This window comes from Schistocerca serialis, chromosome 9, assembly GCF_023864345.2.
Source record: "Schistocerca serialis cubense isolate TAMUIC-IGC-003099 chromosome 9, iqSchSeri2.2, whole genome shotgun sequence".
Lineage (NCBI taxonomy): Eukaryota > Metazoa > Arthropoda > Insecta > Orthoptera > Acrididae > Schistocerca > Schistocerca serialis.
In genome coordinates, this window is record NC_064646.1 from 126169304 (window position 1) to 126313482 (window position 144179).

A 144179-nucleotide genomic window follows, 5' to 3' on the forward strand; every position below is an offset into this window, starting at 1 on the left:
TATCTTATAATGCGACCATAGACCACTCGTTCGCTCAGCTACGGACAAAATAGTTTTATCTTCACTAGTGTTCAAAAGTTAAGCATAAAAAGGAAAAGGAAAGGGAAAAGATAAACAGTTACCATAAATGACCATCAAAGTGCCCACATAAATCATCGGTGTGTTGTTTGTCTCGAATGGAAAATACGCTCGTCCTCGAATGGGTACATCACTAGAAAATAACAAGGAGCAGTACATTACACCCATAATGTGTTTCTCCACTGTCCATTTTCATAGTAAATAGTATCGTCTCTTGGTGATATTTGCAAAGCTTTTATTGTTCCGTACGCTTGAGGAGTTGATTCATATTTATCAGATATTCACTTAGGTTAAGCATTTGCAATTAACAAAAATAAATTGGTTAGTTGTAGGAATTAATTAAAATACACAAAATTGCATTTATTTTGTAGAAAATGATCTACACTGGACTAAGGGTAAACTGACTGCAAGTGTCTTCTGCGAAGTTTTTAAATAACTTGAGACTTCCTCTTATATTAAAAGTGTGTGCGTGGCTGAAATTCGAGCCAGGCACCTTCGCCTTTCGCCAGCAAATGCTCTATCAACTGAGCTATCCGAGCACTACCAACGAAACGCTCTGACAGATTTGATTTTTCCAGTATCTCTCTCCTACTTTCCAAATTCACTGTTGTTTCCCTGCATACCTGGCATTCCTGAGATAAAAACTTAATCTGAAGCATACTGTAATTTTAAACTCAGTTCCCGCTCTTGAGAAAAATAATTGTGATCTTACAAGAAGTCGGACCTTCTTTAATTTACCGCTCTTAAGCCGGTAACATATTTCCCTTGTATTCTCCAGTAAAATAGAAAACAATGTCACTTCTCTTCCACTTATAAGTATCCCATACTTCCCGGGTGTTAACTACTACACTGTAAAGATGACATTTTAAAGATAACAGATTCATGAAATACCTTGGAGAAATTCGAGGGTTGACCAACACCTCCCTTACACTCCAGAGGCAAACCATAGAGCGCCAGGGTGCAGCTTCTATACATCGCAGTACTTTCGGGAGTTGTCCTTTATGATCTAGTGGCCTAATCAGAAAACATTATCGTCACAGAACGGAGAACCTAAGTAATCCAATAGCCAAAACCGACATTCAGACCGTAGTTAAGGATTTAGCTTTTAATGAATGGTCTAGAAGATGGGGTACTTCTAAACACATGAGAGCTTGGGAGTTCGCCAGAATCTAACGACCCATTCCCACTGGCGTATGTTTTACCAACCGTAGCCGTGGACACCATAATGTATGAATAATTGACATGAGAAATGGATAAGTCTGATACTCGGTGTAATTAAGGTTCTCTGCACGCCGTATTTCAATGCAAGCTCGCTCCAATTGGTAGAGCACATCCTACTCGACCGCTCTCGTCATGTCACTTTATAAACTAGCATTTACAAGGCAGCAATCATAGAAGGTTCACCAGATCTCACGAGCGTTAACAGACACTGCACATCGACCAACAGTGGCAGGCTCTTATATGGCATTTTTTTAAATTTTGATTGTTGTTCTTGGGCTACCCCTCGGTTTGGTACCATTCCATTTGAAAATTATAATCACGAAATTTTAGCTTGGTGGAAAAAATGTTCTGAGCATTTAAAATCACAAAATAAAACAAACTGGGGAAGTTAAAAAGTCATCAACTTCGAAAAATATTACATGTGCATGGCAAATTCACATGTAATCTAAAGCAGGAGTTTCTTTACTACAGTCTCTTTAACTGAATGTGTTCTCCTGTCACAGATCAATCTACTATTGTTCCAATTTGAGGAGAATGTAGCGGTTGTTGCGCGTAAATTTACTACAGAAAAATTATTCTTTGGCGTGTTAATCGCATGTAACAATTGGAAACAAAGCGTCATATGGCCAACAAGCTTTAATACTCTCTTCTTTATTTTTTAAAATTATCGTGAAAGAGCAGAAAGACCACCAAAGGAGCTGACGAACACCACACAGGGTTAGCAGACTATATCAACAATTGAGACAACTATAAAAAAATATGGAAATTTCGTTAGAGGCTTATAAGCAAAATCACATGGGTATTATTAAAAAATTCGAGGACAATTTTTATCGTAACACATAATAATGCTTTGGTTGTCATTAATAGTGAAAATTATTTCTTTTTATCAAATACCGAGTGGCTTTTTAAAGCTGAAAAATCATTTACTGTATCTGTCTCCTGGATCTGTCCCACTGGCTTTTGGGTGCTATTCAAGAATCAAAGATTAAAATAATAAATTTTTGGATCTTGAGGCTGAACCTTCAGATGTAAATATTAAAGTAAATCAGAAATCCATCAAATCTCAGAAATTATCTGTGATGAAAATGAACAGTTTGTATCGAAGAATACCAGACTACTGTTTACATATTTTCCATTAAGTGAGTTCCTTGAATGATTATCCCTTGTAGTAACATGAAAATGAAGATTTCGTCAACGATCTACTCCTAGTTAATAAACTGAAAGTTTTAAATGATCCGGTTGAGACATGCAATAAGCTCCTTGAGGACCTTAACATTAATTTTAAAAGTAGACATAAAACAAGAAACAGACATGTCCTCAGATTGTATATGAGTTTCTTCATAGTTTTCGTGGGGGATAAAGAAGAAATTTTATTAAAGAAAGTCTATTTTTAAAAGAAAATGTGATGTCATCATTTTTGGCTCGAAAACGCTAGACTCTATTATTAAATTTAATATGTCAGTATTAATAAATAAATTGAAAATATTAAGTAGTTGATTACTTAACTCTTTTCGAACAATACATTCTGAGATAAAAATGTAATGAGACTATTTTATGTTAGTGGCCGAATGGCGCCTCTTCCCTGTACCCTAATGATCCCAAATTACGCACAAATAACTTTTCTTGGGGTGGTATAACCTAAATGGAGTTTAGCAAAGAGAAAAAACCTAACCTGAAAAATAAGAACCTCTCTCAAATACATACATCTCACGGTATTTTCAACAATCAGATATCTTTATCCAATCCTCAACATGTGAATACACTTTATGTGCCACAAATTCCGCTAACTAGTCTCCCAGGTAAGGTATGATAGAAGACGTTCAACAAAACGCTGCTGCCGGCAGATACAACACCAAGGCAACATTTTCGCATTAGCTATTGCAAGTAAAGTGGAGACAGGCCCACTATTTAGTACTGCGATCCCCCAACTTCACGACGTCGACAGTACTATATAGAACTATTCATTGCAAGATTATTTCATCCGTAAACAGGAATGCTTGTTACAACCGAAAGCATAAACGAAATAAACATCATTTAATACTTCCTGAAAAACTGTAAACGAAACAAGTATTTCTGTCGTTAGCCAAATGAATGGACAGATCGAGGACAGCATGAGATAAGAATAAAGAAACACCTTTTCATTCTTGGCTCAATCGCTACAGATGCTGTGTCAGATTCTCCTGCTTAATTGCTCGTACGTATTCTCTTTTTCCTTCACGATACTGAGAACGGCATTAGTGAATAGTATGTTCTACGTTTAGTCGTTACCTTTGCAGCCTTATGGTCAGTCTTTGGTTCTATTTGCAGCTGAAAGTTTCTTCATTGCCCCAGTGCTCGCATAAACAAGAGCTCATAAACATTAAACGTTTCTTCATATTAAGGAACAACAATTTTCTTTGCATACAGGAATGTACCAATTTTTTATAAACTATAAACTATATGTAAAAATAATCATGATATTCCGCCATACCATTGTGGACCATAAACAAAAAAATTACCTCAGTGCAACGAAAAACCAGTCCAAAATTGAAAATTTCACTTTTTTGGTCACTCGACGATCAGCTTCGGGCCGGGATCCGTTTTCAAATGATCGTGATACCGTCGAAGAATGGTATTTGCTAAAAAGCGAAAACCATACCAAACATGTGCTAAGGAACAGCTGCAGCTTGTTATTTCCCCACTCTTTCCTTCTTCCATCTATTGTCCACATTAAACAGTGCCCAGTCCAAGTAATTAATAAGATTTGAGAAGAGCGAAGATTACAATAAACTTCTAAGTTTACTTAGCTTGTCATGTTGAGATAGCTTCAGTTCTTCTTGTTTGGAGGTCGGATTCTTGAAGCTGAAGATGTAACATCAGGTCCTCATGGTTCGTTTGAACTAAAGAAATTGGAAGATTGTTGTTGCAGAATTTTTTACGTAAATATATTTTCCACTGACTTTCTCACATTTTAGTATATCATGCAGTATTTTGATTTTTCACATTAACAATGCCTAAATTACATCGTTCGCTTGTATTGAACAAAAATGCAGGCTTACGACCCTCACACTCTGTGGAAATAACAGTATACCAAAGGGTTTACAATTTTTCTTAACAAATGAATTTACAATGAGAATTTTCACTCTGCAGCGGAGTGTGCGCTGATATGAAACTTCCTGGCAGATTAAAACTGTGTGCCGGACCGAGACTCGAACTGGTAGAGCACTTGGCCGCGAAAGGCAAAGGTCCCGAGTTCGAGTCTCGGTGCGGCACACAGTTTTAATCTGCCAGGAAGATTTAAATGAATTCATACTAGTTTTCATTAGATTATTATTTCCGATTATTGTTTCATAAATGAATCCATAAATATAGTAAACAGTACAGGATTGCGTAATTAATAATAGAAATTTTAAGCGTGCAAATAATTTGTAATTTCAGATGTTTAAAAAAAAATTTTAACTATACATTCAGAACTAGTACTTATCGATTATAAGGTCAAAACTAAAATATTTTATAATGTAATTCCTTCTCATAAATTTCAGGTTGAAATATAACATACTGTGTATAAAATTATATGAAAGTTTTCAGAAACGCAACTGAGATAATATTGACCTGTCCAAAATTCAAAAAATTATACTCATTTCGACAACTACTGTTGAGAAAAAATAATGCTGGAGGAAGATGTCCCGTTACTAGCGCATACAGGTGACTCGGCTAGTCCAGCATGCTGGAGATTCGTGTCAATTTGCAGTGTCGAATTGCTGATCTGTTGCTTTCTTATAAAATTTACTATCATTACAATAAACATAGCACTCCACTGAGACACATAGGTAATGGGGAAACATTATACTTTGGTACACTTACTTTGCCGTTGGCAGCACAAACTCCACAGGATTTGGTAGGATATTTCTTTTTCCCATTGTTGGAAATGGACGCAGGTCCGTTCTGCTTCATGTCACTCGACAACTTTCCAGATAGATCTTTACGAGGTGCTCTCCCTGTTCTACTACGGGATGACTTAGGCGTATCTCTCTCTCTAGGTTGGCAGAGCCATTGTTATCATCGATGATAACCAGTCCTTTCCACCATAAGGAGGAACTGCTTATAGTTTTTTTTTTTTTCTTCTCTGGATTCACAGCATTGTAAATTCTTAACGAACTGAAAAGACCACGATCGACTTACGACTTCCTTAGATTATGATAGTAAGAAAGGTACTCATCTGCACTCTCAGCTCCTTTCATGTGGGCACTGTACTGACTTACAGACAAAGGCTTCAATATATCCTCTCCAGTTTTCCTACTTTTATTTCCTGTATTTGATACAGAATAGTCATGAATTGTTGATATCCATGCATGGAGTAGAATATCAGCTTTTCTAAGGAAAACTATGGCACCTTGTTTCATTTTTGTTGCTTTGGTTTTCAGACTTTGCGGTAAGCCTCCGTTATTCCTAATAGTACAACAGACTCTGATTTTGTTTTTCAGTAGTACTTCTGCGGTATACATGATGCCACATACCAGGATAACGGCTAAGAACTGAGAGAATGTGTTTCTCCAGTTTCTTCCCGTCACTAGTGCAAATCTCGATACTGCCGACGTAGCCTGTGTCACTTTCATAAATGATCGTAACAAGTGATCTATGTAAGTCTGCAGGCTTTTGTAGCCGTTTTCACTGAAACTAAAATCTTCTGGATTCTTAGGCAGCGTCATATTTTTCCTACACAGATCGGCCATGGATCCAGAAGGAGATCCCAGCAGACGGTTCGATACGTCGATCTTATTGAATAAATATCATCTGGCGTAACAACCCAGAAGTTTTTACCTTCAAGTAACCCATATTTTGTATTCTTAGCAGGATTGTATGTTCGAAACTTTTGGTGTCCTCTCCATGGAATCATAACCTCGTCCAAAGACAACAGTTGCTTTGGTTTTTAAAGTGTCCTGCATTTACTGAGGAAGTAATCCAGAACAGATTTAACTTTGAAAGGACTTCTAAAACTGTTGTTCACTTTCATGTAATTATTAAAGTGACAGAATTTCCAAATTTTTTATCAGATTATAGAGTCATAAACTGTTAAAATATTGGGGCAGATACTACAGAGCCTGATGTTCAATTGTCTTGCTATTTGTCGTTTCCTGTTTGGAGGAATTAGGCCGACGAATTTTGTCATCTCGTTTTGTGTAAGGAGAAGCCACTTAAATGCTTAAGTCAACGTTTGACTTCAGTGAGATTTAATCATGGCAGCTGCACAACTTGAATTTTTTTAACTTCAATATTTTTAATTATTATACTTCTGGTGAAAGACGTACGGAAACATGTAAATCTCCATCTCTGACAAAATAGGTCTTGTGGTTGAGAAAAAAAGAAAACAGAAATTTATAAATCTATTACTGAAGTCTGATACGTGTCCTGGAAACTTTGCACGAAGTCTTCTTTTGGGACGGTGTTCAAAAGCCGCGTCAAGTTTCGTTGGATGTCAGGGATATCGTCAAATCTCTTTCCTTTCAATGCGAGCTTGAGTCGAGAGAATAGGAAGAAGTCTGGGGGATTCAGACCCTGCGAGTATGGCAGATGTTCAAGTTGCACCACCCCCTTTTTTGGCAGGAACTGTTTGACGATATTGGCTGTGTGTGGGCGAGCTTTGTCGTGACCAAAACACCAGGAACATTGTTATGCTTTCTGGGGTCGTACCCTGCGTAGACGTTGCATGAAACGGGTCAAAATTTCGACGTACGAGGGTTGAATGAAAAGTAACGCCTCCACCTTCGTTAATTGGGTTTGGATGGGAATATTTTAATAAATCAAACGCAGAAATAATCGTTAGAATGTGATCTTTAATTACCAATATTCACTTTTAAACATAATCACAAGCTAACTAGATACATTTCTGCCAACGATGAATAAGTTTTCTGAAGCCGTTACGGAAAAGGTCGAGATTTGTTTCCGTAACCACAGTTTCAGAGTTCTCTCTTTTCGTCTCCGGGTCGCAATAGTGTGCCCACGTTTCCTCTTCTGTCACAACTGAATGGAGAAAGGCATCACCTTCATTCTCGTTACGCGAGAGAAGTTCTAGATAATCTTCAAGTCTGTGCGCTTTCATTCCAAGAGTCAGCATTCGGGGTACCCATCGTGTACAGATCTTCTGATCGCCAAACAAAGCAATAACGTGACCCACACGTTCTTGTGAAATGCCGATTGTATGTGCAATTTCTCTCTGAGTGATACGACCATCGTCGTGAATCAATCTGTCAATATTTTGCTTGTGAAACTCGGTGATTGCTGTCACAGGACGTCCAATTGTTTGTTTGTCACGCAGGTAAGATGTTTTCGCCTTAAACATACTCACCCAACGACGCACAGAACTCACATCAACACAATCACCATAAACTGCTTTCATTCTCTGATGAATCTCCTCTGGCGTGACACCTTCTGCTGTCAAGAATTCAATGACAGCATGTTGCTCAAATCGCATTAACCGACGGTCTGCGTAGGGTTCCATACTTTACACTGTAACAACACAACCGTTCAATGCTAAGCCTTGCTCGCCAACTGAGGCTGTACAGAAGGGGCTACGGAACAAGCCAGTACCTGCCGCATACCAATGCTACGAACTGCTGAAGAGTTACGAAGGTGGAGGTATTACTTTTCAGTCAACCCTCGTACCATGCACCGTTCAACGTCGTTCCCTCATGTAGAAATTCCTTGTGGATAATACCTTGACCGTTTAAAGAGATTTCAGGATTGCAGCCGGCCGTCGTAAATTTCATTCCATGATATTTCGGCTGGACAACTGCGAGCCATCTTCAGCCGAACGGGGACTGACAGAGACGTTTTCCGCTCCGTCTTATATAGTGCGCTGATGGTACTGCCGCGCATGTGTTGAAGTTGTGGAGACAGAAGGACCACACCACCCAGCGGCAGCGCCCTCGCTGGTAGAACTGCCGTTGGTATTGTCGCTGGCCGCAGCTATCGAAGTATTCTGGAGAAAATTTCGGAGATGATGGGATTCCACACGTTATTCAGTTGGTAACCACTGTCACAATTCATTAGATTTTCCGCAATGCGTATTTCAACGGTTTCTTTGACAATGGGATCCCAAATGGCTGTTGTTGTAGTCAAAATCGAAGTTTTCTCATACTCCATTGAATGTCCGTTGGACATACAATGTTCCTCAACTGCAGACTTACTGGGTTGAAGCTGGTGAGTGCAATGTTAACGTTTCGTACAATGCTCTTCCACTGTACGCGTTGTCTGTCCTATATAGGCCATACCACATTGACACGGTATTTTATAAATTCACGCCTTCCGCGGTAACAAATCATCCTTCACCGATCCCAGCAGATCCGAAATCTTAGAAGGTGAACGAAAAACCACCTTCACATGAAAATTATTAAGAATCCTCGCTTTTTTTGAAGGAGATACTTCCAACGAAGGGAAGAAACGCTAAGGACTTGGTTGGCGCGTTCTCCTCTTTATCCACTTCCCGGTACCTGGCTGTAGTTAAAACCGTTGTGCACAGGGTGCATACGGTGTCGGGTGCAGAGACTTTGCCTAAGGAACTAGCACATTTAAGGACGGTGTTCAGAGACAATGGATACTCGACCCGGCAAATTAACAAGGCCTTCCCGACTAAAACCAGGAACCGGAAATGCATAAAGAGGAGAACGCGCCAACGAAGTCCCTTGCTTTTATTCACTTCGTTGGAAATATCTCCTTCAAAATAGCGAGGATTCTTAATACTTTTCATGTGAAAGTGGTTTTTCGTCCATCTTCTAAGATCTGCAGTTCATCCGATATCATACGCACAGTAATTCGACGATCGATCGTAATTATTGTCCTCACTTTCTCAATGTTTTGGTTAATGACGACGGTCACCTGTCGTCCGCTACGGGGATTTCCCGGCCTTCACGAAAACGGGCGAACCAGTTGTACACACACTTCATAGACAGTGCTTGATCCTCCTAAACATGTACCAGCATTTTTTCGGTGTCTTGACAAGCTTAAAACAAAACTTTAAACTGATACTCTGCGCGTTCATTGTCCTGTTCTAAGTTCACGAGTAACGCACTAAACAAGCACTTCGTCCAACAGGTCTAACACGGAACACACACGATGTCCAACTGAACTACGGTGGGGGCAGGTTGTCAGCACTGTCCGCTAGCAGGTGCAGCGTTGTGAGCCACTAGACTTACCTGATCGACCATTCTGAATTCATTCACCAAACTATATTGTCAGATGATGTATTAAGACAACACGATTCATTCATACGAACAGAATCACCATCATTATTTATCGTAACCACATGACAACGCTGTCACCTTTATGATTCTTTATAGGCCTACGAATATCACTGTCACCGTGTTCGTCTTCGTAACCATAAATACATTCCTTGACACAGTCGTCCAGATCTTCAAACTCACTAGGAACATTTGAATACTCGTCTGCAAACATTTACTAAAGTATTCTTTTGGCATGAATTTCGTTCTGTTTTATGAACTATACACTCAGGAAAAAAAGAAAGAAGAAAAGAAGAACCACTAAAGAATTATCCAAACTGTATGGAAATTAGGTTATCTGATGTACGTGCATAGACAAGCAAATGACTACAATTTCAGAATAATCCCATGATTTATTCAAGAGAAAGAGCTTCACAAATTACCTGTTAGTCTGTATTCGAGCAGATATTCGGCTTGGCATTGACTGACAGAGTTATTGAGGGATATCGTGGCAAATTCTGGCCAAGTGTGGCGTAAAATCTTCATAATCCCGAGCAGGATGGAGGGGTCTGCCGATAAAGCTCAAATGGAAGAGACCTGGCGACTTTGCTGGCCAGTAGAAATACCCACCTTTGCGGGCGGGCATTATCTTGCTGAAATGTAAGTCCAGGATGGTTTGCCATGAATGGCATCTATTTTCACTGGCCATCGGGGCTAATTTGGAAGAATGACTCTCGCTGATGATGGTTCTGTTACAGTCAACAAGATACATAACCGAAGACGCCACGATCAGCGGTGGGATGTCGACCTATCTGTATCCTGCCATAGGACCTAACAACCACGAACGATGGTCTGGAGCGCCATTTCATTTCATAGCAGGACTCCTTCGGCGCGGCGCCCTTACATCACAGCGGCGCGTCGACGATATCCTACGTCTCACTTCGTTGCCATTCATGGCAAACCATCCTGGGCGTACATTTCAGCAAGATAATGCTCGCCCGCAAGGGTGGGTATTTTCTATTGGCCAGCAAAGTCGCCAGATCTCTTCCCATCGAAGAAAGATTGGAGCTTTCGGGCCATTAACCTTCTAACTTTTCTTTCTAATTATTTCATTTTAAGCATTTATTGGAACATAAGGCGTTAGTGCTTCATTTACACCTACCTATACTGTATGGAAACTGGTACGTTATTTCTATTTTGAACTGCAATTTCCTTAAGTTTTAATACAAAGGGAGTGTTAGGACTTGACCCATACAGTGACCATTTCATTTCAACATATTTATTTGCATCATAGATAAATCATTAAGAGAATTACAATCAGGAATCAGATCATCTCTTTAACAAACGTCATTCAGGCAAGCTCTACAAACTGCTTGTTATATAAAACCACAAATGTATTAATCTGTTTAAAACATTAAAAAAAACCGCCACTCGGGCCATGTAAATCATTTAAAGTAAACTTTACATAAAATAACCAAGAAATGGATCATTTCAACATAGGTTGAAAACCACCCCTCCCGGGCGAGATATAACCAAACAACTTTACAAGGTTATAAACAGTTTGATCAATATTAATCCAGTTATTTCTCCATCAAAACTGACATACGCCAGTAAGTCTGAATTGCACCTAAATTTTAGAAAACAGTTTCAATTAAGGCACAGTCTTCGAGAAATCCCTCACAATTCTTAAGAAGAAATATTTAAAACATTTAACCCGGGCAACCTTGCAGAGCCACCACAAGTTTTGGAAAACTGCAGCTTGTACAATAACTGAGGCCCGAGATTGTGAGGCCGCGACTTGGCCACGAACGGTGGAGGCGACTGAGTACTTATCTTCGAATTGAGGTGTGGACTCCGTTTGTACTTCCACCCCGTTCAGAACACCGAAATCGGAACCAAACAGCAGACGCGAGCTCAGGCGAGGTCCACCGCCCTTACGCCCGCTAGTAATTTAAAAGGGGAAGCTCTACACTTCGGTGGCCCACTGTTTCCGACCTCTGAAACATAAATCAGAAAGGGTAATAGGGAACCAAACATCCATTCCTTCACTTTAATACTTAAACTTATACAGAAAACTATTTGATACAATTGACAACAAGAAAACTGATTTCATTCCTTTACGCAGAACCACGTACACGTACGTGGGGTTTCGGGTTCCGTTGGATAGGTCAGGAGTCCACTACACGCAACAAGCGGCTACACGGATAGCAGGGGTTGTGTGGCGTGGGCTGGGCGGTTTTTTTAGGTTAGATGGGCTTGGGCAAGTACAGAAAGGGCCACAGCCTCAACGGGTGCGGGGCAAAGCCAGGACATGCGGGGACCAAGCAGCAATCGGTATTGTGATTGTAAAATGTCGAAGCTGCGTTGGTAAAGTACCGGAACTTCAAGCGCTGATAGAAAGCACCGAAGCTGGAATCGTTATAGGTACAGAAAGCTGGCTGAAGCCAGAGATAAATTCTGCCAAAATTTTTACAAAGGTACAGACGGTGTTTAGAAAGGATAGATTGCATGCAACCGGTGGTGGAGTGTTCGTCGCTGTTAGTAGTAGTTTATCCTGTAGTGAAGTTGAAGTGGATAGTTGCTGTCAATTATTATGGGTGGAGGTTACACTCAACAACCGAGCTAGGTTAATAATTGGCTCATTTTACCGACCTCCCGACTCAGCAGCATTAGTGGCAGAACAACTGAGAGAAAATTTGGAATACATTTCACATAAATTTTCTCAGCATGTTATAGTCTTAGGTGGAGATTTCAATTTACTAGAAATAGACTGGGACACTCAGATGTTTAGGACGGGTGGTAGGGACAGAGCATCGAGTGACATTATACTGAGTGCACTATCCGAAAATTACCTCGAGCAATTAAACAGAGAACCGACTCGTGGAGACAACATCTTGGACCTACTGATAACAAACAGACCCGAACATTTCGACTCTGTATGTGCAGAAGAGGGAATCAGTGATCATAAGGCCGTTGCAGCATCCCTGAATCTGGAAGTTAATAGGAATATAAAAAAAGGGAGGAAGGTTTATCTGTTTAGCAAGAGTAATAGAAGGCAGATTTCAGACTACCTAACAGATCAAAACGAAAATTTCTGATCCGACACTGACAATGTTGAGTGTTTATGGAAAAAGTTCAAGGCAATCATAAAATGCGTTTTAGACAGGTACGTGCCGAGTAAAACTGTAAGGGACGGGAAAAACCCATCGTGGTACAACAACAAATTTAGGAAACTACTGCGAAAGCAAAGAGAGCTTCACTCCAAGTTTAAACGCAGCCAAAACCTCTCAGACAAACAGAAGCTAAACGATGTCAAAGTTAGCGTAAGGAGGGCTATGCGTGAAGCGTTCAGTGAATTCGAAAGTAAAATTCTATGTACCGACTTGACAGAAAATCCTAGGAAGTTCTGGTCTTACGTTAAATCAGTAAGTGGCTCGAAACAGCATATTCAGACACTCCAGGATGATGATGGCATTGAAACAGAGGATGACACGCGTAAAGCTGAAATACTAAACACCTTTTTCCAAAGCTGTTTCACAATGGAAGACCGCACTGCAGTTCTTTCTCTAAATCCTCGCACAAACGAAAAAATGGCTGACATCGAAATAAGTGTCCAAGGAATAGAAAAGCAACTGGAATCACTCAACAGAGGAAAGTCTACTGGACCTGACGGGATTCCAGTTCGATTCTACACAGAGTACGCGAAAGAACTTGCCCCCCTTCTAACAGCCGTGTACCGCAAGTCTCTAGAGGAACGGTAGGTTCCAAATGATTGGAAAAGAGCACAGGTAGTCCCAGTCTTCAAGAAGCGTCGTCGAGCAGATGCGCAAAACTATAGACCTATATCTCTGACGTCGATCTGTTGTAGAATTTTAGAACGTGTTTTTTGCTCGAGTATCATGTCGTTTATGGAAACTCAGAATCTACTCTGTAGGAATCAACATGGATTCCAGAAACAGCGATCGTGTGAGACCCAACTCGCTTTATTTGTTCATGAGACCCAGAAAATATTAGATACAGGCTCCCAGGTAGATGCTATTTTTCTTGACTTCCGGAAGGCGTTCGATACAGTTCCGCACTGTCGCCTGATAAACAAAGTAAGAGCCTATGGAATATCAGACCAGCTGTGGGGCTGGATTGAAGAGCTTTTAGCAAACGAAACACAGCATGTTGTTATCAATGGAGAGACGTCTACAGACGTTAAAGTAACCTCTGGCGTGCCACAGGGGAGTGTTATGGGACCATTGCTTTTCACAATATATATAAATGACCTAGTAGATAGTGTCGGAAGTTCCGTGCGGCTTTTCGTGGATGATGCTGTAGTATACAGAGAAGTTGAAGCATTATAAATTTGTAGCGAAATGCAGGAAGATCTGCAGCGGATAGGAATTGTAATGTATTGCGAATACATAGAAAGAAGGATCCTTTATTGTATGATTATATGATAGCGGAACAAACACTGGTAGCAGTTACTTCTGTAAAATATCTGGGAGTATGCGTGCGGAACGGTTGGAAGTGGAATGATTATATAAAATTAATTGTTGGTAAGGCGGGTACCAGGTTGAGATTCATTGGGAGAGTCCTTAGAAAATGTAGTCCATCAGCAAAGGAGGTGGCTTACAAAACACTCGTTCGACCTATACTTGAGTATTGCTCATCAGTGTGGGATCCGTACCAGATCGGGTTGACGGAGGAGATAGAGAAGATCCAAAGAAGAGTGGCGCGTTTCGTCACAGAGTTATTTGGTAACCGTGATAGCGTCACGGAGATGTTTAACAAACTCAAGTGGCAGACTCTGCAAGAGAGGCGCTCTGCATCGCGGTGTAGCTTGCTCGCCAGGTTTCGAGAGGGTGCGTTTCTGGATGAGGTATCGAATATATTGCTTCCCCCTACTTATACCTCCCGAGTAGATCACGAATGTAAAATTAGAGAGATTCGAGCGCGCACCGAGGCTTTCAGACAGTCGTTCTTCCCGCGAACCATACGCGACTGGAACAGGAAAGGGAGTTAATGACAGTGGCACGTAAAGTGCCCTCCGCCACACACCGTTGCGTGGCTTGCGGAGTATACATGTAGATGCAGATTTAGAATGATGCAAACGGAACTGGCTCATTAAAACCCAAGCATCACATGGAGCACCTTATGTGGGCCTGTAAGGTGCCACATGGCAATCTTTAGACACGGAATGTAGATCGTTCGGTAAGACTGCGCACACGTATCAATTTAGACACTTGCGAGCTGAAGTAAGAACAATACTATTAAGGAACGAAGCACACACTTAATAAGAGGCATGAGATATCACATCACGCTTTGCTGCCTCAAGAGCAATCATCATTATATTTCACTAATCGTTGGTAGGACTTGAATTACTTAACTTGATGCCAGCTGCTTGATTGATGTGGCGAAGACACGCTGCTTAGTCCGATAGTAAGAGCGTGTTCCTTAACGGAAGCGAGCACATGCATAGCTTCACGAGGATGCCAAGAAGCCACAGCGCCGGCCCGCTGTTACTGACCCCAGTACGATCAGGCGCCAACTGCCCCGCTCGTACTCGGGCACGCCGTGCTCGCTGTCGTGTCTCCAACGTCTCGCTAATACGCGCACTTCCACGTGCCGTGCCCAGCGTTGCTGTCCCTTTCCACTCCGTACTGCCCGCTATATCCTGAACCGACCCAGGCTCCAAAGACAAACTTCTGCCAGAGGGAATCGATAGTGCCTAACCAAAGATAGCCCTGGTACCATTCCCGCCACGGCTCAGAAACTACAGTACAGTGCATTATTTAGTGTACTTCGTACTAATTCTCTCGATTTTGTATCCTAGTCTATTCGCGAACTGAGCGAGGGCAAAATGACTGTTCAAGTGGTGAGACAACTAAGACACTTAATACACTGATTTGCTAAACATAACGACGCAAATATGCTTCGCGTGATGTCTCACTGACAATCAACATAGCTCGATGAAACTTGGACCATACATAGGAAGAACTACTACAGTATATTACAGAACGTACCTGAAACAAAAACGCAATCACACGAAAAGAAATGACACTTTTATTAAAAGACAATAATTACTTTGAAGCACCCACTATTTATGATGGTCCCTTGCACATTACAAAAGGAGGGGCATTGTTCTCAGTAGGGTGGGTGATCCGCACAGACGGCTGTGTATGCTCTGCAAGGGGCTCCCAGGCTGCCCAAAGTGTTGATACGTGGTTCTTTTGGTAGTGCGTTCCATTCCTCCACCAACGCTTCTGACAACTACTGGCTGGTCGTTTGTGCACGTGGACGTGCTGCAATACGACTCCCCAACGCATCTTACACGTGCTCGATGAGATTTAAGTCGCGGTACAGGTGGACCATTCCATTCGCCGAACATCTTCTCGTTCGAAGAGCCCTTACCCTGCGCTATTCCACGCGGTCGCGCGGTGTCATCCATAAAAATAAGTCAGGACCGAGTGCGCCCTTGAAAAGACGCGCACCGGGGAGGACAATAGTTTCTTGATAACAATGACGGGTGGGAGTACCGTGTTCAAATATCTGGAGGTCAATACGCTCAAACAACATTGCACCCCCCCCACATGATAGCACCTAGACGACGAAAACGATCATGTTCGACGATGTTCCAGGGTGTGTAAAGCTTTCTAAGCTCTCGACGTATGATGGAACGTCCGATTCGCTACTCAGACTGATTCCGCTCTCTTCCAGAAAGATGACGCGAGGGTGCTGTCGATGTACGGATGTCAAAGGAACACAATATGCTCATCATTTGGAAAAGACATCATCGCTATGCAGTCATAGTGCCACTGTGAAGAGTGAGAATGTGTGCCTTACAGTCCTGTTAAATGCGGTTCCAGTTGCATCCGTTGTTCGACGTGGATCCCTTCTTGCCCGTCGCAGAATGCGGCGACCAGCTCCTGTCCTTCGGGCAGCAGTGCCTGTGGTTCGGAACGCTCCCCAAGCAAGTGAAACAATGCTGTGAGCAGCATCCAACTCCTGTACTACACTGTCACACCTCGTTCTTCTTCCAGATTCCCTACGATTGTTCTCCATGTGAAGTCTCCGAGCAATGCTGTAATGTAGAACATCACCACAGCGCACCGTAACCGTTCGCTGATTGACACGCACACGTGCGCGCACACACACACACACACACACACACACACACACACACACACACACACACACTTCTTTTCCAGTTCCTAGTTATGTGACGTCCAACTCTCTGTGCGAGACTGGGAGACCTCTGGTAACATGCTCCCGCTCTTTCACTCATTTTCACGGAGTTTCCAATACCTTGTGTTGCTCTACCTGTGTCGTCCTTAAGTTTTGAAGAGCAGTGTATATCCAAAACAACTGAACACATCTAAGTGCAGTTTTACCGGAATTCTAGCAGACGACATATGCAAGTTATTTTTAATTTTTTTAAGAGGTAAGAGCCGAATTGTGAAATAGACTTTTTCTAATAAAGGTACAGTTTACATATTTTTTTGTGTCATTATAAATAATTTCGTAAGCGGGCCTTAACTACATACTATAAGTGGAACTCGAACACGCAGTAACAAGATAACGTGCCAGAAACGGCTATCCATTAACAGAAGAAGAGGTCCCACACATGTCTACCCTACAGTACCAAATGCAAGCACACACATAACTCAAGTACGGTTGGCATATTATAACTGAATGTTCCTATCGATTCAATCCAAACACCCGCGGAAGCAAGCTAGTAATACCTCCGACAGTAAGCTGAAAAATAATGCCTTTGAATTTCTTGTGTAAAAACGCATACCCCTTTATAAATAAAACAAACGTTATTAACATTCTACATCTTTATTCTTCATTTGTACATATTTGCAGTCCTCTGCCGATAGAGTGGCTCCGAATTTTAGCGTGTAACATAGCGGTCTGTAGCTATGTCGGTGCATAAGAAACAGCGTGCTGTAATCGAGTTTCGAATTCGAACAGTTCGTCTACACCAGGAGCAGCCTCTCCTTCAGGATGACAATGTCTGACCACACAGGAACACTGCGAAATCTGCAACAATCCGACACCTTGGGTCCACTGTCACTCGTCATCTTCCATACACTCCCAACTTGGTCACATCCGTTTTTCATCTGTTTTCAAGACTTGAAGGACAGCTTCGAGGACTACATTTTGACAACGATGAAGCGTTGCAAGTGGAGGTGAGGTTGTGGCTCTGACAACAAGGACTGATTTTCTGCAGTGACGGTACCAACACATTGGTCTCTAATATATAATAAACTATCAGCCTCGATAACGGTAATGAAACCAACCTTTACCTAGGTTTAAACCCAAAGAATTGAGCCTTCTTCAGAAGATATGCCTGAATCTATAATTTATTATAGTTTAAAGATTCAGGTATATCTTCTGAAGAAGGCTCAATTATTTGGACTGAAACCTAGGTAAAGGTGGTTTCATTACCGTTATCGCGGCTGATCGTTTCTTATATATTATACTATCACGATTGCTGATTGGGCTGCAATGTTGAAAGTACAAAAACATTGGTCTCTCGTTGGGAGAAATGTGTTCGTCGCCTGGGTGAGTATGTTGAGAAATGAATGTGTAGACATGAAAAATAAATGCGTAGAATGTCAAAAACATTTGTTTTATTTAAAATGGTCTAAGAGATTTTCCAAAAAAGTCGGAGGAATTAATTTTCAGCACGCCCTCCTACCTCCAGTTTGAGCTCGACAAGGGTGGGACAGGCAGTCGGCCGTGGTTTTAAAATAGGAATAATTCCAGCATTAGCCTGAAGTAATTTATGGAAACCACAGAAATAGGGATGTCCGGATGTAGATTGGGGCCTCCACTCTCCAGAATATAAGGTCAGCCTGTTTGAAACAATGTCATCTCATTTGGTGTATCCCTAAGGTAAATTATTGTTTTACAAACAGCTTGTTTAATAACGTGATGGACTAGTTTTACAAGTTTATTCAGTCCTCACTCAGTCACTGCATGTAGATTAGTTCATAATGTAAGATAACACACGCTGTCAGCTGATGTGTAGTGGGATAATTGCCGCATCACATTTGTTAGGAACTGTAGGTAACTGAGACTATTTAGAGTTGCATCGACAAAAGGGACCAATGATGCACTTCGTGAAACCTCCGCATCGCATGTTATCAAACCAAGGTTTGAAACTTCCTGGCTGAATAAAACTGTGTGCCGGACCGAGACTCGAACTCGGGACCTTTGCCTTTCGCGGCAAGTGCTCTACCAACTGAGCTGCTCAAGGCGACTCACGCCCCGTCCTCACAGCTTTACTTCTGCCAGTACCTCGTCTCCTACCTTCCAAACTTTACAGAAGCTCTCCTGTGAACCCTGCAGAACTAGCACTCCTGTTAAGTTTGGAAGGTAGGAGTCGAGGTACTGGCAGAAGTAAAGCTGTGAGGACGGGGCGTGAGTCGTGCTTCGGCAGCTCATTTGGTAAAGTACTCGCCCGCCGAAGTCAAACGTCCTGAGTTCGAGTCTCGGTCCGGCACACAGTTTTAATCTGCCAGGAAGTTTCATATCAGCGCACACTCCGCTGCAGAGTGAAAATCTCATTTTGGAAACATCCCCCAGGCTGTGGCTAAGCCATGTCTCCGCAATATCCTTTCTTTCAGGAGTTGTAGTTCTGCAGGGTTCGCAGGAGAGCTACTGTCAAGTTTTGAAGGTAGGAGACGAGGTACTGGCAGAAGTAAAGCTGTGAGGACGGGGCGTGAGTGGTGCTTTGGTAGCTCAGTTGGTAGAGCACTTGCCAGCTAAAGGCAAAGGTCCCGAGTTCGAGTCTCGGTCCGGCACGCAGTTTTAATCTGCCAGGAAATTTCATATCAGCGCACACTCCGCTGCAGAGTCTAAATCTGATTCTGAAAGCAAGGTTTGTTCACATATGAACAATCACGGAATTTCAACGAACGACTAGTACATATTGTCAAATTTTATTTCTCAATGGTTTGTAAACGTTGCTTTGGGTATAAACAACATCTTACAGAGAAACCGCGTCACTTTACAGTAACCGTTGACACCATTCGGGGAATTGTAACCGGTTTTGAAAGTCGTTGCCACGAAATTATTGATGGAGCTGGATGAAGTATTCGCAGACCACTACTTCATCTGCTACCACTTGCACATTTAAGTTGCCACGAAGCGTCATGTGAATGGTGTTATCGTTGTTAAATCGTTGGCTGCATTTCTCTCATCAGCTGAGCTGTTCTTTTTCCTTGACGTATTTTATTGTTTGCTGCCAATTCATTGAACCTTTTTATAATGTTTGCAAAGACAAGGTGTGAGGGCTAGGATCGTAAGAACACCTTTCAGCGTATAACCTCCCCGCTGCTCCAACAGTCTGGCGATCTTCGTCATAAACGTGAACCATATCCACTTTTTCTGACCCGTGCGAGCGCGCAGGATCGATAAGTCAGTGTATCTTTTCTTACACGGCAAGAACGTATTTACTTGCCGCAGGCACAAGGGGGGAAGCTGGCGCAACGCCAACACAAGCGGGTGGGTCGAGGCCGCCGAGTCAGTCCCAATCTGGAGCAGTCGTGACAATATGGTTTAGACGTGATGCACCGTGTCATTGTTCTATGTTGTAACCGAGTGAGAAACTTCCTCTTGGCGCCTTCCTGCTTCCGGTGCGTTTCCTGTAGTCCAGGCCTCGCTGTCAGCTTGGTGAAGCGCCCTGAGACAAAGTTAGCCGGAGTGAGTTAACGAACTTCCACCATACTGGAGTGACTTGTCTGGGCGACTTCTGTTAATCAATAGAAAGACAAATCAGTCCATGTTGCAAATAATTTAATTTTTAATCAATGACTAGTTTCGGGCCGTGACCCATTTTCAAATCGACCTTCAGGACAGGAAACCAAATTCACACTCAAGCATAATGCAGTTATTACCAAATTTTTAAATATATACCAAAGATACAGAACATATCATTTCAAAATCACATAAAAAGTCGAAAATGGCGTTTCCGAAGACGTCAACAACATGTATAATGTACATTCACAGTGCATACAGATAACTGGCAGGTTACTCTCTCCTCTCTTGTAATGAAACCTTGGGGAAGGGGGCGCCCTGTCAGAATATAGGAAATCTTTTTATGCGTTAAAATGTTCTCCAACCAACAAGAATACAACAATTCATAAAACAACCGTACAAGTCCAAAATAAAATTGATACCTTTTAAAAATGTTTACCAAAAAGAATCAAACACTTAAAATCAGTGACCAGAAATACACAGCAGCGCCATGTACGGTGCATATTACAAAATTGTATGCCATATTGGCACGTTAAAGTCATTGAATGTAAAACCGTGCGAGTCAACAATAAATTACTACCCTTTCTAAATCCTCTACCAAAAACAATCAACTATTTAGAACAACAAAAAAATGGTTCAAATGCCTCTGAGCACTATGGGACTTAACATCTGAGGTCATCAGTCCCCTAGAACATAGAACTACTTAAACCTAACTAACCTAAGGACATGACACACATCCATGCCCGAGGCAGGATTCGAACCTGCGACCGTAGCAGTCGCGCGGTTCCGGACTGAGCACCTAGAACCGCTAGACCACCGCGGCCGGCTTTAGAACAACAGCAACACATACAGCGCGTATTATAACATCGTATGTCATGCAGGTCCATAAAAATCATTAAATGTGAAACTGTGCAGAAAACAATAGCAGAACCTTATGAAAGACTTACGAAAAAGGGTCAAATTCTTAAAATCACTAAACAGTAATACACAGCAGTGCAACATACCGCGCGTATTACGAAGTTGTATGCAGTGTTGGCACGTAAAAATCATAAACGCCTCTCATGTATTCGTTTTTAGTCAAATCTTACTAGTTGTTTAAACTGGTGTTTTAACAATCTAAACGCTCTTTTAAGTTCTGTTTCTCTCTCTCTGTGTTATAGTTCCGCATCATTAGTTTCTCTGATTAGTTGTTACTACTGTTCCAGGCTCCAGTGAGCTTGTTATGTCAACACCGGTAAACCTAATTTTCCAGAAGCATATTTATTTAATTGTACTGAAGAAAAAACTAATTTACCTAGTAAATGTTGATCTCTTATTAAATTTTCAGATCCGTTTGGAACCAATTCTACGAAGAGGTTTCTTTTTTTTCATTTATTGCGGAAGGCACAGCTAGTAAAATTGTGTGTGCAAATATCTTGAGTAAGAACTGCACTTATTCATACTCCGGCATCTTACCATTAAATCCTACTCCATGTCATTTTCGACTGTTGTTCACATTGTAAACGTTGGAATAGCTTCACGAGGAAGTCATCTGATCGCTACAACAGCAGACATGCACTCCAGACGCAGAGATAAGTTACAATCGTTCTCGGGTTATGAGTCTGCTTATACCTGGTACAGAAGGGCATACTTTCTTTTGTGAGAGGAGGGAGGGAACAGTGGGGCGTTGTGGTGTAGTGAAAGTTTGACTAACTTTCACGTATGTTGTGTCGTTGAAGTCCTCTTGAAAGACTCTTTTTCACTGCCATGGAAAAAAATCGGGCGTTATAATTCTGAAACTATAAACAATAAAAATTACTTTCGTCTTTCGTACGTCAGAAGATTCGCCATATTGTCAGCTGTACCTTCGCGAGCACCACACCTCTTTCCGGATATCTTTCGGATTGCTTCATTGGTTCAAGGGTGTCGCGTAGGATGTGTTATGAAAGCTGCAAATTTTTCAACGAAACAGCTGCCTGTCATCTTCAGATACTTACTGACGTGTTTCTGCAGTGACTCGCCAATATATACACTGGCTCGCTAGTAAAGCGCAGGCGGCTAGGCGTGGGATGAAGCCCTTGAATCGTTGAAACATTTATTGCGTCGGGAAAGTCTCGAATAACTCATCTTTGGGACTGTCTGTCCGAATAAGCCTTTGCAAGAGCCCTAATGTATTTTATCTTACTTTTGATTTGTATCTGCATGATTACTCTGCTATTCACAATTAAGTGCGTGCCAGAGGGTTAATCGAGCCACTTTCAGCTACTTCTCTACCATTGCACTCTCGAGCAACTCGCGGGAAAAACGAACACTTAAAATTCCGTGAGAGTTCTGATTTCTCTTATTTTGTTACAATCATCATTTCTCCCTGTGTAGTCGTACCAACAAAATATTTTCGAAATCGAGGATGAAACTTAGTGATTGAAATTCCGAGAAAGGATTCTACCACCACGAAAAACTCCTTTGTTTTATGACTGTTACCCCAACTCACGCATCTTATCTGTGTCACTCCCTCCTCTATTTCGCGATAATACAAAACGAGCTGTTATTCTTTGAACTTTTTCGATGTCCTCCGTCCACGCTATCCGACGTAGATCCCAAATCGCGCAGCAGTACTCCAACAGAGAAGAGGGCGAGCGTAATTTCTCGATACCTAAGGCGAGATATTCGATGTGACTACCGTTAAATCTTCACAATTTCTAGCTGAATCCAAGGCTACTGATAATTTGATTAACTTTAATATTTAGTTCTCTAACCTCGATGTTCATTAAAAAAAAAGAGAGAGAAATTAAGTACCTATAAAAAAACTGTGTCGGTGTGCTGATTTTACCTCGGATTCATACAGTCGAGCAGGGGTAATTTGTGACCAACAGACGGGCTAACGCACAAGGACTTTCTGTACACCTCAGGCAAAGCTCTCGAGCATTGCATGTTCCTCTGTATGGCTCGCAGCTTCTGTGGTTCAGCAAACGCCTGCGCTCTCTCCGACGCGTGACGTCACTGAATCTTGACGCAGTTCTGCATTGTGCGCGACATGACGTCACTAGAGCATTGACGTGACGCAGTCCCTCCCTCCTGCGTTGTGACGTCACGTGTGGGCTAGTACAACGGCTAGAGGATCGTCACTTCCGGTTATTAAACGCATAGCTGTGAGGCGAACTGTGCGTAGTTTTCTTTATTGTCGGAAGGGTTTTTGAGTCTTGCAAGCGTCCCGGATCTCTTTCGTTCCACACTGATTTCTTTTACAAACGTGTTCGCCTGTCATAACCATAAAAATGAAAGTAAAAATTGTCTTGGTGAAGGCCTATCAGTATTACGAGTAATCTGCAGCTTCTGTATCACTGACACTGAATATTTATTAATGCAATATCTCACTTGGTATCCGAATGCTGACTGAAGCCATTTCCGGATCTTTCTCTTGAAACATGGCTACTGTTTCATCGTGCCTCGTTCAGTTACTCCATGGAGAAGGTAGTTTCTCTCGAAGCTTGCTAGGAAGTGAAGTCAAAATTAGATATACTTGTCCAGGATATTTGTCGACTGCTACCTGGTTTCGTGGAGGTTGAGGAGGGAATTTCACTCGCAGCTGGCTCGGTGGTGACGAGATCTTCCATCTAACATTAAAGGCACTGTGGTCATGTTGATACAACGCCAGCACGTAGAGAACGTTTTCTTAATGGACATGCAAGTGTGTTAAATATCATTTAATGAGATATCACCGATAAAAGCCTTCATGAGATCCTAAAATGAACGACAGCTCCCAGAAAATGTACGCGTTCACGCGATTCATTTTGACGCCAGTTTAGAAGGAAAAACATGTAGCAAATACGTAGATAAATCATAATATTTTTTGTTGTTATGTATCGATTAAGTACATTATTTCTGTTGATTAATCCATTACACAAAAATTCATTCTATAAATGCCTTCCAGTTATAGTTACAGAAATTTACATCCCCTCCATACCGGAGCAGTGCAACGCAGTCTTCATACATGTACTGCAGCGAGAGAGACTGTGGAACTGAAAACGCGAGTAAGTGCTTCGGCAGAAAAGGAAAAACCAGGAAATATGTTGCAAAGTATACACTTCAGTCTCATTAAAAAGTAAAGTTGTCGCAAAACACTAGTACCATAGAGGGGCTTGAATAGAAATAATATTAAACTTTTTAAAAAAATTATAATTTTGAAAAGAAAAATCAAAAGTTTATACAGATACCAGTCTTTTGCCTAATTCAAAGGCATTATCAGTTTTGGGCCCTAGCCTATGAATATATAACACCAAAAATTAAACTTTGGTGTTTCTATTCACTTCACTGAGAGGCGTGAATACAAAAAGCGGTATAAATCTTTTTATTGTTTCTGTTTATTGGTCCTTTCGCTGAGTACGGCATATCTGTTTTGGTTCTAGTAGAATAGAAAAGAATTATAGGAATCAAAAAACATTTGTTTACTACAAAACTGAGAATTTTTCCTGTTTTCTAAATAAACAACGTCGTATCTCTAATAATGTTACTGCAACATTAAACTGATGAACTTGGTCTATTTTTTAATGCGTTATGTCACCGATATAATATTTAAAAACGACCATGCCTCTCAATCTACAAATCGTAGGTACCCACAGAAGTAATGGAGAGTTTGCAAGAAACATATTGACTAAAAAATTGGTCTTCATCTGACCTATTAAAATGAATGTGTTTAATAGTCCTTGAGATAGTATATATGTATATATACTTATACTATGTGATCAAAAGTATACGAACACTTGGCTGAAAATGACTTGAAAGTTTGTGGCGCCCTCCATCGGTAATGCTGGAATTCAATATGGTGCTGGCCCACCTTTAGCCTTGGTGGCAGCTTCCACTCTCGCAAGCATACGTTCAATCAAGTGCTGGAAGGTTTCTTGGGGAATGGCAGCCGATTCTTCACGGAGTGCTGCACTGAGGAGAGGTACTGAGCTCGGTCGGTGAGGCCTGGCACGAAGTCGGCGTTCCATAAAATCCCAAAGGTGTTCTATAGGATTCAGGTCAAGACCCTTTGAAGTCCATTACAGGGATGTTATCCATTCCGCCACGGGCCGTGCATTATGAACAGATGCTCCATCGTGTTGAAAGTTGCAATCGCCATCTCTGAATTGCTCTCCAACAGTGGGAGGCAAGAGGGTGCTCAAAACACCAATGTAGGCCCGTGCTGTGATAGTGTCACGCAAAACAAGGGGTGCAAGCCCCCTCGATGAAAAGCACCACCACACCATAACATCACCGCCACCGAATTTTACTCTTGGCACTACACACGCTGGCAGATTACGTACACCGGGCGTTCGCTATACCCACACCCTGTAATCGGATCGCCACATTGTGTACCGTGATTCGTCACTCCACACAACGTTTTTCCAGTGTTCAATGGTCCAATGTTTACACCAAGCGAGCGTCGTTTTGCATTTACTGGAGTGATGTGTGGCTTATGGGCAGCCGCTCGATCATGAAATCCTAGTTTTCTCACCTCCCGCCTAGCTGCCATAGTATTTGCAGTGGATCCTGATACAGGTTGGAATTTGTGTGTGGTGGTCTGCATGGAGATGTCTGCATATTATACATTACGACCCTCTTCAACTGTCGGAGGTCTCTGTCAGTCAACAGACGAGGTCGACATGTACGCTTTTGTGCTGTAAGTGTCCCTTAATGTTTCCACTTCACTATCACATCGAAAACAGTGGACTTAGGGTTGTTTAGGAGTGTGGAAATCTCGCGTACAGACATATGACATAAGTGACACCCAATCACCTGACCACGTTCGAAGTCCGTGAGTTCAACGGAGTGCCCCATTCTGCTCTCTCACGATGTCTAGTGACTACTAAGTTCTCTGATACGGAGTCCCTGGCAAAACGTATGTCCTTGGGGGTGTCCGGATACTTTTGATCACATAGTGTATATTTAAACCACAACGTTTGCCTTATAAATAACACATTTAACGTGCACAGGATCTAAATGACTGCTTTCATTTTCCATGTACTTTAATCACAGCCTAATCTCCTAAGATGGGGACAATGCCGTCGAATTCTTTGTCTTCTTCTGAAGATAATATTACTGTTTCAAAATTCATTCTTATAAATTCTGAAAATATAACCCTTCCTTTTTCAACTATCCGAAACTCAAGTCAGATTTGAGCAAATTAGACTCTTGGCTAATGAAACGGTATTAAAAATTTGCTTCCCAGTTACCTAAAATAAAGTAACACAGTTTACATCAACTTAGAAGAAAGCAGATTCAGCACCTCGTCTAGTATCTGTAATAGAGTTTACAAGGCATCAGTTGACAGATTCATAATTTCCCTATTGGATTGATTCACTACCAACCTAGACAAACAAATTGTTGAATGCTATTTCCATCTGACGTTCGACCCATTATCGCTGAGCTATTTTGCATGTTCGGTTGCCGGCCAGTGTGGCCGACCGGTTCTACGCGCTACAGTCTGGAACTGCGCGACCGCTACTGTCGCAGGTTCGAATCCTGCCTCGGGCATGGATGTGTGTGATGTCCTTAGGTTAGTTAGGTTTAATTAGTTCTAAGTTCTAGGAGACTGATGACCTCGGTAGTTAAGTCCGATAGTGTTCATAGTGCTCAGAGCCATTTGAATCATTTTTTGAACCATTTTCGGTTCTGTTCACCTCACTGATCCTGGTCACTCACTTTTATTGTGTGTGTGTGTGTGTGTGTGTGTGTGTGTGTGTGTGTGTGTGTGTATGTATGTGTATGTATGTATGTATGTGTGCAGCCACGCGCGCTAGTGAATAAATGAAACCGTTTATATCAGCATGTCATTTATACCCTTAAGTATCACGTTATTTCAGCAATTTTTGCAGTTAATGTTAATGTGCCTTGGACAACAATTTTTGTAATTTTTTTGGCCATATCCCGTAGCATGTTCACAAAATCTAACTAACTCATTACTGATGGGGAGCGCTCTTATATGTATACAACATCTAACATTACTAAACATACTTTTATTAAATTAACAAAGAAGTTCCAGAAACATTCACAAATAAGAAAGTGTATAAGTGTCTATTTGAATATCAGGTTATGAACGCAATGCTTTCGACAATCATAACTACACATCCCTATCCAGTACTCCACTGTGAACTCATTCAACTACTGACTTTCACCTTAGGATTTTATCTCATACTTTCATTTTAGGGTCTGCTGACACTCTTACCACAATATGTCACTAACGAATCCTATCAACAGTGAAGCGTTTGTGACAGCATATCTTCATAGGATGTAAGCAAAAACGACGCAGTCCTATATGGTGTCTCCAAAGTTCTTCGTTTAGTCGACTGCTGTCAAGTTAAGTGGTTGCACTGAGTGTTACGGAAGATACGGCATTGTGACGTTCGTCGCAGTAAGTTTAGAGTGACACCAAGTTTCCCTATAGTTGCACACACTAAATTCAGAGGGTAGGGAAATCCCTGATTTACCAGCTGCGGTACAACTGCCTATGAGCCACTAACAAGACGGCGATAGTTTTCTCGTCGTGGTGTCGTAAAATCCTTGTGATTCCGGCAGTTTCGTTGTTGACTCGGATGTACAGTGTAGCTTTGTGAAATGGGGCTAGTTACGAAGATTCCAACGAAGCAGGTCTCAATTTCTAGTGATGTACTTGTGTGTAAAATAGGGTTACGACACTGAAATTAGATTTATTCACACTGGAAGAGAACAACGGTATTCAAAGTCATTATTGTTGGTCTTTCACCCATAGTAAAAAGACTGACGAAACAAAAGAATCACGCCTCTGACATCGTAAACAATTAGTGGATGGCAACGCTTCTGTACAGCTTCGTTCTGAACTTACAACACAGACATAAGCAAAGGGCCTTTACTTTTCGCACACACGTTTTGAATTAGTGGGAAACGTCAAGATCAAAAGCAGTAGGAAGAGAACTCGCGAAGACTGTACACCGTCCTGCTGGGTCGCTTAGATTTCACTGATGTAACTGTTTGTGTGCCGTTCATAATGTTGACAAACCTGCGTGTCAAGCAGCGACATTATTTTGCCCTTCTAAGGCGAACAGTTACCTTTCGGTGATCAGAAGTCGGAATGATAGACCATTTTACTTGGAACTTCCTATAGACGTTGCCTCTCAGCTGTTAATAGTGCTGGTTTCGATAGGGATATTAGTTAAAATACCAGGACATATTTTGTGCATTTGAACTTTTACAGAAATAGCATTGTGTTAAAACTCAAAACTTTTATTTGTACTCACAGTTCTGATTCCACTGGGATCCTCAGAGGGGCCGGTAAAAGGAACCAAATTATTAATTTATTCCAGTTGTCAAGTGTAACCTCTACCCATACTAACCCACATAAACTATCTACTTGAATTTACTACATGGTAAACTCATAAACTACTGGAAGCAGTAAACTCTGCACTATCAAGTGTGTTTAGTCTATCCTTTCTGAACACGGTTAGGTTCTTTGTAAAAATTTCGGCTGAACCTAATTCCTGCTTTAGCCACTTTCTATACCTAAAACGATTTGAAATTCGATGCTTTGTATTAGCGCTTGGAGCTCTGATTCCTTTCCAGCGCAGCTACAACAGTTTACAACTGCAACACGACTTTTCTTGCATGTACCCTCTTCCTGTATTCGTCCTGCACTCTTTGAAGCCCTTTCTGCCCTATCCCTGACTGTATAACCCAAAAAAATCTCCCAGTACCCTCTACACAGCCCCAACTACCCGTATAGCAGTTGCCTTTAGGAATTTCACATATGCCTTTAAAAACAAGCACACAATTTGAAAGATTGATTTTTATTTGTTAAGTGAATGGAGATGTACGACTTCTACAACACAGCCTTAAAATCTAAATCCTATTTGCCTTTTATAAATAGACTTAAAATAACTTGAGCATGTGCTGGTATCTCATAATGCTGATCCACATGAGGGACTAAGCCCAAAATACAGGTTACTGGGTATATGTGTGTATGTCGAGGGGGGGGGGGGTAGGTGCGCGTGTGTCTATGTCTGTGGCTTTGTCAAGTTATTTGTAACGTAAATGCATTGATGATAGGTGTTATAAATAGCTGACCGCGCTTCCATAAAACTTACTTATATCAAACCATTTGAATCCAGGAATGCACACCTAAACGCCAATATTCGTACTATATGTGCTTCAAAGTTTTTATTGCCACACGACTTTTCTTACTAGAAAGTTCCATTTAGGTAATATATAGTGTTGGCGCCTATATTGGGCCAATGAACGAAGTTGGGAAACCGTGTTGCTCTTGGTTTCCTGATTCTGTGCTCACTATTCGTATGGGTGAAAATAAATTATACCTTGGTCGATATTCGTCTGAGTGACAGGAAATTACAGGAAATATTAAACGAGTCAAAAGTTAGACACCTCACACTCTATGGAGGCATTTGGCTTTGCACAGTGTGCCATTTAGTAGACGAATGTAAGTACTCCTTTATTCTGTTCACAAAGATAGTAAAACTGTCGCCGATTAAGAACCGCAGCAGTTCAGACATTTGGACATCTTGTGGCATTAAGAGGATTTACCACTTTGAGTGACAAAAGTTTTACTCAGCATAACAATGAACTTCATCAAGACACATAGGAATTGAGGACATTAGTTGCCAGTGAGCATAGTGAGCATTGTTTTGAATCAATGGCGAAAGTTGAGAATATATTCCACACCAAGATTCGAACTGGGCCTCTTTCTTACTAAGCAGAAGCACTGACCACTGTGCCATGTGGGCACTGTGGTCACCGAAACTGCATGGACTACCCTAGCATGCCTCCAGTCAGATCCAAATTTTCGACTTCGACACACATTAATGTAGTGCCCCTTGCCCATTATCCTTATTGCTCGCAGCATTTCGTAGATTCCCCTAAGAGTCCGAGCGTGTTGTGCATTTACATTGCTATATATATATATCAAGGAGAAAATACACCATACATATACATATACATGATTTAGGGGAGGACAGCCAATGAACCCTTCGGTGCACATTCACACTAAGCAGAAGGAAACTAGCTGTAAAAATCTTTAGAAATAATTCCCGTATTGATTGTGTAATTTGAGTGTGAACTGAACGCACCAGCTTTCATATGAGAAGATATAATAACAATAAATATTCCACAGTCATTGGGAAATATTCATACCATTAGTCATATGTTCACTAAAACCTCGAGCGTACCAATTTGGAAACAGAAAAATGGTATTCATATTTATCAGAGAAACTGTTGTGAATATATTTAATACCTATAATCTCTCTGCTTTATTGCAAACAAAATAATAAATACATTTAAGGCCAGTGGTGTATATATTCAACTGTAGCATTAACGGCAAATCTGATGACAGCAGCTGCAGGGATTGTGGAGTGCCACACGTGTGCTAGGCTGGCTGCTTGCTCTCCTGCCTCTCCTATCCCTCTCTGCTCTGTCTGCCCTCTCACCTACAGCCTCCTCCCCCCCCCCCCACTCTCGACGCTAATTGGCGGCGCCTGTCGGCTCCACTCAGCAGCCCCCAGAGAGGCTGGCAGCTGACAGCCCAAGGCCCCTGCATGTCATCGCCATGAGCCCTCACCCAGGGGAATGGCCTCGTGTGGTATCTGTACAAAAAAAAAAAAAAAAACAGAAAGTCTGATAAATACAGAACGCTGGACGAAACATCTCTAGCTCAGAACCTGAAAGGACTCTCAGTTGCATTGTTGGTTTAGTACTGGCTGTTTATAAGTTAATTATACAAAAGTAATGTTCAGTTGTGGAAAAGGTAAATAACCGGCTGGAATGTTTGATACAGCACCAAATGCAGCATACAGTGGGGCGACAAAAGCCATGGGATAGCGATAGGCACATATACAGATGGCGTTAGTGCAATATGGTAAGGAGCTGGTGTTGACTGGAAGGATGCTGGGCAACAAATTTATTAACATAGTTATTAAAACTGTAGGCTAATTTATTAGAACACTGAAAATGACGCAAGGTAATCTCAACTGCTACAATCAGAACTAATTAAAGTAATTTCCAACAATATATATGCAAATAGATATTATACAACATTCAGAAATGACTGAATGATATTTTAAAAAACTATTTTTTGAGATCGACATTGAGGTAAAGAAACTTCCTGGCAGATTAGAATTGTGTGCTGGACCGAGACTCGAACTTGGCCTTTCACAGGCATATGTTCTATCATCTGAGCTACCAAAGCACAAATCATGATTGTCCTCACACCTCTACTGCTGCCAGTATCTCGTCTCTTACCTACCAATCTTCACAGAAGCTCTCCAGTGAACCATGCTGAACTAGCACTCCTGGAAGAAAGAATATTGTGGAGCAAAAACATATTGAAAATAGCCAACAGGTCATTAACATCAGCCATCCACTATCATGTGACTGTTTACAAGTAATTACAAGGAAGACACTGGCTCCAACAACTGGAATAACCTGACAACAGTAATTTCAAATTACAATGGAAGAGGGAGAGTAGTATGTTTATGCCAATTCCGGACTAAAGAGCGTAATGGATTAAAAATTCCAGGACATAAACCAAGGTTCTAATTTCGCAGTATCCCCCAACCAAAAAATTTATCTATAATCATGAAATGAAATTTTAATTTAAAATTTATAAATTTAATAAATCTTATTCTTTATAAATAAGCGCCAGCAAACTTCATGTGCCTATACCAAAAAAATCTAACTCTCATTTATTTAAAAAATAAAAATCTTATAAAATTTCCTCTTTACAAATAAGACGTCATACCTTACCTATTGATACTATCGACTAAATTTAAAATTTAAATTGAAGAATTCAAGGGTACTTTTAACTGTAAAGATATAAATATTCAAAATTCAAATTTCTTTCTATATAAATACAACCAAAAGAAAATGAACATCAAAGCTGAGCAATTTTCAAAACTTAGAAAATTATAGTAAATGAAAATATGGATTGAGTTACAGATGTTTTGAAATTTATTGTAAGAAAATGGTTGTTCCAATGTAGCTGGACAAGATCTAATAGAACTTATTGATTTCTTCAGTTAGACAGAAATGAGGAAAGAAGTAAATGAGAGAGAATTCACATCGAAAATACAAAAGAGTTTGGATCAGTTTCTAAATCAGAAAATTTGAACAGTTATTTGAAACTTCATAAAGAAAAATTAATCATCTTACTGAAAATGCTACTGCTAATATTAATAGCAATGATAATGATAGTGAATTGAATAAAAAACTTTATAACTTCATAAAATCAATAAAATGAAAAAAATAAAAAATTATTCTAAACTTAGATAAAGAGAATTAATCGCTCTTATCGAAAGACCTGAAGGTAAAATTAACAATAACGATGTGAGAAAAAATCGTTAAAACATCTTTGTAAAATTTGTAAAATTTAAAATTTAAATAATTATTCTATATTTAATAGACAACAATTAATCAATCTTATCATGAGATCTGAGAGAAAAATTAATCAATCAATAATGTGAACTACATTCAAAAGCTTCCAGTAGATAAGTGTCAAGAAGTTAAGCAAAAAATTATAATAAAATTTACCAGGTTTCAATTTTCTAAATAACGACTTTTTTAAATCACCTAAACGAATTTTTAGGACAGCTTCTGCTTGTAAATCGACAACATTCTCTTACAGAATTAATTATAATGATAGTATTGTTGAACAACAACAATTTTTAATCAAATTATAGAGGAAATAGTGACTAAATTAAAGAATATTTTAGTATAAACAAGAATTGCATAAGAAAACGTTTGGTTGGTCTTTATTTTATATAGACAATTTAGAATTAAGTGCTAATAGAAACATTCCAATTCCTTATAACGATTCAACAAAAGTAAAGCTATCATGAATGTAAAAAATACAGATCAAAAATGTTTTCTTTATTCAATTAAATCAGCATTATACCCAACAAATGATCGTCTACAAAGAGTTAATAATTATAAACGTAGTGGATTAGAATTAGATGAAATTTTTCAAAAAGATAAAATTAATTTTCGTGTTTGGTTAACAGATATTCCACAATTATAAAATAAATCAAATATTTCAATATAAGTTTATGCATGTGAAATCAAAAATGAAGTAGGATGAGTTATTGTATATCCTTTTTACCATACACTAAAAAACATGATAATCTTATTTCGGTTATAGGTGAAAGTAATTCATATTGTTATTGAAGAAAAAACTATCTAGATCAATTAGTTCACAAGCAACTCAAAATAGTCATCAAATTTATCTATGTGATCGATGTTTAATATATATTTATTTACAAGAAAGATTGGACAGTCATGAAGACAATTGCAAACAACATAAAGACTTGAAATATGTATCCTGTAAAAGGTCGAAAAATGAATTATAATCATTCATTAAGGGCGCTTTTTGCAATTTATACAGATTTCGAATGTTTATTAAAAGATATTAACATTTACCAACCAAAGGCTGAAAAATCTTATATTAATAAATACCAAAACCATTTACCAATTTCATTCAGTTATTATGTTTTCTAATTGTGATTATTAAAATCCTGTTGCATATACTGGTAAAGATGCAGCAAAAAATCGTTGAAATGTGAAAAGAAGAATCTAGAAGAATTGATAAAATGTGTGGACGAAACATTCCAATGATAATTAAAATCAAAATCTTTAGATAGGTTTAAATTTATAGCTTCTTCAGGTCTAAAAAAGAACAATTTAGAGGAGCAGCAACACATTTTCGATGTAGGCACTTGCATTTTAATAATTAAATAAGGAATTTATCCTCATGGATAAATGGATTCTGAAGAAAAATTGCATGAAACTGAATCACCTAAAAAGAATGTTTCCAATGGATACTTAATAAAGATAATATTTCCTATAAAGATAATAGCTGAGCAAAAACAGTTTGGAAAGAATTCAGTGTTAACAATTTAGTGAATATTCAAGGTTATTTAATAAAACTGATGTTTTGACTTTAGCAGATACTTTTGGAAAATTTTAGAGATACATGCATTTAATCTTACAATTTTACTGCACCAGGGTTATCATGGGATTCTGTGTAAAAAAATAACAAATACTGGATTAGATTTTTTGGAAATGAATATGTTATACTTTTAGTAAAAGGAATTAAAGATGGAATTTCTAAAAAATTATAAGATATGCTGAACCAAATAAGAAATATATGACTAATTTCAAATCAGCAAATCAATCAAATTACATTGCATACGTAGACACACATAATTTATATGGTGGGACAGTGGATGGGGTAGCCATGCAGTCTGAGGCATTTTGTCATGGTCCAAATGGCTCCCCCCATCATAGGTTCGTGATGTCCTTGGGTAATGGTGTGTATATTGTCCTTAGTGTAAGTTAGATCACGTTAGATTAAGTAGTGTGTAAGCTTAGTGACTGAGGACCTCAGCAGTTTGGTCCCACAAGACCTTACCACTAACTATGGTTGGACAATGTGTCAGTATTTGCCAAAATATATTAATGATGAAAAAAATACATAAAATGCCACATGACAATAAATATGGTTACATTTTATATCTCAATTTAAAAGATTACATGACTTTCTTAGAGATTTACCATTAGTGACAGAAGGAGGAAATAAATTATTAACAACTTTAAATAATAAAGAAAAATATGTTTTACACTATAAAAGTCATATACAATGTTTATATCCTGGAATAAAAATAAAGAAAATTAATCAGTATTATCACCGAACTATCAGATTAGCTGAAGAAATACATTGATTTCAATACAGATAGAAATTAGAAATAAGACAACTAACAATTTTAAAAAGATTTCTTCATGTTATTACATAATTCAGTATCTGGGAAAACTATGGAAAATATTAGAATTAGACAAAATATTAAAATAGTAATCGACTCTAGAAAATATAGGAATTATATATCAAAATAGTGTTATGAAGGTACTACTTTTTTCAGAAAATCTAGAAGCTACTTTTTTCAGAAAATCTAGAAGCTGTTCATATGATGAAAATAAAAATTATAATTAATAAGCTAATTTATGTTGGAATCAACACAATGTATCCACCGTTTAAAAGTCCATAACTTGTAAACTAATTGGTGGAGTTGTCTCATGTTTGGTGAAAGTGTTGCTTAAAGTCCAACTTAAAGATATCACTGTAGCTGTTCGAAATGTTCATCATTAACATCCACACACAAACGATGCCGCCGAACTGCAGCACGAACTACTGACTGCAACTTGTTCAGTTGGATATTTGCATATGAATGTACAATGGATTCTCGAAGTTCATCCGATTTGCATGGCTTCTGTCGACGAACAACGTCCTTTAGTGTTCCCCACAGGTAAAAGTCCAGAGGAGTTAAGTCTTTGGAATGTGGTGGATACTCCACAGCACCTCTATGGCCTACCCATCCTCCTGGTAGACTTTCGTCGCTATACTCCCTAACATGATCTTGGTAGTGGGCTGGGACACCATCTTGTTGAAAGTAAACTCTTCCGTCTCCATATAGTCTCGGATGGCAGGTAAAATGTATGTCTGAAACTTCTGAAGGTACACCTCACCGGTAACTGTGCCGTCAAAGAAGAATGGCCCAATCAAGCCCGGTAAGACAACCCACACTACACATTTACTCCTGGCAAATTCACAGCTTTCTGTACATGGACGTTCGGATTTTTTGCGGCCCAGTACATGCAATTGTGGCGATTTACTGTACCATTGAGTTTGAACTGTGCCTCATCAGATCACACAATCATCTCTGCAAACTCTTCATCGTTGCGCACCATGTTAGTAAACCACTCACAGGACTCCATTCTACGATCTGGGACATCCTCATTCATTGTGTGTAGCAATCGTGTGATGTAGCACTTCCACTTTGCTGTCTTCAAAATTCGCCAAACACTTGAGCAACTCACTCCAGTTTCATGGGCACACTGTCTCACAGACTTCTGTGGTGAGTGAGTGAATTGTTGTAACACACGACGGGAGTTAGCTGGGCTTGTTACTGTTACAAACCAAAACAACACAATACAACGCTTGTGTGGCGATTGCTGGAACTACAAACTATTACATTACCAAAGATGAGATAACTCTGTCAATTAGTTTGCCAGTTATGGACTTTTAAACAGTGGATACATTTTTTTTGGACCACCTCTGTGTTTGTAAAACAAAACTGTATGTTTTTCATTATAATTTCTTGAAACCGAAATGTGGTCAAAATATTGATTTATGTTATATGGATACCGTTTGTTTCATTTACAGTATAAGAACTGACGACTTGCATTAGTTATGAAATTAATGATCGATTACATTGATTCAAGTGATTACCCCACAGATAATATTTATCGAATTCTGCAAGTAAATAACAAAGTCTTAGGAAAAATAAGCGATGAAAATTGTGGAAAAATTGTGGTAGAGCACATCAGTTTAAGATCGAAAATGTGTGCTTAAAAGTTGGTTATAAAGAAAAGAACAAATCCAAAGTAGATTAGACATCTATTGTAAAAAATCAAAAGTCCTTGTATGATTATAAGAAGTATTTAACTGACAAAATAAAACAATATGGGAAAAAACTGAATTTGAGTAGATCATTTAAACATGAACTATATACAGTACAATTTAATAAAATCATTTTGAGTGCCAGTGATAGTAAACATATTATCCTACAAGGTGGAATTAATATATTACTGTATGGACATTATAACCCAAATAAAATAAATGACGATTAAAATGATTTCTTATGAGAATCAAACAGTTGTACTGAAGACTAAATAAAATTTAAAAATAAATCAATTTTCAATATTCGTTCATGAGATAATTTTTTATACTTCTGCAAATATATTTTAAGAAGTTTCACAAAACATTCAACTTTTTGATTATCTCTTTCTTTTTGTTTTTGATGAAATAGAGCCATTTTCTCATTCTTTGATTGATCACAGTTATGAATACGAGAGTATCTAGAAGGATTTTCAATTTCCTTTCCACATTTTTCAAAAATAAATGTTTTATTATGCCAGATAACAAATTTTTTGTACATTCATATGTATTTTGCCTCTATTCAATTTGGTTTTTTTATACAATCAGTACAACCCAATTTTGCAGGTATATTCCGTTTTTTTATTTCTTTGTGAATTACTTGTTATTAATTGCACAAAGGACAAAATATTTTGTATCTGCTTTCCATTTATAAGGAAAGAAGATATTGCAAGTAAAAACTAAAAATGTATTAAATTTTCTTATATATAAACGGAGTCGAATGAAAATCTAAAAAACAACGAACTTATATACAATGATAAAAATGTTTCAACAGTTATTGATGGGAATCATAATCAATAGTTTAAAGCAAAAAAAAGTGGGTAACTTTTTACAATATTAAAAAATAGACAAAGACTTCAAACATTTTCATGATGAAGATACTATTACATTACAAATTATGAAGTATTCAATGGCAATAAAAAACAACTAATTTTATGAATGAAGGTCTTTATTATTTAGTTTTTATGCCTAAAAAAGAAGAAGCCAAACAATATTGAAAATTGGGTTACTCAAGTTTTACCATCTATCAGAAAACATGCAGAATATAAAATAAAGATTAAGGTACAACTACTCTATAAAAAAACAAGTCATTTAAAAGAACTGAATAAAATTAAGGATAATTATATAAAAAATCAGACGAACAATTTCATAAAGCTATAAAAATTTTACCAAAAAGGAATGAACGAATATATAATTTGTTACTACATATTGTTCCTCAAACAAGTGTTAGTAAGTAAAGATCAACTGTTGTTATTTTAAGATTATGAGATTTTCATTAAGAATGATATGTTATTCGAGCACAATTTCTAAATTTACAAAATCGAATAGATACTATCAGAAATAGACATCTAAATTGTGAAGAATTTTTAAGCATTAAGTATGTACCAAATTCGGTAAATTTATATTACTAAAAGAAAGAAATTTTAAAAATTGTAACCCTAAAATTTTTTCAGTACTTTGGATAATTATTCATAAGAACATATGTATGATGATACAATGTACAGGGTGTTTCAAAAATGACCGGTATATTTGAAACGGCAATAAAAACTAAATGAGCAGCGATAGAAATACACAGTTTGTTGCAATATGCTTGGGACAACAGTACTTTTTCAGGCGGACAAACTTTCGAAATTACAGTAGTTACAATTTTCAACAACAGATGGCGCTGCATGTGATGTGAAAGATATAGAAGACAATGCAGTCTGTGGGTGCGCCATTCTGTACGTCGTCTTTCTGCTGTAAGCGTGTGCTGTTCACAACGTGCAAGTGTGCTGTAGACAACATGGTTTATTCCTTAGAACAGAGGATTTTTCTGGTATTGGAATTCCACCACCTAGAACACAGTGTTGTTGCAACAAGACGAAGTTTTCAATGGAGGTTTAATGTAACCAAAGGACCGAAAAGCGACACAATAAAGGATCTGTTTGAAAAATTTCAACGGACTGGGAACGTAACGGATGAACATGCTGGAAAGGTAGGGCGACCGCGTACGGCAACCACAGAGGGCAACGTGCAGATAGTGCAGCAGCTGATGCATCAGTGGCTTCGGGTTTCCGTTCGCCGTGTTGCAGCTGCGATCCAAATGACGCCAACGTCCACGTATCGTCTCATGCGCCAGAGTTTACACCTCTATCCATACAAAATTCAAACGCGGCAACCCCTCAGCGCCGCTACCATTGCTGCACGAGAGACATTCGCTAACGATATAGTACACAGGATTGATGACGGCGATATGCATGTGGGCAGCATTTGGTTTACTGACGAAGCTTATTTTTACCTGGATGGCTTCGTCAATAAACAGAACTGGCGCATATGGGGAACCGAAAAGCCCCATGTTGCAGTCCCATCGTCCCTGCATCCTCAAAACGTACTGATCTGGTCCGCCATTTCTTCCAAAGGAATCATTGGCCCATTTTTCAGATCCGAAACGATTACTGCATCACGCTACCTGGACATTCTTCGTGAATTTGTGGTGGTACAAACTGCCTTAGACACTGTGAACACCTCGTGGTTTATGCAAGATGGTGCCCGGCCACATCGCACGGCCGACGTCTTTAATTTCCTGAATGAATATTTCGATGATCGTGTGATTGCTTTGGGCTATCCGAAACATACAGGAAGCGGCGTGGATTGGCCTCCCTATTCGCCAGACATGAACCCCTGTGACTTCTTTCTGTGGGGACACTTGAAAGACCAGGTGTACCGCCAGAATCCAGAAACAATTGAACAGCTGAAGCAGTACATCTCATCTGCATGTGAAGCCATTCCGCCAGACACGTTGTCAAAGGTTTCGGGTAATTTCATTCAGAGACTACGCCATATTATTGCTACGCATGGTGGATATGTGGAAAATATCGTACTATAGAGTTTCCCAGACCGTAGCGCCATCTTTGTTGAAAATTTTAACTACTGTAATTTCGAAAGTTTGTCTGTCTGAAAATGTACTGTTGTCCCAAGCATATTCCAACAAACGGTGTATTTCTATCGCTGCTCGTTTAGTTTTTATTGCCATTTCAAATATACCGGTCATTTTTGAAACACCCTGTATCTTCACCAGTTTTAAGCCCAGCTATTAATTAACTTACAAAAATTAAATTTCTAACGAAAAATAGAATACCTCATTTCTGTTACCTTCACCAAAACCCAACTTACGTAATTACTATGAAGGTCCATAACAAAAACCGAACACCTAATTTAAGTATTTATAATCTATTATTAATGCTTTCATAAATAGTAAAAATTTCTTCTCCATTGAAACTGTGCAAATAATTCACATTTTGCTCTGTTAATTGAGTTATGACTTAGAGACTTCATCTTCATCACCAGGATAACACACAGACAGAAAATTGTAAGTGCTAAATTTCTCATTTGTAGTGTCTGGAACATTTAAGTATGTAACTTTTATTAAACACCATGTAGAATTAAAGTGTAGCCATCAGTTACACTTACATTCAGACAATAATCTTATTAATGAATAGGTCTAACATTAAAAAAACATTACTTTTATTTATGGAACTGTTGTGTGAATTATCAAAATGTAACTATTTCACAAACACTTGAATACCTTTCTTATTTAAAACTTTTGCGACAAGATGACTATCTGGAATGTTAAATTGCAGTATTACAAATATTGTATTTAGGTTCGGTATCTAACAAATTTGATACGTAAGCAGTTTCCAATAGGATTGCTTTTCATTTGCTTTGATTATATCTTTTGGCTCTATTTTTATTGTTGAATGGTTTGTGTTGTTATATTCGTCAACTAATTTCAAAACAGTCAGTCCATTTATAATTTTCTTGAAGAGCAAATTTCTTCCTTATTTCTTCTTTCAATGTTCTATTAAATCGTTCAACAATTAATGCTTTTAATTCATTAAAAGTTGAATAATGATTAATGTTAAGGTTTTTCATTAATTCTTGAAATTATTTATTATGGAATACTTTGCAATTACCTGATTGCAAGTTTTTTGATGATGTAGCCATTAATATTTTTTTCAAAAGCATCTATTAGCTCCTTAGTTGTTATTTTTAACTGGAATAGTCCAAGCAATTATTTAAAAAACGGCTATGGCACTTAATAAGTATTTAAATCAATTATTTATCAAAATCACTTAGTGTAACATCAAAATTGTTCATTGATAATTTGTCATTTTTATTTTTGCCAATAATAATGGCCTTCTTAAAAATAAAACTGTACTGAAAATTGTGCATTTTTGTTCACTGACAGGCATCAATGAGCTTTCAATATTTGATTATCACTGATTTTTCTGCATTTAAAAGCTTTAAGTGGTTTAAATGAATCTTTTTATATTAAACAATCTCATAACATTTGTTGAATTTTGTGTATTATTGACTTATTTCTTCATTATTAATATGATTATTGAGCTGTTAAGAATACTTGTGTATTTGGGGTTTTTAACAAGATTTCATAATATTGTTTGTTCACTATATCTTTTACATGTATTGGATCATTTACATTCAGAATTCTTCTTCCTTTAAACCCAATGTAGCCGCTATCAACTTTATAAATGGCATTCAATTCTGTATGAATTTGGTTAATTATGTTAACTCATTTAACATTTTCGAATTTTGATTGAAAATCTTCAAATTTTGAAATTAATTATTATTAATATTTGGTTATAATGATAGAAAATATTTTATTTTTTTAGATCGTTATTGTGTTTAGGATATAACTTATTTCCAAGAATGTTCATTTATTAGATTCCAAAATATCATTAAACTTATAATTCATTGAGACACAGAAGTCAACAAATTACTTCATTGCATTTTTGTATTCCCTCTATATTGTAGTATAGAATTATTTTTCCAAACAGTTAACTTGCTGGTTTCGTATATTTCCTCCATATTAATCAAAAAGAGAATTTAAAATTTTTGATTTATTCCTTAATTCACAAGGTTACTTTCTCTAATGTATATTACAAGTTGTGTTCTCTAAGACCCCTGTCTCTAAACTAAGATTTAAGCTGTAAATCATTTGAAAATTAATGGTTACAACTATATAAGTGTTGTTTAAATACTCCTTGTTGATTCTATTCCACTAAATAAAGCCAAAGGTATTTTATTTTGTATCAAGCAAAAATCACATACTTTTGTAACCTCTTTCAATAATACACCATACGGACTGTTAGAGTAATTAGTTTTATGTTCCAAACAGTTATGGGATCTCTGTAGATTGCAAATTTGCTCATAAAACTAATTTCCAGCGTTTAAATGTACATATAAAAACTGAGCTCAATAGTAAAAAAATAAATACTGCAAAATTAATAATCAGTGCTGAGATCTACATTTTTCATTACCACATTTAATTTTAACTAACACTAACAATTTGGTTGGAGAAACAGAAAGGTCTTCATCACCATTGACCTGACATTCTTTCTCTGAATGGCCCTCTTGCTTACTAGCAGAATTCTGATCCTGGCTATTGAATAATTGGGTTCTTCTTCATCCACTTCCTGTTCTATATCATTGACATCCTTCTCCATGCACTGACTAAAAATTTCATCAAACTTGGAGTGTGTAAAACACTCATAACAAATGTTGCACTGAACTGACGAAAGTAGATGCATAATTCATGAGCACATTCTAGGACACCCCATCACATGTCAACCATATGTGGTGATTATAGTAGGGTAGGTGGTGTATAATAACTTTCCGCCATAACTGACCAACGAGAGGAACTAGGAAAATTCTGGCATGGTCTGAGAGACCACACATTGTGAGTTAAAGGTTATAATAATAAATCCAGTGAGTTACAACATTATCAGAAGCATCTAAATTCACTATTCCACATACTTAATTTTTTTGTTCATTACGTAATTGATCAGTCATAAAAACACCACAAAACATTTAATTTTTAATTGTTTAACTAATTCTGCTATGTCAAAATCAGATAAAGGATTATTAATTTTGTATTAATTCTTTGAAATTTTTTTCCACACTCACTTGCTTTTCCTTTTCTAAATTATGTCTTTTTGTTCTACCATCTCTTTATCACCCTTTTTCTTGTTTATGACTGTTTTCAATTGCTGCAAAACCACCAGCCACCGAATCAAGAACATTTAAATACAGTAATGCAACTAACAATAATGGTAAGAATCCACCTTTGTCTTGTGTTAGTCTCTTTCGTAAGATGCTAAGTTATTTTTACCACAATGCGAATAGCTAATGTAACATGTAAATTTTTACTTTTTCCTCCACCTTTGTTTTCTGTGCAGCAGTAAAAAATTGAGCAATACTATTAAATTGTTTGTTACTGGGTTTAAGTTTAAGTGATTTTGGTTTCAGTTTGCCATTAGCTAGCACAGTATATCAATTGTAACGTATTTACTGTAAATACATTAAATAAAGAAGATTTTACAATCCCCTCTTTTCAATACCAATTCATAACTTTCGTTTTCCGTACATTATTCCTCTAACTGCAAATAAAGCTATTTTTTCTCCTAATGAAGCATCTGAACTACTCATTTTTTCTTTGCAAATAACTGAAGTTTTTTATCAGCTTCATGTCCTTTTCTATATGTTTATTATCTCTGTACTCAATATCATGGTCTCTACATGATGCATCTAATGGACTAATTCTATTACCACTTCTAGCTAATATTCCCTAAAATTTGGTCCCTTGTGTGCAAAATCGATAGCCTAGAAGTTGGATTTCAAATGGGATTTTGTTAATTAAAGTATTAACTAATCAGATTATATATTTTTCACTTTTCCAAATCGTATTTGGTACATTATAAAAATTGTTATTAAATAAGGAATTCCTTTTGGATCATTAATAATAAAATCACAATATTTATTTTTTAACTCTTGAGTTATTCCAGCATTTTCATTATTGTAATTTTTATTTCCATCTCATTCTTCTCTATGAATTTCAGCTAATCTATCAATTAAATCTATAAACCATTCATCAAAACATATTCAGTTGGTGTCTCTGTATATTTTTAAATTAAACATTCAGCAACATTATCTAATTAATCATTAAGATTTCTTTCTGAAAAACTAGGAAAACATTCTTCAACAACTGTTTTTATCAAATAATTACATTTAGTTCCTTTACTTTATTTAGTTTTATTTGGTTTATTTTCATTATACACAGCATTTGAGTCGAAAAAATTTTTAGAATAATTTTGTAAATCAAGAGAATCATATTCTGTACCTAAATCATTCATAGTTGTTTGTTTTTTATTTAAAAGTTTCATGTTCCATCTGATGTTTCATATTCCACCGATTTTTACTTTATCACCATTAAATTCTATTGATAATTCACCAATATATTTAATAGTATGAGCAGTTCTTAATCTAAAAAAAATTTCCCCACAATCATTGATAAATCTAACGTTTTTCCACTTATATTTATTTGAAAACTTTTTCCTTTTAATTTCCTTACTTTTCATAATCCTATATAAAATTATTTATTTCCAATTCACTTAATGTGTAGTCATACTTAATAGGATTATCATCTCCCCATTTGTATTTAAGAATTCTTGATATATCGTTAAATACTGCTAAATAATTTCGAAAATAAGGAACCATTTGTTTTTCAACTTTCCGTATGCTTCAATTGCTTTTCAACTTTTTGTCCTAATTATTCAAATGCTTGGTTAACGTTTTGTATTGAATCGATAACTATTTTATCACATTTCTTAAATATTTTTATTGTTTTTTCCATTTTTAACATTTCTAGAGGTTGTTCCTTTACTCTTCTAATTTGTTTGGCTTTTTTAACAACTTCTATTCGTATTTTTCAAACATTCATTAAGGATAAAACATATTAATCTCTTTCATTTTATGTACATCGTTTATGTTGAACGTTTTTACGTTATACATTTATTTTCAACTTTCTTATGTTCAATGTTCTTATGTTTGATGTTTAAAAATTTCTTGATCTCCTCCCTATAATTACCTACATTGCTGTTTCTTGCCATATGTATCATAATCAAACCAAATTTCTCTTCATTCCAACTACATATTTCTTTAAATTCATCAAACTTTAAATCTCCACCAACAAACTGAAGATAAATATGATTCAAATTTGTATCATCTAGTCTGAAAATAATTTAGAAAATTGAAACATCTCTAATTATTGTTATGGTATTTTTGAAAATGATTGTTTTTATTTGAGTCAATCTATTCCCTACGTCTACTTCTGGTAATATATTCTCGAACTATATCTAGATATTACACTACTGAAGTCATCAAAAACGGCAACTGAATTATTTTCACATTCATCTATAAAACAACTGCACTACTATTTTCAACAAAATTATCAATGTTTTATTAATTTTTTCTTCAAATCTTTCACAACTTTTTATAAATTCTTGATCTTTTGGTTGGTTTAATGTTTTAGAATAGATATACAAATGATTAATTTTTTCCAATTACCCATCTAGTTGCTAGAACACAATTATCAATCATTAATGTTGTTTTTCTGCAACCATTTGATCCTATTATTGCATATTGAGTAGAATATGGTAAAAGATTACCATGTCCATTTTTAGATTTCTTTTTTGGAATTATTTTATTGGTTACCTATCTGTCATTTATTTACATAATTTTCTATTAATATAAATCAGTAGATTATTTCAATTGAGTCTAATTCATCTGTTCTTAGAACAAGTTTAAGTGTTCCTGCAAGAGAAGAAGCATTTCACTAGTTGGGTTTTATTCAAATTTTTAAACTCTAAATATTACATAAAAATAATAAACTTTACTGTGATGTAAAAACGATAGAACGACCTGTTGTTTAATATAGTTTGAAAAATGTAGATAAATTTATTCATTCGAAAAATCCGAATACTCACATTAAAGCAGATGAAGTTTTCAAAATAGTTCATAGTGAAAGTAATGAAAAATTATCCATGGATATATAAGAAGATAAAATTGCAAGTAAGCTAGGATTTAATGATGAAATTATTAAAGCTAATAGAAATCTGTTGCTAAAGATGTCCCTAAAATTATCTAATTTGAATTAATTAATTTAAATTTTACTTTGGCTGATGGAATGTTTGTTAAATATAATGATCGTTTCCATCAAGAAACTAATATTATTGCTTCATTTAAACCTAATTTGGTGGTCTAATAATTTATCAACCCAATCATTCTACAAATTTTCCAATTTTTGATACTATTCAGCATTTAGAAAAAATTATAAAATATTTTAACTGACTTTAAAGGTGTTTATGTAACAGTTGTTTTAGAAAATATACAGTAAGTTTACCCTCAATAAATCATGAAAAAAGTCAAGGGTTATCAGTGCTACTTATTCCCCATCAATGAGAAAACAAAAAAAATTTAATTCTGCCTAGAAGGAAACATAAATTAATATTTATATTGGTACTGGTGGGATTCATCGTAATTGCTCACAACTTCACATGACATTTGATGTCATTTGAACACATAGAACAGATTTTTCGTGTTATGATGGTAATTCGAATATTGAAGTGATGCTATTTCAAAAAAAGGGAAATAGTATTTTATCAAGAATATAACATCCATTTATTTCTTCCTCACCTCTTATTCAGTTAACTTCATCTGTATCAGAGGTATTAAATATGGAGGGACATATAAGAGTGTTCTTGGAGCCACTCTGTAGCAATTCTGGACGTGTAGGGTGTCGCATTATCCTGCTGGAATTGGACAAGTCCGTCAGAACGCACAATGGACATGGAATAGATGCAGGTGATCAAACAGGGTTCATATGTACATGTCACCTGCCAGACTTATCAGGGGTCCCATATCACTCCAACTGCACATGCCCAACACCATTACAGAGTCTCTACCAGCTTGAACAGTCCACTGCTGCAGAGCTCATAGAGTCATGAGGTTGTCTCCATACCCGTGCACGTTAATCCACATGATACAATTTGAAATGAGACTGTCTGACCTGGCAACATGTTTCCAGTCATCAAGAGTCCAATGTCGGTATTGACGGGCCTAGGCGAGGTGTAAGGCTTTGTGTCGTGCAGTCATCAGTGGTACATGAGTGGGCCTTCAGCTCTGAAAATCAATATAGATTATGTTTTCCGGCAGCAGCAATGTCAGAGAAGTGGTCATACGGAAAAATCCCCACTTCATTGCTACGTCGGAGGAGCTGTGTCCCATCGCTCGCGCGCCGACTATAACACCACGTTTAGATACACTTAAATCTTCATACCCTGCCATTGTAACAGCAGTAACAGACCTAACAACTGCGCCAGACACTTGTCTTATATAGGAGTTGTCGACCATAGCACTGCATTCTACCTGCTTACATATCTCTGTATCTCAATATGTATATCTATACCAGTTTCTTTGGCACTTCGGTGCATTTATGTGATGAACGGACAAGGTGATATTAAAACTGACTTGATGTCTGAGGGGCACGTGGACTTTGAAAAAGACTCACTCAGGAAAACATTATAATTATGAATTTCGTGAGCCAGTCTTCGAAAAATGACTCAAATAATTAAGAGAGAGGAGATCTATAATAACAGTCATCCATAGGTGATCCTTCACTTTCTTGCACAAACTCAACATGGAAAAATTGTATGTCACTCAAGCACTCCACGAGTGGCTGTAAGGCCTGCAGCAGGCAGCGTCTTTTCCACTGGTGTCCCAGAGCCAACCGATCTTGGTTCGTGGTTTTCCCTTCCTTGTGCCCCTATCACAAGATCCTTAGTCACAGATCTTTTTATTGTCTGTCCTGATTGCACTAATTTTTGGTTGAGCGACCGCTGTCCATTCAAAATGAATCATCGTCAGATCTGTAGTCAAATAACTAATCAAGTAATACGTAATGGTCATCAGACATCAAATGTACCAGAAAGTCTTTGAATGTATTAATTACAGATTAACCCGTCCATGTATGATCCAGATTTACATTCAGCATCACATAATAAAACAATGGTTTGGTAGAATCCGCGTTATTAATGTTGTTCATCAGCCAACAGCCAACAGGTGCCGTCCAGCACATTTGTAACATCTGAACAAAGCATATACACCAACAGGGTTTCCTTTACTTTTTTGTGATAATACAGTTCTTGGAGATACTAAATTAAAATTTGAACTTTTTTACACTTACATTCGTTTTTGTCGCTGTAAATTACGAGTTGCTCCAAGATGTGTTAGGCAAGTTAATAAAAGAAATATTAAAATAAGATGTAACAAAACTTGTGTAGCCACAGGGATTACTCCTATCTGCGCAAAGTTAAAAATTAGGAATATGCGAAACGCAGTGCAAGTGGTAAACTTTGAAGTGAGAGAGTTTGGATAAAAACTAGATTCTTGTGGTGCTAGGCAACTTTTTATCGGCTCTACTGTTCACATAACTACCGAGAGAGATTACAAACACAATAAATAGGGAGCAAGTAGAAATTATATATAGTCCTCTGAAGAAACTTTTAAAATTAAGTGTTAACATTAATGTTGAAAAAGGTCTGCAATACAACCTGAATCCCGCATTTGTCTTGAACACAATAAAAAGAGTGTGTCGCCGAAATGAAAGTAGCATGTGATATAGCAAAAATGAGTTACATGAACAAGGAAACACGACATTTAAGGCAAGAGAGTCACTCATAACTGAAACACACCCTGCTCTGGTGAACAGAAAAGAGCTGCAGGAACTTAATAGTTTAAATAAGAAACTAGAATCACAGATAGCTGTCATCATTAAGGCAGGAAACGGCGCCATGTTGATCATAACACATGATACGGTCTATATCGAGAAAAATTATTTTCTTTACTGAGAATGAAGTAACAAAAATCAGGAAAGCTCCAATCAGGAAATTTCAAATAGATGTAAGCGAAGAAATAGGGTAATAGTACATGTCTCTTCACACAGTAAGAAAAATTTAAACTTAAAGTGATAAACTTGCGAGGTACCGAATTACGGTTGCAGATAAAGCTATGAAAATAGGAAAAATCTGTACGTCTTACTGTAAATAATACGTATTGCTAAAATTATAAGCATAATAAAGCATTGAGTAATGAAGTTAAGGAAGCATATACGTAACGTCGTTCTTTTGATGTTATATAGAATACCTGAGGGTGTATCACTACCATCTGTGGACATTACCAATTTATACACAAATATTCCCTTGAAAGAAACTATAGAAGTCATCTCTCATACCAAAAAGGAGCAACGGGAGGAGTGTTTTAACTATTATAAATGTTCCAATTGGTGGTGTTCAGTTACCTTACAGTCAGTGAAAACATTTATCAACAAGATGACAGGTTCGCAATGGGTAACAGTTTAGTTGGGACCTTGACCCACATTTTTAAGAATTGTTTGGAAAACCAATTCTTTGACGAAAATTCTGATATTACAGAGGAAATCATACATTACAGGAGATACATAGATGATTCGATATTAGGACACAAAGTAGACAAAACGTAACAGCACTCGAAAATTAAGTTCAGTACGGACTGAGGAAAATAGTTGCATAAGCTACTTGGGTTTAACGTTAATGAAGAAAGATGGAAATTATGAATTTAGCATATTCAGGAAGCATAGAAATGTGTACCGATATTGTTTTTAATGAACGATCATATCATACTCAATGATACAAGCTCGCATATTTTAGCGCAGTGGTGTTTAGGTTATTAACATTGCCACTAAGCCAACAGGAAGGGCAAAAAGAACTAAATGGCTTAAAGTGGGCGGCCAAAGCGAATTGATACAGGAGAAGGGATACAGTAAAATTTCTAATAAGATAAAGAAGAACCAACGAAAACAAATAAGTGGACTTCATGTTCAGTTAAGAATAACAGTAACAAAAAAACACGTGGATATATCTCTCAATAGAAAGCTTTCCAATAAAATCAAGGTATGTTTTAGTGGAACAGATATTAAAACAAGGTTATGTACAAATAACATATTAAAATTTTAGACTCCGGATGCAATGATTGCAGTGAACAGTATGTTGAGTGAAGAAAGAGGAATTTCGAAACTAGATTCAGAGAAAACGTGTACTGCCAGAACACAATAGCGTTTGGGGACATGTGGGAACATAAAGGGCTCCATCACTTACATTCATAAAAATTTGGACATTCTACACTGATCTCTCCAACTCGAAATTTACGCTCACAAAAAAAAAAAAAAAAAAGAATTTTCGAATCTAGTTCTGAATGTGTAGAGCGAATTAAATCACAATAAATAACATTTATGTCGACTCATTAAGGTAACGATTGCATATGTGTGCATATGTATGTCCAAGGCGATAGGGCAGAGAATTTGTGTGATGAAACAGTTGAGATATTTGTGTTGCATCTGACAGCGGCACAACACCAAAAACGCGATAACAAAGGAAGCTGCAACAGAAACAGGCATACAGAAATGTTGTGGATATAGACGCCACCGTCTTTGAACTACCATAATTTTGTTTTGTTACAGTTATGTAAAGTCTTTTAACCTTGACAAACCATAAATTTTAATTAAATACCTCCATAAAGAGTAGTCTTACAAAACAAATATAAATTATTATTAGATCAGAGTCGATATGTATGTTACATCAAAACGTGACAGATGTACTAGACGCCAACGTTTGGCAGCAGCTTTGTGACGTATATTATCACGTGGACTCTACCAATCCGTTATTGTATCCTGTTACGTGGCATGTAAATTGTACTGGTAGTTGAATGTGCTACTCTTGTAACCGATTCAGTCTGGTACGTTCTGGAATATTTGATGTTTGATGATGTTACGCTATGTTAACATTATGTTATTAGCAGAGTATTTGTTAGTCATGATTTGGCTGTTGTCTACAGATCTGAGAACAGTTCATGATGAACTGTAAGCGGTTGTTTTAAAAGACTTAATGCTGTGAAGACAGGCAATAAAAAAAATCTGTTTTAAGCAGTGTCTGTGGATTTTCTCCAAATACATTATGTCAATTTTTGCAAGGCATAAAATACGCTACAACTCTTTGGTCATACTTCCAGCCCAGTTCTACAATCGCTTGTCTTACTGAACCATAGCTAACGTGGTATCTTTAAGGAACACGAATGCCAGTGTACGTACCAGGAACAAAAACTGTTTACGATACTTGTGAAGATCTCCCCCTTGGTTCGTGCATTTCGAGTATACTTGCAACTCGTATTAAAGTGTACAGAAATACTGAAATGTTACTTCCAGATCTTATTATACTTGTACACTGTTACTGAGTCAGCACCGCATAGCAATTTACACTGTCATTATTATTATTCATCTCTCCAGATGTAAAATACTGAACTTTTATTCAGAAAAACGTAGAATATTGACTGTAAAACATTAATAAATTTGGTTTATTGGTTTTGAGGGTGTGTTGAGTGTTGTTGAGTTGGATTCCCGTTTCATGATGTCCTGCAAGCAGCCTCTCCGTTCATTTTTGATGTCATTTATTTTCATTCCTTCGGGCAACGAGATAGACTTTTAACATATTGGCCAAAGGAGACTCCCAGCCTGTCCTTGTCAAACAGAACTTCCCCAACAGAGATATAATGGAGAGATGGGAGATCAGCCACTTGGCACCTCAGCTGCCAGAATGTGTCTGATAGTTGGAGCGCAAGCTGTGAAAGACGCCTTCGAAGCCCAACCAGACTCTACTGCATTTAAACTTTTAGTACCCAACAACGCATTCAGCAGTATCATATTTACTCCCTATGACCAGTTTGAACATTGAAGTCTATAATCTTCTGATCTTCAAAAAATTTTACTGTTATACATCCTGTTCTATTATGACTTCATCACACGCGCCATGTTGACAGTATAGTAGACAATATGTACCACATACTACACAAGTTTGTTAAAAATAAAAATAAAAACAGGTTTGTCACAAATAAATGCAGTACAGTTGACAAGCACTTTGGGTAACTAGGGATGTCCACAAACACATAAGATTTCACTGATGCTCTTTAGATGTTGAACAGCGAGGTAGTGCAGATTTGTACATCTGGGCAGGCGCCGATATGACACAATCATCGAAAACTTTGAGAACGCATGGCAGAGACCGGGCTAGTGTGGGGCTTCACAGCTCGACTTCAGAGTAGAGACTGTCAGTCCCTTTTGCATCCAGCGGTTATCCGCATCACAGTTACTCGGTTCCCTCCGATACTATCACCGATTCCCCTGAAAAATAATCCCCAATCCCTCTATTCGACTATTATTCCTCGGTCGAACCCCAAACTGTGCTCGAAAGACACTCGCTGTCTTCTACGAGGCATACTGAAGTTGGACGAGGTACTGGCAGTCGTAAAGCCGTGACAACGGGGCGTGAGTCGTCCTTCGGTAGCTCAGTTGGTAGAGCACTTGCCCGCGAAAGGCAAAGGTCCCGAGTTCGAGTCTCGGTCCGGCACACAGTTTTAATCTGTCGAGAGAAAGCTGGTGATCGAAATTTCGTGAGAAGATCCCGTCGCAACGGGAAACACCTTTCTCTTAATGATATCTACCTCAAGTCCTGTATTATGATCGTGACACTTTGCTCGTATTGGTAGGGATCCTACACTGGGCAGCAGTACTCCAAAAGAGGACAGACAAGTGTAATGTAGGCAGTCTCTTTAGAAGAGCTCTTGCATCTTCTGAGTGTTCTTCCAATAAATCCCAGCCTTTAGTTCGCCTTTCCCACGACATTTTCTGTGTGTTCCTTCCAATTTAATTTTTTCATAATTGTAATTCCTAGGTATTTAGTCGAATTTATTGCCTTTTGATTTGACTGATTTATCGTGACTCCGAAATTTAAAGAATTCCTTTCAGTACTGATGTGGTTGACCTCACACTTTTCATTATTTAGGTCAATTAACTATTTTCGCACCATACAGATGTTGTTGTTGTTGTTGTGGTCTTCAGTCCAGAGACTGGTTTGATGCAGCTCTCCATGCTACTCTATCCTGTGCAAGCTTCTTCATCTCCCAGTACCTACTGCAACCTACATCCTTCTGAATCTGCTTAGTGTATTCATCTCTTGGTCTCCCTCTACGATTTTTACCCTCCACGCTGCCCTCCAATCCTAAATTTGTGATCCCTTGATGACTCAAAACATGTGCTACCAACCGATCCCTTCTTCTAGTCAAGTTGTTCCACAATCTTCTCTTCTCCCCAATCCTATTCAATACCTCCTCATTAGTTACGTGATCTTCCCACCTTATCTTCAGCATTCTTCTGTACCACCACATTTCGAAAGCTTCTATTCTCTTCTTGTCCAAACTGGTTATCGTCCAAGTTTCACTTCCATACATGGCTACACTCCATACAAATACTTTCAGAAACGACTTCCTGACACTTAAATCTATACTCGATGTTAACAAATTTCTCTTCTTCAGAAACGCTTTCCTTGCCATTGCCAGTCTACATTTTATATCCTCTCTACTTCGACCATCATCAGTTATTTTACTCCCTAAATAGCAAAACTCCTTTACTACTTTAAGTGTCTCATTTCCTAATCTAATCCCCTCAGCATCACCCGATTTAATTTGACTACATTCCATTATCCTCGTTTTGCTTTTGTTGATGTTCATCTTATATCCTCCTTTCAAGACACTGTCCATTCCGTTCAACTGCTCTTCCAAGTCCTTTGCTGTCTCTGACAGAATTACAATGTCATCGGCGAACCTCAAAGTTTTTATTTCTTCTCCATGAATTTTAATACCTACTCCGAATTTTTCTTTTATTTCCCTTACTGCTTGCTCAATATACAGATTGAATAACATCGGGGAGAGGCTACAACCCTGTCTCACTCCTTTCCCAACTCACGTGTTCCAACATTTCTATGGAATCCAAACTGATCTTCCCCGAGGACCGCTTCTACCAGTTTTTCCATTCGTCTGTAAAGAATTCGCGTTAGTATTTTGCAGCTGTGCCTTATTAAACTGATAGTTCGGTAATTTTCACATCTGTCAACACCTGCTTTCTTTGGGATTGGAATTATTATATTCTTCTTGAAGTCTGTGGGTATTTCGCCTGTCTCATACATCTTGCTCACCAGGTGGTAGAGTTTTGTCATGACTGGCTCTCCCAAGGCCATCAGTAGTTCTAATGGAATGTTGTCTACTCCCGGGGCCTTGTTTCGACTCAGGTCTTTCAGTGCTCTGTCAAACTCTTCACGCAGTATCTTACCTCCCATTTCATCTACATCCTCGTCCATTTCTATAATATGGTCCACAAGAACATCGCCCCTGTATAAACCCTCTATATACTCCTTCTACCTTTCTGCTTTCCCTTCTTTGCTTAGAACTGGGTTTCCATCTGAGCTCTTGATATTCATACAAGTCGTTCTCTTATCTCCAAAGGTCCTTTTAATTTTCCTGTAGGCAGTATCTATCTTACCCCTAGTGAGTAGGCCTCTACATCCTTACATTTGTCCTCTAGCCATCCCTGCTTAGCCATTTTGCACTTCCTGTCGATCTCATTTTTGAGACGTTTGTATTCCTTTTTGCCTGCTTCATTTACTGCATTTTTGTATTTTCTCCTTTCATCAATTAAATTCAATATTTCTTCTGTTACCCAAGGATTTCTATTAGCCCTCGTCTTTTTACCTACTTGATCCTCTGCTGCCTTCACTACTTCATCCCTCAGAGCTACCCATTCTTCTTCTACTGTATTTCTTTCCCCCATTCCTGTCGATTGTTCCCTTATGCTCTCCCTGAAACTCTGTACAACCTCTGGTTTAGTCAGTTTATCCAGGTCCCATCTCCTTAAATTCTAACCTTTTTGCAGTTTCTTCAATTTCAATCTGCAGTTCATAACCAATAGATTGTGGTCAGAATCCACATCTGCCCCTGGAAATGTCTTACAATTTAAAACCTGGTTCCTAAATCTCTGTCTTATCATTATATAATCTATCTGATACCTTTTAGTATCTCCAGGATTCTTCCAGGTATACAACCTTCTTTCATGATTCTTGAACCAAGTGTTAGCTATGATTAAGTTATGCTCTGTGCAAAATTCTACAAGGCGGCTTCCTCTTTCATTTCTTCCCCCCAATCCATATTCACCTACTATGTCTCCTTCTCTCCATTTTTCTACTGACGAATTCCAGTCACCCATGACTATTAAATTTTCGTCTCCCTTCACTACCTGAATAATTTCTTTTATCTCGTCATACATTTCATCAATTTCTTCATCATCTGCAGAGCTAGTTGGCATATAAACTTGTACTACTGTAGTAGGCATGGGCTTTGTGTCTATCTTGGCCACAATAATGCGTTCACTATGCTGTTTGTAGTAGCTAACCCGCACTCCTATTCTTTTATTCATTATTAAAGCTACTCCTGCATTACCCTTATTTGATTTTGTATTTATAACCCTGTAATCACCTGACCAAAAGTCTTGTTCCTCCTGCCACCGAACTTCACTAATTCCCACTATATCTAACTTTAACCTATCCATTTCCCTTTTTAAATTTTCTAACCTACCTGCCCGATTAAGGGATCTGACATTCCACACTCCGATCCGTAGAATGCCAGTTTTCTTTCTCCTGATAACGACGTCCTCTTGAGTAGTCCCCGCACGGAGATCCGAATGGGGGACTATTTTACCTCCGGAATATTTTACCCAAGAGGACGCCATCATCATTTAATCATACAGTAAAGCTGCATGTCCCCAGGAAAAATTACGGCTGTAGTTTCCCCTTGCTTTCAGCCGTTCGCAGTACCAGCACAGCAAGGCCGTTTTGGTTAATGTTACAAGGCCAGATCAGTCAATCATCCAGACTGTTGCCCCTGCAACTACTGAAAAAGCTGCTGCTCCTCTTCAGGAACCACATGTTTGTCTGGCCTCTCAACAGATACCCCTCCGTTGTGGTTGCACCTACGGTACGGCCATCTGTATCGCTGAGGCACACAAGCCTCCCCACCAACGGCAAGGTCCATGGTTCATGGGGGGACCATACAGATATCTTGTCTAAATCGGTTTGCAATTGAATTTGATCTTCTGAAGACTTTACTAGATGATAAACGACAGCATCATCTGAAAACAACCGGAGACAGCTGCTCAGATTGTCTCCTAAAGCGTTTCTATCCGTAAGGAATAACGGAGGGCCAGTAACACTACCTTGTAGAACGCCAGAAATCACTTCTGTTTCACTCAGTGACTTTCCATCTGTTACGACGAACTGTGTCCTGTGTCCTCTCTAACAGAAAATCATGAATCCAGTCGCATAGCTGAGGCCATATTCCATAAGCACGTAATTTGATAATAAGCAGCATGTGAGGTACAGTGTCAAAAGTCTGCTGGAAATCTACAAATAAGGTATCAATTTGAGATCCCTTGTCAATTACATTCAACACTTTGTGTGAGTGAAGAGCTAGTTGTTTTTCACAATAACGATGTATTTCTAAATCCGTGATGACTGTGTGTTAGCATACCATTCCCTTCGAGAGATTTTGTTTTGTTTCAGGCTATGGGTACCTACTACAGGCGAAGAAATTCGTACTGAGGAAGAAAATTATTCAGATGATTTGGGTAAACCATCTGGTACAGTGCTGGCAGCGAAGATGAAATGATGTGTAGTACCCCTCGGAAAAATAACTCAAAAACTCTTCAAGCGTTAGCTAGTACTTCACCAAATATTAAAGAACCTGAACTATGTGCTAATGTGGAGGAGGCTGAGAATCAAGGAAAGGTTCAAACTGTATCTCTTCTGGCACGTGCTAGTACTTTACTGAGTGTGGATGGAGAATCGTGCCGTTTACTTTCCTTCAAATTATCGTGGAAATGAAATATACAGAATATCCAGAACGCTGGAAGGTGGAATAAAATTGTAGTGGGCGGCTGACAGCTATATAAGATTATAATGAAGACGTGGGTGGCATGGATAAAGCTGATACGGTGTGATCTCTTTATGAAGCAAACTAAGCCAAAAAGGTATTGATACAGAGTGTTTTATGCAATGATAGAAATGAATCTTGTGAACTACTTATTTTCAAGCTGTGACATGAAACGGATACTTTCAGTGATTTATATCAAACATAGAAGTACACTTGGTCTACTCACACTTGGAAAGCAAATGACCAAAAAACGGGGAAGGCCCAAAAAGTAACAAAATTTTCCTCTTTTAACTCCAAGGAGAGGAAAGACAGTATTTTCGGTTCCAAACGACGTACGTTTTTCAGAATACAGGATTTTGCTGGCCAACACTTGTCAGTGCATAAGGCAGATTCGATCTTTGCACGTCTACAATATGGGAATCTAGACCCCATCCAAAGTGTTCTGAGCGTAAAATTTTTGCTTGTCTCACCGAAAAAAGAACTGTTTTTATAAGTATCACCAGAAACAATTATCCTAGCTGTATGATTCTTCTGGAACTTCTCAGTCCCTTAATGGACTTCGCCTGCATAATCCTGTCTCGAATTGCAAGTCCTCTGAACATATTATGCACGTTAGTTACTTTGTATCATTTTTGAAATAAAATAATATGCTATTAATTCAACAACAGTTCATCAGGTGTTAAACTTTTTTACGATTGCGGTAAATAAAGGGTTAAGCCATTGCCCCAGTTCTTCACTCCACTACAGTCCTCCCAATATTATCGCCCCCACACCAGAAAACTTACGCCAGTGGTAGTCACAGCTTACAGTATGGTCTCCGACGAACTTACACATGACATGCTAAGTTGCTCGGGCCAGAAGAGACCGGCAGGAGGCTTAAACTGTCCTTAACCTCTGAACAGGTACCCCAACAACCGTCTCAGACCGGGCCTGAGTGCTTCTGCAGAGCCTAGAATCGTCACAATCAGTTTGCAAACTTACCACGTGGCAGCAGAGTTGTCGAATCACCAGTGAATATCTTTTCTTAGCAGTGACACCTAAAATACAGTTACTCATGAGAGAACAAGACTTTCATTGAGCACTCTGTCTGCATCTGGGTTAGTCAGCTGTTGATCCACATTAATTCCAATCACAATATGTAGGTCATTTTGAGTAATTTGACGTGTTAGTGGTATGGGATGCGGGCTGGGCAGCAGTTAAGAGGAGCCAAGAGGCCGTTCCCACAGTACCCATATGCAGATCTCATGTGTTGCAATAGATGATCCTGTAGACGAGAAAACTGGAGGAAGGACTGGTCATCGTCTTGGGAAGAGCTGTTGAAGGTGGTAACGAGGTGGCGTAGTACATTCGTAGATTGAATACCGGAATGGAATATTTTATTAACAACTGCGGTCGCGCGGTTCCAGACTGTAGCGCCCAGAACCACTCGGCCACTCTGACCGGCTTATATTTGTGGAGAAAGGGACAAATCTGGTTACAAATTGCCTGTATTAGTGACGTCTGGGAGAGGTGGACCTTTTTTTTCTTCAGAATAAAATTTGTGTGTTTATCAACTTCTTTTGACATCCGACAGTATGTTCGTATAGAGTGTCACATAAACTTAAGGGCAATATATTATTAACGCACTGCCACTTAAAATCCAAGAGATATGATGAAATGGAAACATACGTGGTTCAGCTCACTCATAGTTGTGTGGGTGATACAGACCAGTGAACTGGGAGAGATGGACCATATAAAAATGCCTAAACATGAAAAAAATTTAATATTTTTGTTTGGAATGTGTTATAATGAATACAAAATAATACTATTAAATATTATAGTCGAAAACAATTTTATTAGTTCATTATAAATCTTGGTTGAACACTGGATTTTTAATGAGTTATTGGTTTTGTTCAAGCATTTGCCTGACTTGCTATCACCACAGTAATTACCTATTACTAAATGTTGACCATCGTGAACGGGCAACACAACGAATCCAATGATAATTTTGTTACTTTCGTAATAGATTTCACCATAGACAACACATTCACCCTCATCTTCTACACTGTCTGCAGTATGCTGTTTGCAGTATGTTTCTTACTGAGCTTCTCCAGTCTGTTTCTCTCTTCACTAGCACTTCACTTTGGTGATCTTTCTGTGCCTTTTTCCTATTTCATTCAGTTTCCAACCTATCTTTTTCTTTTTTTCTTTGCAGTTTCAATATTTTCAACAGAGTTTAGCCCTTTGGACACAGTTGCTGCCTTCCTATTAAAATTCATGATTTTATCCATAGAAGGAAGAGAAGATATTACTTCCAAAAGTCTGGTCTGTGCTGGCTTATGAGTGGTCAGTTTTGAGGTAGTAGCCTTGAAAGTTTAAGGTTTGGTGGGAGTGGAGTCTGAAGTTATGTCAATGAAGGAATTTGAGATAACTCTGCTCTTTTGTTGTGCTTGGAATCAGCACGTCTTTTGATGAATTTAAGTGGTTTGTTGGCCTGTGTAAAAGATTCTACCCTTCCATTTGTTGCTACAGACATATATTTCCACAATTAAGTCTTCAGTTGGATTATTGCACAGACGTTGAAGCCAAATTTAATTGTGCTCTGCTCCTCTCATATTTAAACAAGTGGTCCATCTCTTGCAAATAACATTTTTCCATGTCTCCTGATTGTCTGGGAGAGATGGACCACCTCGACTTCTGTCCGTAGGTAGCCAACTAGGCGACCACATCAGGTTAATTTTATGCTTTCACATCTGTCAAGCTCACAGGCACCAATATGTGCAAACTAAGCTTTAATATTAAAATTATGCAATAACTCGATAAAACTTTTGGTTGACGAGAAAAGAAAATGTGATTTTTCTCAAGAAGTAACACGGAAATGGCACCAACACTTTTGCACTATGTTTCTTCACAAAAGAGCTTCCTTTCAAGTAGTAGGAGCTGCTTTCCAGCGCCGCATTTGTGAAATATGCCACTGGTCCGTCTCACTGAGTGGTCCAACTCTCCCGAGCTTACCCTAAGCCCGTTTCCAGTTACGTTGAAAAAAAAAAAAGAAAATTCTATAAAACAACTGATGATATTTTGTCTAGCTGGAAACAGCCGAAGCTGGCATGAAAGCTGTCGAATGTATTATACTAAAATGTAGCGTGCTAGGAAGATATTCCACACTCTGGTTGTCTGGAACACACTATCACTTGCGATGAACTGGTGATAAACAGTAACCCCTTCAGAAAATGGGACTCCCACTTGTGAAACAGCTTCAAACATCTGATTATTTTACAAACGAGTTAATATTTCAAGTTTGTTGGATGTCACTTAGTGCTCGGATTCGTCAGTGTAATTTGCACCCCGTTTTAAGAACATATAGTCCTATGTGCATCTTAATGTCTGTGATGTCATGTCTCCTGCATTGTGTGTCGCACTATGATGTAGTATATTCATTGTATACGTGAGTACTGTCTGGTGATTGCGTTGCGAACAGAGTTAGTAGTAAAGAAATAAAAAACTAAAACGGCAAGTGTTATTCAGAAGTGTTACTGCAAGAACAGTGAAAATGTAGCAAATGAAACTGTATGGTTCTAGAGACATTTTCAATTCTCAAACATCTATGACTGTTTATGCAAACTAAACCGACGAATGAAATTTTGTAGCAAGTCCGGGATTCCAACCCGGCTCTGATGCGTTAACCACTACGCCACCCTGACACAGTGGCTTCGCACAACTGCAACTACCAGAGCATGCCTCCCACCTCGATTCAAATTCCCATTCACGGCGTCGCATAAATTTTAATTCGTCGCTTCAGTCTGCATCTATACATCGAAACTGTAGCGAGTGATTAACTATTTTTATTATTTTGTGGGTGGGTGGAGGGGGCAGAGTCAGCGAGAAACTGTTTAGAAATTGTTTGAAAGTGTGTATAAAGTTTGGTGGAGGTCTGTAAAGTACTCTTATTCTCAAATTCTGGATGAAAATATTCTGGTTAATTTGCGCATTCTGATTTATGATTCCTCAAGACGTACACCCACATTCCCTAACTTTGATACTTGACTTGCTGTGTTAAAACTTCAACGTAGGAGCTATACCTCTTAAAGAATAGAGCCTTAGAAGGCCCAACGGTACCGACCGACCACCGTGTCATCCAGAGCCCACAGGCGTCCCCAGATGCGGATATGGAGGGGCATGTGGTCTGCACACCGCTCTCCCGGCCGTATGTCAGTTTACGAGACCGGAGCAGCTGCTTCACAGTCAAGTAGCTCCTCAGTTTGTCTCATAATGGCTGAGTGCACCCCGCTAGCCAACAGCGCTCGGCAGATCGGATGGTCATCCATCCAAGTGCTAGCACAACCCGACAGCGCTTAACTTCAGTGATCTGACGGTAACCGGCAAGGCAGATTACAAAGTAATTACAATTTTGAAATTCGACGAATACTTGTATGAAGTACTGAACATAAAATTTTTTCGTTACCCCTGGAAGTCCTTGGATAGGCAACCTGTAGTTGAAAGTGTGTAACCATTTCAACCACGTACGTAACAACATAGATACTTTAATTTCGTGTGCTGCGAGTTGGGTTGCCACGAACATTGAAAAGCAGGGAATTTGTAATCATGGCACATCACGAGTTGCTTTTGTATGCTATATGTAATTCGGATGTTTATCGGTACAGGCGAAGGACGGAGAACTTTGTGCAAGAAAATGGCTCTGAGCACCATGGGACTTAACATCTGAGGTCATCAGTCTCCTATAACTTAGAACTGCTTAAACCTAACTAACCTAAGGACATCACATACATCCATGCCCGAGGCAGGATTCAAACCTGCGACCGTAGCGGTATCGCGGTTCCAGACTGACACGCCTAGAACAGCTCGACCACACCGGCCGGCAACTTTGTGCAAGTGTTGAATGTCACTTGGACAGTACATTTGGCTGTCTCGTATAATATCAATTCAAGGCATTTCTTTTTATTAGTTAAAACGACTGCACTGCAAATCACCAGTCAAGCAATCAACAAGAAGTAAAAGAATGATATTTTCATCAAACATACGCCAGATGTAGGAGGGACGAAAAGTGACGGACAGAATACATGAGTGATTTATCCTAATTACAGATACTTGCGCGAGTATCAATCGGACCACTTCCACGATGGTGTAAGCAATGGCAACTGGTAACGTAATAGGGAATGTTTATCAACAGTCACTGGGATAAACCTACGACACATATACACCGTATGTGAACTAATAGCTTCATACAATACTGGCCATTAAAATTGCAACACCATGAAGATGATGTGCTACAGACGCGAAATTTAACCAACAGCAAGAAGGTGCTGTGATATGCAAAGGATTAGCTTTTTAGAGCATTCACACAAGGTTGGCGAGGGTGGCGACACCAACAACATGCTGGCATGAGAAAAGTTTCCAACCGATTTCTCATACACAAACAGCAGTTAACAGGCATTGCCTGTTGAAACGTTGTTGTGATGCCTTGTGCAAGGAGGAGAAATGCGTACCATCACGGTTCCGACTTTGATAAAGGTCGGATTGTAGCCTATCGTGATAGCGGTTTATCGTATCGCGACATTGCTGCTCGCGTTGATCGAGGTCCAATGACTGTCAGCAGAATATGGAATCGCTGGGTTCAGAAGGGTAATACGGAACGCCGTGCTGGATTACAACGGCCTCGTATCACTAGCAGTCGAGATGACAGGCATCTTATCGGCGTGGCTGTAACGGATCGTGCAGCCAAGTCTCGATCCCTAATTCAGCAGATGGGGACGTTTACAAGATAGCAACCATCTGCAAGAACAATTCGACGGCGTTTGCAGCAGCATGGACTATCAACTCGGAGACCATGGCTGCGGTCACCCTTGACGCTGCATCACAGACAGGAGCGCCTGCGATGGTGTACTCAACGACGAACCTCGGAGCACGAATGGCAAAAGTCATTTTTTCGGATGAATCCGGGTTCTGTTTACAGCTTCATGATAGTCGCATCCATGTTTGGCGACATCGCGGAGAATGCACATTGGAAGCGTTTATTCGTTATCGCCATACTGGAGTATCACCCAGCGTGATGGTATGGGGTGGCATTGGTTACACGTCTCTGTCACATCTTGTTCGCATTGACGGCACTTTGAACAATGGACGTTACATTTCAGATGTGTTACGACCCGTGGCTCTGTCCTTCATCCGATCCCTGTCAAACCCTTCATTTCAGCAGGATAATGCACGACCGCATGTTGCAGGTCCTGTACGGGCCTTTCTGGATACAGAAAATGTTCGACTGCTGCCCTGGCCAGCACATTCTCCACATCTCTCACCAATTGAAAACGTCTGGTCAATCGTGGCTGTGCAACTGGGTCCTCACAATACGCCGGTCACTACTCTTGATGAATTGTGGTATAGTGTTGAAGCTGCATGGGCAGCTGTACCTGGACACGCCATCCAAGCTCTGTGTGACTCAATGCCCAGGCGTATCAAGGCCGTTCTTACGGCCAGAGGTGGTTGTTCTGGGTACTGATTTCTCAGGATCTATGCACCTAAATTTCGTGAAAATGTAATCACATGTCAGTTGTAGTATAATATATTTGTCCAATGAATACCCGTTTATCATCTGCATTTCTTCTTAATGTAGTAATTTTAGTATTATGAATGACAGGCTTGGACTCCGTGATCCACCCTTGTTGGTTCCCTTAATCCTCAGATTTAATTAAGGGTTCTCCTCAGTTCTTAGAATAATAACCCGTAGATTATATTATTCACACAAGGAACCCGCTCAAATAAGGATAAAATTGTGGACGACATATCGTGCTCGAATGGTGGTAGGGATAGCTAAATATGATGTCCCATTAACGCACTAGGACGACGGCAGAGTATGGGGTGCTTGGTGGAGCAGTGAAGTGGTCTGAAATTCCACAGCTACAGGGCACAGGCTGGAAGAGCTGCTGGTCCACTCCACAGGATTTCAGCAGGGACCAGCCGCGCGCAACAGGTGCTGCCTCTGCTTGCAGGGAGCCCCAGTCTGCTGAAGCTACTCACACAGCAGGTAGCGGGCAGTGGGTAGTGGTAGCCAGCAATGTGTTATATTTCAGTTTCAGCAGGAACATGCTAAGCAGCCGTGGCATTTCCACCGGGTCTCCAGACGACCATCATTCACACTTCAGTACTGGTCAGCACACCCGTGGAAACCAAACACCGAATAGGTCATCGATTTCTGACACGATTTTAGTGCATATTTAGGGTATAAAAATGCTTCTCCAGTAGGTTCAAAGTCTTATGAGAACGTTAACTGTTATAACTGCCCACGTCGTGTTGTGGCGACTACATTGTAGCTTGAATGGATTTTTAAGTTTACTTTATATTCCCGACCTCTAATTTCGCCACACAAGTCTCCAAGGTTGAGCAGTTATTGCCCAATGACGACACGCAATACAGTTTGTTAAAGCGGAGTTCGCCGTTATTAATTATGTTTTTAGATTTAATTTTATTACTCGTACAGAGACTCAACGTTCCTTTGTTTAACAGCGCGTCGTCAAAATAAGTATGAAATGGTAATGTCTTTGCAATACATAATGTCGACTATTGAGTTAAAGTTCGTACCTATTTTGCCATTTTAGAGAAGAGAAACCTTAAGCGCTTCTGCTTCTATAGTCTCGGTATCAAATGTTCACTAATTTCAATTTACTTCTTATCTCAGTTCAGTATTTAACACAAATTATATATCAATGTCATTTCAGAGATATTACGTCGGTTCCACACTAACGGAATAACACGTATTTGTCATTTAACATCACTTTTATTAATAATTCTTTTTCTTATCACGTAAATGTTAATGAATGATCACTATCTAGGAGGAAAGAGGGATTGATCCTAATCACGAGATAATAGCTTTTAATGAGCCTGCAATCGTTAATTAAATAAAAAGTCACGTTCAAGGATGATATGCGAACAACTTTCGTTACGTCCGTTTTCACGTATCTGTCAAAACTAATCCTGTCGCCCACAGTTCAAATTAACACTGACGTTAACCCCTTTTGTTGGAACATCGAATCGTAACTATTATGTGAAAGTTTATTCTAGTCCCCGAATTAATTCCTTTCAGATACGCGCACAACCGAACAGCAGAACGGAACACAAACGACTTGTTTTAACAACCGAACACCGCAATGACATTACATTACGACAATGTCCGCCCAATGGAAATCTCTTTGACTTTATCTTCTCTACTCTGCTTAATTAAATTATTCCTAATTACAATTGATTCAGCTATTTAACGAAAACATCTAAAAAACATCAAATAAATTTATCCCAATGTATAAGATCCGTTATACCGTGGAGCAGAGATATTGGCGCCACGGGCTAAGGAAGCAAACTACAAGTCCGCTTGCGCAGCATTTGCGTCTCAGCGTTTTCTTCTTAATTTTCCGGAAAACACTTTCATCGCTAAAACTAGTCGTGTACATCTACGTCTACATAAACGGTGCGTGGCGGGGGATACTCGGTGCCACTGTTAATCACATTTCCTGTACCACATGTAAAGATAGTGGGGGAAAAAATATTGTCTATACGCTTCCGTACGAGTCCTAAATTCTCTTATCTTCGTGGCGCTTACGCGAAAGGCACAATGGAGGCAGTGGAGTCGTTCTGCAGTGGGCTTCAAATGCCGGTTCTCTAAATTTTCTCAGTAGTGGTCTTCGAAAAGAACTTCGCCTTCCCTCCAGAAACATGTCTGTAATATGGAGTGTTCAAAAAGTCTCTCCGCAGTGCCATACGATTGTTAGCCGCATGTGCCGTGGCCGCAGTGAATATACCAAAACGAAACTCAGTGAAAATTTATTGGATATTTATTTTTACTTACAAATTTTCACATTAAATGTTGAAAGTGTGCCCCCTGTTGTTGAATACACAATTCATGTTCCAAACACAAGTTTCTTCTGTAACAGAAGCAGTGAAAGTGGACATTGCAGTTTTCAATTCATCGATGTATTTTGGACGGTTTTTATAGACATTTGCTTTCGCTGCACCCCAGAAGGAAAAGTCAGGTGGTGTTAGGTCAGGCGGTCATGCAGGCCAAAGTCCCTGTGAAATAATGCGATCGCCAAAAACATCAGCGAGCAGTGACATTGAAACGCGAGCTGTGTGAGCGGTTGCACCAACTTGTTGAAAATAACCATTCAGTGTTTCACTTAAAACAAGTGTAAGGAAGCAGCATACTCACGCCTTATAAAATTCACATCAGTCTTCCCATTGTGTGCCAGCCTAGTCCGCTGTAACTAGCTCTGACGTCATAAATATTGTGCAATACTTTAAAATGAAGTAAATAACCTGAAACGTTTCTAGCATGTCAGGAGTAATACAAAATCAATATGTGTGGGGTATCAGTTCAATAACTTTAACCATTTTCGAAATTTGGACGTTTTTCTGTAAAAATCATTGGCGCAACAGAAAAGAGCTAGAAACTTAAAAAATTATATTTAGATTCCTTTTGCATAATAATTTAGTAGAAACAGTATTCTGTATCTCACAAATTAAAATTTTAGTTGAAATTCATAATTTTCTGGTTTTTGTCTTAGAAATTAATGAAGCAAGATAGATTAAGTAGGCGAATAAATAAAGCTAGGATGTTTAAATTTAAGTAGAAGGGAGATCCGCTATAATCATAAAGATGTGAGAAGTTTCAACTGAGTAACTGTAAAACTATAGCGACAGCGTATCTCCAAAGAGCAAGTTCAGAGCTTGTCTACGGCGTGTAGTGTAATTAAGTTAATTCTCTCGCCCAAAATATTTGACTTAGCCACGTCAGACTTTTATTATGATTACTTACTTGTGTGCTGATTGCACAATTAAATTGAAAGCTTCATTGGCCATCAGCAAAGGAAGCAATGATTTATTCGATAACTTAAAGTGGTGCATTACTAGCCCAGCGGCTAGTCGGGAGAGCAGATTTGATCAGGCGTTCCCTTAGCCGTCCGCACCGTGGCTTTATATGTAAGAACGCTGCGCGAGGAAGAAGGCGCAAGTTCTCTCCAGATGCTGAATAGCACGCCACCTGTGCCGGGAGTCGCGTCGCGTCGGTATCGTTGATATAAACAGCCTCGGATGCAGTAATAAGTTACTCGGGATAAGCGTAACCATGAAATCGTTTTCGAGTGAAATGTTAATTTTGGGATGACGTTAATGATCTATCTTTAGTTTGCGTATGTCGTATTTTCACGTGCCGCCGCAGGACAGACATTCTACCATTATTAGCGTGGCGTTTGATGAACATTATCATCAAATTATGGCGAGCATTCACTTAAACATTTAATTTGAACAGTTATAGTTGCATCAACGCATTAAACTCTGAACTGCTCTGGTAGTTGGATTGTGTGGATTCTTTTTGGTCTGTGACTTTCAGAATATAGTGAACATTTTAGAGAGAATGGTTTTTGATTATGAATCCTAGACAATCTCCAAATTCCTCAGAGCTATAAGCTGTAGCTATAAATGTATTTCTCAGATGAAGTGGGCACTAGGAATTCTAATTACAGGCTTCACGTTCTGCTAATCACTTTCTGGTTGCCAATATTGTAGTTAGAGAGCCAGTGTTGAGAACAGCAAACAACAGCATTAAATAAATAATAGGAACATTAACAATTATTCCACCTGCCACCCCACACAAGTTCTCCTATGAATTGGTACAGAATACCACTGCAGTATCGTTGGGCGTTTATTATTTTGTTGAAAAAAATTGTACCCACAATCCAACGTCTAGAAATTGCAATCCAAACACCTGTTTTCACAGAATGAAGTGGTTCCTCACGAATACACAATGGATTTGCAGCACTCCACATACGAAAATTTTCCGAGTTCATGTACCCAGATAAATGAAACCACACCTCACCAGTGAAAAACGTTTCATTAAGAATATCACTTCCATTTTGCTGAACGAAATTTCTGAGCCATTGACAAGAGTTCAGTCTCTTGGCATGATCAGTATTTTTCAGTTCTTGCACGACTATCACTTTGTATGGGAAAAGTTCTTATTTTTTCCTTACATCTGTGTGGGCCGTTCCGACACTAACATCGATTTCCTGGGCGAGATATCTTACTGACTTGTTCAGACTCATGAACATTTTATCGGAAATATCGACTAGTTCATCCTCAGACAAAACGCTTCTCGGTGCATCTGTCACTGAACCCGTACTTCGAAATTTGTTAATCAAATCTCGCACAGTATCGCGATGTGGGACTGTTGTCTTCGGGAAAACTGAATTAAATGTTTGACGAATTGGAACTGTGTATTTAGCGCCAGCTTTGAACACTTGTTCGACTAAAACCACACGTTCTTCAGTGGTTAGCATATGAACAGTGACAAAATCGAAACAAACGAACAAAGGAACTAACCTTAAACGTTTACGTCAACACGTAATGACACACACCAACGATACTACTGACGGTGGCTGAGATAAACGAAACAGCGGAATGTTGGGAGAGTCAACTTGAAGGGAGGTAACCCAGGCAGGCGAACAATCATACGGCACGCGCGGCTAACAATCAAACGGCACTGCGGAGAGACTGTTTGAACACCTCGTACTTGAGTGTCGTTTGAATGTACCGGTAACAAACCTAACAGCCAGCCTCTAAATTGTTCTGATGTCTTCTTTTAATCTGACCTTGTGCGGATCCGAAACATTCAATGGTCAAGAGCGGGTCACACTAGCGTCCTATATGCGGTCCCCTTTACAGAGGAAGCACGTTTTCCTCAAATTCTCCCAATAAACCGAAGTTGACCATTCGTCTTCCCTACTACAGTCCATATCTCTTTGCAATCTTACGCCTAGATATTTAATCGACGTCACTGTCAAGCAGCATATTAATAAAACTATATTAAAATATTACGGATTTGTTTTCCCTACTCATTTGTATTAACTTACATTTCTTTCACAATTATAGCTAGCTGTCATTCATCAAACAAAACAGAAATTATGTCTAGATTACCCTGCATCCTCCCACAAACACTCAATGACGACACCTTCCCGTACACCATAGCATAATGTGAAAACCGCCGCAGGTTGCTGCCCACCTTGTCCATCAGGTCATTTATGTATAAAGAAAATAACAGCGGTCCTGTCACACTTCCCTGGGGCACTCGTGCTCGGACAGGAACAACGAGTACAAACATCGTTTCGTCAAGTGTGCAAGTTCTAGGAATCTAACGACACATTTACACAACACAGTTTTACAGAAAGCCATAATCCCATAGGTTAAGAACAACAGTTTCCTTGTACTGTTCACTATTGCTACATCTCTGTCAACCGACAGCGTGGTTGGTACCATGCCATATACACTATCAACAACTTCTACGGCGGATTATAAGAGGCGCCAGTGAGCCATCACGTGGGTCTGACTTACAAGGAGTTTAAATTTCGTAGATTGGCTATACATCCGGAATGTTTGAGACAAATTCAACTGCCATGTTTTCTGGGGTAAAAGCTATTTTACCTACTTACCTTCTGAAAACAGTTTCGCGATTTAAATAACGACTGATTACTGTCAGTGTACGTCAGGATCTCTCGGTGTGGCATACTAGCTGATACGCGGAATTATTTTCAACTGGTAAGTAGGCAAAATGTTAAAGAGGTTGAAGCCTATTAGCTGATACGATTTAGCCTAGAATGGCTTGCAGTTCATTTCGCCTCAAACGTGGCGGGTGGATAGCCACACTTCAAACCGTGCTGCGCTAAAAAGTCTCTACCTTGCTTACCCCATATATTTGTGACCCGGCTCTTAACTTGATTTCAACTGGACAACGTTTTGGACATCTATACTATGTATTATTGACGGGTTGTGTTGGCCCCTGACTATCTAGATTGTTTCTTTAAAGTCAGTACCGCCATTAGACTGTTGTTAATTTACAGTGTTACATTTACACAATCATGATTTCGGCTTCAAAGTGCCATTATCTAGTGTTTTAAGTGTTACCATCTTAGGCAATTTATAACACTTAAAACACTTTATAATGGCACTTTGAAGCTGAAATCATGATTGTGTAAGTGTAAATGTAACACTGTAAATAAACAACAGTCTAATGGCGGTACTGACTTAAATATATTATGACTGTGGCTCGTATTATGAAAAAATTATTCAGATTATTCGCTACAATCTACGACCACATCCTGCACACTGGAATTGTGGGCTATCAAGTGATACATATTTTCAAGCAGAAAGAAATGCGTTGCACTGCAGTAGGTGTAATATTGGCGACGACGACTCGAGTTTAGTTTACGTATGGCAACAACAAATTAAGTTCAGGGATTATAGATATGCAGCTCATGAAACTGGGGCAGCAACAGGTGTGCAGGTGTGCAGCTTGAAATGCAAGAATAACAGCTGCAGCTCATCAGGCCAGTACGGCACCCACCACCACTATTCGCGGAAGTTCATCCAGAAGACAAAGATTGGGTCTCCTACCACAGACGTTTGCAGCTCCACTTCCAGGCGAGTGGCACAGTCAACGTCACTAAAGACAATTTTTTCCTGATTCTGATAACCCCCAAATACAGTTATCTTCTACAAAACCTAAGGGTTTTGCTTTGTCTAAAATCGATACTCTGCTCTCTAAGCATTGCAAGCAGGAAACACTTGTTGTGGCAGCTAGACTCTCCTTTGTTCTTTGTCGAAAGAAGATGCACCAGTCATATGCTGCAAGAAGAGCTGATCTAAAAAGGCTGGCATGTAATTGTCGACTTCCTGTGAAAAATCAAAACTGTAAACTATCTTATGCTGAATCAATAGTGTGTGATGTAATAATGAAATAGTGGGTTCTATTGTTTCGCTCAACTATTCGATTTCCAAGTTCTTGACAACATTTTACGTCCGTATATGGGCCGAGCGGATTCGTATATCAAGAATCGTGCACATTTTATCAGTAAATTAAACGGCATAGTGGTACAACCGGAGGACATACAAGTTACTTTTGCTGTAGCTTCGCTATTCACTATGGTTACGGTCAATGAATTGCTGCAACAGCTGAATCTGATCTTTCCTCCCAATTTGGAAAACTGTTTAGCTATCGCTTCACAACCACGTATTTTAAATGGAACGATAAATTCTATGAACAGACCCATGGTGTTGCTATGAGTAATCCCTCAAGCCCAGTTACAGCGAACTTCTTTATGGGAAAATTCGAGGAGCAGGCATTGGAATCGGCAAACAAGAAATCGAATATTTGGTTTCGGTACGTGGATGATACGTTTCTTTTGTGACGGTATGACAGGGAGGGATTTGTTAGTTTTCACAAACATCACAACTAGATCGATCTGAAGATTTAGATTACCACGGGGAAGGAAGCAGAAGGAAGATTGAATTTTCTTGATGTGCTACTTTTCAAGAAAGAAGATAATGCAAACGATAAATTATTTGGTGGACAGGGTGGGCAGCAGTCTGCGGCTGTTTTCTGGTGATGCCGTGGTGTACGGCAAGGAGTCGGAGTGACTGTACGAAGACACGAGACAAAAAAATTAGATGGCTCTGAGCACTATGGGACTTAACATCTGAGGTCATCAGTCCCCTAGAACTTAGAACTACTTAAACCTAACCAACCTAAGTACATCACACACATCCATGCCCGAGACAGGATTCAAACCTGCAACCTTAGCGCCGGCCTGTGTGGCCGTGCGGTTCTAGGCGCTTCAGTCTGGAACCGCGTGACCGCTACGGTCGCAGGTTCGAATCCTGCCTCGGGCATGGATGTGTGTGATGTCCTTAGGTTAGTTAGGTTTAAGTAGTTCTAAGTTCTAGGGGACTGATGACCACAGATGTTAAGTCCCATAGTGCTCAGAGCCATTTGAACCAATTTTGCAACCTTTGCAGTCACGCGGTTCCGAACTGAAGCGCCTAGAACCGCTCGGCCACCGCGGCCACCAGCTTACAAGACGACTTTGACCACATTCCCACTTGGCGTGACGAATGGCAGCTAGCCCTAAATGTGGAAGAATGTAATGCGGATGAGTAGGAAGGTCAAACCTGTAATGTTCGGATACATTTTTACCATTGTCCTGCTTGACACAATCAAGTCGTTTAAATATCTGGGCGTAACACTGCAAAGCGATATGATATGGAACGAGCGTGTGAGAACTGTCATACGGAAGGCGAACGGTCAGCTTTGGTTTATTGGGAGAATTTAAGGAAAGAGTGGTTCACCTGTAAGGAAGCCGCATATAGGACGCTGGTGAGACCTATTCTGGAGCACTCGTCGTGTGTTTGAGATCTATACCAGGTAGAATTGAAGGAACACATCGAAGCAATTCAGAGGGGGGCTTGCTAGATTTATTACCGGTAGGTACGAGCAACACCTGTAACGGAGATGCTTCGGGAACTCAAATGGGAATCCCTGGAGGGAAGGCGACGTTCCGTTTAAGAAACGCTATTGAGAAAATTCAGAGAACTACCTTTTGAAGCTAACTTCCGAACGATTCTATTGTAGCCAACGTAAATTGCGCGCAAGGACCACGAAGATAAGATACATTAAATTAGGTCTCACATGGAGGCATGTAGACAATCGTTTTTCCCCTGCTCTATTTGCGAGTGGAACAGGAAAGGAAATGACTAGCAGTGGTAGGGCTACCATCTGCCAAGCACTGTGGCTTGCGGACTATCTACACTGGCGTCCAAAATTATAGCAACAACCCACTGTTTCCACGTTCTGTGTCAAATTCATGATATAATCGTACAAAGTGTCGATCAGATATGCCTACGATCGTGTTCTGCACGGAAGATGGTATTCCGGTCAATGAACAACCATGTCAACGATGACGTCAGGGTATCTATGAACGACGTAGTGTTTTCCGGGCAGCTCCACATCCACAGTCGCTGGGTACGCAGTCACGGATGGGGAGTACGGTACAGAGAAAATGCCTACCAGATGCTCTGCGATGGGGGGCCAGAAAAAGAAAGAAAGCAGAACAGTCGCAAAATGACGTGGGCCGATGGCTTAGTGTGAATCGTTCTGATGTTACTCGGATGTGGCGACAGCGCATACAGACCGAAACTGTATCCCGAAAACCGGGCAGAGCCGACCACGTGTGATTTCAGAAGAGAGGACCGTTATTTGGCTGTAAGGGTATGGCAGTGCCGCCTTCGTACTGCACAGCAACTGGCACGTGAGCTCGCAGCATCCACTGGACGCGTTGTATCGAGGAAAACTAAGTGCAGAATGCTTCGGCAGAGTGGCCTTTGTTGTAGGACACCCGCTGGATGTCTGCCTCTCACGTGTCTTCACAGAAGGGAACGTTAGAGTGGAGTCATCAACATACCAGTTGGCGGTCGAATATTGGAACAGTGGTTTTTTCACAGATGAGTTCCGATTTAGTCTGGAGAGAGGCTCCCAAGGGATTCGCATCTGAAGAGAACATGGAACACAATTTCGGGACCCAAACATTGTGGAAAGAGACCAATATCAAGCAGGGTCCCTAATGGTGTGGGCAGGGATTATGTTAACCACTCGAACCCCTCTTGATGAAACCTTACGTGTGAATCAGAAAGGTTCAATTACTTTCAGGTACCGTGACGAGATCTTGGGACCTAGTCCGCGGTTGTTGCGAGGTGCTGTCAGCCCAGACTTCATAGCGGTGGATGATAACGCTCGTCCTCATAGAGAACGGGCGGCTGATGTTTTCTTGGAAACAGAAGATATAGCACGCATGGCGTGGCTTGCTCGCTCTCCCGATTTCAGTTCCATAGAGCACTTCTGGGATGCGCTAGGGAGACGGCTCGCATCACGTCAACTTCCACCGATTATTCTCCAAGTCTGCGAGCAGCTCTGCGGGATGAATGGGCGTTATTGCCTCAACATGAGACCGATAACGTAATTCACAGCATGCTCCGTCGTTGTCAGGCCTGTATTGCTGCCAGAGGTGGTCGCACCCCATGCTCAGCATATTAACCAGTTGTCGGAATGTGTGTGCAACTGTGTTAAGTTGGAAAAAACGAAGAACGTTTTCGTGTACGGCTATACATGCTGCAGTTGTTCACTTTCTCTATTCGTTACATTGTTCCTACTTTACTATAACCTGTTTATACTGTTTTGTGGTTAAATAAAAGCAACACTGCAAAATTTCCGTTTGTTGCTTTGATTTTGGACACCAGTGTATGTAGGTATAGATGAAGATGTAGCTTGGTTTACCGAAAACCGATCCACAGAGACCGTTACCTACACCGGGCTTCGAGCCACCACCCACAACAAAAGCGAGGCATCATAAAAACGTTGGCGCATAGGGCAAGGAAAATTTGTGAGCCAGAGATGCTTGGTGCAGAATTAAAATTTCTCGCTAGTGCATTGCTCAAGAATGTTCATTCATTCGCTGACGTCAATAGAGCGTTAAAACTACCGCGTAGAAATCACCGCGATGCTCAAGCGTCGGAGACATTAAAAGTTTTCCTGCCTTTCATTAAGGAAGTTACTGAGCGCATAGGAAAAATCTTGAAAAAGTGAAACATCGCGGTAATACACAAACCCACCCGGAAGATACAAGATCACCTACAATTGGCGAAGGGTGCTCACCAGCCGCTGGAAAAAGCAGGAATTTATAGGATTCCGTGTAGTTGCGGGTAGTTGTGTGTGGGCACTACAAGAAGAACTCTCAACAATCGGCTAGAGGAGCACAAAGATAACTGCGGAAGAGAAAAGAGCGACAGATCAGCTGTTTCGGAACATGCTTTGCAGCTAGGAGACCATCACATTCTGTTTGAATAGGACTACACATTGATTTTGATAGTACTCAAGTTCTGGAAACCACAAATGGATACCACGAAAGGTTATACATAATGGCCATAGAGTTTGTTAAACACCTCAGGAATTTTAATAAGAAGGAGGAGGACGTGAACTTGAATGTGTGGTATCGATAGCTACGATGCCACAGCGTAGGTGCCAGTTCTTAGGTTGGCACTACGAGAGCGGAAGATCTTCGCCGACGACAGCGCCGTCTAGCCGGCGCTGTGCTGCTCTACGAGCGCCGCTCCAGATTCAGCCCATTTGATCACGAGCAGACGACCAACCAACATTGTTTCATTTTCATAGTGGGCGAGCCACTGAGATTTTGCCTGTGTAACTTCTGTTAGCTTTGATACATGCGGCTTCGCACCTACGTGCTCCTCAGTACAAAGTTCTGTATTCACGTTTATTACTGTGCTGAGATATAGTAAAACCACTTTTACTTTAACTGCAGTTCCGAGACTTCTGCCTCACCCGCTCCTCCTAGCTACCTACATTCGGCCTACCCTCTAAATTACAGGAGCAGACCCACGCACCGCCTATCCTGGCGGGATACAAAAGAATGTTATTTGGTTTCCATTGCTGACGAATATGTGTACCAGTCTTCCACCGTGGGGTGATACCAACTGCGGACGACGGCAGTCGACAACGGCCATTTGTGCTCGCGCAGTCATAACAAGTGACGTCACGCCACTGCCCGGAAGCGGTACGACGGTTACTACGGTGGCCCTCTTTACAGAAATGCCTACAAGAGTTTCCTGTCACTTTATCCGTAAGAGAGAAAGACATGACTGAGGACCTTACCAGCAAAAGAGTTATGAAACACATTCAGAAACGTTGAACGGAACTCATCTCAGCTGACTCCCTTCCATAACTCCATACGTATTTTTCCCAAAAAGATCAAGATCCAGGTAGTACAGCGACTACTGATGCTGACATCGGACGATACCGACGCCGGATGGTGGGCCCGTCGCCAAGGAGTCAGCGCATTATAAACCTCCTGCACGCTGACCTCTGGAAGCTGACACGCATTAAGGCGCTCGGGAGGCGGGGCGCCTACTGGGCCGGCAACCACGCAGCACATCACCGAAAGGAGAGATCGCCCCTCCGACAGTTGGCGGCAACCCACTCAACACCCCCGTAACGCCTGGCCAACACCGCAGCGCCCAAGTGGGTGCACCTCTATGTGCTGCGCAATAAAGAGTGTGTTCCAATCCGTAGCAAGTATCACAAATACACGTTCGTGGCAGGCAAATGAATTTAGTTCTGTATGACGTAATCTTTCAAGACAGAAACAAAGACGTAAAGTTTACGCTGAAGATCGTTCCACTGAAACGGATGTGTTCAAATGTGTGTGAAATCTTAAGGGACTTAACTTGTAACCTCCCCACCGTAATTTTATAAGAAATGTAAGTGACAATACTTAACAGAAATGGGAGCCGAGTGTAACCTCCCCACAAAAATTTTAAAGAAAGAAATATGACAATATTTAATTATGAATGCTAATGGACATTGCGCTAAACGTAACCTGCGCACAATGAAATGTACTGACAATGGCAACAAAAATGTGAAATTCGCAATCTGACTCAAATATAAATTCCTGATGAAAAATTAAAGTTCATTGAGTGATAAGAAAATTTAATTAAACCGAAATATCGGTCTTTGGCCCTGTGTAAAAACAATCAGAATTAAAGTCTTACCTCAGAATAAATGGATGTCACATATCTGCTCTTGTTGTTGCGCACCGCTTGGAGGAACTGCATTGCAAATAATAATATTCTCTTTTTTTTGTGATTTTAGTGGAATTTTTCTTCAAAAGAAGTGGAATGAAATGGGAAGTGCAACGAAATCTTGAGTTCAATAAAAAATTAAATTTTTGAGAAAATGCTTTTGAAATAAAAAAATTATTATTGGGAGACTTGTTGGAGAATAATTACAATAAATAAAATTTTTCATTATCTAATGATTATATTAATTAACAGTATACCTTATTCCTCATCTTGACCAGTGTTGCCGACCGCCTACATCACACAACCGCACTGGGCTGCTACTACTGACCGACCGCTCTGCATGACGACTACAGACTGAGTACTGCTCTCAACTAGACAGAGCTACAGACTCGCAACGACTACTGCTGACAGACTCGCAACGACAGACTCGACAGACTGAGAACCGCTCGCAACACTCGCGCGGTCAAGCGCATACTCTCTGGTCACAGATGCTACAATGCCTCGCCATCGCTGCTATGTTACATACGTGTTTCATAACCCTCCACTGGGGGGGCAAAAATTTGGCAGCGATGGTGAGTCATTTGGACTTGCCAAGCGCGGCAAAATTTTTCATTAATTAACAAAATTCTTCAACTTACAGAATATTTAAATGTTGTGCACACGCACTAAGTACAAAATACATCAGACAAAGGCAAAATGTGAATACAAAACATAGTAACAAATCAGAAAAATGTATATACAAATTTTTTGACAGATAACAAAGTGCACAGGCACTGAAAAAATTCTTTAGCATATTCAGAACAAATAAACAGACTGGCAAAAAATATTATGTTGACAAGTGACATAAGTGTACTCGCATTGGAGTTCAGCGAATCGAAAAATGTATAACCTATGAACATAAATGATGTTACCAAAAAAATTTTTTTTCTTTATGTGACAAGAATCAGGATAGGAAAGGGAAGGATTGCATCATGGTTGTAGCACTTTAGATTGCACACAGCTGCTCTGAAAGTCCATATCTTTCCACAGAAGTACAACACCAAGTGACACAACTCGAAGTTCTTTTCCCATCAGAATTTATCAGTGTAGCCAAGACACTGAACTGTCGTAGTAATGTTCCATGTTTTCATTTTGGCAGTACATTAGGTACACCAAACAGTGGGACCATAATAATGTCTTCATCGCTCATGGTGGTGGACAGCATGTCGTGTCAACACCACGCTCTTACAAGGCACACCCACGTAGAATTAGTGCAAAACCAAAGATAGTGCTCCATGATCACTAGGATAAACAGGACAAATGGACATTGCAGTAATTTAGGGTAGTTAGCTTATGAGGTGAAGGACATCAAGTCACATAATATTGACAATTACAGACTTAATTAGTAGTTTGTGGCATTCATAGCCCAGTTATTGAACATTTCTGTACCAAGTATGTAGCATTACAGAAAAATGTTCATTGATTGTTTTACATAGAATCAGTAGCCTTCTTTTCCTGGTTACAAAGCATTATGAAATAATCGCATTCTTTTCAGTTACAGAGTATGATTAAGAATCATTAACCTTCTCCTAATTACAGTTAATTAATCATTTGTCATTCCAATAATCATTAGCCTTTTCCTCATTACAGTTAATTAATCATTTGTCATTAATTAATCATTTGTCTAATTACAGTTAATTAATCATTTGTATAATTCCAGTTAATTAATCATATTAATCATTTGTCTAATTACAGTTAATTAATCATTTGTCGTTAATTAATCATTTGTCTAATTACAGTTAATTAATTGATCATTTGTCATTTCAATATAGTAAGAATTATTAGCCTTAATTAATTACAAAGCATTATTAAACAGTACCATAGTTAATTAATTATGTGTCATTCCAATCTATTAAGAATCATTAGTCTTTTCCTAATTACAAAGCATTATGAAACAGTCACATTCATTTCCAATAACAAAGTATGGCATCGTTAATTAATCATTTGAAATTCCAATATAGTAAGAATTATTAGCCTTCTCCTAATTACAAAGCATTATTAAACAGTCACATTCATTTCAAATTACAAAGTATCAACATTGGAAACAAGAGCTAATCAATGGCATAATTAATAACAATTCGTGGAGTGACATTAATTATTGGCACTCAGTGGCCAGCAAGTATTGAATAGAATCATCATTCAGTATTATTCAGATTATTACGAAGTCATTATTAAAAATCAGTTAATTACAGTCAAATCATTAATAATCACAGGCATTATAAGTGGTATCATTACAATAAACAGTGGCAGTTATTAGCTAGTGACAAAGCATCATTTTGAATATAGTCTCATTAAGAGGTCATTAATCAAGTGCCATGCTATTCAGAGTTGATCAGTATTATTCAGAATTTTCTCAAACTGGTATCACTATTTGGGACTGTTAACACATTTTATTTTTTTTTTTGTTGTCAGCAATGCATTGCGTTGGGATCGATAATTAATTGCTGAAACATAACACTATTTGCTTTTGACCTATTGCAGCAAATGAGGATAGGTAACGTCATTCGTCATGAGTCAGCTGTAGCAAGATTATGTAACAAGGCAGTACATGTGATCACATTTATAAACGATAGACACAAATGGGTAAAAAATATAAAAATGCAAGTACTAGAACAGGTATAATAAGTAACAGGTTTAGTAAGTGTCATGAAAAACTTCTCCTGGAAAAAATACAAAATGGATTATTGACCTGAAAGAAGAAACGCACACTATGCTGAAAAGTAGTGAACTTCGAATTAACAGGTAGTGAAATGTGTATAAAATGTGCTCCATAGCTGTCCTTTCCAAAACTTTCCGTCATCCTACTATGCAATGTAACACCTGCTGTCAAAGCAAACTGCAACAAATACTTAAATAACTACGTAGCATAAATACATAACTTCAACATTATCCTCATCTGTAAAGAAAAAAACTTCATTATCCATATCATCATAACTTCACTATTATCATCATCTGTAAAGAAAAACTTCATTATTCATAACATCATATCCTTCATCATTATTCATCAGTATTCATTATCATCTGCAAAAAATCACTTCATTACTCATTACATAACTATTCCTTATCTCTAGCATATTTCATCACTAAAACTAAGATGTTTAGTTCTCTCTGACAGCCTGCATCAATCACCTTGTATTCTGAAAGAAAAAATTAGTTAAGACTGCTATTCTGTGATGAGTATAGTATATTCTTGTTAATGCTTGTTAATCCTGATCCATTTACTCTTCCTCATAAAGTTATTGCATCTCCTTTCGTTTATTCCGAAGGTGAAATTCCCATTTATGTTAAATTTATTTATTAGAATCATCATTCCTTTCTGAAATTGATGAACAAAGATTAATGTCCTGCATTTAAATCATATACCCACTAAATAATGACTGGTTTTTGGTGACACAATTAACCATACAGCATAACATGACAGAAAACGTAATATGTTAAAGACGTTGACAGTGTTCAGATGCAAAAATATACACAGAATAATACAATGCAGTAGCAAAAAAAATGTAAAACAGTCACGATGTTGAGATGTCATAAGGCAAAAAAAAATGTCAAAGTCGACTGGTGTGTGTTATATCTTAACTATTTCATAGTGCATACAAACAAAACTGGAGTACAATCATATACACAAAAAAGTAGAAAATGTGCACGGTCTGATGTGTAACGACAAGAAAAGCGACCTGCTAACCTTACCTTGCCGGGCACTTGCCAAGAAAAAATACGATAATCATCAGTAATTAGTCAGGTGAATTAATTGCATTAGTAAATGGCATCATAGTGTGTTGAATCATACAGTGGTTTCACTCAATAAACGGTTTAATGTTTGAGATATGGTGATTGCCTTTCGATTTTCTGGTTCTCAAAGTTTCGACGTGTACAACATTGGGGTGAGGGATACTGCGAATCCGATATGGACCTGCGTATAGAAGTTCAAATTTACTGCACTTACCTTTTAATTTGCTGGATAAATAGTGTGTACGTACTAGTATCTTCTGTCCAACGTGAAAGTCGCGGCGTGTACAAACCTGTTTTTGCTGTCTTCTCCGGCGCTCTGCGGCACGTTTGATGTTCTTCAGCGCAATGTCAATTATTTCGTGGTGTCGTAGGCGACGACTTTTGGGAAATTCTATTAATTCTTTAATTTTGTTCGGTGGTTCAACGTTTTTCAGTATAACAGTCGGAGATAGCATAGTGGATTCATTTGGAATGGAATTAATTACATCTTGGAATGAGAGTATGTGTGTATCCCAATCAATATGTCTTTTGTGGCAGTATATTCTACACAGTTTACCAATTTCTTTCATTAATCTTTCACAGGGGTTCGAAGAAGCGTGGTACTTGGATATATAAATCGGAGAAATGTTTCTGGCTCGTAACATGCGTGTCCATACGCTACTACGAAATTGAGATCCATTGTCAGAAATTACTTTCATTACATGCCCTACATGAAATAGAAAATGTTTTATAAATGCATTTGAAACAGTTTTAGCAGTAGCTTTGCGTAATGGAGTGAAAGTAACAAATTTTGAAGTGAGCTCAACAGCGACAAATATGTAGCAAAAACCTCTGTTAGTTCTGGGAATCGGACCAAAAATATCTACAGCGGCCATGTGTCTTAATTTAACAGGTATAATGGGATATAACGGAGGAATATGTGAAGTGGTGTCTGATTTAGCTTTCTGGCAAATTTTACAAGACGCTAAAACTCGTCGTATACGTTTTTCCATGTTAGTAAAATAACAGTTCTGTCTCAGTATAAGAAAACATTTTCGTGCTCCGTAATGTGCGTAGCTTAAATGAGTGTACCAAATTAATTTGTTCACCAGTTCGTCAGGAATGCATAATAACCAATTGTTGCTGTCAGGATGAGAGCGGCGAAACAGAATGTCATTGCGTACTGTGTAGTGGTTCCTAATCGTAACATTTTTCCTATCTTGCCAAAGGTGTTTAATTTCTTTCCACACATTGTCCTTATTTTGCTCTTGCGCTATGTCCTGTAGTGACGATGAAATAAAGTTTTCAAATGCGACTTGCTGAATGTACATGACACTGAAATTTGTTTTGCAGAAGTTGGTTGCTACGTCTTGCTGATTGTTGCCGAGAGAACGCGATAGTGCGTCTGCTATAACATTTTGTGTGCCGGGAATGTGAACAATCGTAAAATTAAATTCCTGTAAATACAGTTTCCATCTACTTAATCTATCGTGAGTGAATTTGGCTGAAAGTAAAAATTGTATCGCTCTGTGATCTGTGTAAACTGTGGTATGTCTGCCATAAAGAAAGTGCCTAAATCTCATAAAAGCCCATACAACACATAATGTTTCAAGTTCTGTAACGGAGTAATTTCGTTCAGCAGGTGACAAAATGCGACTTGCAAATGCGATGTTTTTAATTACTGTAGAACCATCTTCTTCAATTTCCTGAAAAATATGTACACCTAAAGCGGTGTTAGAGCTGTCAGTGGCAATGGAAAAATTTCTGGTGAGATCTGGGTGCGATAAAAGTGGAGCATTCAACAGAGCATGTTTCAGGTTCATGAATTCAGAGTGTGCTTGCTTATCCCAAGACCAAATACTGTTTTTACCTGTTAATTGACATAATCTGGGTGTGTCTAAAGCAGAGTGATGAATAAATTTACGAAAAAAGTTAATTAAGCCCAAAAAACTGCGTAATTGCTTCTTCGTCGTAGGAACACTAATGTCACGTAGAGCCTGAAGTTTTTCTGGATCAGGCGCAATGCCTTCTGCTGAAATTACGTGTCCAAGAAATTTTATGGAAGTTTTGCCAAAATGCGATTTACTGAGGTTAACTGTAAGTCCTTGTGCATGAAAAGTTTGCAGCAGTTGTTCAAGAATCAGATTGTGTTCATACCAGTTAGCTTCTGCGATAAGAATATCGTCTACATACGTCGTAATTCTGTCTTTAAGTTCTGTCGGAAGTATAGTGTTCAAACCGCGAATAAAAGCTGCAGAAGAAATAGTTAAGCCGAACGGTAGTTTGCAAAATTGATAACAGTCGCCGAAACAGAGAAAAGCTGTGTATTTTCTGCAGTTCGGATGAAGTTGAATTTGCCAAAATCCCGATTTCAAATCTAATGTAGAATAAATGGCTGTACCATGAAATTTCTGTAAAAGTTCCTCTAGTGTCTGTGGTCGATCTGTTTCGTTAATAATAATGTCATTAATGTGACGTGAATCAAGTACAAGGCGAAGTGAGCCATCTTTTTTCTTAACAATATGTAGCGGGTTTATGTACGGACTAACTGCTGGTTCTATAATTCCTTGGTCGAGCATATCCTGCAATTCTTTTTTAACTTGTTCTCTGTGAATGTATGGAATAGGATAATGATTTGCTTTAAATGTGTCGTGCGGTTTGACTTGAAATTCATACATAAAGCCGGACATAGTACCAGGAATGTTGTCAAAAACTGGAGCTTGCTGTAAAAGAATTTTGTGTAATTGCGTTCGTTCGTCGTCTGTACTTGCACTGCTCTCTTTAACCTTATCAGAAATCAATTGTATTACGTCGTAGTCAGCTTCGTCTGGAGTATTATAGTTGTGTATGTACGTATCCGTGAACAATGTGGGATTATAGTCTATGTTACGTGTTGCGGAAATGACCTCTGTGCGGTTAATTGTTTGTTCTTCCGCAGATAAAGAGTGCTGAAATTCTAAAGCCAACTGTACATTTTCATCCTTTAACATTAAATAAGAATTCTGAAAATCAATGACTGCGTCGTGTTGTACCAGAAAATTCGTACCTAAAATAACGTCTGTTGTTAATAAAGGCACAATCCAAAAATTAGAGTGAAAAGTATGACCTCCAATACAAAATGATAAATGCGTCTGTAATTTAACGTCTACTCCTTTACTCGATACTGCTCCCTTCACTTTTGTTTTGCCTAAAGGTAGTGTCGGATAGGTATTCTCTTTGTTGCACTTATTAAAAGTCTCCTCATTTATTACTGATATAGGTGAGCCGGAATCAATTACTGCTGAGAATTTCGATGAATCAATTTTAATTTCGATAACAGGATGTGAAATGGTTTTCTGAATAACTGGTCTTTCCTGTAAAAGAGTGTCTCTGATGTCGTCAAAAGTAATTACATTTTCGTGAACAACATTTTGCGTGTCTAAGGTAGTGCTTGTGTTATTAGAAGATGCGTCCTGTGCAGTATTTAGTCAGATTCTATCTGACGTGTTATTATTATTAGGAGGATTCTGTGGCATTTCGACTATTTGAACTGTCCTATTACTTCTTCCAGGCGTGTTACGCTCTGGATGGTACCTACTGTCGGGTTCATTCATGAGAATATGTTCTTGCGTATGATTTTGCTGTTGGTATGACCGACTGTTGTTAGATGTTCTCTGAAAATTGTCCTCATTATTTTTACGTCTGTCGTAATAGTCATTCCTATACGGTGCATTACGATAGGAATTGAAATACTGTCTTCTTTGTACGTAGTTGTTTCCTTGCTGACGTACGTTACTATTTGTTGGACCAGGGGCTATACGTCCACGCGGCGAAACATTAAAGCCTGATTGCCCTTGTGTATTCCATTGTTGGTTAGGTATGTTAACCGGCTGGTTTTGATGTTGTTGTTGTGAAACACCTCTATTGTTACTAAAGTGTTGTTCCTGTTGCTGAAAATTTTGACGGTATTGATAATTAGAATTTTGCCTGTTATTAAAGTTTTGGTAGTTGTCGTTCCTAAAACGTCTATTATCTTTCCGATTGGAATTACGTCCCTGATCATAATTGTAGTACTGTTGTTGACCTTGGTTGTTACTCAAAAAGTTTTTGTTTACAAAAGAATAATCAGATTGCTGTACTTCCAAGAGCTGTAAAAGATCTCTGAATGCTGAAATGTTTTCTTTTTGCTGGCCCGTTAGAAGTGACACTCGTAATGACCGTGGTAATTTAGAGATGCATAGTTGTATAAGTGCGGATTCACTGTACGGTTCACTTAGGTACTGGTTTTGTTGTACCATATGCTCAAAAAATTGCGTTACACTGGGAAAATTTGAGTTTTCATAGTTTGGCAAACTAATTAGTTGGTCTTTAATTCCGCGCTGTGTCGTCTTCGACCAGTACGCTGACAGAAAAGCATTCTGAAATTCCTCTACCGAGTAACACTGTCTCGCGATCGGTCTCATACGAGTTGCCGGTTCGCCTTCCAAAAAACTGCAAATAAATTCAAGTTTATGTGTTACAGGCCAAGTCGGTGGAAGAGCAAAGCTAAACTGTTGAATCCAATCCAGTGGGTGAATCTGCGTTCTATCGTTTTTAAATATTTTGAACTTTCTTACTGACAGAAAATGTTTATAGTCGAAATTATCATCTCTGTGTAATGGAACAGGTTCAGGATCGTAAGAGAATCTATTGAACTGCGGTTGATCGGAATCTAAGTCCCGTACTCTCTGTAGATTATCCAAATTATACGCGCTGCGTGAGTCTGACACATGTTCATAAAGTGGCGTCTGTTGTGGTATGTTATTAACTGACGTGTTTTTCATCTCTGTTACTTCTTGTTGTAAATTTGATAACTTCCGACGTAACGTGTTGTTAGATGAATCGATCTCATTAATTGTCTGCTGTAAATTTTGAAATTCAGGCGTTTGGATAAATGAAACCGGTGCAGTATCGTCTGATTTATTGTCGTTAGTATTTTCGATAGCATCAATACGACTGGCCAATTCATCACATTTTTCAGTCAGTATTTTAACCTGATCATCGGTTTTAGAATCAGACGCATTAATCTGTTTTTTCAACTTGCGCGTAGTTTCGCTCAGTTTTTTAACATCACCTTTGATAACATCACAATCCTGTGTTAGATCTAATTGTTCGAATCTATCTGTCACTGTTTGAATATTTACTGTGTGTGTATCTGTTTTTGATTTAAGGTCAGAAATTTCATCCCGTAATTCCGCGTTCAATTGTTCTATGGTATTAATTTTGTCGGACACTGTAGTAATATTATTGTCTACATACGTCTTCGCTTTCGCGAATATTTTACGTTTGTCCTCTTGTCTTTGTGCAGTGATTGTTTCCATGACTTGTCGTTTTACTTTGTTTTGATCCTGAATAAATCTGCGGAAACGCGTATCACTGTTCTGTATGTGCTGATTAAAGCGCTCGTTAATCTGAGTGTTCTGCTGTTCGAATTTCGCGTCTATCTTTGCGTCCATAGTGCGCGAAAGTTCTACCGTCATTGCTCTAAACTCGTCCCGTAATTGTGTAGCTTTTTCAGAGCACTGTTTGGCGACTCCGCTAATTTCGTCTCTGAGTGTTTCTGTTGCGGCTGTTTGCATTTCCCTTAATTCTTGCGCAACAGACTTAATTTCTTCGCTATTTTTTTGAGAACAAGCCTCAATTTCCACGCGCAACTGTTCCTTAGTGTCATGGCACTGCGCGGCAACGTCTCTAATTTGTTCACTAAGCTGTCTGTTCTGTTCCCTAAGTTGTTTGAAATTTTCACTCTGTTGTCGGACCTGTTCACTAAGTTTGTCTTGTTTTTTGTCATTATTGTCAAGTTTTTCATTTAAGTGTTGTTTGAGATTTTCATTCTGTTGTTTGGAATTTGCAGTAAGGTCATTCTTAAACTGTAGCATTATTGCCATAAATTGATTCACATCAAGAGTAGCAGTTGCATTCTCAGTGCTCTGTGATGGAGTACATGCAATTGTCACGTTCTGTGTGACCATTTGGTCATTCCGTAACTTACAAAAAGGATTATCAGTCGGACCTACACTGTCACCCACTATTTCGGAGTTAAATAAATCCGTCGTACTTTGTGTATCCTGTTCATTTTCATTAGACAAATTTGTCTGTACATTACTTGGATTTTCTAAATCGGGTGTGTTAGGCTCGGCAGCGCTCATTACTATAGACCGCTCCGCGCCATCAATTGTCGTCAAGTTAACAGACGAGACAATTGAGTTCGTTTGTTCATCATTAAGGTAAAAGTCATCATTAGTGGTTGGAATGCACTGATTGTTAGTGAACGCAGGATTGTCATCATTACGTTGCGTATCACAATTACTATCGGTCACGTTGTTTAAGTCGGTAATTTCATTCACAATACTTCGCGATACACTATTCACAGTCTTTCGCGGCATTTTTACAATAGTCAAAATTTTTCACAAAACAAATCAACACAATGCAAAAGCAACACACAAATACAACAAAGCAACAAATTGCCGTTAACCTGTAGAGAGAAAGTCACAAGATTAATAAAAGCGTAGCGCCAAATCCTAATTATACTTAAGCAAACAAGAGCAGATATCTGACTGTCGCTCAAAAGACTCTCAACGAAATACGATCCTGGCCCAGGTGTCGCCAAGTGTAACCTCCCCACCGTAATTTTATAAGAAATGTAAGTGACAATACTTAACAGAAATGGGAGCCGAGTGTAACCTCCCCACAAAAATTTTAAAGAAAGAAATATGACAATATTTGATTATGAATGCTAATGGACATTGCGCTAAACGTAACCTGCGCACAATGAAATGTACTGACAATGGCAACAAAAATGTGAAATTCGCAATGTGACTCAAATATAAATTCCTGATGAAAAATTAAAGTTCATTGAGTGATAAGAAAATTTAATTAAACCGAAATATCGGTCTTTGGCCCTGTGTAAAAACAATCAGAATTAAAGTCTTACCTCAGAATAAATGGATGTCACATATCTGCTCTTGTTGTTGCGCACCGCTTGGAGGAACTGCATTGCAAATAATAATATTCTCTTTTTTTTGTGATTTTAGTGGAATTTTTCTTCAAAAGAAGTGGAATGAAATGGGAAGTGCAACGAAATCTTGAGTTCAATAAAAAATTAAATTTTTGAGAAAATGCTTTTGAAATAAAAAAATTATTATTGGGAGACTTGTTGGAGAATAATTACAATAAATAAAATTTTTCATTATCTAATGATTATATTAATTAACAGTATACCTTATTCCTCATCTTGACCAGTGTTGCCGACCGCCTACATCACACAACCGCACTGGGCTGCTACTACTGACCGACCGCTCTGCATGACGACTACAGACTGAGTACTGCTCTCAACTAGACAGAGCTACAGACTCGCAACGACTACTGCTGACAGACTCGCAACGACAGACTCGACAGACTGAGAACCGCTCGCAACACTCGCGCGGTCAAGCGCATACTCTCTGGTCACAGATGCTACAATGCCTCGCCATCGCTGCTATGTTACATACGTGTTTCAAACTGCTACGGTCATCAGTCCCTAAGCTTACACACTACTTAACCTAAATTATCCTAAGGACAAACACACACACCCATGCCCGAGGGAGGACTCGAACCTCCGCCGGGACTAGCCGCATAGTCCGTGACTGCAGCGCCCTAGACCGCTCGGCTAATCCCGCGCTCCACTGAAACGGACACCGTTATGTCAGTCTACTAAAGCTTTTATCACCAGTCAAAAATTTCTTGAAATGATTGCAGCTCATTGTCTTGAGTTTCTCCCAGGGCCAGACAGATATATCATCTCCTGAAGACTGCAATACTCCTCACTCCCTGGTCGACAGCTCTGGTATCCGTACATACGTTGAAATGAAATACTCATGGTCTAAGTAAAACTTATTTCTGAGAGGTCGTTATTTTTGAACGTTAATGAGTTGCGTTATATTCATGAACGCTCAAATTTGGATTTCGCACTTATAGCGAGCGATCGCCTTACAATTTGGTTATCCGTGTACGACTTACGGACAGGCCCAAACTTCCATATGTCGTCAACGCAGGAAATTGAAAATAACAGAGGCACTGTAATATCGTGTATATCCGCGGACACTAGGCAACCGACTTTCAAGTAAAAATGTCTCACTTGCTTGGGAATATACACAATGATTGTACGAGTACAGGTTGTAGACGGGCGGTTGCCGACGAATGAAAGTTTGGGTGTGGTTGTGACTCGTGTGTGGATAACCATATGCTAAGGCGACCACTCGCGGTAAGCGGGAAATCCGGGATCGAGTTCGGATCCGGCACAAATTTTCAATGTCGTCATTCCATTCTACGGATTATGGTTGTCCATACTGGCAATTGCAAATGCATTTAAGGTATTTCATAACCACTGTAGTGTACCTTCAGGACTGGGTTAATATTTTCAAAATATGTGTGCGAAATAGATGTATGTGATAACCGAAGGCGATGGAATTCTCATTTAATCAACCCAACATGAGTTTCGGCTGATTAAGTTGGCATGTGGCTTGGTTACTTACAAAGGACCAGGACCTAACCATAATATGACATGTGAATCCTTTGGAAGTTTCACGAACAAACGTGAATTTAGGACTGAACCAATGCACAAAATACCAAACTCACTGAACTATAGTCGCACGTGAGTACATCTTCTCATGGACGTAGACTATCTCACATAATTGCATACCATACTTAAAATCGAGTGTGTGTAACGAAAAAACATAGTCGCAAAGTGAAGTACTGAATTGCAACTCTACAACAGATTAAAAACCACAACATGAAGGTATCAACGCAATGCCTAGTATCAAGCCATATCAATAAGCCCAAGAAAGCTGCCGTGTTATGAGACCCCGACATAGAGTGCTTGAACATTCAAAAATTTCGGTGGGGCCGTCCTCTCTCAGTGGTGGGGAGGACCAGAACCATTACTCGCTACCAACTGCAGGTCAGCTGCGTTGGGAGGAAATGGAAAATCTCTGGCTCGCCCTTCATTTATCGACAATGCCCAATTACCAGAATATTGCAAGGTTGATATAGCCATGGAGGTGTCACGTCCATGATTCCTCACAGAGCTTTCGAAATGTATTCATTCATCCAACCATATAGACAAACTGACACGAAGAATGTGGATCAAAAAGGCACCACTGCATAATAAATAAACAGATTTTCCCTTTCTTTCTTCTTCCAGATGCTTCTGAGGAGTAAAAGAGTGAGACTAAATGTCACTCACGTGCTAATCACATGTTTGGAAGTACCAAGTGATATTTATTTATTTATTTTGCGTATGGCAATACAGAGACAATATTTTATATAAGTACAACATTATGTAAACGAAATGTATAAAACAAAACAATGTGTAAAAAAACAATCTATAGCACAAAATGATGAACTACAAACTCTCAAGACAAAATAACTACACGTTAAAAGCTTGGCAAGCCTGACTAGAAACTCATTCATATATTTAATGCTCAATATCTAGATTGCACAGCCAATCGAAAGCAGAGGGTTTCACATATATAACCTCAAAGACAGGTCCGGCGTATCTTGTTAAGGAGCATTCCTCAATAATATGGCGGAAGTTCTGTTCTGGTGCTCCACAGTCACAGGCTGGTGAATCGCATAGACCCCACTTGTACTTACATGCAATGCATCTTGCACGGCCCGTTCTGATAAGGTTTAATTTAGTCCAGGTCAAAGCCCGGTAATTCCTGAGTAGGATCTTGGATACCTTGTTTATTAATTCCAGAATCATTCCAAAAGTGCCGCCATTGCTCCTTGATGTCAGGTTGATGTTCTTGTGTATTAACCCATATAGGCTTCTGTGATTTCAAGCGGGTCGATGGTATTTCGTTAAAAACATCATGGATTGGTAGATTCTGTGAGTAATCTAAGTCATGAATTTTTGACCACTCTCTTGCTGCTGCTTCTTGCCTTCTCAGTTGTGGAGGTGGGATATTGCTTAGAGTATGCAGCCAAGGGTCTGGGCTGGATTTAATAGTACCCGTTATTATCCTCATACACTCGTTCAACTGGACGTCGGTTTTCTTGGTATGAGTGCTCGAACGCCAGACAGCAGAGCAATATTCGGCAACAGGATATACCAGGGCTATTGTGGCAGTGCGTAAGGTGGATGCTTGAGCTCCCCAAGTCGAGCCAGCAAATTTTCTCAGTATGTTGTTGCGACTCTTTAGCTTTTGGCTTACTTTTTCTAGATGTTTTTTGTAAGTCAGGGAGCGGTCTAGTGTTATGCCAAGGTATTTAGGGTTGAAATTGTGTTTGACTCTCTGTTCACAGCACATTCAGTTCCTGGTGGGCCATTTTATTGTTCAAGTGAAAAGCGCACACCTCAGTCTTGGTTGGATTAGGGCAGAGTAGCCATTTTTTTTATAGGAACCAAGGACTCCAGATCTTCTGTGAGTACGTTTGCTCCTTCCCCAAGCGTTCTAGTTTACACAAATGACGGCCAAACTAGATCATTGATCTCTCACGGCCACACACAGCGACAAAACAAGAAAAAGAAGAATGCTATCATCGAAAAAGGCTCTTCTGAGAGCCAACAGATTAAAGGTATTGGATCCATCGTCCACGTTCTGCAAATTAATGTAGAAGGCCTGACAAGGGATAAATGTGACTACATAATCAAGCTGGCTAACGATCATAAAATCGACATCATAGCACTCCAAGAAACTCATGAAGTGCAGGAGCGCATAATAGCATGCACTATTCCAGGTTACAGAATGGTCGCAGCACTGCCATCGCACATTCATTGGATCCGCTCTGCATCTTGGTAACAACACTGCTGGGTACAAAGAAGTGATATGCCAAGAAATTAATGACCAAGTGACAAATCCTATGAAACGAAAATGAGAAAACCGTTTTTACCAGTCATCTTCTTCCCTCCGATTTACACCTCAAACTGCAAAAATTAGTACAAAATGGAGAACGCTTTGTAACAAGTCTAAGGAAAAACGTTACCATGAGGAGAAATGAGACTCACATTTGTGGAGACAGATGGTTAAATCTCCATCCAGTCATCCACATCGAAGCTTTTGATGATTTCCCTAAGTTGCTTAAGTTAAATGCTGGGAGAGTTCTTGTTAAAAGGAAAGCTAAGGTTTCCTTCCTCATTCACAGCCATTTGAAGCATGAAGTCTGTCTGTAACATCCTGATAGTAGGTAGGATATTAAACTCTAAACCTTCTATCCTTCCTCTTCCAGGCCAAGTGGAGCGGTGACATAGGGCAAACAGTTTTTAGCTCAGTATAATTGGGACAGTCTAGCACTGATGTAATTAGTAACGTTAAGGGGCTAAGTGGGTATAGCGAAAATTGGTCAACAACGCAGACTGGACCAGGAACCCCATTGCCATACTACTAAGATTCCGATTTTCACCGGATATTTGTTAGCTCTTCCAACAATCGTGAATTGATTTCCAAGAACATTCTAATATTACTCAATTAGTTTTAATTACCACAGTTTTGTGAAAGCTATTACGTATGTGGGTGAGAAGAGTAGTGGCGTCTTTCCTACAGATTCCGTAGCGAGGCACAGACGCAGCAGGGAGTGTCGTTTCTCAGGAGTGGACAGGCGGCCCTGATCGACCGGCCGTAAACTCTGAGAGGCAATCCCAAGGCGTGGCGGTTTTTCGCCTGCTCTTTGTCTACTGCTGGCTTCCTTCCAGCACCTGTCGCCTTCTGCTCCAAGTCTGGCGGTGGCTTCCCACTGTAATTGATACCTAGCTCGGGACTGTGGAGTTAACAACGTACACCACCATCTCGAATTTCACTGTTATGTACACTCCAGTTACTCTAGCGTGTAAGAGTCTGTTACAGAAGGCAGGTGGCAGCACTGGCAGTCGACGGTATATAAAGCGTGTCAAGGGGGTCGTGGAAAAAATAGAGTCATCATAGTCGTAATGCGGGAACGAAGCGATTTATCTGACGTCCAAAACGCATAATCATTGGCTTTCAAGCCAAGGGTGAAGAATTTCCAAAATGACTGAGATTGCAATCTGTTCGCGTGCCGTAGAGGTTAAAGTATACCGTGCATGGCAAAAGACGCTATTGAAACCCGGTGATGAGGCAACTGTTGTGAACCACAACCCACAGATGCCAGAGCTGAACGCCGCCTGCTTACATGTGTCAGTCGAATATATTGCCGTCTGCAGACATGTGTGCAGGCGAATAGATGTGCAACTGTTGAGCAGCTGATCGCCCAGTTGAACCAAGGGGCTACCAACAGTATTTCCTCAATAATCGTTCGGCGAACATTGTTTCATATTGGCCTCCGTAACAGGTGCCTGATTCACACACCCATGCTGACTGCTGTTCATCGGTGAATAAGACTGGACGCTAATACTGCAACCGGAGTGGCGAGGTGATCTTTTCAGATGAATCACGTTTTATGCTCCATCGGATAGATAGTCTTTTTTCGTGTATGCCCCTGCAACAATCATCATAAGGCTCCAGGCCAGAGGAGGGAGCTTAATGGTTTTAGGGATATTTCTGTGGCATTTCCTGGATCATCTCGTCATTGTGGAAGCCACAATGGATCAACACAAGTATGCACCTAGCCTTGAGGACCATGTCCACTCTAAATGCAATTTGATTTTTCCTTGGCGCAATGGCATGCAACGTGCACCACAGTTGGTTGTGTCCATGTGCGGTCTGAAGAGCACCAGCACGAGTTTACTGTTCTCACCTGGCAACAAAACTCCCCAGATTTAAACCCAATCGAGAATCTGTGGGACCATCTCTATCTGGCACTGGAGTCAGCGTGGCTACACGTTCCTGTCTGTAACTTATATAACCTCATTAAGTCTCTTCCTGCACGTCCGTGATAGGAAAGGTGATTATTCAGGTTTATGACAGGTGGTCATGTTAATGTGACTGTGCGCAGTTTAAAGAATTACTCGTTTCACAGTCGTCTTCATCACAAAAAAGGTCCTAAAGCTTTGGCCTGTAATATCAACGTTGCCTTTTGGAGCCAACTAAGAGGGCTGTGTCGATCTATACTGTACACAAACATCTCTGGGGTCACTCAGTAACAAGATTTTGAACCCCTAAACCCTGTGGTATGCAAGAAAGCACGCATATGAAAACCTGAAATAGCAACTTGCTGGGTTTTCTACACCGATGAACGTAGGGTTTGCCTGAGATCTCATGATGGTCGTAATAGAATGTGGCACATCTAAGGCAACGAGTCCCATAGATCACAGAGAGATAGGTCATCATTAAATGAGCCTGTGGCATTTATTGATGTCAGACACCTCTCATCGTCATAGAGGGAACTTTGAGGGCCGCATTGTATCAGGTATCCTCCAGCCTACACTACAGCTCCAAAGTCAGTATTTCACATACAGATGTATCTTTCAAGATGACAATGCCTGAGCGTATCACACCCATCTTGCAAACTCCATCATCCAGCGACCAGGAAGCAACCTAAGAGAATGGACTGCATTGTCTGCTGACATGGAACCGACTGAAAATGCTAGAAACCAGTCAAATCTTGCAGTGCCTCTTCACCTAATGAATGTCCTCTGAGGGCCACCGTCGAGAAGTGGACAGGCTTGAGCCGACGTGTTGTCAAGGCTGTTTCGACTGCACTGTAGAAGTTTGCTAGTCAGCCCTTACACATCCTCCAAACATTCCCAATCTCTCATCGCGCAAGTTCCTAATTTTTGGAGTCTGAAGAAAGACATACGTGGCAGTCGATATGCTTCCGATGAGGGTAGCACGCCTGTGTACAGTCATTATGTAGGCAACCATAAACATTTCTCCATGAAGGCATTGACCGTCTTATCTCACTGTGGCGTAAATGTACTAACACCTTACCTTACTTACAGAATCTGAAAACATATTTAGGTGTTACAAAAACATATGCAATGCATTTAAGAATGTTACATAACAAGTGCGATGGCACGATGCAGCTGCCAATCTAACATACATCAAGTAAAAATGAATTGTCGTGAATTACCTTGTCAGCTTCTTCATTACCACCAGATGCTGTCGCGCTTTTTCCTCCTGCTTTTGACGTGTCAGGCAGTAGTGGCTACTTTACATATGCAGTGTTTGAAAGCATTCCTTGACGGCGAAAATGCTGTATTCAATTCCACGTAAAGGATGCGGTAACAAGTATTTCATCGAATTTCAAGAAAATGACACGCAAGTTCGACTTCGCACGAAAGTTATATTTGAGCGGTACGACGCTGTATAACATTTGGCCATTCGACTCTCAAACCATGAGTGCTCAAGTCTGACACACACGTCTAAAACGTTGAAGAACTCACACAGCAAATTAACGTGATCAACTAAGTATTCTACAAATCAGTTGCAGACACCATTTAAATAAAACTTAGCTTATTATTCAGTTAGCAGTTCAACCACAGAGAGCCCTGGAATCATACATCCTATCATATAACCTGTAATAGCAGAAGTGACTTACCTGACGAGCAAGTCCTCTTGACTCAATATTTTGTTTGAAGAAAAATGAAAGCGTCGCAGAGTGTCACCTTTTAACTTCACAGTTGGAATGTGTCTGCAAAAAAAATGGTTCAAATGGCTCTGAGCACTATGGGACTCAACTGCTGAGGTCATTAGTCCCCTAGAACTTAGAACTAGTTAAACCTAACTAACCTAAGGACATCACAAACATCCATGCCCGAGGCAGGATTCGAACCTGCGACCGTAGCAGTCTCGCGGTTCCAGACTGAAGCGCCTTTAACCGCACGGCCACTTCGGCCGGCAATGTGTCTGCACTAGGTTTGATATGGACTCTTTGTATTTTGATATGTTACGTTTTTTTATGAAATACTTTACATAGAAACTGTTTCATTTTAAGAATTTACCAAAAAGTGAAAAATTTAGACATATCTTAACATAAACTTCAGCTATTTATTTTGAAATAATAAACAGTTTACTTAGTTCTTCCATCTGTCTCATAAAAGGCCAGTGATGGCAATATATCGAAGTCCCGTCGCTGCAACCACCTGCATTGAAGGTTCGCTGCAACACGAACTTACTTCGTTAGATAAAAATTTCATTTAAAATTAATAAGGAAGCTTCAGCACTGCGGAAGGCGGTTTATTCTCTCTCTCTGTCTGTCTGTCTGTCTCTCTCTCTCTCTCTCTCTCTCTCTCTCTCTCTCTCTCTCTCTCTGTCTGTCTATCTATCTCTATCTCCCCTTTAAACATAATCGAAACGAAATGCAATTCTTTCGAAACCGTGATCAGCTTACTGCGGCTTAGCCAACAGTAAATGTGATTAATCCCCAGTGAGTATGAATTAGTTACTACCAAACCATCACAAGGCAAGTGCACGACCTGAAGTTCTTACAATAGCTCGATTAGTCAAAATGGGTTCATTCATACACTGTTGCTTTCACAAGTATGGATCAGTTGTGAAACACATAAATCAGCATAGACACTCCGGGAATAATTAAGTAAAATACGTGCATAATCACCATTAAAGGGTAAACACTATAAAATGATCTCATGGTATAACAATATAGCCTACATTGGATATTTCTAACTTTAATTAAGTGTTTAGTCAGAGTACCATACAAATATATTCGACTGGTAGCCTCACACCGATTTTTAACACATTAATTCAAGATACTGATTCTTAGTGGAAGCAGAGAATTCGTAGCAAGTAGCATTTATGAACGAAATGCTTGGAGCCAAGCAAAATAAATCACTAAAAACCACAATGAAGTCTCAAATTTCAACAGAAAGTATGTAAGCAGTATCAAATTTACTGCAGTTGGAAAATATTCAGTCACTGATGACTATCTGTGACTAAGTTCATCAGCATTCTGAGTTCCAAAACTGGTAGACACTGAAATATTTGTAAATACAAAATAACACACTTAATCCCAAGCGGCTCTGTGGCGGCATTATACCCTCAAAGCACCTTACCAATCCCACTGCACCGACAAAAGATGTGTGATTTGCTCGCCTGTTTAAAACATTTGTCACGTGACCACTACGTTAGTCAGCATAGTGTCTTTCGACCTGACCAACATTAGTGAAATCAGACGTATCATAACATTTATACAGATTTAATAACACGTATTTTTTTTTATTTAGTCGTATGGCTAGGGTCCCCCGTCGGGCAGACCGTTCGACGAGTGCCGGTCTTTCAATTTAACGCCACTTCTGCGACCTGCAGACGATGAGGATGATAGGATGATGATGGTAGCACAACACCCAGTCCCTGGGCGGAGAAAATTCCCCGACCCAACCGAGAATCGAACCCGGGCCCAGAGGATTGACAATCCGTCACGCTGACCATTCAACTACCGGGGGCGGACATAATACGTATTAAGTATTCCTTATTTCGTCTTACTTCATCTCTCTGTACTTCCTGTTAACAATTTAGTTCATTTTTTTCACGATATTCGGAGCTGCAGTTACAGCCACTCAATGTAACATCTTTACACTCTGGTGCTCTACTTTAGTCAAATGATAATACTACACATTCAAATTTATCGACATACCACTTTAAATACATGTGGATTGACGGGTTAGCAGGATGGGGTCCCCGTGCTGGCAATAGCCAGCTGTTTGCATCTGGAGAGCTCTTGGTTTAGCCACCCTGTGTCACGTGATTCAATAAACAACTTATAATTTTTTTTCTAATTTGTTTAAGAATTATTGAGACTTGGTATATGTGCATATATCGTGTGTGTGCATCAGTAGTGAAAGATATTATAAATAATTTTTGTTTCAAATGATAGTTACTTTGTTAATATCAATTTTATAAACATGCTAATAATATTAATGAGCTTGTCTCACTATCGTCAGTCAGAGGCGATCTTAAGATTTTACATAGTATGTGAGACAGGGCGCTGCGTGACACAATGATAGGATAACGTCTTTGAAATCATGTACATGTTTCCCATTGCGACGGACGTTTGAAATTTCGCTCAATGTGCCTACAACTTTTCTCTGTAATGGTGCAAAAGTGGGGCGCCCTGCGACGCCACCCTCGGACTGTGTGCCGCTTCAAACAACAAGTTGTCGACGTATACGAAAAGAAGCCAGAGATCAGAAATTCATGTGAGATGCAAGGCGAGTTAATGACGTCACATCGGCACCAAATGGTACAAGACACGATGGAAAAGCCCTCTTACCCATAACTTCTTTTAACACCTCTACGATGGAAGTCAGAACTGTGAAGTCCAGCGTTGAACTACTGCAGTTTTCTTATAGGTGTCCGAAGGAAACATTGTTGACACACCGCCTCTCACACCCGACACCAAAAGGGCTCAGGGGGTGGCATAAAGGGCGTCAGTGAGACTACCCATTCTCCAGGAGCGTTCATTTACTCCAATTACGCGTTCGAAAACAGCTGTTTGCAGTGCGATGTGCTGCAGAACGACGTTCTTAACAATTCTTGACATTGCTGACGCCCCCGCACGGTCTCTCACCTCAGACTTTAAGTAACTTGCTTAAGACATGCCTTACGATTCCATCCAGATATAACTTGAATTACAAGTCGGCTACATGATTAAAGATCTTTGAGGCGTCCATGTCTTTACTGATATACATACACTCCTGGAAATTGAAATAAGAACACCGTGAATTCATTGTCCCAGGAAGGGGAAACTTTATTGACACATTCCTGGGGTCAGATACATCACATGATCACACTGACAGAACCACAGGCACATAGACACAGGCAACAGAGCATGCACAATGTCGGCACTAGTACAGTGTATATCCACCTTTCGCAGCAATGCAGGCTGCTATTCTCCCATGGAGACGATCGTAGAGATGCTGGATGTAGTCCTGTGGAACGGCTTGCCATGCCATTTCCACCTGGCGCCTCAGTTGGACCAGCGTTCGTGCTGGACGTGCAGACCGCGTGAGACGACGCTTCATCCAGTCCCAAACATGCTCAATGGGGGACAGATCCGGAGATCTTGCTGGCCAGGGTAGTTGACTTACACCTTCTAGAGCACGTTGGGTGGCACGGGATACATGCGGACGTGCATTGTCCTGTTGGAACAGCAAGTTCCCTTGCCGGTCTAGGAATGGTAGAACGATGGGTTCGATGACGGTTTGGATGTACCGTGCACTATTCAGTGTCCCCTCGACGATCACCAGTGGTGTACGGCCAGTGTAGGAGATCGCTCCCCACACCATGATGCCGGGTGTTGGCCCTGTGTGCCTCGGTCGTATGCAGTCCTGATTGTGGCGCTCACCTGCACGGCGCCAAACACGCATACGACCATCATTGGCACCAAGGCAGAAGCGACTCTCATCGCTGGAGACGACACGTCTCCATTCGTCCCTCCATTCACGCCTGTCGCGACACCACTGGAGGCGGGCTGCACGATGTTGGGGCGTGAGCGGAAGACGGCCTAACGGTGTGCGGGACCGTAGCCCAGCTTCATGGAGACGGTTGCGAATGGTCCTCGCCGATACCCCAGGAGCAACAGTGTCCCTAATTTGCTGGGAAGTGGCGGTGCGGTCCCCTACGGCACTGCGTAGGATCCTACGGTCTTGGCGTGCATCCGTGCGTCGCTGCGGTCCGGTCCCAGGTCGACGGGCACGTGCACCTTCCGCCGACCACTGGCGACAACATCGATGTACTGTGGAGACCTCACGCCCCACGTGTTGAGCAATTCGGCGGTACGTCCACCCGGCCTCCCGTATGCCCACTATACGCCCTCGCTCAAAGTCCGTCAACTGCACATACGGTTCACGTCCACGCTGTCTCGGCATGCTACCAGTGTTAAAGGCTGCGACGGAGCTCCGTATGCCACGACAAACTGGCTGACACTGACGGCGGCGGTGCAGAAATGCTGCGCAGCTAGCGCCATTCGACGGCCAACACCGCGGTTCCTGGTGTGTCCGCTGTGCCGTGCGTGTGATCATTGCTTGTACAGCCCTCTCGCAGTGTCCGGAGCAAGTATGGTGGGTCTGACACACCGGTGTCAATGTGTTCCTTTTTCCATTTCCAGGAGTGTATAATACATGGCATGAAAGGTATCAGCGGACGACTTTCAACGGGAATAAATAATGACCAGTGTAAATGCGCAAGAAAAAAATGGCTCTGAGCACTATGGGACTTAACATCTGAGGTCATCAGTCCCCTAGAACTTAGAACTACTTAAACCTAACTAACCTAAGGACATCACACACATCCATGCCCGAGGCAGGATTCGAACCTGCGACCGTAGCAGCCGCGCGGTTCCGGACTGCGCGCCTAGAACCGCTAGACCACTGCGGCCGGCTAAATGCGCAGGATCTATAACATATATCAGCGTATATTTTCTCCACCGGCGTGTTTACTGTCCGCAGTCTCAGGCTGCAACTAGCGCAACGTCGACCTTAGCAGATCGGTCGAGCTGTCCAGAGCAGTAGCGAGCTGCCGTGAGTTGCGACATTATCACCCGAGTTGCGCTACGCGTGATATGTAGCCATATTATTTATAGCCAACTGAGATCATCTAAATGTTATTGTGTGATCACAGTTTACCGATATTTGCTCTATACGGCTTGTTTTCCTCTTGATCGGCTTCTAACATTCTGTAATGTTTTTAACTTATTACTTCTGCTAGGGATCTTTGATAACCATTTATTTTTCCTCAAGTTACTACGACAGTGCATGAATTGTCAAAGTAGGACATAGTTTCAGCGGCATTTAACCACAACTAAATATTCTGCTGTAATCTTTAAATGTTCTCAGGGTGTATGTGAAATATTAATGGTACGGGTGTTACGTAACACCTGTTTGTTTAACCTTTAGATCTAAAGGGGGTAGAAGGGCTGATCCAATAAAGTCAACATTTTAGTTCCAATGGTTTTATTAGCTACCCAAAACAATCACATAAAATTTGACAGGCGCCACTCGGGCAATATTATTTAAGAGACTTACATTACATAGAATCATAAGCAAGTTAATAAATCATTAGCCAAACATTGAGAACCGCCACTCAGGAAAAATATTTACGAAATTTTCATTACATAAAATCATAAGTTAATTAATCATTAGCCAAAATGAGATTTTCACCCTGCAGCGGAGGGAGCGCTGATATGAAACTTCCTGGCAGATTAAAACTGTGTGCCCGACCGAGACTCGAACTCGAGACCTATGCCTTTCGCGGGCAAGTGCTCTACCAACTAAGCAACCCAAGCACGACTCATGCCCCGTCCCCACAGCTTTACTTCTGCCAGTACCTCGTGTCCTACCTTCCAGGAGAGCTTCTGTAAAGTTTGGAAAATAGGACCACAACTTTAACAAAGCAATTCTAGTTAAGATACAATAGAAAATGTGTACGAACCGAAGCAAGGCTCGAGCTTGTAAGGCCGAAGTTTAACGACGAACGGTGAAACCGACTGAGAGAAGGAATACTTAACTTCGAACCAAGACGAGGCTCCATTTGTAACCCCACGTCGAGTAGGCCACCAAAATGTGAACCAAGGAAACGCTACCGAAGAGGAACACATGAGCTCAGGCGAAGTCCACCGCCCATAAGTCAAACTTGTAATCTAAAGGGAAGCTCTACGCTTCGGTTGCCCCCTGCCTCAGCTCACTGAAACACAGACCACACACGACAGCAAGAGGCAGGAAACATTTCTTAACTTTAACATCTAAGATAAACCAGTAAATCAACTCTATAAAATCAAGGCTAAACAACAACTAATTTCACTGGCAAGTCCTTCGAGAGAAACAGTACTTGATAAACAAACACTAAGAGTGGGAGATGAACTGGCTCACGAGAACCGACACTGACTAGAACTTATGGACACACATCTACAAATACATCGATATTATGCGGAAGCAGAGCACACGCTTAGTAAGAAGCCTCAAATGCAATCAAACAAACATAACATCACACGTCTTGCAGCGTCTTACTGTACCAAGACTGATCACAATGGAAGTTAACTGAGCGCTCTTAGTAAATAGCATACTTCACTTGGTGTCTTGATGATGAAGTAGTAGCGATAAACCTTCAAACTTTCACAAAAACATCATCGCCACAATTCCGAAGATGGCAAGAACCGAAAAGCAGAAGAAATATCTCGCAATCAGTTCAACAGCACATTCATCCAAGTTAGTGAAAGAATAATATACAGAAGAATGAAAAAGAAAATGGAGGGCCTGTTAAATGACGATCAATTTGAATTTAGAAAAGGTAAAGGGACCAGAGAATCAGTTACGACGTTGTGGGTGACCGTGGAAGCAAGACTGAAGAAAATCAGGGCACGTTCACTGAATTTGTGGGCCTGGAAAAAAGTGTCTGATAATTTAAAATGGTGCAATACTTCCGAAATTCTGGGAAAACTAGGGGTAAGCTATAGGGAAAGACCGGTAAAAAATGTTCAAATGTGTGTGAAATCTTATGGGACTTAACTGCTAAGGTCATCAGTCCCTAAGCTTGCACACCACTTAACCTAAATTATCCTAAGGCCAAACTCACACACCCATGCCCGAGGGAGGACTCGAACCTCCGCCGGGACTAGCCGCTCAGTCCATGACTGCAGCGCCTTAGACCGCTCGGCTATTCCCGCGCGGCGAAAGACCGGTAATATTGATACACAGCTTGTACAAGAATCAAGAGGGAACATTAAGAATGAAAGACCAAGAACGAAGTGATCAGATTAAAAAGGGTGTGAGACAGGAACTTAGTATCTCGCCGCTACCGTTCAATCTATGCATTGAAGAAGCAACGACGGAAATAAAAGGTTTAAGAGTGGCATTAAAATTCAAGTTGATAGGTTATCAATGATAAGACTCACTTATAACATTGCTGTCCTCAGCCAAAAACAAACACCATCGGAACAGACCTTGAATACCTAATGGTACCGACCGGCCGCCGTGTCATCCTCAAATCTTTGGATTCACCAGATGCGGATACGGACGGGCATGTGATCAGCACACCATTCTCCGCCGTTGTCAGTTTTCGTGAGCAGTGTTGTTACTTCTCAGTCAAGATGCTTCTCAGTTGGCCTCTCAAGGGCTGAGTGTACCCCGCTCGCCAACAGCGCTCGGCAGACCTGGACGGTAAACTATCCAACCCAACAGCGCTTAACTTCAGCGACCTGAAGGGAACTGGTGCTATGAGTGCTCCAAGGCCGTTCGCATATACTCAAAGTGATGAAGATGCAATGCACCGTCTAATGAGTGCAGAATATGGATTGAGAATAAATCGAAAAAAGAAGAGCGTAATGAGAAGTAGCGGAAATGAGAACAGTGAGAAAATATCAGAACTGGTAATCATGAAGTAGATTAGGTTAAGCAAAATAACCCATGTGGACAGAACAAAAATGTAAAATGTAGAATAGCACTGGCAAAAAGGCCATTCCTGACCAGGAGAAGTCCGCTAGTATGAGAAAAAAAATGGCTCTGAGCACTATGGGACTTAACTTCTCAGGTCATCAGTCACCTAGAACTTAGAACTACTTAAACCTAACTAAGCTAAGGACATCAGACACATCCATGCCCGAGGTAGGATTCGAACCTGCGACCGTAGCGGTCGCGCGGTTCCAGACTGTAGCGCCTAGAACCGCTCGGCCAGTCCGGCCTAGTGTTAAACATAGACCTTAATTTGAGTGAGACGTTTGCGAGAATGTACGTTTGCAGCTTAGCACTGTATTATAGTGAAACAAGGTCTGTAGGAAAATTGGAACAGAAGAGAATCAATGCATATGAGATGTGGTGCTACAGAAGAATGTTGAAAATTAGGTGGAGTGATGAGGTAAGAAATGAGGAGATGCTGCGGAGAATAGGAGAAGAAGGAATATATGAAAAACATTGACAAGAAGAGAGGATTGTACGTAAGACATCGGAGAATAGCTTCCAGGGTACTAGAGGTAGCTATAGAGTGATAAAGGTTTAGAGCAAATAATTGAGGACATAGGTTGCAAGTGCTACTCTGAGATGAAAAGGTTAGCACCGGCAATCTCCTAGAAGACTAATGACTCAAAAAAAGTAAATAAGCAGGTTAAGAATTGCGCTTATGCATGGCCTGCCACCTCACCATTCGTAAGTAATTGCCTGCTCCCTTTCAGTAGAATAATGCAAACAAAAGTGACATACGACTGCCACAAATCAACTATTCAACTTTGCCTCAGTGTCGTTATCTTACTGTAGTGGACGGACAGGCGTCTCGCAGGCGCTGATGGGAGTGGTCTGTGCCCCAGTTCTTCGCTACGTCGCTGCCTGCTTCCGTTTTATCGACGCGACGCGCGGCCGACGGATACACTGGCCGCTGCCGTTGTGTTTCTGCACTGCGACAGGACTCATACGCAGCGACGCCTCCCGTGCCGCGCTACCTCTGCCAGCCGCCCACACAGTCACATACGCTACATAGTCGAAGCTTTAGATATTCGGCCGACTGCCTTCAGTCTCGTGAAGCCTCAGACATGTGGATTAACGGCATTCGATACTACACTACAAACAAAACAAGGGAGGTTCTGCATTCACTGCCCGTATGGGCCAATCTTGGCCGGCCAACCACCATCTCATCCTCTGCCGATGACGTCACCAGACGCTGTATGGAGGGGCGCGGGGCCAGCACATTGCTCTCCCGACCGCTGTCGGCTCCATTGACCAGGAAACCGCCACTTCGCATTCAAGTACAGTGTGATCCGTTTGACATGGCTCAAAAATAAAACACTCTCTGCAAGAAACTAAGCAAATTTATTGCTTGTAACAGTACATGAATATGTAGGAGAGTCTGGAATTTTTGTCTGAAATTTGTGTCACAGCATATTACCACTCAACATGTCCGACATTGCGAATGCGAAAGATATCATATCTCGCATACATGTTGCGCGATCTGGCGCGCAACACATTTCTGGAGCAATCTGGCGAAAAGCCGCTGTAAGGTACCTCCGTGAGTCGACCAACTTCTGTGGGCTCTGTGCGTACACTTTTGACTTGACGCATCCATACATAAAAAAAATCCTGTAAGAATTAGGTCTACCTGTTAGAAATCTATGGGATGGATCCACCACGGTCACACCTGCGATCGTTGAATAGCTGGTATAATTGTTCCCGCACTGAGGTCCCGTGGTGAAGCGCCGTCCAATTGGTAGTTGATCCCAACTTGCTGCACTTCAGGGACCACATAGTGCTCGATCATTTCAAGGTAACTGGCAGCACTAATAGACTGCTCTACAAAAAATAATGAGCCGAAGACTTTCTCATGAGGCACTCCGCACCACACATTCACTTCAGGACTGGCTGTTTCCAGTTTGTAAGAGACCCGTGGATTCTCTGTTCGCCAATGACGCAGTTACGCGTTTCACAATCCACTGACATGTTGTGTACTGCGTATTCAGCTCTGCTGCTAACAAGGGAACCTCCCCATCGCACCCCCCTGAGATGCACCTCTCCATGCTACTCTATCCTGTGCAAGCTTCTTCATCTCCCAGTACCTACTGCAGCCTACATCCTTCTGAATCTGCTTAGTGTATTCATCTCTTGGTCTCCCTCTACGGTTTTTATCCTCCATGCTGCCCTCCAATACTAAATTGGTGATCCCTTATTCCTCAACACATGTCCTACCAACCGATCTCTTCTTCCAGTCAAGTTGTGCCACAAACTTCTCTTCTCCCCAATCCTATTCAATACTTCCTCATTAGTTATGTGATCTACCCATCTAATCTTCACCATTCTTCTGTAGCACCACATTTCGAGAGCTTCTATTCTCTTCTTGTCCAAACTATTTATCGTCCATGTTTCACTTCCATACATGGCTACACAACATACAAATACCTTCAGAAATGACTTCCTGACACTTAAATCTATACTCGATGTTAACAAATTTCTCTTCTTCAGAAACGCTTTCCTTGCCATTGCCAGTCTACATTTTATATCCTCTCTACTTCGACCATCATCTGTTATTTTGCTCCCCAAATAGCAAAACTCCTTCACCACTTTAAGTGTCTCATTTCCTAATCTAATTCCCTCAGCATCACACGACTTAATTCGACTACATTCCATTATCTTCGTTTTGCTTTTGTTGATGTTCATATTATACCCTCCTTTCAAGACACTATCCATTCCATTCAACTGCTCTTCCAAGTCCTTTGCTGTCTCTGACAGAATTACAATGTCATCGGCGAACCTCAAAGTTTTTATTTCTTCTCCATGGATTTTAATACCGACTCCGAATTTTTCTTTTGTTTTCTTCACTGCTTGTTCAATATACAGATTGAATAACACCGGGAAGAGACTACAAACCTGTCTCACTCCCTTCCCAACCACTGCTTCCCTCTCATGCCCCTCCACTCTAATAACTGCTGTCTGGTTTCTGTACAACTTGTAAATAGCCTTTCGCTTCCTATATTTTACCCCTGCCACCTTCAGAATTTGAAAGAGCGTATTCCAGTCAACATTGTCAAAAGCTTTCTCTAAGTCTACAAATGCTAGAAACGTTGGTTTGCGTTTCCTTAATCTAGCTTCTAAGATAAGTCGTAGGGTCAGTATTGCCTCACGTGTCCCAACATTTCTACGGAATCCAAACTGATCTTCCCCGAGTTTGGCTTCAACTAGTTTTTCCATTCGTCTGTAAAAAATCCGCGTTAGTATTTTGCAGCCGTGACTTATTAAACTGACAGTTCGGTAATTTTCACATTTGTCAACACCTGATTTCTTTGGGATTGGAATTATTATATTCTTCTTGAAGTCTGAGGGTATTTCACCTGTTTCATACATCTTGCTCACCAGATGGCAGAGTTTCGTCAGGACAGGCTCTCCCAAGGCTGTCAGTAGTTCTAATGGAATGTTGTCTACTCCCGGGGCCTTGTTTCGACTCAGGTCTTTCAGTGCTCTGTCAAACTCTTCACGCAGTATTATATCTCCCATTTCATCTTCATCTACATCCCCTTCCATTTTCATAATATTGTCCTCAAGTACATCGCCCTTGTATAGACTCTCTATATACTCCTTCCACCTTCCTGCTTTCCCTTATTTGCTTAGAACTGGGTTTCCATCTGAGCTATTGATATTCATACAAATGGTTCTCTTTTCTCCAAAGGTCTCTTTAATTTTCCTGAAGGCTGTATCTATCTTACCCCTAGTGAGATAAGACTCTACATTCTTACATTTGTCCTCTAGCCATGCCTGCTTAGCCATTTTGCACTTCCTGTCGATCTCAGTTTTGAGACGTTTGTATTCCTTTTTGACTGCTTCATTTACTGCATTTTTATATTTTCTCCTTTCATCAATTAAATCCAGTATTTCTTCTGTCACCCAAGGATTTCTACTAGCCCTTGTCTTTTTACCTACTTGATCCTCTACTTCCTTCACTACTTCATCCCTCAAAGCTACCCATTCTTCTTCTACTGTATTATTTTCCCCCATTCCTGTCAATTGTTCCCTTATGCTCTCCCTGAAACTCTGTACAACCTCTGGTTTAGTCAGTTTATCCAGCTCCCATCTCCTTAAATTCCCACCTTTTTGCAATTTCTTCAGTTTTAATCTACAGGTCATAACCAATAGATTGTGGTCAGAGTCCACATCTGCCCCTGGAAATGTCTTACAATTTAAAACCTGGTTCCTAAATCTCTGTCTTACCATTATATAATCTATCTGAAACTTGTCAGTATCTCCAGGCTTCTTCTATGTATACAACCTTCCTTCATGATTCTCGAACCAAGTGTTAGCTATGATTAAGTTGTGCTTTGGGCAAAATTCTACCAGGTGGCTTCCTCTTTCATTTCTTACCCCCAATCCATATTCACCTACTACGTGTCCTTCTCTCCCTTTTCCTACTGCCGAATTCCAGTCACCCATGACTATTAAATTTTCGTCTCCCTTCACAATCTGAATAATTTCTTTTATTTCATCATACATTTCTTCAATTTCTTCGTCATCTGCAGAGCTAGTTGGCTTATAAACTTGTACTACTGTAGTAGGGGTGGGCTTCGTATCTCTCTTGGCCACAATAATGCGTTCACTATGCTGTTTGTAGCAGCTTACCCGCATTCCTATTTTCCTATTCATTATTAAACCTACTCCTGCATTACCCCTATTTGATTTTGTGTTTATAACCCTGTAGGCACCCGACCAGAAGTCTTGTTCCTCCTGCCACCGAACTTCACTAACTCCTACTGTATCCAACTTTAACCTATCCATTTCCCTTTTTAAATTTTCTCACCTACCTGCCCGATTAAGGGATCTGACATTTCACGTTCTGATCCGTAGAACTCCAGTTTTCTTTCTCCTGATACGACAACCTCTTGAGTAGTCCCCGCCCGGAGATCCGAATGGGGGCTGTTTTACCTTCGGAATATTTTACCCAAGAGGACGCCATCATCATTTGCCCATACAGTAATGCTGCATGCCCTCGGGAAAAATTACGGCTGTAGTTTCCCGTTGCTTTCAGCTGTTCGCAGTACCAGCTGTTTTGGTTAGGCCAGATCAGTCAATCATCCAGACTGTCGCCCCTGCAACTACTGAAAAGGCTGCTGCCCCTCTTCAGGAACCACACGTTTGTCTGGCCTCTCAACAGATACCCCTCCGTTGTGGTTGCACCTACGGTACGGCTATCTGTATCGCTGAGGCACGCAAGCCTCCCCACCAACGGGCAAGGTCCATGGTTGATTGGGGGAGGGGGGGAGGGGTTGAATATGGTAGGGTGTTCTAATCTCGCAATATTCGGTGTTGTCGAGGACATCTTCCGGCTACATTCTCGTACGTTAGTTGATGACAAATCATGTTTCGTCGCAGACGAACGAATGTTCATGATGAAGAACAAGCACTCCATTTTCAGTTGTGACTGACGAATTCAAATCCAGGACTGACGAAAAATTCAGCAGGACAGACGTTTCACTATTGACCTATTCTCATGGTTGGTGTTCACGGTCATATAGTGTTTATAAAGACAATCAATTTCGTCAGTGACACTAGACATTACTTATTTTCGGAATTGCAGTTTCGGCCTTGAGGCCATTATCAAGCGGTTTCCTGCAAAAGACTGCATTTCGGCACATGTCAAACTTTAAAAACCCTCATACATGTACAAACGGCATCCTTATATTTGAGCCGTTTTAACAGAATACAGCAACAATACACGAACGCCATGTTGCGTACGATCTAAACTCATATAAATTGCATAAATAAATAGCAATATTGTCATTCTTAGCACAAATACCGAGAAACCACAGATCTTGTACGCCGGTTACGTGTATTTTTTACGGATTTCTTGGTCTAGAAAGTGTTTTAAGTTATCTAATTACGTTAGTCTGCCTACAATTTCACTGTAGACAACACGACTGTTGACGACAGTTTATTATTTTCAAAGAAGACTTCCAGTCACAGGAACAAATTACTGTAAATTTTTATGACTTACGATCTAAATGAAAGGCAACAGATAAAATCTGTTCTCATACATGTCTTTTGTGCCTTAAACGAACCATGTTTTGAAGTATAACGTTTGCTACAAGTAGTCATTTGTCAAACTCAGCAGTAGGTTTCATCATGTTTAAATGTTTTTCAAGCCTATTTTGAAAGACGTTTTCGCATTCTCTTTTTTCCTGGACGTGTGTGATGTTGATGTCACCGTTGAGTTGAACTGAATATCCTGCTTTAACGACTACAAAGTAGAATTTACCGAAATCCACTTATTTAAAAACGCTAATTAAAGTTTCCTTCAGTGACATACGCCAAGTGGATCTGAATGTGACACATCTGTCAGCTACAGAAACGATTAATTTCGCTTCTGGCTTATGAAAAGAGTAATCACCCGTGATAGAAAAAGCCGTGCACCGGAGTTCAAAATTGGGGACACGATAAGTACGTTGATTCCAGCGAGTGAGACTTGTGTCGTCAAAGTAAATCAAATTGATTACTCAGTTTCAGCATAACAGCTTGTGGGCTTCGCTCACCGACTGCCGTCCTCATAACACCTACGTTCCCATCAGCATACTGTTCAGTGCGTAGCGGTGGGTATATTACGCATAAAATACAGTAAGCCCACGTTATTTCTGTCATTGTGACCAATACGCGAGAGGTATATATATATATATATATATATATATATATATATATATATATATATATATATTCCTGAATTCACCTTGGATTATCCGCTTACGTACTTTTATACATTCCGTGATCCTCAAGACTAATCTTGTAGCGCATTTCTGGGACGCTCTTGCGGTATCTACTCGAACACCTGACTGTACATCATCTCCTTCATTTCCACTTAGTAAGTGGCCCGTGGCCCAGGCTCATAAGCAACACTCAAGAATAGATTTTCTTTGGCGATGGAAGTCAAATATGTCTGATGACGACCTTGTAAACCGCAAAAGGTTAATTCAATAAATTAATCCCGTAGAATTTAAGCAATATAGTGCTTTTTATTTAATGTAATGTTGTACTGCCAAGAACCCACGGAAGTATCAGTTAACATTACTGCAAAAGGATTAAATCACGAAAAAAGATACGAATTAATGTAGTGTCATTTCATAATATACACTTTACAAACTATGACAAAACTTTACGCTTGTCTTTTTTGAAGATCGAGCTGAAGCTTTTTGTGAATAGAACTTCTACTGACAAAGTTTTCGCTCGTAACCTTACTCTTGTTACTTACAAAGACGGTTTGTTCCCGAGACTTTCACATTAACAGCGTCACAGCGTAGCGTTCCCGTCATTTTACTTCTATAAACATATACCCGAAAATATAGATGACCAGACATACTTTACAAATAGTGTATTAGAAATAACTATTGAAAATAAATACGTGTACCAACTGTCTCAAAGCTGTGCGTGAGTGGAACTGCCCACGCCTACCCACTAAACAACTCGCCACCATATAGCGTACTGAGAAGATTAGAGGTCATACTGTGTGCTATCTTCGTAGTAAGTAAAAACCTGTCCTATGACTTTAATGTAGGTCATACTGCCGGCCTTTGTGGCCGAGCGGTTCTAGGCGCTTCAGTCTGTAACCGCGCGACCGCTACCGTCGCAGGTTCTAATCCTGCCTCGGGTATGGATTGTGTGATGTCCTTAGGTTAGTTTTAAGTAGTTCTAAGTTCTAGGGGACTGATGACCTCAGATGTTAAGTCCCATAGTGCTCAGAGCCATTTGAACATTTTTTAGGCCATACTCTGGTGGACGAGCCGCATAGGGAGCCACTGTTGGGATTAACTTCTGATGACCTCAGATGTTAAGTCCCATAGTGCTCAGAGCCATTTGAACATTTTTTAGGCCATACTCTGGTGGACGAGCCGCATAGGGAGCCACTGTTGGGATTAACTTCTGATGACCTCAGATGTTAAGTCCCATAGTGCTCAGAGCCATTTGAACATTTTTTAGGCCATACTCTGGTGGACGAGCCGCATAGGGAGCCACTGTTGGGATTAACTAGTTACTTGTACTAAACCCTCTGCTGTTGTTGGTCTGATCTTAGCGACATATGGACCATTTAGTTTGTGCAGTCTTGAGTGATAAAAACACGTTAATCGCCATTTGTTCGAAGCAACCAGATATCGTGTTCTCCCGAAGAAAATTACCTATGCAAAACAAGCCTTCATTCGTCTATGCAGTCCAAAGAAATGCTGATGAGTTGCTGACATCTTCAGCTGCTTACACCTCGATAACCCGTCGACACGTCTTTATAAATCTTATACTATTAAGATAACGAAAAACAGAATTACCGCTGGAAGTTTTTAAAAAGGCTACAAATGACGCCTTTGTATAACAACGTGTGGGAATAGCCTATTACTGTCTCTCAGCTGTAGGTTTATGAACCGCGATCAAATTTTATAACCCAATAAAACTTTCGAAGTGCACGAAACGCCAGCGTGCTGTGACGGGAACCGTCTAACTGCACTGACGATAAAAGTGAAGCACCAGAAGACGTGTTCAAATGTGAATATAATTTCGTACATGAACGAGCCATCGGCGGCTATGTAAATGATTGCTATTCTGTTTGACAGGTAGAACTGCCACCTGCATACATTATTGTTGTTCGTTGGTTGATTGGTTGGTTGATTGATTTGTGGGGAGGGGACCAAGCAGCGAGGTTATCAGTCGGACGGGTATGGGGAAGGAAGTCGGCCGTGCCCTTTCAAAAGAACCACCCCGTCATTTGCCTGAAGTGATATAGTGAAATCAGGAAAACCTAAATCACGTTGGCCGGACGCCGGTTTGAACCGTCGTCCTCCCGAATGTGAGTCCAGAGTGCTAACCACTACGGCATCTCGCTCGATAGTGTAGTTCGTGTTTAATGTTGTTACCAAGTCTCGTACGCTATATGAGGGGCGTGATCAGCATCAGATGTCGTGTGATCACTAAGACATGGGGATACCACGTACTCGTGTGTAGTATCACCACCTGAAAAAGTTTGTAAGGGACCTCATTGTTGGTCTACATTTGGCCAGCTGGTCAAATCGTGCAACATACAGATCTGTTGGTCATTCAGATGTGACACTGGACCTAGGTTGTACTGGATGGGAGCGGGAGGACAGACGTAATCGTCAAGCTTCTGGTTCAACACATCTGACCACCGCAGTGGACGATGGCTGTACTGTGCACCAAAAACATATAATTCCTTCACATCGGGCCTACCATTCGTGAACAAGTAATGAAATCCCTGCAACATTTCATGTCATTCCGAACCATTAGCAGAGCCTGCCAGAAAGTGGACTAGAAAGTTACCATCCCATGTGCGTGTAGCCGTTAACACCACAAACGGTATTTTTAGAGTGGTTCATTGACCGCAAAGTATAAGCCGCCGATGAATGGCGTTACACCGTGTTCAGTGATGAATCGCAGTTCTGCGGTAACTCGGATGTCCTTCGTAGGTGAGTGTGGGGGCGACCTGAGCAGAGGTCTCATTCACCGAATGTTTTGGAGAGGCCCAGAGATGTTAGTCCTGGCTTCATGAACCGGGGTGTATGTTTTCAGGTCGCTGCTCGTAGTGATGGAGGGAACTCTAATGGAACAACTGTACGTTTCGGACATCTTGCGTCCTGATTTGTTACCTCTCATGTGACAGTGTTTTGCAGCCATTTTTCAACAGATCAATGTTCGTCCATACAGTATGCTTGTCTCTATGAACTATCTGCTTGATTTTAAAGTACTCCTATGGCCAGCAAGATCTCCAGATCCGTCTCCGACAGAGCATGTGGCGCACTAGCTCGGGTGTCAAGTCTGTCCCAGTGCCAGTATTGGAGATATCAAGGACCAATTACTACAGCTGCGGGCGAGATTACCTCGACAGAGGATGCAACAGCTTCATACATCCTGGCCGAAAGATGTGCAACGTCTTAGTGACAAGTGGGCTTAAACTGCTAAGTTCTTCATAAAGTTGTCTCGATTTTGTAATCACTGAATTAAGATCAGATATCCTCTCAACACGTGATTTTTATTCCATTTCCTCTTCCCCGTCTTGGTGCTACATTTTTTTTTGTCCAGGAATTCATTACGCGTTCTTCAGGTATGTGACCCAATACGACTTTCTGCATTCCATTTGTAGTAAGTTCAAAATGGTTCAAATAGCTCTGAACACCATGGGTCTTAACGTCTGAGGTCATCAGTCCCCTAGAACTTAGAACAACTTAAACCTAACTAACCTAAGGACATCACACACATCCATGCCCGAGGCAGGATTCGAACCTGCGACAGTAGCGGTCACTCGGTTCCAGACTGAAGCGCCTAGAACCACTCGGACGCACCGGCCGGCTTGTAATAAGTAACCGAGGATTTTGCACATCCGTGAAGATGCAGCATACAATGTAATTTGGTTATTAATCGTTGGTATGAGAGGGTCATTCTAAAGGGAAAGAAAGTGTCTTTCTCTAGAAATTTTGTTGCAAAATAATCAGAGAGCGTTTATTTTACAAAGTATTTTGATAGCGCATGAAACTATACGGTTCGAGAGCCATTTCATGTCTGAAACATCTGTGATGTATATTTGCAAACTGAAGTGGCGAATGAGGAGGGACGTGTGCTAGGGAAGTTCATGCACTTGTACAAAGCCAGGATATCAAAGTGACTTAGTAGTAGGTTCGAATCTCAGACTTAGTACAACTTTTCATTCGTTGCTTCAGTCTGCACATATTCATCCTACTGAGACTTTGAAAGCTCTCTGGTACCTTATAGTTTCAACTGATTAAAATGGTAATGCCTGCGTTTCAGGCAGAAACCCCCATTTCGTTCGATGTTGAGGTGCTACTCCAACGCAGTTGGAGACCCTCTATAATGCTGCTCAGCTTTAGGGGGAATACCAGATGGGCTGAGGCGTGAACTGGAATATCGATTGAGGAAGGAGGCGTGATAGGATAATCAATGTGCCATGGTTGTGTAGTGGTTAGCGCATATGCCTGCTCAGCAAAGGGACCCAAGTTCGAACCCCGACCTCGATACAAATTTTCATTCTTCATTTTAGTCTGCACAATGTTTGAGACTTGAAGAGGTCTCTAGAACCATATAGTTTCATTTGATTAAATATCCTATGCTTAGGGTCCAGGCGGGATCTCCCGTTTCATTCGATGCTGATGTACTATTCCAGTAAAGGTGGAGCGCCTCTGCAAGCTATTAGGGTTTAGAGATAATTGCAAGTGGGCTGAGACCTAAATGGAAATTCGCATTGAGGAGGAAGGTATGCTAGGGCAGGATGTGCAGTTGCGTACATCTACTACGCTAGGTTGGCGTACCGGTTACGACATTCGCCTAGTAAGCAGGACCTGGGTCGAATCCCAGCCTTGGTACAAATTTTGCTCTCGTCGCCTCAGTATCCTGATATCTTAGGCATTCTCCTATGTTGAAACTTAAACGCTTGTCAGGCGTGGAAAGCTGTCCTTTGATTTTTGCATACTGACTTGCCGCAAAAGAAACTGTTCAACCACTCATTAACGTTCTCTGCGGTTGTTTGTTATTTACATAGTGCATTCCACCCAAAAAATCATTCAGTTTCGAAATAAGTTGGTATTCACCTGGGACCCAGTCGTGGGTATAAGAGGGATGGTCTGAAACTTCTCACTTAAATTACCGAAGCAACACCTTCTTCATCGCAGCAGAATGGCAGGCGAAAGTTGTCGTGAAGAGGCACAATTCTGCTGGCCAACAGTCCACGCCGCTTTTGTTTTAAACGGAGCGGCGTAGCTTAGAAGAATCTCATGGAAGGCTGCTACAGTTTTGGTCTCTTCTACAGGAGTAAATTCGGTTGGTAGGAAGCGCTATTTATCCCAAAATACAGTAACCTTTATAGTGCTCAGAAGATATTTGGCTACTATACGGCTCTTGTTCCTGGGTTTCCATGGAAACCCACGTCTTCTGTTCAGTAAAAATGCGGTTCAAAAACTTTTCGCCGCCCTTGCAGTACTGCGTGAGAAAATTGAGAGCATCTCCTGTTCATAGTTTTTTGAATATATCTGTCGAAAGTTTACGATTCTACCTTTCTCACATTTTTCTGTAGTCCACATCACGATTAACAATTTAGGAAATACCTGATCGTGAAATTGCAGAAAAGTACAAATTCGGTTCTTCAATAGCGAAACCTTTTCGAAAATACACTATTTCATCAAGAGTACCCAGACAACTATTAGTGAATGTTAATATGGAATGGTACCCACTTCCCCATTACGACAGCATGAACTCTGCTGGAGACACTTTAATAAGGTGTTTGAATGTCTGTTTGGAGTAATAGCAGGCCATTCTTCTTGAAGAGCCGAAACCAGGGAAGATAGTGATGTTGATGTTGAACGCTGGGATCTGCAGTGAACGTACGTTATAATTCGTCTCATGGGCATTTCGTTGGTTTCAGGTAGAGCCAACGGCCAGGTAGTCCGTTTCTGGAATGTTATTGTCCACAAACCATTGGCTCAAAGATGCAGTTTTGTGGCAGGGTGTATTGTAATGCTTGTACAGACAGTCGTCGTATCAGAACTGATCCTCTACTACATGCCGTACGCAGGGCTCTAAAATGTGTTCATATAGTTCTGCATTTAGCATTTTGTAACCACAAGAAACCTAACCACGAAAAACACGCTCACACTTTGGCTCCATCTTCTCTGTATTTCACTGTTGGTGGCATTCTCCTGGTATTCACCAAACCCAAACCCTTCCATCATATTGCCACAGGGTACAGCGTAGTTCATCACTCCAAATTACTCGTTCCCACTCATCCACTATCCAGTGTCGCTGCTCCTTACACCGCCTTAGCATTTACAACAAAAATGTATGGATGATGGGCACCATTCTACCTCATAGTTTTTAACTCTACGCACAGTCATCGTGCTACATGGACTGCTGGTAGCTCTTTGGAACTCATGAGTGATTCCTTTCGCTGATTTCATGTTTTTTTCAGTCACCTTCCCCGGTCCTCGACGGTCCCTGTTTGTCAGTAGATGAGGTCTGCCTGATCTTGATTTACTTGTTGTTATGTCTTCGCGTTTCTACTTTCACTCACATCACCAGCAGTAACCGAAGCTTTAGAAGCATTGAAATGTTCCTGATGAATCTGATACTCAGGTGACATCCAATAACTGGTCCACATTCGAAGTCAGTGAGTTTTCCTCACCAATCCATTCTATTGTTTCTCTGTTGACAACACAGTACTCATCAGCTTCTTTTAAACAGTCGGTTGCGCCTCATATGATATCTAGTGGTCAACTTCGATTTATCTAAGTGTGTCCGAATACTTTGATAACATGGTGTGTTTAAAATTCGTCGTGAGGAAAATACAACATTCTTACATAATACCAGTATTATCAGTAAGAATCTAACTATCGACTACAGTATAACTGAATGAAGAATATTTATAAGATAGTAACCTGTTCATTTTTCTAGTTAAATTTTGCTATTCGAGATGTGGACAACTGCTCATTTCTCGGAGCCACGCCTCGTGAATTATCTTTTCTGTAACACGCATGCTATACTGAATGAAGTTGACGTAAAGTCTGGAAGATTACTGACCAGTACATATTTGTAGGAAGGTAGCCTCTGCTGTGACTAAAATATTTGAATCTTAGTTCTAATTTAATTCATTTCACAAAAATATACTTAAAAGATGAAAGTTTCGTGCCCTTTCTTTCATGCTGCACTTAACTTTTGAAATGTACAAGCTAAAAAATACTTTATTACATACAGACATCGATATGTCATACTTACTGCAAAAATTTATAGTGACGATGCTTTCTGTTGCAGGTAATACCCACCAGCAAGCTGACTGAAATACAGGCAGAAAGGTCAAGCGGTTCAGAGGCTGCAGTAGTTGCACGTAAGTAGCAAACCTGTGCAGTAAGTGATGATGAAACATCGGGTGTGCAGTCGGATGTGTTTAGCTCCTCGTATTGATATTTTAACTGTGTATCTGCCAACGAATTTCTGAGTGTGATGAAATACTAGAACCAGATAACACTACCAAGCCGGATGTCTGACATGTCATCAGCCGCTAACGACGACGTTGAAACCTGAAAATTCATGTCAGACTTGCACGGTGGTTACTGACAGTATACTCCCAGAGAGCTTGATGACTTCTGGATATGAAGTTATTCATTTCTTATTGTCCTATTTTTAATTTTGTATGTCGAATTCTTATTTAATTTCCTGTCAAATTCTTGTCCTGCGTTTATTATATGTTTCAGCGACAGTGACTGACCCGTACGCTGCATGTATCGCCACCATAATTTAACTTTTATTTTATTTTTAAGTACTCAACACTTCTTCATCATTTGAGCACACCATCAAAAATGCTGAGCATCAACGACCGCTGCTATTATTTACCATATCTTATTCAGAGAGAAGATGCCCCACTCTCCTCTCAGCTAAGTAAGTCCGGGAAATTGCAGCTAGAAGTCATTATATGAAAGTATTATGACTACTAACAACAAGCTACAATAAAAAGGTTTACTTTTTCTTTCGAAGGTTTGAAGACATCCGAGAGCTCTTCAGTACATTTCGACATTTCTATAGGCATCGTTGGTAGCCGAGTGCATGTCCGCCTCCGTAGCGCAGCGGTAGCGTTACCTACTACCAAGCAATGGGGCCCGAGTTCGATTCAAAATGGTTCAAATGGCTCTGAGCACTATGGGACTTAACTTCTATGGTCATCAGTCCCCTAGAACTTAGAACTACTTAAACCTAACTAACCTAAGGACATTACACACATCCATGCCCGAGGCAGGATTCGAACCTGCGACCGTAGCGGTCGCGCGGTTCCAGACTGTAGCGCCTTCAACCGGAGTTCGATTCATTCCCGGCAGGGGACTGGGTGATGTGTGTTCTTCATAACCATCATTCTCGCTGGCACGGTAGCTCAGCGAGTTCGGCCAGAGGGTTAGCTACCCTCTGTAATAAAAAAATAAAAGAATAAAAAAAACTGAGTGAATGGAACAACGAAGAACCTAAACGTGTCTCATCGGACATTTTCCCCGAACAAATTCAACGAACAATATACAACAAATTGAGACCAACAAAAAAAAGTGCATAACGTATAAATTGTGTAATTATGAGATCCCTGGTTCGAATCTCGCCAGAAATATTTTATATTTTGCTTTTGTTTCATTTCTATATTTATTATCAAATGGCAATATTAACTAACAAATATGCAGTCATTATTTTAATTAAAAAAATCTATTTTTATTTTTATCATTAAACGCATTAAACAGTAAGTATTCGGAATAAATTAAAATTTGTTACAGAAAAGCGAAAAACAGAAAAAGTAGAAAAATATTCCTTTTATTTCTAGAGATAATCAATATTAATGACTTATGTTTATTCATTTAAAAATTCGGCTTTCTAGATGACCGTATCCAAACTGAATGTATTGTAATATGACATAATTAAAAATAAAAAGTACGCCGCTTGACAAAAGAAAAAAGTGAAGCACTTAGTAGGAGAGCAGAGTGGTCGAGAGAGTATTTGAGGACATGTCAGTGGTTACAGTATCGAGTCAAATTTATAAAGATGTTGGCAGTATGAGCCCACTTATCAGTTTAATGTTGCACACCCTCTGTGCTTGAGGTATCCACCAATTCGATTGGGAAGGGTGTGACAGAGCTTGTGTATCCTCTCCTGAGCCAAACTCACCAGCAGCTTTAGCAAACGGTCCCTCCTAACCTGGATACTGCACTAGGACGGAGAATGTCAGTAACCTACCCTTGTTCCACGAGTGTTCCCTCAATAACTACCAGCCGTCATGTGAAGTGATACCCGATGACTTCCCCCAATGTGACACCTGTAGTAACAACGCTGGGCCTTTCCATAGCGCTGGAAGAATGGGATCTCTCTCCAGGTAGCCTCCATATTCTCGATGATGGTTATCCGGGCCAGTGCAGAACGACCATACATCGTTGAACACAGTGGTTTCACAAGCAGTCCATGCTTCCCGGTCAGGTACCGATTCAAACGCAGCCGACTGTGCTGTGATGTTTACGGCTTCCTACGCATATGACGGTAATTCCCTGCCTCGGCTGCTGCCAGTCCTCAAGCAATGGTGCGAGATGGCAGAGAATGTTGCAGAGACCATTACTTGTTCTCGGATGGCAGGCGCAGGTGCAAACGTATTACGGCGCACTTGGTACACAATTTGGTGATCCTCCCTTGTGATCGTGATCGACCAGGAACTTGAGGACGAGTATACCTGCCCTCACGTTCCCAAACAAAACGTCAACCTCTCGATGAGCCGTTTATCAACCTCTGTCATGTGCTGATAACTCTGCCTCATACGGTACATCATATCTCTATCACTTAGTGTCTGATGACGTCTATACACCTATACGACCTGATAACAACCCTAAACACTAATAGCAATCACGCACTCTGATGATCGTGTTATCATTGAGAATAGCAGTTCTAATCATTTACACACCCGCCAATGGCAACGTCCGATCATGTCTTCTGCATGCTCCACTTTCCTGCCAAACAGTGTACGTTGTTTTTATTAGGAAATATTATTCAGTAAGTGTTAATTGACATTTCCATACGATAACCGATGTAGAGTTTAAATAAAAGCAAAAAAATATTGTTACTAGCCAGAAGAGCGTAAGTGAGTTTGCATCTGTATTGTAACACGTCTGTCGCTAAATGTGATGCTCGTCAGTTGTCAGGATGAGCATTACTGCAAAGGGCATTTGATTCTAAAGCATTACGTCAGGGTGAAAATACTAAATAAATTACTTTTTCCCTCTTAACAACATGTAGGCGGGGTGGGTTCATCCTTGGCTCGGGTATGAGGTAGAATGAAACAGCATTTTTATATAAGATAACTTTTATTGAAAGTTTTGTACAACTGTTCCCATACTGGATGTTCTGGCTCGGAGAACGGCAGCTGTGTCGTTTGCGAAGCCTTCTGCTGCGGCAGCGGCGGCGTCTGATTACGCCTGGAGGTGTGAATCTCGTGTCGCCGTCTTGCCCAGTTGACTGGAGACGCGCATCGTGCTGTGGCCCGTTTAATTATTGAGGGCGAAGTTGTGCATCGGACGGTGGCACCTTGAATGTGGCGTCCCAGTGTTTCTCTTCTCTAAGCGACCGCATGTGTTGTGCGTCGGCCAGCGGAGCGGCGCGGCGGGGGAAGGCCAGTGTCCCGGACTCGAACAACGGATTCCCGCTTGCCAGTCTTCGGCTGTCAGATCTTCATCCCAGCTCACAGGTGACTGCTGATGTGAGGCCGTCTCCTTCCCGTCCTCACAAGTCACCCGGGTACGTAAAAATCAGACTTCAAATACCTTTTAACTTCTGTCTTCTGGCGCCGAGGCTGCTGCTTGGTATTCCATTACAGCGGCGGACTTGGTGCGTCTGAGCATGATGTAGTCTCTTCTTGCATGACGGTCTTCAGCACCGAAACTGACTGAAAACTACTGCTACTCTTCTTCTTTTCTTGTCGGGCCCACTGCGTCTCGCGTATTTATTCACTTCAGTTCACTGGAGGTGAAAGACTTCACGGTCATTGCCTCGTCTGTCACGTTGAAAAGCTTCTCGACAAATCTTCTTAACGTCGGTCATTGGCTCTTGGAATGTAGGCGAGGGCCTTTGCTCACATGTGACAACTGAGAAACACGTGAGCCGGTTGGGCGATGCCCTGACGGCTGAATCGACAGCGCCCGCTTATGTGGGGAGGGCGATGGCTTCTTCTGTCACGTGAAAAGCTTCTCGAAGAATCTCCTTGACGTGAGCCAGTCGGGCGATGCCCTGACGGCTGAATCGACAGCTTCTCCTGAACGTGCTATGCTGACTTGCAAGTGCCGGCTGTTCCCACTGCTGCTTTGTCCGTTGTTTGCCAGTATGTAATTCTTCTAAACTAAACCAAGTTTTTCATTTAGTTTCTAATTTCTGCTTCACTTTGATTTCACTAATTTATTTACTTATCTTAAGTACCATTCGTCCACCCTTCGGAGAAATGCGCCCTCGAATTTACCACTCAACATTCCTCCACTCTTCACACGGCAAAAGCACTAACACAAGCAATGAAAACTCTCGACTTAGAAGATTACACATGCTCCATATTAAGTATGTTGAAAATGCTTTATCACTCTACTAAAGCACTGGACGCTCATGAATCACATAGTTCACACATAAATCGTTGTAATAAGTGTAACAAATCTTGATGACAATGAATAAATAAAAAATAGATTTTTCACTTAGAAAATTACATAGCAACACCTGTTTAATCTACCCTACACTAATGCAAGAATATCTATTCTACAGTATTGTTTATTTTAACATGAGACTGTTTAATAAAGATTGAAGTACGATAAACAAAATTAATACACTAATGCTCAAAAGTAACCACTGAAGTGCACCGGTTAAGAGTGTGGTATCCAATGAACAGGTATTTGATGAAGTGGTATATCATTATCAGCTTATTTTTTCGTCTTAAATAAAATAAAACTGTACAAAGCAGAAACACCAACACAAAGGTTCCAGATATACCCGTTCCTAGCATTATAATTTTAGTTTTGTGTTCACTTTTTAATTTTAAGACATGTTTCATCATAACGTTGGCATCAATTTTGCCTTGTTGTGAGTTTATGAACATATCTAATGACTTCAGAAGGGAACTGTCAAGGGAGTCATTGAGGTAGGATAGGTTTTGTGTAGGAAATGCTTGCAGGGCGTTTTCTGAAAAAAGCAAACAACATGGTTATGGACCAACCAACCTAGTAAAAACAAAAACAAAGAAAAGAAGGAATACATTGTTAACTACAAGATCTACAAGTTTCTAGGTTCAACTTCTTTTCTTAAAAAATAAACCATTATCATTTATTAATTATTTACATTTGTATACTATCCACAGTCTACTATTATTCAACTAGGACATTCGCACCCTTGGTCGAAGACTGTATGGTGCCATGTCTGTATGTTGTACTGGCGTGGCCACTCTTTTTCCTTTTCGAGAACTTCTTCCACCCTTCGGAAAAGCAGACACTATTGTTGAAGGAATTACATCTGGAGCGCCCTTAAAACGTTTTAAACGACTTGCATGGACAATAGTAGTTCGGGGAGGGGGGGGGGACAGTTGCAGTTTAACGTTGACTGGTGACATGATCTCAATATGAAACTTCCTGGCAGATTAAAACTGTGTGCCCGACCGAGGCTCGAACTCGGGTCCCGAGTTCGAGTCTCGGTCGGGCACCCAGTTTTAATCTGCCAGGAAGTTTCATATCAGCGCGAACTCCGCTGCAGAGTGAAAATCTCATTCTGGTGATCTCAATAATTTGATAAGGACCTCTGTAGTTTGTTACAAATTTCTTCGTTTCTCCTTTCGCAATGTATGGGGTTGACAGCATCACCCACTGACCGATTTTGTAATTTGGATATTTAGCTTGGGCATTACCTAATCTTTCCTGCCGTTCCAAAGCCTTGTATTAGATTTTTGAACCTTCTTCCATACATCCTTCATCATTCGACAGAAATTTTTTACTGTTTCTCCGACTTTTCCGTTTTTCCGCCTGATTACATCAAAAGGGGACGGAATTTTTCTCCCATAGACCACTTCATAAGGTGACATGCCAGTTGCTTCATGTGTTTTGGCGTTGTATACCGACACGATTATTGGTAAATACATATCCCAATTAGAATGTTGTTCATTAATATAGTAACTAAGCATCTTGCCAATTGTCCGATGGCCGACCGCGGTGGTCTAGCGGTTCTAGGCACTCAGTCCGGAACCGCACGACTGCCTCAGGCATAGATGTGTGTACTGTCCTTAGGTTAGTTAGGTTTAACTAGTTGTACGTTCTAGGGGACTAATGATCTCAGCAGTTGAGTCCCATAGTGCTCAGAGCCATTTGAGCCATTCTCAAAGCAGTGCGGTGCTACCACAGACCCTTATGTCTGGTCAAGGCAAACTTTTGTTAGGTGGTTCACACAGCTGGTTTGGCCCAAGTACTGACGACCACTGTCGCAGCCGATACTGTACTGTAAATGCCCGAATCTGTAACCCTTGTTCAGCATTGACACAGCCCAGAAAATCCTTGCTTTGTATTCTACACTTGTTTGTTTTATCTTCTTTTACTCTACTCGAAATTAGTTGAAGTAATGTCATCGTACTCAATGACACAGTAACGAAAATATCGCAGCAAAGTAGCGTAAGTTAATTTATGTCTACATGGTGCTCCACCGACAGATTTTAGGAGATTGGTGAGGGATAACTTATGGCTATTTTGGTATAAGCAACTCGTAAACTCGAACAGCTCTGTACTGAGTTTTAATGTAACTGTGTTTTTTTTTTCATTTATTACCCAGTTATCTTTACTTTCATGAAAATAACTTCTCACCAGTCCAAAAGTATGTATTATGCAACCGAAAAGAGTATGACACAAAACAGAGAGTAATGCATCAACTCGCAGATGCAAAATTAACAAAAGTAGTGTGATGTGGTTATCGTCGCGGTGGGAGCTGATCAGCGTAACGTCGTTGCGCCACTCTTCAGCTGTGTTCAGTGAACCGACAAGGGAAAATTATATTGGTCAAATATTCATGAGTAAATCTATCCATACTAATCACTGTTACCGTACACCAAACACTGCAGGAAAAACAAACCCAACGGAGAATCGGGAACAACTGAATTCAAACTTCAGGGTGAAAAGTACAGTGAGCATTATTGTCAACAGCAGGTACTATTAGGTGAGTCGATAGGACGTATTTCTTTCCAAAAGAGACAAAAATCGCAGGCCTATGACATCTGGACTGTTGTTGAGATATTTTCAGAACAACGCAGATACAAATATGTACAGGGGTAAGTGTTGTGACTGCATCTCGCAGCTTCAGTAAGTGCGACTTCCCTCCGAGAACGGAGTTTTGGCAAGAGAGACTACCATCCAGGCGGAGCGAGCCTGCCAACAAATTCTAGAGACCTACTATAGAGACCGTTAGCAGGGCGGGAGCTGCTTAACGTCCAAGATCGCAAGGAACAAGTAATGCAGAGCTTAGTGCCATTGTTTACTAGGACATAAGCTATGTTTCGCAGTTTAACCGACAGAGTTGCTACGGACGTCAGTCGGTGTTTCACTGCCCTCGTCCGATAGCAAATCACAGCCAGTGCTCCAGTTCATCACCACTCAGCGGTCCGAAGAGAGATCTGCCATTCAAGAACAACACACGACACTCCCACGGCTGCGCCTACGCAGGAAAGACGACAGAAGCGTTCGCCGATTGGACCTGGTCTCAAATCAGGACAGACTAAGGCTAAAATTTCTTGAAGCAGAGATTTTATTCTATTGAATAATTGATTGTGCGTACCAATATCAGCAGTTGTGGTTAACACATACATGTGCCCGGTAATGCTGGTCGGAGTAACGCCCCTGTTTTCATTGGCATGACAGTGGCACTTCGGGGTCTGTTGTTAACATATTGTAAGGTGGCTATAATTTCACACCTTACAAGCACTCATCCACATACTTTGCCGTGAACTACAACCACAATTAGATAACATTTGATAGGTTGTACGTCGTATATATTAATATTTAAAGGAGACTGACATTGTCACTTACGCATTGTAAATTATTGTTAAAGCATTGTGCATGAAAGGTGCCGGAGTGTCTTTATTATAAAAACGGCGTAATGAATGATTACCTATACTAGTAGAGGTTGGAACGCCAGTGGAGGTGAAACGGCAGGCAGAACTCAAGCTCTGGGTTAAACACAGGAAGTAGCTAGACGGACGTCGTGGCGCCTGAGCTCTGGAGTACAATAGGGTGACGGGCGACCGCTATTTTAGTAGGGCCGGAAGGATAGCCGAATAATAATTCGGAACTCTGCAAATTTTTGTCACAGGTGAGAGGAACGAAGAAGCGGCACCTCGAAAACCACGCAGGCTGGGTTATTTCCAAGGATTTTTACTCAGAAGCATACCATTGTACGAGTATAGGTTTTTTCTCGCAAACTTTCCGCGCTGGACGACAAAAGACTAAAATATTGTTGGTTGGCGTTCGGAAGAATTTGTAGAGAGGGTGAATATTCCGTGGTTTCGTAAATATGATTCGTTTTCGGATTTACGATGGTGGCGAGCTGAGCCTTGCTGGAAAGCCAGCGGTGGAGAGACACGGTCTTCCGTTGTGAGCGCCCGTGTGTGACGGTCGCTCGATATCAGCTTTGTTGGTACAGAAGGACTTGTTGTCTTTGCTCTCAGGAGAGTTTATAGTTAGAACAGTTAGGCACTGTACTGATGCCAACCTATACGATTCTGGACTTCACCTCCGGGTTGGATGTCGTCGTTGAGTACGTAGCGTTCAGTAATTGAGACCACTTCTTCTGCCTATACTTACGTTGAGACGTTATGTGAACTCTGGCCTTGTGACTGTGAGTTCGTGTTTCTCGTCTGTAGAACACAGAGAGGAGAAGACAGTATTAGAGTACATTAGTCAGAGGACCGCCTTCTGCCATCCGAGTTATTTGTGGCTGGAGTTCTTCCATCGTCGCAGGCAAGTACGAGAACCATCACTTCGTCGCACTGGATGCAGTACACATGGTGATATCGCAAATTGCTTCGGCTTAGTAGGGCTATAAAAGCTAAACTGCTGTTACCACGCCATTTTATTTGGCTCAAATAGCTCTGAGCAGTATGCGACTTAACTTCTGAGGTCATCAGTCCCCTAGAACTTAGAACTAATTAAACCTAACTAACCTAAGGACATGACACACATCCATGCCCGAGGCAGGATTCGAACCTGCGACCGTAGCGGTCGCTCGGTTCCAGACTGTAGCGCCTAGAACCGCACGGCCACTGCGGCCGGCGCCATTTTATTTCCACTGAGGTTCCACACCACCGTAGATCATCTTTGAAAGTAGTGTCTTCTAGTGTTTGGTACGTAGATGATGTCAGTCAGTTCGCGTTATTGAAATTAGATCATGCGGTCAGAGTTGTGCAATTGATTAGTAATTTTACTTAGGAAATGTGAATATTGTAATATAAAGGTTTTTTTAAATCTAAATAAATATATAAGCAGTAACAATTGTAACGTTGTTGCATTAATCTGCTATGAACGCGGTACTGATAGGCAATAAAAGGGGGTTAAAAGCTGCGTCTGGGGAAGTTAACCTTGCATTACTGAGAAACTGTTTCACCAGGTATCCAGTCTAGCTTACCAAATTCCAACCAGACTAATATTAATTATAATCTTTTAATAGTCATACGACAACCGGTGATATATATATAATAAACGCTAAAATGAAGATTTGGCCCCTTCTGACTACCCCCTGAAGCAGATCTTAGGATCTCTTAATGGACTTTAACATACAAATTACAACCTAAACATAAATCAATGATTGTTTGACCTGATGGGTCAAACAATTAACCTTTCTGAGGGTGGCTCACAAATACAAACGGAAGTGGCCAGAGGGGCAGCTTCCTATACCAACATGACAAGAGACGGACAGGACCATACTAAGGATATATATATATATAAGAGAATTTAAATAAAAAGAAATAAATCAATTTATATTTGGAAATTTATTTTAACATTGATCATTGAAATTTCAGCATATTAAACTAAACTGGTGCCTTATTTAGGATTGTGAAAATGTGAGTTTGTAATCTTACGGAACACATCAAATATGGAGCCAAGATTGGGAGACTGCATACAACACTGCATTCATAAAATAACACACGAAGATCGTTGAAACATATGCAAGAGGAAATTAACCACAACCAACCGATTCAATTTTCACCCAAAGAAGTTACACTCGTAGCACAATCCTGTCCGTCATGTAATTACCACACACTGGTATACTAAATTTATACTAACTCTCTGTGAAATCTTCGCAAAAAGAATAACTGAGGGCTACTTTGATGATTACACCACATGCTTCACGTGGTCAACTTGCTTTACACAAAGCGTGTAACTCCACAATAACTTTGATAATTAAAATAAATTAGATCGAAAAGCAATTTACAAAAGAAAAACCTCGAACTGGTTACTAACGTCTTACTATTAACCTGATGGGTCAAACAATTAACCTTTCTGAGGGTGGCTCACAAATACAAACGGAAGTGGCCAGAGGGGCAGCTTCCTATACCAACATGACAAGAGACGGACAGGACCATACTAAGGATAGAAACCTCTTTGCTTTTAGAAAGCGTAGTTACCTGTTCCGACGTTGGTCCTACTGTTCTCTAGCAGACAGGCTTGTCTGCTACCCTGAGGCATGCAACTAGAAATACATTTGCTCATTCATCCTCTCACACAGAAGGGAAGGGGGTTGACAGTATCTTATCATATACAGTATATAAAAGAAAGCGGATTTAGGTTCCGTATGATACTGTGTGACATGAATTACATATAAACTGTGTTTTAAAGTGTAGTAGTGTGACAGATCTTTCTTGTTTATGTGTAAAAGTAACACGTTCCACTATTCAGTCTCCTCCCAGATAGTCAGAAACGCCACAGTTAATTTAGAAGAGGAATTTATGCCGTAAATGACAACAGATTCAAAAAATCAACATGAAAGGAATCCAATAGAGACCTTTCACAATGTTTATCATTTAGTAGTATTAGTTGCCTTAATCATTGATTTATGTTTAGGTTGTAATTTATATGTTAAAGTCCATTAAGAGATCCTAAGATCTGCTTCAGGGGGTAGTCAGAAGGGGCCAAATCTTCATTTTAGCGTTTATTATTTTCCGTTGCGCACATTTCTTTTTACACCCGCCTGGAATAGCATCTTGGAATATGACAGGCGTTTGGTGCATAAAGCAACACACTATTTTTTGTTAAAGCAGGTTGCTCTCATTCATGATTTCAGTACACCATATTATTCCCCACTCTTTTGGCTACAAAACTCTATTCTTCAACACAATCTACGTTCAATTCGATGGCATTATACCATCTTACTAGAGGGCCTGTATGCCCTTGTAGTGCCACTTTACACGTCGACATCTTAAACTCCCCATCATCCAGGTACTGCTTCCCGCGGAAGATGGACATCGGAGGGTGCGAATTCGTGGTGGAGGGTCGATGAGGAGGTGCAAGCTAGTGAGGTTTCGTGATCCCCTCTCGGTTGCGCAGACTTTGTGAGGCCATGCGTTGTCATCTAGAAGGAGAAATTGGTTTGCATTTTTGTGGCCACGAACACACTGACAAGGGGAGGCCGCCAATTGTGAAATTCAGATTCAATTCATACTGCGCATGATAAAAGCTCATAGCCAGAGGTGTAATGTGGCAAAGCACCAAGATGCACTTCTCAGCCGTTGTCGAGAAAATCGACAGTTAAAATAAACCGTTGCTGTGAAATACTCTCAACGATTAACAATTATCTACAGCGTCGTGGCGCAGCGGTAAGCGCTCGGGTTTGTAATCCGAAGGTCGCCGGATCGAATCTCGCGCCATGCAATTTTATTTTTTTAGTATTTGTTTTTTGTTATTCAAATGTGTCTACACACACACACACACACACACACACACACACACACACACATATATATATATATATATATATATATATATATATATATATATATATATATATTTCCGGCAATCAGTTACAACAGTTATGCATATAATAAGTTGTTGAAGGTTGTTTGTCGTGGAAAAACTGGCGACTTCGAACATCATTATGTTTTCCGCAAACAAAGTTGTATTTCACAAATGTTATTAATTGTCTTCATAATGTAAACCACGTATAGTTAACGAAAGACGTAGAAACGATACTCCGAAACGAATACGTATAGCGTAAGTCAAACGTTCGAATTAGAATAGAGACCCCACGGACACAAATTTGCTGTGGCAGGTATGAAATATAAGCTCCGTTACTCGCTCGTTACACTTGAAGGACAGATGTTGAATGGGCCGAAACGAGCCGCCCCATAAAAGCGTAGTTGCCTGCTAACTTCGAAAGAAGGTAGATGCGGTCCCTAGTTCAACTTATAACATCGTCGAAAATCAGTGCGGACGTGAGAGCTTTGGTACACCCTGTTAAACAAACGGAAACATGGAGGCGGTACAATTGGAGAGCGATCCGCCTTCACCAAAATGCATAAGCAATTCATTAATAGTTTTTATATATATATATATATATATATATATATATATATATATATATATATATATATATATATATTAATTACAAAAAAAACTAATAATAAAAAAAATTGCATGGTGTGAGACTCGATCCGTCGACCTTCGGATTACGAACCCGAGCGCTTACCACTGCACCACGACGCTGTAGAAGATCATTAATCGTAGAGAGTATTTCAGCGCAACGGTTTCTTTTAACTGTCGATTTTCTCGACAACGGCTGAGAAGTGCATCTTGGTGCTTTGCCACATTACACCTCTGGCTATGAGCTTTTATCATGCGCAGTATGAATCGAATCTGAATTTCACAATTGGCGGCCTCCCCTTGTGAGTCGTTTCTTCAGTTTCCTCAGGGTAGCACAACAGACTTTAGAGTTGACGGTTACGTCGTGAGGGGGTGAGGGAGGTCACCTAACAGAATAGCCTACTCAGAATTCCAGGAGACCGTCGTCATGACTTAACCGGATAAGAGTGCGACTTTGAAACTTTTCTTCGGAGGAGAGGCAGAGTGGTGCTGCTCCATGGATAGCCGTTTTGATCCGGTCTGAAGGAATAAACCCATGTATAATCGCCTGTGACGATTTTCGACGTAAAATTATCGTCATTAGTCACGTAACGTGCAATCCATTCCGCACAGCGAGCACAGACATTTGAGTATCCCAACTGGTGGACGAGTGTGTCAGCACTACCAACAAAGTCGTCCAGTTGAGGAGCGACGTGTTTGATTGTGATTCGTCCATCACCTCGAATGAGAGTGTCCACACGTTCCAACACTGCAGGAGTCACAGCCGTGTGCGGCCGGCCGGCACACGGGAGATGGGACAGGTGTGTGCGACCTTATTGCGATTATTATGGTCGCCTCTCCCAACGACTCGCCGCGCTTTTGTTCAAAGCAAGATCTCCGTAGTCATTCCGTAAGCGCCTATAAATATCGGCGATGCTCTGATTTCCTAACAAAAGAAACTCAGTGATAACTCTCTACCTGGAACGCAACTACGTTACAGATGCCATTTTGAAGGCTACGTTAGCGCCCCCACTAACTGAAACTTCACGAACGTACTGAGGCTGAAACGGAAATGTTCTACTACGTCCGACAACAAATTCTGCATTTCTTTCAACATAAACTTGTGGAGGAAGGAAGTGTTGCATTAGTTACTGAATGCCCGTCGTACAAGTGAAGATGCAGCAGTAACAAGTCAAACCAAATGCAACTACACGGTAAAGAGCCATCGGATATCAAGGATCCCATAAGCAAAACACTTGTAAAACATCGCAGGTAAACCTCCAAAACTAGGCCCATAGAGTTTGCGTTTACCCTATATACCTATATTTACAAAAGATTCATAATATTTGCAAGTATACGTCATATACTGAATATATAACTTGTAATGACTCAGTCCTCTCTGCCAGCTGTTAAATAAATTCTAGTCTCTTGAGTTCTGTGCGTTGGGGTTATGCTGTAGAGGACCAATGCCGCAAGTGGCTAGCGAAGCTGAGTGCAGATCGAAGACACCACAGATTGTAGGAAATGAAACCCAGGAAATTGGCGTAGGTTGGTTTTCACGAGCAGTAAGGACACCTTACAGTCGTACCAGGGCGTGAATGACCAAGGATGCCCCAAGATACTGTCTTAGCAAATCACATAATAAAGATAATTACTGTAATACAACATTAATTCAAAAAATGGTTCAAATGGCTCTGAGCACTATGGGACTTAACATCTGTGGTCATCAGTCCCCTAGAACTTAGAACTACTTAAACCTAACTAACCTAAGGACATCACACACATCCATGCCCGAGGCAGGATTCGAACCTGCGACCGTAGCAGTCGCGCGGTTCCGTACTGCGCGCCTAGAACCGCTAGACCACCGCGGCCGGCAACATTAATTAATACTAGCGTTTGTAACAGAGAAATAGTAGCTTGCGATAGAGTAAAGTGTGACTCAAACAATACAACCAGAATTTAATATAAGGAAATGTTGAAAAGTAATTGCAGAAAGAGACAGATTTGGGAGGGGAGGGGGGGGGAGGGAGATGCCAGTAATGTTATTCGCTGGCGCTTGTTAAGTGGTGCTGACCAAGCGAAACGTGACGTTCACCCAAGATCCATTCTCACCTCTCGGGAAAATGACCTAAAGTTAGTTCACTTTGACTTTTGACGTAGGTTTGTTGGACCGAGGACAGAGTGTTATACTACTTAAGGGACAGCCTAAACTAAACTAGTCCGATCTCTGGTATAGCATTCCAGCGCGGTAAGGGATCTTTACCAAACTAGATTGATGGAGGATAACGAAGTTCTACAAAGAAGGGCAGCATACTTTATACTGTCGCGAACTAAGGACGAAAGTGTCACGGGTATAATGTGCGAGCTGTGCTGGTAGCAACTATTTACAAAGCTGTTTTTCGTTGCGATGAGATCTTTTCACAAAACTTCAATTAATAAATTTCTCCTCTGAATATTTTATTGACGCCCGCCTACAAATAGAGACATGGTCATCGTTATAAAATTAGATAAATGAGAAATCCCACTGAACGGTTTAAGTGTTCGATTTTCCCGAGAGCCGCTCAGGAGGAGAATGGTAGAGAAACACTCCGAAGTTGTCAATGGTGGTGCTTAAAGTCGCGTCGATAGTTTTGAGAGTCCAGGCGTAGATACACTCCTGGAAATTGAAATAAGAGCACCGTGAATTCATTGTCCCAGGAAGGGGAAACTTTATTGACACATTCCTGGGGTCAGATACATCACATGATCACACTGACAGAACCACAGGCACATAGACACAGGCAACAGAGCATGCACAATGTCGGCACTAGTACAGTGTATATCCACCTTTCGCAGCAATGCAGGCTGCTATTCTCCCATGGAGACGATCGTAGAGATGCTGGATGTAGTCCTGTGGAACGGCTTGCCATGCCATTTCCACCTGGCGCCTCAGTTGGACCAGCGTTCGTGCTGGACGTGCAGACCGCGTGAGACGACGCTTCATCCAGTCCCAAACATGCTCAATGGGGGACAGATCCGGAGATCTTGCTGGCCAGGGTAGTTGACTTACACCTTCTAGAGCACGTTGGGTGGCACGGGATACATGCGGACGTGCATTGTCCTGTTGGAACAGCAAGTTCCCTTGCCGGTCTAGGAATGGTAGAACGATGGGTTCGATGACGGTTTGGATGTACCGTGCACTATTCAATGTCCCCTCGACGATCACCAGTGGTGTACAGCCAGTGTAGGAGATCGCTCCCCACACCATGATGCCGGGTGTTGGCCCTGTGTGCCTCGGTCGTATGCAGTCCTGATTGTGGCGCTCACCTGCACGGCGCCAAACACGCATACGACCATCATTGGCACCAAGGCAGAAGCGACTCTCATCGCTGAAGACGACACGTCTCCATTCGTCCCTCCATTCACGCCTGTCGCGACACCACTGGAGGCGGGCTGCACGATTTTGGGGCGTGAGCGGAAGACGGCCTAACGGTGTGCGGGACCGTAGCCCAGCTTCATGGAGACGGTTGCGAATGGTCCTCGCCGATACCCCAGGAGCAACAGTGTCCCTAATTTGCTGGGAAGTGGCGGTGCGGTCCCCTACGGCACTGCGTAGGATCCTACGGTCTTGGCGTGCATCCGTGCGTCGCTGCGGTCCGGTCCCAGGTCGACGGGCACGTGCACCTTCCGCCGACCACTGGCGACAACATCGATGTACTGTGGAGACCTCACGCCCCACGTGTTGAGCAATTCGGCGGTACGTCCACCCGGCCTCCCGCATGCCCACTATACGCCCTCGCTCAAGGTCCGTCAACTGCACATACGGTTCACGTCCACGCTGTCGCGGCATGCTACCAGTGTTAAAGACTGCGATGGAGCTCCGTATGCCACGGCAAACTGGCTGACACTGACGGCGGCGGTGCACAAATGCTGCGCAGCTAGCGCCATTCGACGGCCAACACCGCGGTTCCTGGTGTGTCCGCTGTGCCGAGCGTGTGATCATTGCTTGTACAGCCCTGTCGCAGTGTCCGGAGCAAGTATGGTGGGTCTGACACACCGGTGTCAATGTGTTCTTTTTTCCATTTCCAGGAGTGTATAATTGAGCCTGGGTGCACTGTATTCAGGATCTGACCTATTGGTGTGGGACGCAGATGATTGTAAGTGGATAAGGGTATATTGAAATTGCTGTTAAATTTTGTAGTATCGGAGCACAGCTCGAAACATAATTCCGATTGTTTAGGACGGGCGATCTGCTCACAGCGCTCTAAGGTAATTGAGTGACTTCCAGTACGTGATTGGGATCACTGATTTTGTGAACAGGTGCACTGGGTATGATTTGAGGTCTCAGTAGCGTTGGTGACATTTTATGCTGTACCTTTTACTTATTGTGCTGAACTTTGAATGTTGGTTGAGATGCATTCCAAAGTATTTCCTGTGAGGCCTGTAACGAAAGACATTCTTGAGAGAATTTAAGCTTATCGGCCAGTAACCGAAACAGAACAGCATTTTCTCTACCGTTATTGAGCTTTATGAGAGTGCCTTTTCTTCAGCAGTAGCATTCGGATTTTAAATAGGCTAGGACCCAACGTTTGCACAGAGAAACAATTTTTACTGTTGTAATCAACTCTAAGGAAAAAGTGGCGGTGGTGCCTAATTTTTATTTTTATATAGACAAGGTATGTTTCTAAATAACAAGATTTTGACACTTTCGTAGAGCTTACGCCTATTTAAGCTTTATCCAAAAAAATCAGTAAAAGACCAAGAAGATAAAACAAGGAGAGAAAAGTGGAAGCAAAAAAAATTGAATCTTGTTTTTAGTTCTTTATGTGTCAACAGCGAATTACATATTTACAGCGAATAAACACCTAACAAAAGTTGTCACAGGAAGTGTTCATAATCCTAATTGACATATGTTAAGCAGTAATTAAGGAAGAATGGGTTTTAGTACTCAGTTATCAGTCAGCTTCTGTTAGCTAACTGATGTAGAACTAAGTGATCTCAGAAATACTGATTCTGCTTTGAGAGGAAATTAGAATTGAATGTACAGTTCCAGTATTCATTCATAAACTCTAACCAGAAATAAAAGAGCAGCTTAAAGATTATTAAAACCTGATGATTAAAACCTTTTAGTTCTACAGAATATTGACAGTTCGTATCTTTCTAAATAACGCAATTTCGAAAGCAGAGAGTATTAATGGATTTATGTCACCTCAGTACACAGTAAGAGATTATTGAACTTTCGTAATATCTCTGAAACAACTGTTGCGAGATAGTTGCCTATGTTGTTTTCATAAGTTTTCGAATAACAAAAGACAGTCACTTTATGTACCAGTGCGATTAAATTATCAGAAAGGCAGAACTGCAAACTTGAAACTTACTCATTTGTTAAAGAAAATATTGGCTTTCTATCGTAAGTAATTATGGGATTAGACACTAGTTATTTCAATAGTAAGTGTATAGCACTTCAGAGATATACTGACTGAGTCTTTTGCCTCTGCACCTAATTAGATTTACGTGGGTGTAAGTTTAAGAATAACATCTACTGGGAAAAAAAGAAAGTACACCTTATGTCATAGTTAATTTAGTATATGGACTAAAAAAGATTATAGATTACTGATTAATTTAATTTTTGTCATGAATTCAAAGAAGACAGGGTCATGATAAGAACTTAGCACTATAAGGTTAGACATAGATTCCTACACAGCAATACAGATTTCCCAAGTGAGTTGCTGTCTTTTTGTCCTAGAAAAGTAAACTTTTCAAGTCGTAGACCTGAAAATAATTAACGGCATTAACTGTTTAAGTACTTACAAGGCTGTCCAGTGCACAATTATCAGACGATGTGTACACGTTAGATATAATAAGATTGCAATTATTATAGAACCACTTACACCGCAAACGTAACTGTGACCTGCTCTGAAGAATGGGTATTAGCTGTTTTAGAAAATTCTGAGTTCCGAACATTGGGGGTCTTTTGAGCTGTTCTTTATGACTTCAATACAGCGATGTTCAAAACAACTCGTTTTCTAGAACAAACAAGAGAAACAGAAAATAATCTGCAGCTGTGTCAGGAAGGGTGTGTATATGGTTTACACCTGACAGATTGTGATAAACTCTTTTGAGCACAGTTGTCTGACTTGGTGGATGAATCAGAAATTATCCTGTGTTAGACACGTTACTGCAGATCAATTCTGTCAAAGTGCATACCACGAATTCGTGACTTGCACCGTTACAAACCGCACGGAGATTACATCGAGAAGTGACAAGTTTCACAGTTTTCGTGCGTTTAGGTTGATAGGAAAAAGATGTGAAGTTTCATAAATTGAAAGCAGTTCGTATTAAGAATAATGACTCTACATAGAGAATATCATTCAGATTTCTGCTAGATTTTTGTATTGCAGCAGGTGACAGTTACTTCTACCAAATCGCGAGTTTATTCCTGTCGTGATCCGTTGATTTATTCATAGCCGTTTATGCTAACGCAGATTTTAATATTAACGCTGCTACCGTTACTAAATTGACTGCACCCTTTAATAGTGTTGTAATATCTTAACAGATTTTACAAATCAAATTTCCTTGATATGATTCGTATTCAGAATTGCTGCATCCCTTCTACATGAAACAATCAATGAAAACTATACAAATAAAGGCAACCTTTTCATCACTACTCTACTTTTTACTGAGAGCTAACAGGTTGAGGAAATAGCCTTGTTACCCGTATACACAATGGTCAAAGAAGTTATCGTTAAAAGTTATCACACAGAGTGGATCACTATTGGTTTTTATATTGTTTACATAGTGGCAGACGTAAGTCAAAGCATCCAGCGGAATATAAAATTAAGTTTTTCCTCTCGATTTATTAGGACTGTGCCAGTTTCTGGTCCGATGAGAGGGAGAAGTCGATTGCCAGTAATTTGCACCCAACACCGGTTCACAGTCATGGAAAAAAATTAACTTACCTGCCTTCTACGGCACGTTACGCTTTGCTGGTATCTCTTCCTATTTCTACCTCTTTGTCCACAAAAGATCATTTAGTGCAAACACACACATTTGAGTTTCTCTTGTACTACGTGACAAGTGACAAACCTGCCCGTGTCATCGGAATGGGTGGCAATACAATTGTTTTCAGCAAGCAGAAAAAAATGACATTCCCGTCTTTTGTGGTTGCAGTTTTCAGACTTTCACTACATAATTACACATACTGACTTATAAAAATACAGCCATATTGACCATAGATTACTGTTAATTATTTGCAATTTTTACACGGTATTGGATATATAAAGATAATATTAATACTTAAAAGGCTCGACTGTGTTGTCATCTTTTTTCAGTGTTACTTGAGACACACTGTGATAGCTGTTGCATTACTCGACAGTAAGTCGTTTTAGTGTCATGAAAACAGCTGGTACTTTTGCAAATTCTTCCTGCAAATCTTAGTCTTCCAAACGCTTTACATGCTACTTATTTCTCAAGCAGCTTACAAATCATATTGCTTCTCAGTATTTTACCTCGAGATATTCAGACGGTGTGTCTTATTTCAGAATTTTCCCACTAATACTGAAATCACACTGTCACAGTCTTTCATTTGTTTATTTAATCATTTATTTTATTTATCCGCATTAAAAGAGAGATGCCATGCCGTACCCTACATGCAGGTACAGCTTCATTCTTGCAAAAGAATTTTTTGATATAACTTTTGTGCTATACGTATGTGTAGCTTGTATTTCTGTCCCTCTCTGCAGTCTACTATCTTATCGCAAGTTTCCACTGTGCTGAGTTTCGAACGTTTACGTATGTTTCCGCAATTCGCTTTGGAAACACAGCCGTACCTGTCAATCATACCATTTCATACGCTGTAGATTTTTGTGTCTGCAGCAGATTATTTTGGTGCTGTTGACGACGGAGTAGCTGGCGAATCGAGGAGTTATAGATGTACACTGCTGAGGTCTCCACACAGCTTATTATCTACGTGGCTAAACACTACTTATGATCGCCTGGTAAGTTTTCTGGTAACTAACTGAGACGCTATCAGATATTGACTGGAGTATACCACCCTTTCAAAACTTCTACATATACATCTACACTCCGAGAAAAAAGGTCTCCGACTTAACATTCTTGAAGAGCTGGAAATATTCAAACACCTGTCGCTTGAAGAAGGTTTTATTCATAATGAACAGTTGTAGCTGCGTAATAAAAACTTATGTCAAGGTTTAGAGCCGTTACTTAGAACTGCCTGATTTTTGGAGTTTTCCCTACAATACCGTCGGGAATGTCGATTCCTTATTCAGTGGTCATTTTCAGTCTTCTACTTTATTTAAAACCACCCATAAAAAGGCTGATTTACTATTTTTGAACTTTCATATTGCCTGTTATCGGCATACTATATGTTACTAATGAATGCCTACAGCTATGTAATTTTGCTCTTATCGTAAATGTTTGTAAGTCTGCCGTTTTGTTGCTAGATGGTACTACTAATCCTCGTGTCCATGTCGCGACAGTGTCAGCTTACATGCGGTTTAGCCTGATGCCTCTTGCGCTGTGTATGTGCCGGTCTTGGCCGGATAGAGCGGTTAACTTGTGCCGTCGCTTGCAACTATGGTTGCATTGCTCTTTGACAGCTGTCTATCTCTTTCATTATGACCTATGTTCTTGACTCATGGAACAAAACCATGTCGTTTGACAACAGCACTGAAAAAAAGTTGTCATCTGAGTTCACGTAAGTACAATGTTCTGTTTTTTATTTGAAAATTTTCACATATGTAACTATTTCATGTATGTTACCTGTACCTTATATATTTTTCTAGGTAACTTTTACTATTTTGATGAAAACAGTCTTGGAGGTATCGATATTTGGTTAACGTGTTTTGAAAAATGTTGTGTGCAACCTGTTGGCAGACTGTTACTTTTTAACATATTATATATTTTCATATACGATTGCTGAGCGCGCAGCCAAAAAATGTTTAAAAAAACACGTAAGATTAAAAAACGACGCCCAGTGAAGAAATTATACGAATGGGATGGAAATCAGTAGATTTACGAACAAACTTACAAACAAACAAATGGTTACAATTTCAGGAGAACAGGATGATTTATTGAAGAAAAAGAGCTTCACTAATTGTTAATGAAAAAGGGGTTGGCCCACCTCTGGCTCTTATCCAAGCAGTTATTCGGCTTGCCATTGATTGATAGAGTTGTTGAATGTCCTGAGGAATATCGTGACAAATTCTGTCCAACTAGCGCAATAGATGGTCTAAATACCGAGCTGGTTGGACGGCCTTGCCACTAATGTTCCAAATGTTGCTGCGGTTGACAGTCAAAGTGATGCTGTTATGAAAAGAGATAGAACTCCAGATAATCACTCGTGGTTGTCGGGCCGTATGGAGGGCGACATTCACTTCGGTATCCCATCGCTGTCTAGGATGTCTTGAGACACGTTCATCGACGGCCGTGAGGGCTCTGTTCGAAGCAGGAAATCACTGAACACAAATCAACTCCATTTAATGACATACCAGTCCTTGGAAGCGTCTGGACACATCCTGGGGAAAGATGATACCAACCTGGCTGCTGTCCGCCGTACGGCGTGACAACAAGGGTGATGCCCTGGATTGCGATTCATTTTCGTAGCAGGTCCCCTTTGATTGACAACCGCGGCAACGGTTGGAGTATTATTGGCAGAGTCCTCCAACCATCTTGATAGTTTCACGATCTAACGTGCCAATTGGACAGAATTTGGCATGATAACCCTCAGGAGGACATCCAACAACTCTGTATCAATCAATCAATAGAAAGCCAAACAACTGCCTGCATAAGGGTCAGAGGTGAACCAACGTGTTTTTCACTTGCTCAATTTGTGAGGCTCTTTGTCATGGATAAATCATATAATTTTTTGAAAATTGTAATCATCGGATTACAATCAGTGTACATCACACTTACCGATTTCGGCACCATTCGGATAATTCCTTCCCTTAAAGTGATTGTTAAAAGTCCGTCCAGCTTGTGAATTATGAGTCATGACAGTGCCATTTTGTTTAACTGTTATGGTATCTTGTACACTGACTGGGTGTCCTGTCTCGCATTTGACAAAATCTCTTATACTTTTGACCTTATTACCAGCATTTTTTATTTTTGTCTGAACATCCATAGTTCTAGCTATCTTTATAACATTCCTTAGGATACTACAGTATTTTTTGTAGTATGCAAGAAACATCGGATTTTGACTTACTGTGACGTTTATATAAACTCCCTCTTCCTCTTACATGAGATTTTGACTCCTTTCGTTGCCCACGGCTTACTTGTATTTTTAATAGAAATTCTGGATAACGTTTTAGGAAAGCATCTTCCAAATATTGACACAAATGTAATATAGAATAAATTAAATTTGGCGTTAGCATTTCTTTATATATATATATATATATATATATATATATATATATATATATATATATATATACCTCATCCCATACCGTCTACTTTAACTTGTTCTTACAACTTTGTATCCTGTCCTCATTAATAAGCCTTGCTACTTTGTATGAACCTGTCTCAGGGATGTAAAGTGCCATACTGTTTCCTTCCGTACTTTTTCTTTCTTAACTGTTCATCATGATTAGCTAGTCCATTGAGAATTGATTATACATTAACTGTTTTAGACTGGGCGCTATCAATGAAAACATTATAAACCAGTGTCCTGCTGTCACACGACTTAGACTGACTACTAGACTAATACACCCAAATAATGATTCTAGTTCACTTTTTCCTGTGCTTACCTTGTAATAAATCAACATAGAAATCTCCTCAAACTATTAACTAATTAACTTTTTATACCTGGGATTCACAGTCATGTAGAACTTTATAAAAGGCATCATATTTACGCCAGTTTCACGATTACAATTTAGGCCTTAGGCAATTATCAAGTTGACATGGCTTACAGCCACAAAAATATCCACTTGATGATGGCATAAGGCCGAAATTACAATCGTGAAGTAAAGAAAGTGTTACAGTCACTGGCGTGAATATGATGTCTTTTCTAAAACTATTAACTGTTTCTTCCGAGCTGATAGGTAGCCAATAATGCGTCTAGAGTTCTCTTAAATAGCGGATCTGAAGATTGTTACAATTGTCTGAGAGTTATTCTCCAGGAAGAACTGACAAGCACCTGCTTATAGGTTCTCATCAACACAAAAACTATTTGTTTCAAACCCTTCCGCTGGTTTCACGAGATTTTTCACCAACACCTCCTGCAGTGCTCCGTCAGTACATGACAGCCACCTGATCTCGGTTTAGCTGCGGTTGTTCTTTCGCGCTACCAGCTTACAGTGACGTCACCAACAGTCAGTCGAGTTGAGCAGATTTAGAATGGTTGAAATGTTCCTGTTTGATTTTTTACACAGGCGACGTGCAACGACTATTCCATATTCGAAGTCACCGAGCTCTCCAGAACAACCTATCCAGCAGTTACCGCTCTCTACTGACAATTCAACACCCCCTCCTTCCTTTCATATTGGTGGATCCACGTCTCGTGACGGACAGTGATCAACTGCGCATTACATAGGGCTCCCCGGATACTTTTTATCAGACTACGTATTTCCATCTGAAACGGCGAAATTGATATCAATATCACAGTAATCAATATAACTATGGAAAGAGAGTATACGCCGTGAAACTGATACCGATAGCTCTGTAATTACTATAGCTACGAAAAGAGATTGTACGTCATATAACGAGCATTTTTTCAGAATTCATTCGGGTTTAAACTTAATTATGATACCGTAACCGGTTCAGGAAATATCAGAGATGAGCAGCTTAGCTGAATCATCATGTAGTTACATAGATTGTATCGATACCTTGTTGCTCAAAGTCTATTGGTACTGGTTTTGTTGAATCTGAGATAAAATGTACATTTGAAATATAAATGTCACTTTTTGAGAATTGTTTCAACCCGCTGATACTGTATAAATAATTTTGCTAATTCCTTTTCGTCCAACTTCCACCAGTTGTTTCAACATCATTTCCTTAAGCCTTTTTGTCTTCATACGTTGAATTTCCTTAGATATAAGGTATTACTTTCACAATATCATTACCTATGTGTGTTTTTATCCAATTCTTGAATTGCAAAACATTTTTGGGAGTCTTCAGAGACTCATGCAATTTTCTCTGTGTCCCAAGCACTTGCTATCGAAGCGAAGTTGGACGTGTAGCCAACAGAATCTTCTTTGTTTCCGTTTTATCTTCTTCGTATTATCATAGTTTTCAGTTGATATTCTAATAAAAGTTTTATATCCTCTAACATCCTCTCAGAAATGCGTACGTTCAGGTCAATTTGTAATGGCATATGATTTCATCTTCCTTTTGTCGTTTCCTCGAGACTACCTCTTTCTCCTTGATACGTGCAACGTCCAGATCTTTTATAATACAACAAGAAACATTCTTTAGCGTTTTCCTATTTTCACATTAAGGTTTCCCAAAATCACTGTATATTATCATTTCCAGTTATTTATCTGCATCTACATATAGCTTTTCGTAGACTCTTCCACAACATAATGAGAGGGCCAGCGCGCTGGATCATAGACTGAACGATTCCTGCGGAATAGTTTTTGTTTATCCTTATTTTTTACTTTTACCATTCATCACCTGCTTCTGTAATATTGCTTTTAATTTTCTTTTTTTAGAATAAAATACCTACAGACACGTATTGGCTCCTTGCTGTTCCTGAGTCTCAACTTGATGTTTGAATTTCAATCTTATTTGATCTTCGTTTATTAACTGCACGCCGCGCAGGGTAGCCACGCGGTCTGGGGGCGCCTTGTTACGGTTCGCGCGGCTCCCCACTTCGGAGGTACGAGTCCTCTCTCCGGCATGGGTGTGTGTGTTGTCCTTAGCGCAAGTTTGTTTAAGTTGGATTAAGTAGTGTGTTAGTTTAGGAACCGTTGAAATGTGTGTTTGAATTCGTAAGGGACCAAACTGCTGAGGTCATCGGTCCCTAGACTTACACACTACTTAAACTAACTTATGCTAAGAACAACACACACACCCATGCCCGGGGAGGACTCGAACGTCCGGCGGGAGGGGCCGCGCAGTCTGTGACATGGCGCCTCAAACCGCGCGGCCAGTCCGCGCTGCTAGGGACCGATGACCTCAGCAGTTTGGTCCCGTAGAACCTTACAGCAAATTAAAAAAAAAAAAAAAGTTCTATCTGCACTTTTGACTACCCTGCTATGCCTCATTAGGTCTTACTTTATTCCTCTTCCAACTTTACCAATCTTCCGAACCTAAGGTTGTGTAAGTAACAGGAACAGCTGTGTTCCTAATGCAGCACCAAAAATTTTCGCAAAAGACTTGATGATACTGCCATTGTCACTCCCTCACACACTTCAGTATGAACGTCATTATTACAGAATATGGTATATTGAAATAATCAGCAAGAAGTAGTTAGATAAAAAAATTATTAAGGTGTAAGGCGTGGTAACTTACATAAACTTGAGAATATAACACTTTAAGAACTCCAGAAATTAATTACCTACCATGACTTCTTTTATTTCAAATTTCGACTCTGTACATAATTTCACCTCACTATAACAGATCAAAATGGTTCAAATGGCTCTGAGCACTATGGGACTTAACAGCCGAGGTCATCAGTCCCCTAGACTCAGAACTACTTAAACCTAACAAACCTAAGTACATCACACACATCCATGATCGAGGCAGGATTCGAACCTGCGATCGTAGCGGTCGTGCGGTTCCAGACTAAAGCGCCTAGAACCGCTCGGCTACACCGACCGGATCACTATAACAGACATAGCTGGAATTCAATACAGTAATTATTCTCAATGTTCATGAAGGCTATGTATTGGTATCTAGATTATTCTTCCATTTTTTCAGCAATTTGCCTTATTTTGTAAGAGGTTGTTGGTTTGCCTTGGTAGCACTTTTTATCACTGAATTTTTATTAGGAATATGATCAATAGCAACTAACAAATAATTCGAACTGCCTACCTTTGAATCGAACACCATTGCACAAACCTACACTTGCTTTCGATCACATGGAGGCCGGCTGATGTCAGTCACCAACCCCAGTTTCCTGATAGTGTCTAGTTAATCTCATGCAGAGAATAACTCTTTCAGATCGACTGGCTTGTGGATGCATTTCAAGTAAACGTTGGTTACAAACTATTCCCAAGAGACTTCTTTTGCCATCTGCAACAATTTTCTTACAACACTATTAGAGTTTTCCGTACAGCAGTATTCCGTAAAACTAAGGAACAGAACTCGTCTTTTGCTGCGGGTCACTTCAAATCACCATCGGGTCTCATAGTTTTAGGTTTCCATAAATCATTTAAAGGAGGTACCAGGTCGCTTCCTTTGAGAGGGATACGGACTGTTTCCATCCTCAGTTCGAGCTGGGACTCCGTCTGCAGTTATGCAGTAACTTCGTCGTTGACAGAACGTTAGACCTCAATTGCGCTACCACACTTCAACTGCCTGCCTCATCGCTCATAATCCTAGCCGACGTAAATGGAAAAGGAATTGCCCACAGATTGCGGGAAAGGTAAATATTAAAAGGCTGCCAGGATTTCAGGTTAATTTCCGCTCCAGTATCCGGTGGGAGAGAGCGACTACGTCCCTACTAGCAAGGAGCGCCTGATTTGTTTGAACACTGTGGAAAGATTGTAATAATTCGCAACACTAATAAGAAAAGTATTTAGAAGTAATAAAAACAGAGAGAGCCTGTACATTGAAGTGACATAAGTCATGCGATAGCGAGGTTCACATATGCAGATGACGGTACTACGGCTTACACTAGATACAAAAGGGCAGTGCTTTGGTGGAGCTGTCATTTCTACTCAGATGATTTACGTGAAAACGTTTCCGACGCGATTATGACCTAAAGATGCAGCTTAAATCACTTAATAAAGGCAAGGCCTCCGGTCCAGATTGTACACCAGTCAGGTTCCTCTCAGAGTATGCTGATAAAATAGCTCCATATTTAGCAATTATATACAACCATTCGCTCGCAGAAAGATCCGTACTTAAAGACTGGAAAATTGCTCAAGTCACACCAGTACCCAAAAATGAAAATAGGAGTAATGCGCTGAATTACAGGCCTATATCACTAACGTCGATTTGCAGAAGGGTTTTAGAACATACACTGTATTCGAACATTACGAAGTACCTCGAAGAAAACGATTTATTTCTTATCTAAATCATTTTGCAGCACGGATTCAGAAAATATCGTTCTCGTGAATCACAACTAGCTCTTTATATTCATGAAGTAATAAGTGCTATCGACAGAGGATGTCAAATTGATTCCATATTTTTAGATTTCCAGAAGGCTTTCGACACCGTTCCTCACAAGCGTCTTCTAACCAAACTGCATGCCTACAGAGTATCGCCTCAGTTATACGACTGGATTCGTGATTTCCTGTCAGAAAGGCCACAGTTCGTAGTAATAGACGGAAAGTCATCGAGTAAAACAGAAGTAATATCCGCCGTTCCCGAAGTAAGTGTTATAGGCACTATTGTTCCTGATCTATATTAAGGACATAGGAGACAATCTGAGTAGCCGTCTTAGATTGTTTGCAGATGGTGCTGTCATTTACCGTCCTGTAAAGTCATCAAATGATCAAAACGATTTGCAAAATGATTTAGATAAGATATCTGTATGGTGCGAAAAGTGGCAATTGGCCATGAATAAAGAAAAGTATGAAGTTATTCACATGAGTACCAAAAGAAATCAGCTAAATTTCGATTACGCGATAAGTCACACAAATCTGTGGGCTGTAAATTCAACTAAATACTTAGGGATTACTATTACAAATAACCTAAATTTGAACGATCACATAGGTAATATCGTGAAATAGGGGAGATAAAGTCACAGACATGTTACGTGAATAGGAGTGGCAATCATTAAAACAAAGGCGTTTTTCGTTTGACGCGATCTTCTCATGATATTTCAATCACCAGTTTTCTCCTCCGATTGCGAAAACTTTCTGTTGGCACCCACCTACATAGGGAGAAATGATCATCACGATAAAATAAGAGAAATCGGGGCTCGCACAGAAAAATGTACTTGTAAGTGCTCGTTTTTCCCG